Genomic DNA, 144,179 nt, shown 5'->3' with positions numbered 1-144,179 from the left:
TTGTCATTGCTAAAGAAGTAGAGTGGACTATCATATTGCATAAGCTAAGCTTCAAAGGCTTCTGTGCAACTTTCCTTGAATGGCCATTGGGTTCTTGTAATTGAAGCAAGCAGCTGGTGGCATCATTCTCACTAACTAATGGCTCATTAGCAGAGCACAACCATTCCAAATAAGACTTTTAGCACATACAGTCTTAACATTTTAAAATTCAACTTTACATGACTTTCAATTTAATGAAAGTCAAGTCTTTCATTCATTTTACTTAAAACCAACTCAAAGAATGAGTTCTGTTTTTGTCCTTGGTTGAATTGGAACTTGGAGTTTGTCTCTCTAATGACACTGGTCAAATCTAAATCTACCAATGATGCCAGTAGGGCCTTTGCCCTCTGTAACTTACCTGTGACAGTGACTGATATAGATCTGCTCTCAGGAGAACTAATGTTACGTCCAGAAATTGTAGTTTCATACACACAGGTGTAATTACCCTCATTGAGGAAGTCTGTACGAAGGAAGGAGAATGTGACAGACTGGTTTAAAGTTTCCTTTGACAGAGGTCTTGTTGTCATGTTTCCAGCAGTCTGTAGTAACTTGAAAGTCCCAAATGAGTAGGTGGTTTCTATAGAGCAATTGATGTGGAAACTTTGGCCATGTGCAATGTCACCGGTATGACTGCTTACTGAGATGAAAGGGGTTGGCAATGGATCTGCAAATAGAGGAGTTTAACAGTAATTGTCACAAAGATGGAAGAAATGTTCCTTGCTTATGTGGTGGATATTCTCCTATTACAGATATAGTGATAAGGTCCCATAAAAAAGTAGTATAACCTTGCATTTTGTGCACACACCGTACAAGTTTAAATTTATTGTCATGTATCTATAGAACAATGAAATTCTTATTTGCGTGTCTCCTCAGAATAATGACAGTGAAACAATAACAAAACCTTATAGAAAATCTACAACTATTAGAGTAGCTGAAGAGAGAAGCTGGCATAAGAAAATAAATTACAAAAAATATTTTCAGTTTTCTTTACAACTGGAATTATACACAGGCTAACCTGGGAGGCAATGATTCCAAAATTAATCACAGTATATGAATAAACATTTGCTTTCTGTTTTTCAAAGAAATATTCCGGTGGCTAGATTTGCCGTTTGTCTTTAACTCCTTTTCCTATTTCCCTGAGATAAAGCATCCACTGTGAGCCAAAGCCATACACACGTCATCCCCGAGTTGTTAAAAATTCAGCTAACAGTGGCTAGTGAGTGAACAGAGAGTTGAAGGAACATAATGTTTTGTTCTTTATTCTTAGCATTTGATATGTTATATGTATGTGTACATAATGCTCATAATTTAAGACAGTGTTTCTGTCATTTTGTGGCTGTCCATACTCCAATTGCCTGCTTTCACTCTCTGCTCGTGGACTGCTTGTGGTTCATGTGTAGTGGCTATTCAAGTCTCAGCTGCTCCTAAGCCTTGACATTACATGTTAGTTTTGTGTGATTCCCTCAGTATAGTTAGATGGAACTCAAACAAAGATTCAAGCCCAAGGGCCCCCTACATTCTCAGTTCCCACTTGGTTTTTGTGTCCATATCTGTCAGAACACTATTAATTTATTAGAATCTATTTTCTGATTTTTTGCGACATTTTGGGCCTGTAGGTGTCAAAATTCTGTATATAAATGTTCGGTAACTGATTTAACTTTAAAGATCCACATGGGCAGTGAGAAAACAGCAAAGCTAGGGGCACAAAGAACCCCAGATTAATTTATTTATGTATATAAAGGCTATGTGACATGACATGCTGTAGTTCAGTAAATGTGCTGCTATTTTTTGTCCTTAAATTTAACATGCTCTGTGCTACATGAGTAAATGTTATGGTGGGAATTCAGAAAATTAAATTGTGTAATAGATCTGTTTTTGTTGTTCTAGTTAAATACAGTATGACTTGATAGTTTGCATGCAAAAGTGCAGTTTGTTCAGCACAAATGATCAAAACAAGAAAAATACAAACAACTTATAAAATCTTTCATGTTCAGTGCCTGGTTATGCTTTTTGCTGATTTTATAGGCCCATGGGCTTCTACTAACAGTAGCACATATTATTTCCAAACTCATTAAGTCTAAAGTTCTGTCCAATTTTGATACAAAACTCCATAATACCTCTTTAACCACACCATAATTACTAAAACTAAAACTGACTAACAGGCAAAACCATAACAACCATGCAGTAAAACAATAGAAAACAAAAAGACATGCACATGATAAAAGAAGCATACAAATCTTTTTGAAAAATGATTCATTGTTGCAGTGCTGTATATGGGTTGCATGTATATACAGGTTTTAAATAAAATGAATGTACAACTACAGTAATAGGTGACACAGTGTTAGTGCTGTTGTCCTCCAGCTTTAGGAGACTGGGCTGAAATTATGGCCCAGCACTCTTATTATTAGTAAGCTTCCAGTGATAATTTTTTGTACAGCTTACATAATCCAATACTTTTAAAAGTTTCATTAAGATAATGATGTGCATTTATGAAAGTAGTTTCAAAAGCATTTAAAGAAGATTTAAAAAGGTAGAACTTCACTGAAATAAATGTAATACCAGTAATTAATTCAACATACTGTAAGTGTCTCACCTTTGATTTGGAGTTCAATAGGCAGACTCTCTTGGGAATGGAAAGAAGAGCTAGAATTCTGCCAGCAAGAATAATTCCCTTCATCTGCAAAGTCTGCATTTGTGAAGAGGAAAGTGGCAGAAGCGCCTTTGAGATTCTTGCTCTGAACAGCACTACTGTTTTCTTTGACCGACTTTAGCAGATAAAGCTTCCCAGTTTGGTTCAATGATGCCATCTCACAAGTGATGCTGAAATTTTCACCCTTCACAATAACTCCTGTGAAGTTGCAAAGAGTAATTTATGAGTTTTCTGTACCATAATTATTAAATGTATAATTTCAGTTAGACACAATGTAATCTATTCATACATTTCCTGAACTTACTTTTTTCTAATTTATGGCAGAGTGGAAAATAAACCCTCTCATCTTTGTAACACACACAAAGCAGGAACCAGTTCTGATGGCATGCCAGTCTATTGCAGAGCACACTTAGTGCGCAATTATGCCAGTTTAGGGTTGACAATCAATCTGTACATCTTTGGGAGGGGTGGCAGGAAAAGTGGCATATTTAGAGAAACGCTAACACAGACTTTTAGAATGTAAAAACTTCAGCTCACATATACAGTACAAACGTTTTTTGGACACTACAACTGGATTTTGCTGCTTTTGGCAAATATATTTAAAGAATTCAGATGTTTTTGGAAGGTGATTCTCTGTATTCACCCATAATGTGGGGCAAAATGGATTTACCCACAAGAAAACAAAGCAAAACTTAGCAATCTCTTGTCCGTGACCAAGTAACATGTAAATGTATATTTTATTATGTTAAATCAGTCTTCTTATCTTACGCCTGTAACACAAGCATAGGGGTGTCCATATGTGCACTTGGCACCAGGACACCCTAGGCCTCAGTTCAATGATCGACTTTGTGGTCGTGTCATCGGACTTGCGGCCACATGTCTTGGATACTTGGGTGAAGAGAGGGGCGGAGCTGTCAACTGATCACCAACTGGTGGTGAGTTGGCCTCGATGGTGGGGGAGGATGCAGGTCAGGCCTGGTAGGCCCATTGAGTCCGAATGGGCCATGTTCCGTGCCTGTATTGTTGAGGCGGCTGACCAGAGCTGTGGCCGTAAGGTGGTCGGTGCCTGTCGTTGCGGCAATCCCCGAACCCGTTGGTGGACACCGGCGGTGAGGGATGCTGTCAAGCTGAAGAAGGAGTCCTATCGGTCCCTTTTGTCCTGTGGAACTCTGGAGGCAGGCCAAGCGGAATGCGGCTTTGGTGGTTGCTGAGGCAAAAACTCGGGCATGGGAGGAGTTTGGGGAGGCCATGGAGAATGACTTTCGGATGGCTTCGAGGAGATTCTGGTCCACTGTCCGGCGTCTTAGGAGGGGGAAGCAGTGCAGTGTCAACACTGTATATGGTGGGGATGGTGCGCTGCTGACTTCGACTCAGGACATTGTGGGTCGGTGGGGGGAGTACTTCGAAGACCTCCTCAATCCCACTAACATGCCTTCCAATGAGGAAGCAGAGCCTGGGGACTCGGAGGTGGGCAACCCCATCTCTGGGACTGAGTTCACCGAGGTGGTCAAAAAACTCTTTGGTGGCAGGGCCCCGGGGGTGGATGAGATACGTCCGGAGTTCCTCAAGGCTCTGGATGTTGTAGGGCTGTCTTGGTTGATCTCTGCAACATCGCATGGACATCAGAGACAGTGCCTCTGGATTGGCAGACCGGGGTGGTGGTCCCCCTCTTTAAGAAGAGGTACCGGAGGGTGTGTTCCAACTACAGAGGGATCACACTCCTCAGCCTCCCTGGAAAAGTCTATTCGGGGGTTCTGGAGAGGAGGGTCCGTCGGATAGTTGAACCTCGGATTCAGGAGGAACAGTGAGGTTTTCGTCCTGGTCGCGGAACAGTGGACCAGCTCTACACCCTTAGCAGAGTCCTGGAGGGTGCATGGGAGTTCACCCAACCAGTCTACATGTGTTTTGTGGACTTGGAAAAGGCGTTCGACTGTGTCCCTCGGGGAATCCTGTTGGGGGTGCTCCAGGAGTATGGGGTACCGGACCCCCTGATAAGGGCTGTTCGGTCCCTGGACAACCGGAGTCAGAGCTTGGTCCGCATTGCCGGCAGTAAGTCGAACCCATTTCCAGTGAGAGTTGGACTCCGCCAGGGCTGCCCTTTGTCACCAATTCTGTTCACATATACAGTACAAACGTTTTTTGGACACTACAACTGGATTTTGCTGCTTTTGGCAAATATATTTAAAGAATTCAGATGTTTTTGGAAGGTGATTCTCTGTATTCACCCATAATGTGGGGCAAAATGGATTTACCCACAAGAAAACAAAGCAAAACTTAGCAATCTCTTGTCCGTGACCAAGTAACATGTAAATGTATATTTTATTATGTTAAATCAGTCTTCTTATCTTACGCCTGTAACACAAAAAGCAGTGAACTACATAAACAAAAGAATGCCTGAAGCATACTGGTGTTTTGTTTTTTTTCCCCAAAATCCTGCACTGCCTTGGACCCCTTCTCACTTCACCACACTTTTCTTCACTCTGCCAAGTACAAGACTTCAAAGTATTTGAGTTCCTGTACTTCTGACAAAATGATGATGATGAAAAAGAAAAATATGGGAGTATTTGTACTCAGCTAGGGCAGTAATTGCATTGATGGCAAGAATGTCCAGTTTATCCTAAATGTTGGCATCAGGGATACATTATCCTTGCCTTTCATACAAATCATAGTGCTTGTTTTACCATTATTAACAATCATGCTTTCTATACAGTATACAGTATAAGCAATAACCTATTTCGGACCAGTAAAGTTCATATAAGCATAGGTGTGAGCTATGCAGAGTTTCTGCTGCTAGGCAATTACTAGCAGTAAGCGTGAACAATAGTAAGGATGGATGTGAGGTGGTCTCAGACGGCCGCACAGATAATCAAGAGGGGTACAATAAAAATGAAAGCACAATAAGAATGAATAAATAATAGTGCACAGCCTTGTGTTTGTATGTATTTATAAAATTTGGGAAGTAATATATTCTATTTGATGCTGACATTTAATTTATTTGAAGTAGCAAAGGGAAATGTTTATATACTTATAGTAAACAGCACACACACCATTTAGTTAATGATATATATCTTCTTCTTCTTCATTTGGCTGCTCCCGTTAGGGGCTGCCACAGTGGATCATTTTATATATACTGTATATCCTGGGCAAATCAGGCATCAGAATAGCACAGAAACCCGCGAACAATCTGTGCACTGTTCTTTTCAACGCTAAAAACAAGAAATTCACAGCAGAAACATGAAACGAAGTTTATAGCATTCCATGCAGTTTTTGCCCAGCGGTATACATGAGACAAACATCAAAAAGAATTGCAACTCGCATACAGGAACATTGCAACGCTGTCACGATCACAGATCTATACACATACAAAATCAACACGACATACAGTACGTTTAACTGGGACAATGTACAAGTAAGATTTAAGGACAGTACTAGAAGTGCCAGAGAGCTGGCTAAATCTTGGCTATCAGACAAAAACGCCATTAACAAACATTTGGACATAAACCCAGCATATGCAAACTTAAGTAGAACATGTTCATAATAAATAAAACGTTACGACCTGTACCCCATATACTGTATATGCTGTTCTACAGCACGATTAGAATCGTGTATTAAAGGTGTAGGTCTATTTTATAAGCATATTTTATAACATTAATGTTAATATCGAGTATAACTATAATTATTATTATTCTGTGTTAACATTGATATGAATGATTTGTGAAATTAGTGTTAAGTATAAAAAATGAAACTATGATTATACAATTCAATGTTTATTATATTTATACATTATTATATCTGTCTTTACACGTTTTGCACACATATTTAACAAATGTAATAAACTGCACCAAGAATGGTTAAAAAATCATTCAAAAAATGTGTACATGAATGTAAATATATCTGCACAAACCAACACTCGTGAGTAACATTTTTAGAAAGTTCAAAATGAAATGCAAATTGCAAAGCATCTGTGTGCAGATAGTGATGGGCCGCTCGATACTGAGGTTTCGACACAGTGTCGCTCATAGTGTCGAGCTTTCGAAGCACTGGAGCTCGAAGCGCCGCTTGAAGGCTTGTTTCAAATGCGCCCGTCACGTGATTTTGAGGCATGCTAGCGTAATGATGTCATTGATATCTGCGCAGTCAGTAGTCGATTTGGTCACTTACCAGTCTGCTAAAGTGCTTTGGCTCAAAGCATAAAAGCAGTTGTCCTTGCTATAGTGATAAGGTGCGCTAAACCGAGTTCATATCCTACTTGAGGCTCGCATATGTTGAAATAAGGATTTTGTATGAAACAGTTAAGTAGTACTTGTCTGTAAGTTAACAAATATATTTTGGAGACATTATGAAAGATTTACATGGGGCACCTTTTTCCTGGTCCTAGGTGAGGGATGAGACAAAGTGCGGTTAAACACAACCTCCTATGATGAATAAAAAATTTGGACGGCATTTTCCCTCGCCTGGACGCGGGTCACCGGGGCCCCACCTCTGGAGCCAGGCCTGGAGGTGGGTCTCGATGGCGAGCACCTGGTGGCCGGGCTTGCACCCATGGGGCTCGGCTGGGCACAGCCCGAAGAGGCAATATGGGTCCCCCTTCCCATGGGCTCACCACCTATGGGAGGGGCCAAGGAGGTCGGGTGCAGTGTGAGTTGGGTGGTGGCCGAAGGCGGGGACCTTGGCGGTCCGATCCTCGGCTACAGAAGCTGTCTCTTGGGACGTGGAATGTCACCTCTCTGAAGGGAAAGGAGCCTGAGCTAGTGCGCAAGGTTGAGAGGTTCCGGCTAGATATAGTTGGGCTCACCTCGACTCACAGCTTGGACTCTGGAACCAATCTCCTTGAGAGGGGCTGGACTCTGTACCACTCTGGAGTTGCCCCCGGTGAGAGGCGCCGAGCGGGTGTGGGCATACTTATTGCCCCCCGCCTTGGAACCTGTACATTGGGGTTTACCCCGGTGGACGAGAGGGTAGCCTCCCACCGCCTTCGGGTGGGGGGACGGGTCCTAACTGTTGTTTGTACGTATGCACCGAACAGCAGTTCGGAGTACCCACCCTTTTTGGACTCCCTGGAGGGGGTGCTAGAGGGCATACCTTCTGGGGACTCCCTCGTACTGCTGGGAGACTTCAATGCTCACGTGGGCAATAACAGTGAGACCTGGAAGGGCGTGATTGGGAGGAATGGCCCTCCCGATCTGAACTCGAGTGGTGTTTTGTTATTGGACTTCTGTGCTCGTCACAGATTGTCCATAACAAACACCATGTTCAAGCATAGGGGTGTCCATATGTGCACTTGGCACCAGGACACCCTAGGCCTCAGTTCAATGATCGACTTTCTGGTCGTGTCATCGGACTTGCGGCCACATGTCTTGGACACTTGGGTGAAGAGAGGGGCGGAGCTGTCAACTGATCACCAACTGGTGGTGAGTTGGCCTCGATGGTGGGGGAGGATGCAGGTCAGGCCTGGTAGGCCCATTGAGTCCGAATGGGCCATGTTCCGTGCCTCTATTGTTGAGGCGGCTGACCAGAGCTGTGGCCGTAAGGTGGTCGGTGCCTGTCGTTGCGGCAATCCCCGAACCCGTTGGTGGACACCGGCGGTGAGGGATGCTGTCAAGCTGAAGAAGGAGTCCTATCGGTCCCTTTTGTTCTGTGGAACTCTGGAGGCAGGCCAAGCGGAATGCGGCTTTGGTGGTTGCTGAGGCAAAAACTCGGGCATGGGAGGAGTTTGGGGAGGCCATGGAGAACGACTTTCGGATGGCTTCGAGGAGATTCTGGTCCACTGTCCGGCGTCTTAGGAGGGGGAAGCAGTGCAGTGTCAACACTGTATATGGTGGGGATGGTGCGCTGCTGACTTCGACTCAGGACATTGTGGGTCGGTGGGGGGAGTACTTCGAAGACCTCCTCAATCCCACTAACATGCCTTCCAATGAGGAAGCAGAGCCTGGGGACTCGGAGGTGGGCAACCCCATCTCTGGGACTGAGTTCACCGAGGTGGTCAAAAAACTCTTTGGTGGCAGGGCCCCAGGGGTGGATGAGATACGTCCGGAGTTCCTCAAGGCTCTGGATGTTGTAGGGCTGTCTTGGTTGATCTCTGCAACATCGCATGGACATCAGAGACAGTGCCTCTGGATTGGCAGACCGGGGTGGTGGTCCCCCTCTTTAAGAAGAGGTACCGGAGGGTGTGTTCCAACTACAGAGGGATCACACTCCTCAGCCTCCCTGGAAAAGTCTATTCGGGGGTTCTGGAGAGGAGGGTCCGTCGGATAGTTGAACCTCGGATTCAGGAGGAACAGTGAGGTTTTCGTCCTGGTCGCGGAACAGTGGACCAGCTCTACACCCTTAGCAGAGTCCTGGAGGGTGCATGGGAGTTCACCCAACCAGTCTACATGTGTTTTGTGGACTTGGAAAAGGCGTTCGACTGTGTCCCTCGGGGAATCCTGTTGGGGGTGCTCCAGGAGTATGGGGTACCGGACCCCCTGATAAGGGCTGTTCGGTCCCTGGACAACCGGAGTCAGAGCTTGGTCCGCATTGCCGGCAGTAAGTCGAACCCATTTCCAGTGAGAGTTGGACTCCGCCAGGGCTGCCCTTTGTCACCAATTCTGTTCATAACTTTTATGGACAGAATTTTTAGGTGCAGCCAGGGTGTTGAGGGGGTCTGGTTTGGTGGACTCAGGATTGGGTCACTGCTTTTTGCAGATGATGTTGTCCTGTTTGCTTCATCAGGCCATGATCTTCAGCTCTCTCTGGATCGGTTCGAGTGTGAAGTGGATGGGATGGGAATCAGCACCTCCAAATCCGAGACCATGGTCCTCAGCCGGAAAAGGGTGGAGTGCCCTCTCAGGGTTGGGAGCGAGATCCTGCCTCAAGTGGAGGAGTTCAAGTATCTCAGGGTCTTGTTCACGAGTGAGGGAAGATTGGAGCGTGAGATCGACAGGCGGATCGGTGCGGCGTCCGCAGTGATGCAGGCTCTGCATCGGTCTGTCGTGGTGAAAAAGGAGCTGAGCCATAAGGCGAAGCTCTCAGTTTACCAGTCGATCTATGTTCCTACCCTCACCTATGGTCATGAGCTATGGGTAGTGACCGAAAGAATGAGATCGCGAATACAAGCGGCTGAAATGAGTTTCCTCCGCAGGGTGTCTGGGCTCTCCCTTAAAGATAGGGTGAGAAGCTCAGTTATCCGGGAGGGGCTCAGAGTAGAGCCGTTGCTCCTCCGCATCGAGAAGAGTCAGATAAGGTGGCTCGGGCATCTGATCAGGATGCCTCCTGGATGCCTCCCTGGTGAGGTGTTCCGGGCACGTCCAACCAGGAGGTGGCCCCGGGGAAGACCCAGGACACGCTGGAGGGACTATGTCTCCCGGCTGGCCTGGGAACGCCTTGGGATTCTCCCGGAAGAGCTAGAAGAAGTGGCCGGGGAGAGGGAAGTCTGGGTATCTCTGCTCAAGCTGCTGCTCCCGCGACCCGACCTCGGATAAGCGGAAGAGGATGGATGGATGGATGGACCTTTTTCCTTGGTGTGGAATCGTGTCCACCTAGAATCTGTAACAAATTAATGAGCATATTTTGCGTAAGGTAGCACGTATTATAACAATCCAGAATCTATTCTACCCCATGTCGATCATATTAGAGAGGCTAAGAAACGCTTCACTAAAGCAGATGTGGTCATTACACCAGTATATGCGCAAGACACTCCTCATTAAAAGTTTTTACTATTCAGTGACTCCCAGATCTATGGCTGATTTGTATTATTGATTTCCAAAAAGCAATGTGAGTAAAAGCGTGTGCTGCATAACTAATCTAAACTAAAATGTGAATTTCCCCTTGGGATTAATAAAGTATCTATCTATCTATCTATCTATCTATCTATCTATCTATCTATCTATCTATCTATCTATCTATCTATCTATCTATCTATCTATCTATCTATCTATCTATCTATCTATCTATCTATCTATCTATCTATCTATCTATCTATCTATCTATCTATCTATCTATCAAATCACAACTGTCTTTAAAACAGAATCAGCGCCATCAACAGTGTCTTCTGCAATTTTAGGAAAGCCTTGGGATTTCTGCGTTAATGAGACAAAAAAGTTGTAAAGAAACTTTGCAAATTCATCCAGAGGTGAACATAAAGATCACTCAAGTACTGACAAGAAGGAGCAGCTGGATAAGCACATCTGGAGCTAAACTTTCAAAAAAGCACCTTTGTCAGCAACATCCTTTCCTTCTGAATGCATCTTATCAAAGGCTGCGCTGGGGGGTAAAAAAGTAATCTTCCGAACTGCAACACAACAGAGTAAATCATTGATGTAAATAGAATTATTGAAAGACTAAGCTTTTGTCGTTTCTGTATTCTTAAACCACCTTCCAGTTACACAATCCCCTGCAGTCACTGTCACATTTAACGTTCCCTGCTCCTTAACCTGTCTTGTTGCCCAACGCATCAACACTCAGTTTCATTCAAGGCTTTACCATCCTTCCTTTGATAGACATAAAATAAGACACACATTTCCTCTACGTACGTGTCCAATAATAATAGTAAACTGGCAAGAACGAGAAAAAGCACAAGACGGGAATATTCATGACAAGAGCCTCGGCATCAGGTTGAGAATGTGCCTTGTCACCCATTATGTGAGCTCGTCTGCCACCGTCAGTTGCACTGGCACACGTTACACTCGGGGGCAAATGCAATGGAGAATACCGACAATGTACACCTTCAGAAGTGGAATAAATCGACTGTATAAGTAGAACATTTCAGATAAACTATGAATTTTGTTAATCATAAACAATGCAACATAACTATTATATGTGTTGTTACTTTTTATTTATTTCTCACCAAACGTTACATATCTACATGGGAAATGAACATGGGTAATATGTTTATAATCATTCTCACTAAAATTCACTGTCAAAATATATTAATGAGCAAATTGAGAAACATTGGCCTTTAGGAAATATCAAAAAACATGTGCGCTGTCATTTAGGACAGAATGCACTGTTAACGTGACGCACTCTCTACTGACACGATGTCACGAAAACAAAGAAACAGCACAGTCCATGCAAACTCATATCCTCCTTGATTTTTGACCTTATGATTAATTGTCAATATCAAATCAATAAAGTCATTTTAAGAAGATGACATGTCTGCTATAGTCAGCTCAATTAACATTCCCTTTAAAAAATTTGCTTATACAGAATATAAAACAGAATCTCAATAATACGGGACTCGAGAGTAGTAACGAATAATATGTGACACTAAGAAATTATAATTCCTAATAATGGGAACAAGTAAAAACTACGACTTCCTAAAACGGACACTGTAAATGTATAGGCATTTCAATAAATAATTTAGGAGACTTGTGTGTGCATTTCAATATCGATTTAAGAACTAGGTAGGCCACCTGTTGTACTATATTTGGTGGCTCAAGCAGCACTTTATTCAGTAAAGAGTCTAACAGGACAATGACTGATTGAAACGAAGATGCTGCGCCGCTGCAATAAAGGTTCACACTGTCATTCTGCATATTTAGAAGGCGCTGATTGTCTGAGACTGTTTACAGCGAATTGTCCCAAATTGGAAGTGCCGTATAGCGATCAGAAACGAAAAGACACATTTAGGCATGCTGCACAGTAGTTTGTTTTTCTACAATACACATTCAGTACGACACCAGGGTCTCCAAACACACAAACATGAAGCTTATTACGTTTTACCGTGAAACTCTTTACATACACAATATAATTAGGGACGTGTGCTTCCTGCCCGACTACAATGGCCCAACCTTCCCTCGATAGCTCGACTCGCTCGCTATCCGTCCAAGCTGAAAATATTGTTAAATGGAAGAATTGAAAAAAAAACCTTTCACAAGAGGAGGATCAACGACGCAAACCCCTGGTGTTTTTACTGAGAGACAGTTGCAATACCATTGAGCCACCTAATGGGGATAATTAACGAGTTCAGCACAACTGAACTACTACTGTTCTTACTGTGGCAGATGTAGAAATATGTTATGCACGTTAAATTGGTTTACTTGACACGAGAGTATCATTGTTGTATTCTCCTAATGAAGACGAAAAAATTATATTTATAGATGTATACTATATGACGTACGGTTTTGAACAAAATTAGCATTCCATGAAAAGGTTGCACGATTTACCTAATCTTTTTATATATATAAAGTTGATATATGACAATATATCTTTGACACTATGTATTAGACAAAGGAAATCACAGCAGTCCACAAGAACAATAATTAATTCTCAGCAACTACCTGAATTGTAGTTTAACTATATCAACTGAAGTGTGTAACGTCAATACATATTACAAAATATAACTAGAGGGTTAAGTGTCAGATAGACTCTCAAAATATAGAGGTCAATGCCTTTGAATGTGCTGAGACTTCACAAAGATTCAGTAACCAGTGACCATGTCTGCTCAAGGCTTCGAAGCCCTGCGATGATCCAATCTCAGTACGACGCATGTCTGAGGCTTCGGAGCCCCGTCATGATCTCAGTACTACGTATGTCTGAGGCTTCGAAGCCCCGTTCGAAGCCCGTCATGATGCAATCTCAGTACTACGCATGTCTGAGACTTTGGAGCCCCGTCATGATCTCAGTACTACGCATGTCTGAGGCTTTGAAGCCCCATCATGACGCAATCTCAGTACTACGCATGTCTGCTCGAGGCTTCGAAGCCTCTGTTAACCCAGTGCGCATGTTCGAGGCATCAAAGCCCCGTCTTGATGCAATCTCAGTACTACGCATGTCTGCTCGAAGCTTCGAAGCCCCATCACGATGCAATCTCAGTACACATGTCTGCTCAGTGCTTCTAACCAAGCTTGACAATTCCAGTGTGCATGTCTGCTTAGTGCTTCGAAACATTATTCATCGAGCTCCCGTTTGAAGTACATATAGCATCAACAGAGTTCAAAAACTCGACAGAATTCCTATTGAAATGAATGTTTGTGGATGATCCATACATGTTAAATGATTGTGCCCGATAATACTTTGTGGTAAAAAATAAAATTATAAATTTCAGTATATACATCATACAAATGCCGACTTGTAGAATGCATAATGCTGCAAAGAAGAGCTTTAGTAATACGGGTGACAACACCTCTCTCACTATAATACTCTCATAAATATCCATTCTTCGCCTTATGCAACCTTTTCATGCAACACTGAACATAGGTCATATAGTATACATCTATATATAATTGTTTTTGTCTTCATTACATACATACATACATACATACATACATAAAAAACATGCATTATATACATCCACCCTGCCGAAAACAGTAGTGGTGCAGCGGTAGCGTTGCCGCTCCATAATAAGGCTGGCGTGGGTTCGGGTCCTATGTCCACCTATTGTGAATTGTGACCCAAAAGGGTCTGTTTTTCTTTTTTTTGTTTTTTTCATTTAACAGCAAATTCCACCGTGGACCGAGAGCGAGCAAGGTGACAACACTAGTAAAGATATATCAAATGGAAACGGGCATCTTGTTTTATGTCTATAACAAAAAAAAATATTTGAGTGACAATTTCAACTGTTATTGTAGTTGTTCATGGCGGGTTTAGTGGTTTAAATTTTAAAATATTAAATTAATAAGGTGGAATGTGTTCTTACTTTGAGTGTTGGGGGTGGGGGGGAGAGCTACACGGTAAATGTGTTAGTAACTGGGATTGCGCCTCTATAACTGGAAAATTGCTTAGGAATGATACAGACTGGACAACTATATGTTTTAGGAAATGTTTTATTATTGCACTGTGCTGTGACTAAGACAACTTTTTACTGATCGCCTGTCCGGACCTTGAAGATGTGTTCACGAGGAAGGGATGCTGCTGTTAAAAGAAAGTGCTTTTTCGGCAGCAGGTCTAGATGTGTTTATCCCGCTGCTTTTTGTTGTTGCCTCAGCACTCAAGAGAATCTTTAATGCCGACCTTGATACGTGCAATGCTCACTTGATACATGCACTGCTCACCTTAGAGTGTCCCGTGTGTGTCAGTGTGCCGGTTACTGATCTGCGCCGTGTCTCTCAGCCTCTCTGATGTGCTCCGGATTGACACATTTGAATGCTTGGTGCAGCAGAGCAAATTCAACCTGATCTACCACAGTGGGTTTGTTATCACCTTATTCAATGGAGGGGTTTATGGACGTCAAATAGCGATGAATAGAAAATTAATTAATGTAAATACGTGAGCTGCCTTACGCAATTAGTCATCGCATTTTGATGGCGATTCTAAGTGGGGATGATTCCCGAACAGATCTCTTATGCGATCCTTCCACAGTATCTCTCAAAATTATTTAGTTCAAATTGGTTATAAAGATTTCACTTCAGATTATTTTTTTAATTATTATTAATTATGATGAGTCTTTAATTTGGATTGAACTTGGGCTAGCACTACGCTCAGAATTTGAAAAGCAACCACCTTAGTTAATTGAACTACTGACAGCGTCTTTTCTTCGTAGCGAACTCGTTACTTTTGTGCTCCACAAAATATTGTAAAGTATTAATAAATGAAATATGTCAATACTTGATCGAATAATAACATCTGTGATTTAAGGATTTCACCTTTTCTTTCTCAAATGTGCTTACCTATATCACGGCAAAGTACAGGGATAAACCTTCATTTTCTGTCTACTCCGTTTTAATTAAGTCAGACCAAAGAAAACATTTAAGGCTATTAAATGTGATCTCAAGAAAAGATGAGGTTTAATTATAATGCTAATAACAGGAGCAATTATAATGATGCAGTGAAAAAGTAAATATTAATTGAAAGAGCCACGGAATCCATGAGTGAGGCGTCTTATTTTGTTTAACTCTTGCTATCGTATAGTGCATTCTGCCTATCGGAGTTAGTTATATTTATATTTTTTAGACATCAGACACTAGAAGCTGCCGACGAACCCTTCCCTTCGTTATCAGTCTGTAGCAGCGAAAAAGTAAAAGCAATAAGAGTTTTAACAGACGTCATTGAATGGATAAGTTTGCGTAACGTTAATGAAAATGGCCAGGAGGTGTCACTAGAGAGGTGAGTGTCAAATGCTTTGAAGCTTCAATACAATTTCCGACACAATTGTTTCAAACGTGTTGATGTTTTGTGAGGCTTCACTCCGCCCATCACTATGTGCAGACTCGAACAAGCTTTTGCAGAATACATTAACTGACAAGAGGCTGGCCGGCCCTTTCTGAGTTTTGGTAGCCAACACGAGCCGTGATTCGCCAATTCTTGGTAGCCGACTAATGGGCCATGTGCTCACTGCCCAGCACTGTGGACCTCAATTGGCATTTACCATAGAATACCAGAATTGGCAGGTCCAACACTGGCGCCCTGTGCTTTTCACAGATGAGAACAGATTCACCCTGAGCACACGTGACAGACGTGAAAGGGTCTGGAGAAGCCGTGGAGAACGTTATGCTGCCAGTAACATCGTTTAGACGACCGGTTTGGTGGTGGGTCAGTGATGGTCTGGGGAGGCATATCCATGGAGGGACGCACAGACCTCTACAGGCTAGACAACGGCACCTGCACTTCCATTAGGTATTGTGATGAAATCCTTGGACCCATTGTCAGACCCTATGCTGGTGCAGTGGGTCCTGGGTTCCTCCTGGTGCACATCAATGCCTGGCCTCATGTGGTGAGAGTATGCAGGCAGTTCCTGGATGATGAAGGAATTAATACCATTGACTGGCCCCCATGTTCACCTGACCTAAATCCAACACCTCTGGGACATTATGTTTTGGTCCATCTTTCGCCACCAGGTTGCACTTCAGACTGTTCAGGAGCTCAGTGATGCCTTGGTCCAGATTTGGGAGGAGATCCCCCAGGACACCATCCATTGTCTCATTAGGGGCATGCCCAGACGTTGTCAGGCATGCATACAAGCATGTGGGGGGCCATACAAACTACTGAGTACGATTTGGAGTTGGTGCAATGAAATTTCGACAAAATGCTCTAGCCTGCTGCATCATTTTTTCACTTTGATTTTTGGGGTGTCTTTGAATTCAGCCCTCTGTAGGTTGAAAAATTCCATTTCCATCAAACAATGTGGCATCCTTTCATTCCTAACACATTACCCAGTCCATATCAGTATAGATATCCAGCAGGATTTTTTTTTCCCATTGAGATGTGATGAGTTTTCAAAGTGTTCCTTTAATTTTTTTAGCAGTTTATATTGAGGCTATTAAACCAGAACTAACATGTTAAGGTACCTTATACAATAATTGGCCAGAAAGAAGGAAAAATAAATGGCTAAGAACTTACTGTGTTATGAAGATTTTACATTCCTACTAAAATATGTTATTTGCATAGTTCATACCTGCTAAATGAATAAAAAATGTATATTAAATAAAGTATTAATCATCAATTACAGCTTATTGTTTAATTATTGGGATAATGCAGCATATTAAGTAAAGCACATTAAACGCACCTGGACTGAGAAAAATAGTCCAGTCTTCAGAATCACAACCTGAGGAATGAAGACATGTAAACCCCTTTAATAATTCATTCTGTAGTTTTATTGTGACAAATCTATAAAAATGTCAATGTAATGAATGAGTTATCAATGAACAACTGATAAAAATCATGACATTGTAATATTGTTAAAGCTGAATTTTATGTGCGGATAGATAGATAGATAGATAGATAGATAGATAGATAGATAGATAGATAGATAGATAGATAGATAGATACTTTATTAATCTCCAAGGGGATTCCCCAGCACACCACCGCATAGAAGAGGGCTCTCGCCACAACCGTCTGATAGAACATCTGTAGCATCTTATTGCAGATGTTGAATGACGCCAGCCTTCTAAGGAAGTATAGTTGGCTCTGTCCTCTCTTGCACAGAGCATCAGTATTGGCAGTCCAGTCCAATTTATCATCCAGCTGCACTCCCAGGTATTTATAGGTCTGTGCCCTCTGCACACAGTCACCTCTGATAATCTCGGGGTCCGTGAGGGGCCTGGGCCTCCTAAAATCCACCACCAGCTCTTTGTAGATATAATGTCATCCTGTGCTCTGTTCCCACCTAAGATTATCCCACAAGTCTTATATGATGGCAATTATGCTAATGGCTACTGATATGTCATCAGCAAAAAAATAATTATTTTAGTCTAGTACAGAAAAAATAACCAACTTTTGATCATTCAACATTCAAATAAGTGATCATTATTTCCATTGGTGTAATGCTACACCAACTGTTAAGCAAAAATGCCTTTATTGTCTTTGAAGTTAATCCATATTCAGCTACTGAATAAATCTGCTTTTGATGAACAAGGAAATGAAACTCAAATAGATACAAGTAAATCCTGCAAATGCAACATAATAGTACCGTAATTTATTCTGCTGCTTTACAGCTCCAAAATCCAGTGTTTAAACCCTGTTTCTAGGCTTTATCAGTGGCGACTCCGGGACTTCTGGAGCTGTAAGGCAGTAGCATAAATACGGTGCCATCCAACTGGCCGTTCTTCTACTGCTTTCCATCACCTCTGTTGAACTCTGCATGTTGTTAACAGACTGATAACAGAAAAGGAAAGATGCTACAAAATCATACTAAAATGTTCTGGAGGAAATGGTTATTTAAACAGAATCTATTTCCTTTATTACACTCTACAGTGTGAATATATTTTGAGTAGAACAGGGTTGGTCAGGTCAGGTTTAATTTTTTGATTTTGTAGAAGTGTTTTTCAGTCTTAGTGAAGATTTAAGAACTGCAGTGTAAGAGTGCATGTCAAGTGTAAAAGTGCCTTGAACATGCTCCGTGCAACTCATTTACCCAAATGTTTCTCCACTTTTGTGTTGAAAAATTATAGATCTAATTGCATGCATTTATTAAGCTATAACAGATATTTAGAAACAAGAAGGCAGATTGTACATTCAAAAGTTTAAACAAAATTCAAACTCTGTGTTACATTCTGTCTTTGACTTTCTGCTTGAAATTAAGTTTTACAGCGAGGCCCTAAAAAGCTGCAGAGAAAGCATTGCTAGGCACACAAACATCACTTTATAAATAGAAAAAAAGTTAAGAAAAAAACTACAAGTTAAAAAAGGTAAATATGAGTTGAATAAATCTTTTTGCATTCTGCAGCATTTTGCTTTATATACAATTAATATATTCATATTCCGTAAGCCAATCCTGTGTTTTCACAACGGTTAATAGATTTTCATAAAATAATCTCCAGGAAGTAAATTAACTTTTGTATTTATAAATTGTGAAAATAAAAAAACACACTAGTATTTTGTTTTATTGTAACAATGACTAAATACAAAAAAATTGAAAATGAAAGACTCACAGAAAGGCAGAGAGAAAAGAATCCAGAGTACCAAGGCCATAATGACTGTGAGACTGAGAAAGGGAAATGCACTTTAATAAGCTAAAAAAAAGGCCTAATTTTGGATTTCTTTTTTTGGCTACTGTGCAAATGCACAGATACTACAAGGCTGAACAGCAACAGTCATTTCTTTAAATTTAGCTCAATTAAAGAGAAATTCTGTACTAAAGTCAAACATTTTATGCACTTTTTTATTTTGCTGAATACAGTGTTTAAATTGAAAATATATAAAGTTAAAACCTTTTTTCTTTATAAATATTTATACAGTGAGCTGTATTTGACCCATGCTTGAACCCTGGTCTACACTAGTACTCCAGGTACTGCATTTACACAATTTTGCCTACTAGTTTAACAGGGGGACCTAACTTGTCCCAGTGTGTGGGTGTCTTGTAACGAAATGTCATCCCATACAGTGTTCGCTCCCACCTTTTACCTCATATGGCTGATATATGCTCTGCTTTATTATATGTAAGAAAAATGGATGATGAATTATTATATATATATATATATATATATATATATATGTATATATATGTATATGTATATATATGTATATATATGTATATGTATATATATGTATATATATATATATATATATATATGTATATATATATATATATATATATGTATATATATATATATGTATGTATATATATATATATATATATGTATGTATAAAGGGATCAGGTGGTGCAGCACATAGTGCTTTAACCTATTAACTACATCCTGACAGATGTTTTCATTTCCGTGTATTTTGCACTTTTCTATCCCTTATTGATCTCTCTGTAAACTGCCATGTGTTAATTTCTGTCATAGACACCATTTTTTTATTTGCATATTGGTGTCCCTGGAGTTATTTCTTGCCTGAATGGCTCCTATATAAATAATCAGTGAATCATACAGTACAGCAAAAAACACTACTTAGATTGACTGGTGGCTCTAGGCTGGCCATGTGAGCATGTTTGCTATGGAAGCTACCAAATTTCACAATAAACAATATATTATAAGATGAATAAATTAATGGAGAACAGCTCTGAGAAAATTAGATACGAGGCTGTCAAAAAATTTGCAACTCAGTGTCTAAGTTAGCTCAGGTAGCTTGTGATTCACACCACCCTGCCCAGAGAAAGTGTACCAAAAGGCACTCTAGCTTCCACTTGAGTGGCTGCCTTAGTCCTACACTGGGCTAAAATACACTTAACTCCTACAGTTTAAAATTCTACTCTGAAATATCTCAACATAAAAGCTAAATGTCCTTTTTTTTTTAAACTTTATTGATTTTATTGTAATCATTCCATACAAATAGATCAATTTTTACAAAAAACATAGGATTGAAAACAAATCAACCCCACCCCCGAGAAAGAGAGCATGGCCAATGGACTGAAACTTAAAAATATCCATCCATCCATTTTCCAACCCACTGAATCCGAACACAGGGTCACGGGGGTCTGCTGGAGCCAATCCCAGCCAACACAGGGCACAAGGCAGGAACCAATCCCGGGCAGGGTGCCAACCCACCGCAGGACACACACAAACACACCCACACATCAAGCACACACTAGGGCCAATTTAGAATCACCAATCCACCTGACCTGCATGTCTTTGGACTGTGGGAGGAAACCGGAGCGCCCGGAGGAAACCCACGCAGACACAGGGAGAACATGCAAACTCCACGCAGGGAGGACCCGGGAAGCGAACCCAGGTCCCCAGATCTCCCAACTGCAAGGCAGCAGCGCTACCCACTGCGCCACCGTGCCGCCCAACTTAAAAATAGTAAAAATAAATAAATTGAAGAGTTTAATAGGCGTATACAGATACATGGAGAAGAAATGGGGAGAGAATCTACTTCCTCAGTGCTTTAACAGCTTATTCTAAAATCTTATTGATTAGATCCTGCCAAGTTCTGCACAGATCCTTTAAGTGAGAATTTGATTTTTTTCCAATTTCAAATAATATAAAACATCAGTTACCCACTGACTAAAAAGAGGAGAGTTAGGATTCTTCCAGTTTAGCAAAATAAGTCTGCGTGCCAATAGTGTAGTGAAGGCAATCACAGTTTGTTTGTCCTCCACTTTAAGCCCATCTGGAAGTACACCAAACACAGCTGTTAATGGATAAGTAGGGATTTTGACACGAGGGCTGTCTGAAAGGCACTTACAAATTTTTGTCCAGAATGATGTTAATTTGGTGCAGGCCTAAAACATGTGACCCAGTGAGGCTAGAACTTGATTGCAGCGTTCACAGGTTGGATCTTGTGCTGGAAACATTTTGGACAATTTCAAGCAAGACAGATGTGCTCGATATATAATTTTGAGCTGAATAATTGTATGCTTTGCACAAATGGAGCTCAAATGAATTCTCTGCATTGCTACCTTCCACTCCTTTTCTGAAATGTTGAGTGAGAGATCCTTTTCCCATTGTAGTCTTGGATCTTTGAAAGGGAGGGACTGTAAAATACTTTTATATATTGCAGAAATGCTGTCTGAGTCCTCGAGACTGAGAAATATTTTTTCCAGCATAGAGGAAGGTGGGAGATGGGGAAAATTGGGCAGGTTCTGTTTGACAAAGTTTCTAATTTGAAGATAGTGGAAGAAATGTGTTGCTGGAAAATTAAATTTGGAATGTAATTGTTCATAGGATGTAAAGATGTTGTCTATATAAAGATCTCTAATCAATTTAATCCCAAATGTTTTCCAGATATTAAAAACTGCATATGTTTACGAGGGTTGGAAAAGGTGGTTTTGATGCAGAGGTGCCACAGATAAAAGATTCTCCATCTTAAAATGCTTTCTACATTGGTTCCATATTCTGAGTGAGTGAAGCACAATTGGGTTATTAGTATATTGGCAATAACTTGCATTTATTGGGGCACAAAGCATGGAATATAGAGAAGTACTGCAGGATTTTATTTCTATTGCTGATCAAGCCTGTGTATGTTCATGTATTTGTGTCCAGGATTTTATAGCTTGTATGTTTGCTGCCCAGTAGTAAAACTGAAAGTTAGGTAGAGCCATGCCACCTTTTGTCTTAGGTCTTTCTAGAGTCACTCTTTGGATATGTGGATGTTTTAGGTTCCAAATAAATGAGGTTATGGTTGAATCTAATTGCTTAAAGAATGATTTATTGATGTATATTGGAATGTTTTGAAATAAAAAGAGAAGCTTAGGAAGGATATTCATCTTAACAACATTAATTCTTCCAGCTAGAGTGAGATGGAGGGTTGATCATCTATGCAAGTCTTGCTTAATTTTTTCCATACAGACGGCGGAATTTTGTTGATAAAGAGATTTATGTTTACTTGTGATATTTATCCCTAGGTATTTAAACTGATCTGCAATAATAAAAGGGAAGGTGTCCAATCTAATATTGTACGCTTGAGAATTCACTGGAAAGAGCACACTTTTATTGAAAATAATTCTGAGACCAGAGATCTTTTGAAATTCTGTAAGTGCTGTTAAGACTGCAGGCACAGTATTTTGTGGGTCTGATATATACAGTACCATATCATCTGCATATAGAGAAATTTTCTGTTCCAGTCCTTCTCTGATAATCCCCTTTATCTGATAAGCATTTCAACAGTGAACTGCCAGTGGTTCAATGGCGACTGCAAATAGCAGTGGTTACAAAGGGCATCCTTGTCTGGTACCATGTTCTAGTTTAAAGTAGTCTGAGGAAATGTTGTTAATACAAACTGAAGCTTCTGGATTGGTATACAATAGTTTGATCCATGCACAAATATTCGGGCCAAACCCAAATTTCTCTAATGTAGTGAAAAGGTAGTTCCATTCAATCATATTAAATGCTTTTTCTGCATCCAACGATAATAATATCTCCGGGGTGTTTGTCTTTGCAGGTGAATATATAAATGGGTTAAACAGGCGTCAGAGATTGGAAGCTAAGTGTCGGCCTTTAATAAATCCAGTTTGATCTTGTGATATTACCAAAGGCAGCACTTTCTCCATCCTTCTAGCTAGGACTTTGGAGAGTATCTTAACATCATTATTCAGAAGTGAAATTGGTCTGTATGATGCACATTGTAATAAGTCCTTGTTTTGTTTAGGAAAGACAGTGATTAATTCTTGGCGAAAAGTTTGAGGTAGAATTTGATTGTCTCTAGTTTCTGTAAATGTTGCTAATAAGAGGGGCGCTAGCTGAGTGGAGAATTTCTTACAAAATTCGACAGGGTAGCCATCAGGGCCTGCTGCTTTCCCACTCTGAAGAGGACTTTATAGCATCTAGTAATTCTGAGAGCGCCAGAGGTTTATCCAAATCCTCTGCAATAAAAGTATCTATTTGTGGTATCTGTAATGTATCCAGAAATGCAGTAGGTTGTTTGTTGTCTTCTTTGATCTCAGTAGAATATAAGGATTTTTAATAGTCTCTAAATGTCCTATTAAGGTATTGAAAACTATCAACACCTGGGGCCTCATGTATAAATGGTGCGTAAGCACAAAAATGTTGCTTAGCCCGTTTTCACACTCACATAGTGATGAATAAAAACTAAATTTGGTGTAAAACCACACACATTCTCATGGCAGCTTCCCTGCCTTGTGTACACACGTTTCTGCTTGGGTTTTGGAAACTTGCAGCACCCAGCGTCAAAGTAGTGCTACTGTTTTGTGTGGTCTCCCTTTTTTCAGATTTGCATCAGTGATGTGGGATTTATCAAATATGTCAAAAATAACTGCATATTGTTTAGAAATTTAATTCACTTGATTGTAATCATTCTGTAATAATATGAATGATCAAACTATGGAATGAACAAACCATAGCTGCTTTAGCGTTGTTGGTCTCAGTGCACCACTCACAATATTATAACCTATTGTATGTTTGTGTATGTTCACAGCTGCACAGCAGCTGATCGGAAAGCTCTGCGGCAGATTGTGTCAAGAGCACAGAGGATTATTGGGATACAGCTTCCAGCCCTGGGGGACATTTATAGCACATGCTGTCTAAAGAAAGCCACCAGCATCTGCATGGATTCCATTCAACCATGACGCAGTCTATTTGAAGTTGTTCTTGTATTGCACTTGATGCTTGCTGGGACTGGCGTGACCCTGGATATGGAATAATTAAAAATGTTTAACAAAGATTTTTTCAATATTCCATAAAAAAAATATTCCATACAGCTGGCTTTAAGGTTATTACGGAGCTCATTGGGTAATGACTGTTTTTGTGGAGAAAGAAAATAGAAGAACAAGAATTGGGTGTTGGTACGTTTGACAGAGACAGTACTGCTGCATTAAATTATTCCAAATTATAAGCATCTTGTGAGAGACAGTAACAATCCCTAGACAGGGGAGGCAAGAACAATCCCTGGACGGGACTCCAGCTCATTGCTACCACTGCGGCACCATGCCCCCAAATGTTTAATACATGCTCTAATGCATTTCCTCATGAAAATGATATCAAGTATACATCTTACTATTCCAAAATGTTCAGAGAGCTGTAATTATCATGAATGTAATGTATTCTGAACATTTTGGTTTATATTTCCATTGAATTTTGTTCAAGACAAGACAACAGATGAACTACATTCAGGACAAATCAAAGCAGGTTTTCTTCCCTTACACCTCACTTTTAAAACAGCTGTTCCCACATAGAAAGGAAGACATGCTGGTGGCTCAATTACTTTATAACCTGAGAAAGGAAGACTGAGCCGGTGCCTAAGGATATTGATTATTTTATGGATGGACATCTACTTATTTTACAGCCTGGGAAAGGAAGATCTGCTGACACCTCAGAGAACATAAAAGGTTTTATTGTTTGGGAAAACGGACAGTGAATTAATTCTTCATATTGACAGCCAGCCATTCTGAATATCTATCAATCACATCTTGCAAAACCCCCTGGTACAATTTTAGAATAAATATACCTCATCTGAGGAGTGAGTAAGGAAGTAAGGACGTAAGGAAGTAAGGAAGGAAGGAGGGAGGAAGAACAACGGACGAAGACGTCACTGGTTGTCAGAAAAGCATCATGAACATTGATTGCTAAATCAAACGCTGCCCTGGGATATTCATCCTTGTCATCTGTAACTTTTTCGTAAGCTTTTTCTAAAGACTATATATATCCAGACTTTCCTATCAGTACCTATTTTCTATTATTCTTTGTTCCTGTGGTATTATTATTATTCTTGTAATAAATACCATGCTGCTTTTAACTGTCTATGCTTTGTCTTAATGTCTATAGAGTGATTGAAATAATAAGTTAGATTTCTTTGAGCACTTGGTGCAGCCAGAGATTTTCCATTAACTCTGTGCTGCGAGGTTTATTAAAACTGCGAGTGAGAGCTCCACTCAATAGTATGGAACAGTATGTAAAGAAGGTATTCTTGGCTGATAAATGGCCTATAGTCAAGAGTGTTGAGCCTTTGTACGTTTAAATGTAGTCTTGTAGACCAAAAGTAATATTTAGGTCTGAGATATTATTGAAACATTGTATGTTGTTCGTGACGATAATAAGTAAGTCTCTTGAAGTGCTAAGTGACAGGCTGTGTTATTCCTAAAGCACTTGTGTGATTTAAAGTGCTAAAGGTTAATCAGCGTGTGTGTGTCATTCATGGGGCACTGTTGTGGTTAGGGTCTGTGTGTATGCGTATAGCTGTGTATGTGTGTGTTCATCCTAAAGTGCAACAGTAGACCATCCCGATAACGAACTTTACTAGTACACTTACCCTTGAAGAAAAACAGGTAAAGGGTAAGTAGAGGGAAATACTACGATAATACAAGATTAAATTGGAAATTTTGAGATTAAAGTCTACATTTCAGTTTTTTTTCTTTTCTCTGTGCCCTAATATGCTTTAGTATGACACTCTGACGGTGGGCTATGACTTGCCTTTTCACCTCGACTTTGACATCTGACCACTTCTTTTTTATTTTGGGCACTTTTTGACTTTCTGAACTTCTGTCTCTTTCATTTTGTTGCTTATAACCACTGCTTAAGCCAACAAATAGTACGTTTTTCCTTGCCTCCACTTCGCATTCGCTAACTGTTATTTATTTCTTTTTGTGCTTTGCCATTGTCTTTTCACAAAACTCTGAATGTAATGGGCTATTTATATTGATTTGCATATTCAAAGGGACATAATTCTGGGATGAGACGGGGTGGGGTGGCAGGCATGTGCATTTCTTTTCATGCTGACTGGGATTTATGAGGCTAAAGTACGTGGAAGTTGGCTTATGCAGTTTTGTGCATCTGATTTTTTTTGTGCATAAGCACATTTTCACTTTTGTCTGTACACCATGTTTTAGTGCGAATTCTACGCACAGCATTATACACAAGGCCCATGGTGAGTACTGAGCAAGGCAACAAAATTCTCCTTTTAGAAAGATTAAACAAAATAAAAAATAAAATGATCATAATAGTAAAAAAGAATCAAAAGGTGCTACCAACAAGGCAATCCCTAAGCAAAAGGTCCAAAATACTATCAAGAAATCAAAAATCCCCACTACAGATGCAAAAGTTAAAAAAAATATAATAAAAAAACAAACCACAACTAGCAATAGCAAACAGGAAAAACTCACCAAGCACATACAATGTACCACAGAGGGACTGCAATTCCTGCGAGCCTTTATTGGGCTGGGGACAGTCCCTCAACAGAGATTGGCAGGTGGCAGTACAAATTTAAGCACACAGCACTTATAGTCGGCCCTCTATCCTGGAACTAATCTCCAGCTGATACCAAAATCCGTGGATGCTCAAGCCCCTTATTTAAAATGGTGTAGTATTTGTATATAGCTTCCTCCTGTATAATTTAAACCATCTCTAGATTACTTATAATACATAATCCAATGTAAATGCCATGTATATAGTCATTATACTGTGTTGTTTAGAGAATAATGACTTTGGCAAGCGACATACCTCTTTTCAAAAGATCAAAGATTTTTATTTTCTTATAGAGAGAGAACACTTTATACTCCCTCTTGGCATCTGAAGGATTGCTTTGAGCACTTAGTTATTCTTTAACAGCCATTTTTTCGCAGAAACATAGGGTGTGCACAATGCGACGCCAAGGGCCTCACAGCACCTTACAGTTGACTGAATGGCTTTTGTTTAAAAAAACCACAGGAAGCACTTGCTGTAGTGTCCATGTGTGTCCCTGTCAATAATAAGTTTAGTCGGTTAAAAATGTATAATTTAATTTACAGTGCATTGATTACCTACAATAGGTACATATATGTCCAAACTATTTCTAGACTCACTTTCATTGGTTTGGGTGGGGAAAGTGATTTAAGGAAGTCTGATTTTCAGTTTAACTTTTTGGTTAGTAATCATTTAGTCTCCTTTGTTTGATTGTCTTCATATGTGTGTTTTGTTAAAGATCTGCAGTACTATGGCAAGTGTAAAGATGGAAGCCATTTTCCAGCTTAGCGATTGGTAGTATTCAGGAGCCGAGTTAAGATAGGTGAATGAGAAAAACTTTCCATTTATAAAGGCAGCAACTGCTGAGAATGGGGTCAATCAATCTGCAGAGCTGTAAGTATACACCTATGAGCCATTTTATTCAACTCCTGTGGGAAGGGGCTAAAGTAATGTATGCCTACAGTTCACTTCATTTGCATGGATTCAGTGTAGTGTTTGGTGCACTGCAAAATAAAGCTTTGCTTTTTAAAACTGTCTAGATTTTTTTTTCAGACATTTTTGATTTGCAGTTGGCTGAACCCGTGGATGACTAACCCAGAGAGCCGATTGTACATAATAAACAAAACTAACATAAAATGTATACTGTAATTAAGTACATAATAATAAAAAACAATATGAATAAAAACAATGATAATAAAACAATCAAAAGTTAACAAAATGGACATAAAAATGGAAGTTAAGCATAAGCCAGAGGGGGAATCTCTGGCTAACACATAAGAGTTAACAGAAACAGAAGCCCAAAAGGGTACTAAGGATGTTTCAGGGATTACTGTGAAAAGTTTATTTTTAGGATGACTTCAGCTATTATAAATGGATGAGCTTCCCTGTCATGTCAGGTAGGTGGAGGGATACAGAACCGGTGTGTACTTTGTCTAAACCGTCAGGGGTGAAGACATTTATTACAACTGTCATGTTGGTATTACTGGGCACCATGTGTCTAAGGTGAGTAGGAACTGCAGTTCCCTCATAACTCCACAACTGGAAAATGGATATATGGATGAATATTTGTCCATTTGTCAGTTACATCAATTGTATTACAAATGTTGCACTTTTGACAAAACTTGTAAGAAGAGAAGCTTCTTCTTAAAGAAACAATCTCATGAAAGAGTCATTCTTAAAGTAATTAGCAATTGGCGTTAAAAAAACCAGCAGCCTGAAATGAACAATGCTGTTTCAATTTACTGTTGCTCATCTCGAGTAGAAAAGAAGACCTCTTGATGCATAGTCCTGAATAAGGAAGGGTCCTTAACATCTTAACATTCATTAGGCATAACCAGCTCCTACGTAAGCTCTTTTAGAAGATGCCTAAATAGTTATGCTGGATTGAGAGAATTCTAATAAATCTAGATGTGTTCTTATATTTCAAGTACATGAAATCATTTTATATAATGGCAAATCCAATTCTCCTTGTCTATAATTTTTGTTGTCCTGTAAGGTTCTGTGTTTGGTCATCTGTTCTTTAAAGCCTCTATGCTTTCACTGGGCTCCCTTATTTGTCAAAAAAGGCCTCAAAAATTCCACTCATTCATTGGTGACCCTGGCGGTACATATAAAAAGACTTCCAGTTATGCCATCCTTTCACTACTTACCTCACTAACATCAGCAAATATGTGGACAGAAAGATCAACTAAAAATTAACAAGACAAAACTAAATCTTGAAGACCTTCAGCAGTGTCTTAAATTCTGAAGCAAGTGCTTCACCACTGACTGTGTACATAATGAAATTTTACATATAAAGGTTTTAAAGCAAACTTTAAAAATATACATTTTGGATAGATGATGTGTATTTGTAAAATCTTTAGAAGTTTGGGGGAAATTTTGAGTGTGACAATCTGCTCAATGCCAGTATTTCAGAATGTCAAATTTTAAGGGTTGATGGTATGATGGCCCCAGTATCTTGGGTTCAAATCCCATGCCAGGTTCTTGGCATCAAACATAAGCAAGTTAGATTGATTGTTGATTCTAAACTGGGTGTGTACAAGTAGGCCTCGTCATTGATTTGCTTAACGTCCAGGGCTGTGTCCTCCCTTGTGGCCAGTGTTTCCAAGATATGTGTTGCCCTGAGGTTATAACCCTGAGCTAAGTAAGAATGTTATATGTTATGGTAAGTGACATACTGATACAGGTGATTAGACTGAGCATATTATTGTGTGTGTTTTTGTGTTGACATGAATCTAATCCAAACAAGCAAAGACATTTGTTATTGATTTTATTAAAATCAAATAACATTCCATACAAATAATTCAAATTTTACAAAAATGGGTTCGAAACAAATCAACCCCCACCCCTGATAAGGAGAGCTAGGCCAGCAGAGTAAAGCTAGTAAAAATAAGTAAATAGATAAATTAATAAAAGAATAAAGATGGAGTAAAAGAGGGGAGAAAACCTGCTTCCTCAATTTAAATACTTATTCTAAAATGTTATTGATTAGATCCTGCCAGTGTTTGAAAAAGTTTTGTACAGATTCTCTAAGGGCGAATTAGATTTTTTCCAGTTTCAAATACTGTAGTATATAACATCAGTTACCCACTGACTTAGAATAGGAGAGTTACGATTATTCCAGCTGAGCAAGATAAGTCTACGTGCCAATAGTGTATTAGAGGCAATTTCAGTTTGTTTGTCCTTCTCCACTTTAAGCCCATCTGGAAGTACACCAAACACAGCTGTTAATGGGTTAGGAGGGATTGTGAAAGGCATTTAAAGATTTTGGTCCAAAATTATGTCAATTTGGTGCAGGCCCAAAACATGTGACCCAGTGAGGCTGGAAGTTGATGCAACATTCACAGGTTGGACTTGCCCTGGAACCATTCTGGACAATTTTAAACGAGAGAGATATGCTTGATATATAATTTTGAGTTGAATAATTCTATGCTTTGCGCATATGGAGCTCGAGTGAATTCTCTGCACTGCTACCTTCCATTCTTTTTCTGAGATGCTGAGTGAGAGATCCTTTTCACAATGTCCTCTTGAATCTTTGAAAGGGAGGGACTGTAAAATGTTTTTATATATTGCAGAAATGTTGTCCGAGTCCTCGAGACTGATCAGTATATTTTCCAACATAGAGGTATGTGGGAGGTGAGGAAAATTGAGCAGGTTCTGTTTAACAAAGTTTCTGATTTGAAGATATTTAAAGAAATGTGTTGCTGGAAAGTTAACTTTATAGTGTAATTATTCGTAGGATGCAAAGATGTTGTCTATGTACAGATCTCTAAGTGATTTAATCCCGAATGTTTTCCAGACTTTAAAAACTGCGTACGTTTGAGAGGGTGGAAAAAGGTGGTTCTCATGCAGAGATGCCACAGATAAAAGCTTCTCTATCTTAAAATGCTTTCTACATTGGTTCCATATTCTGAATAAGAGAAGTACAATTGGGTTGTTAGTATATTGGCGATATGTTGTATTTATTGGGGTGCAAAGCAAGGAATATAAAGAAGTACTGCAGGATTTTATTTCTATTGCCGACCAAGCCTGTGTATGTTCATGTCCAGGTTTTTATAGTTTATATGCTTGCTGTCCAGTAATAAAATTGAAAGTTAGGTAGAGCCATGCCACCTTCTGCCTTAGGTCTTTGTAGGGTCACTCTTTGGATTCGTGGATGTTTTGAATTCCAAATAAATGAGGTTATGATTGAATCTAACTTCTTAAAAAATGATTAATTGATGTATATTGGAATGTTTTGAAATAAAAAGAGAAGCTTAGGAAGGATATTCATCTTAACGACGTTAATTCTTCAAGCTAAAGTGAGATGAAGGGTTGACCATCTATGCAAGTCTTGCTTAATTTTTTCCATACAGAGAACAATATTTTGTTGATAAAGAGCTTTATGCTTACTTGTGATGTTTACCCCTAGGTATTTAAACTGATCTGCGATTTTAAAAGGGTAGGTGTCCAATCTAATATTGTGTGCTTCAGAATTCACTGGAAAGAGCACACTTTTATTCAAATTCAGTCCAGAAATCTTTTGAAATTATATTAGTGCTGTTAAGACTGTAGGCACAGTATTTTGTGGGTCTGATATATACAGTACCATATCATCTGCATATAGAGAAACTTTCTGTTCCAGTCCTTCTCTGATAATCCCCTTTATCTCATAAGCATTTTGACAGTGAATAGCCAGTGGCTCAATTGCAATTGCAAAAAGCAGTGGTTACAAGGGGCATCCTTGTCTGGTACCACATGCTAGTTTAAAGTAATCTGAATTAATGTTGTTAATACAAACTGAAGCTTCTGGATTGGTATACAGTAGTTTGATCCATGCAGAAATGTTCGGGCCAAACCCAAATTTCTCCAGTGTAGTGAAAAGGTAGTTCCATTCAATCATATCAAATGCTTTTTCTGCATCCAATGATAATAATACCTCTGGGGTGTTTGACTTTGTGGGTGAGTATATTACATTAAACAGGCATCGAAGATTGGAAGCTAAGTGTCTGCCTTTAATAAATCCAGTTTGGTCTTGTGATATTACCGAAGGGAGCACTTTCTCCATCCTTCTAGGTAGAACTTTGGAGAGTATCTTAACATCATTATTCAGAAGTGAAATTGGTCTGTATGATGCACATTGTAATACAGTAAGTCCTTATTTTGTTTAGGAAAGACAGTGAATAATGCTTGGTGAAAAATTTGAGGTAGAATTTGATTGTCTCTAGTTTCTGTAAATGTTGCTAATAGGAGGGGAGCTAGCTGAGTGGAGAATTTCTTATAAAATTCGACAGGGTAGCCATCAGGGCCTGCTGCTTTCCCACTCTGAAGTGACTTTTTAGCATCTAGTAATTCTGAGAGTACCAGAGGTTTATCCAGTTCCTCTGCAATAAAAGTATTTATTTGTGGTATCTGTAATGTATCCAGAAAGGCGTAGGTTGTGTGTTGTCTTCTTTGAACTCAGTAGAATATAAGGATTTATAGTAGTCTCTAAATGTCCTATTAAGGAATTAAAAACTGTGTGACCGGTGGCTTGATGCCCCTGCAGCATATGTTCCAAGGGAGCAAGCATGGGAAACCCAGTATCTCCCCCTGGACGCTAGATGGTAGCCTCCCAGGGTTGCAGCGGTGCCTCGGACTCCCGCAGGGCTTCATGGGAATTGGAGTTTGGTGCAGCCTTGTTGGGTCCCGCAGGCGCTGCCAGGGGGTGCTGCAGCAGGAGCTGCTGGCTCCTTTTATTAGGCACCTGGAAGTGCTCCATGTGCTTGATTGCAGACATCCGGCTGCACTTCCGGGTATGGTGAAAACGCTGCCCACAAGGGCTCAGGAGTTCCAGCTGCAGCCCCCCCTCTAGGCGCCTATTCCCATGGAGCCCTGTGGGAGACCGAGGCACTTGCTCCAACCCAGGGGGGCAGCCATCTAGCATCCAGGGGGAGGTACTGCACCGTCCATGGCTGCTCTCCCGAGCATATAATGAAGGAGCGTCACGGCCGGTCATGGACCCCGGCCATCCGCCACACATCATAATTCAGAAGTGAAATTGGTCTATATGATGCACAATGTAATAAATTAAACCGGTCTTGTATTTTGGACATACCTAATATGCATCACCAAACAGAGATAGATAGATAGATAGATAGATAGATAGATAGATAGATAGATAGATACAAAAGTCAGATTTATTACTGCATATGTTTTAGATCCTTAGAAAAATGTATTGCAGTATTCTTGCCGTGTACATTTTATTTCAATACAATTTACTGTTACATAACACCTTAAACTACTGATTGGGAGTGGAAGGGACACACTTTGCATCATTGTTTCACAGCACCAGAGGCCTGGGTTCAGGTTCCAGGTTGGTACTGACTTGTGGAGTCTGAGCATGTTCCTTGTATCTATGTGGCTGTTTTAAGGGTTTTATTCTATCTTCCAGCATCCCAAAGATGCGTGTTATGTTAACTTGTGGCCCACGTGTGAATTAATAAAACCTTGTCCAGGTGTGGAACAGGGGAATGTACTTGGCTTTCTACAAGACGCCCAGGACCACTACTGCTGTGTAGTTCCTCTTACACCATAATCTCCACATTGCACAAAATCAGGAACCATTTCATCTTAGTGGTACTTAATTTAAGTTGGTTGGCTCTGGCCTGTAACTCATGATGAGAATGAGCTACTCGGACGTCTCCTTTCTGTTGCAATTTTCTCATTTAATTATAGGTTATAAAACAAATACAAAACAAGTGATGATATTAAAGGCAGAACAGCCCAGCTCCTGCTTTTTGTCCATTTTTTGAATGATTATCATTAGTTGGTTTGGTATTGCTTAATAGTTCAATTCAAATTGCCTAACCTGCCTGTTCTCATTTAGTACAAAGATGCCGACAACAAAGTAACTTTTACAGTAAGGATTTAGAGTGAGACTCAGTATGTGAAATGGTTTATATCTCTCAAGTTCATCAGAACAATTATTACTTTCAGGATACTTGGAGATGGTCTTGCTGTTGGTCAATGGGCATACTGCGAAATGAGTTTCTTAGGATGAGCACATTATTGTGAATCTCTTCAGTCTCTCTAAAAGCCACCTGTCTTGCTATGAAGCCTCAACAGCATCTTCAGGTTCTGAGACGGCAAAGGTAAATCAATCTATGTGACTGGATTATTACTAACTTCTACAGATGTACAGAGAAGACCATACTGAGTGGTTGAAACAGGCTAATTGACATATATAAAGAGCATTAACGAGAAAGTATTTCTATCATATCAGGCCCCAGTAAGAAACTATTTGTCTCCATGCCATGACAGTGATATTTCAGCATTCAATGTTATACCAGCAGACTTTCAGGGAGCTGAAAGTTTGAACTACTTACTTGCAATTATAGAACATTCAGCAGCCCAGTTACTGTTATTGTGGGCTGTTACTTGCTTTGTTTGCTACATATTGTAGACATGTGCCTAATGTTTTCATATTCTTTGAGGATGATACTGTTGTATATAATTGTTAACTACCATTGTGTTGTTTTTAACCATATCTTCTGGACTGTCATACTTTCTAGTCGCTGCATTTTTGTATGTTTCTGCATCAGAATGACTAGCAACAAACACATAGCATTGTACTGAAATGTATAAAAAACATAAGGTAACTAGAACTGAATGAAACAACAAGTTATTAAAGAAATAGGAAAAAAAGTGTTAGACACACAAATGAAAAAGAAACTGGTGAGTTGAGGCAATTATTAAACTGCCTCAGCATTAAGAGTTATTTAAAAATCACTAGCTGCACTTCGGCTTCATGATCACTCATACCTTGTTTTTTAAAGAAACATTTATTTATGTAGCATGTTTTCATGCAAATGATGTAGCTCAAAGTGCTTTACAAGATGAAGAAAGAAAAAAGTAAAATAAGATTAGGTAATACTAAGTAACAAAGAATAAAGTAAGGTGCAATGGCCAGGAGGGCAGAGAAAAAAAAAAACAAAAAAACTCCACGAGACCACCCAGCCCGTACTGGGCAAAGATCACAACCTGCTCACTGCTTTTTTTAAGTAAATCTTATGAGCATTAAGAAAGCTCTCTTGACATTAATATTATTGTATTATTATTTCAACACTTTTAATCACATATTACTTTTCCCACACCCACACTGCATGTATACTAAGCTACAGTATCTGGAAAGTTGCCAGTTCAAATTTCATTACTGTAAGAAGGGATCCTACTCCGTTGGAACCTTGAGCAAAGCCCTTAACCTGAAATTTGCTCCAGGGTGCTGTACAATGGTTGACAATGCGCTCTGACCTCTCAAAGGTCATGTGAAACAACAATTTCCCCTTGGGTAATAATATAGTATATCAAATCAAAATCTAAGGCTTCTGGTCAGAAACACAAAGAGAATTAAAGGCAAATGAAGTCAGGTCTCCTTTGCAGATTTTAATCAATTCAGCTTAATGGTGGCAATGTGGATCTATACCTCATTAATATCAGCAACTTGTCACCTATAGAAACTTTCAGATGACTCCTTCATTATAGGCTGCATTATTAATGGAGAAGAGTCAGAGTACAGGAAGGCTAGTGATGCAGGGAGAACCACTAGAAACTAAACCTCAGCAAGAGAAAAGAGCCAGTGATGAACATCTGGGGTATCAAGGAGTCTCTGAGACCAGCCACCAACTAGGGGGAGGACGTCAAAGTGATGAAGAGCTACAAGTACCTGGCAGTTCACATAAACAACAAACTGGACCAGTGTGACCACACAGTGGTGCTGAACAAGAAGGACCAGAGCAGACTGTACTTCCTGAAGAGACTCAGGTCTTTTAATGTACAGTACAAAGTGAGCTGCTGGAAATGGTCTATCAGACCATAGCAGCCAGTGTGTTATTCTATACTGCAGTCTCCTAGTGAAGCAAATTGAATTCAAAAGATGCATAATGCCTGAACAAACTTATCAGGAGATCCTGTTCCAACACAGGGCAAACCCTAGACACACTGGAAGCTGTTGTGGAAAAAGAGGATGGTGGCAAAATTTGATGCCATTGAGGAAAATCCCCTCCACCTCTCCAGAAGGCGTTCTCTTGGAGTGCTTTTAGCCAGAGGCTCATTCCACCATGGTGTGCTAAGTACCACTACTGGGGATCTTTACTACCTACTGCCATCAGGCAATTCAATGCATCCTCCCGACATACTCTTTAAATATAATTTGAAATTTCTGCACAATATAAATTTATTATTTCTCTATCGATTGATCGGCTGCATTACTTGTCCTCTGAATCTATATTCTTGTTTATGTTTCTGCTTCTGTATGCATCTAAATTCCCCTTGGGATTAATAAAGATTATCTAATCTAATTACACATTGTGACAGTGCTGCCTCAATTGTCTCCCCTTTGTCCCAAGACTAAAGTGAGGAGGATAAGCAATGAATGAAATGAAAATCAGTAGTGAAAAATTGAAGGATAAAGAACATCATGATCTGTGTTACTGCTGACTCACAGGTCAGGGAACATGTGTCAGTGTGAGCTCTTCTACCAGTGCCCTGGTGTCAGGTTAGGCTAAATGACAGCTTTGAATTGTCTTTCTACATGGAAGTGAACATTTCTTTGTAAGTATGCTCTATGATAGGGTGGTAACCCAGACATTTTTAATAATGTGTCTGCGGTAGGAGTGACCGATGCATTTAAGGTCGAGGTTGGATTACATCAGGAATCGGCTCTGAGCCCTTTCTTATTTGCAATGGTGATGGACATGTTGGCAGATGAGATTAGACAGGAGTCCCCGTGGACTATGATGTTTGCTGATGACATTGTGATCTGTAGCGAGAGTAGGGAGCAGGTTGAGGAGACCCTGGAGAGGTGGAGATATGCTCTAGAGAGGAGAGGAATGAAGGCCAGTAGGAACAAGACAGAATATATGTGTGTAAATGAGAGGGAGGTCAGTGGAATGGTGAGGATGCAGGGAGTAGAGTTGGTAAAGGTGGATGAGTTTAAATACTTGGGATCAGCAGTACAGAGTAATGGGGATTGTGGAAGAGAGGTGAAAAAGAGAGTGCAGGCAGGGTGGAGTGGATGGAGAAGAGTGTCAGGAGTAATTTGTGACAGTTGGGTATCAGCAAGAGTGAAAGGGAAGGCCTACAGGATGGTAGAGAGACCAACTATGTTATAAGGGCTGGAGACGGTGGCACTGACCAGAAAGCAGGAGACAGAGCTGGAGGTAGCAGATTTAAGGATGCTAAAATTTGGAAGATTGCTGGGGAGCACCTGGAGCACATCCGCGTGTGTATAAAAGGGGCTGCCTCCCTCCAGTCATTGACAAGAGTCGGGAGGAAGAAAGATGATGTCGGGAGGACGGCAAGGAGGCGGCCTGAAGAGAGAGAAGGCATTGTGGTGTGGCCAGGACATTGGGGTCTTTGGGGTTTGTGAGCACAATATGGACTTTGTAAATAATGTAAATAAACGTGTGTTGGGTGACATGAACGTGTCTGCCTGTCTGTGTCCAAGCCAGTCTCCACACTGTACATTAAGAAAAATTTGCATTAAATATAAAATTAAAAAAAGTTTCAAAATCTAAGAAAAAAATAATTCTAAGAATATGCAGTTCATAAACATACTGAAATCAAGATATGGTCAATAGAGAACAGGGGAAAATAAAATTAAAACTCCAGATAACAGCTTTCCTGGGCAAAAATAACCCATTTCCCCTGAGGATTCACAATCAGCTATTAACAAAGTCACAATTCTGATGGTTTGCAATGAAACACTCAACTTTAATGTTGGATGGTCTAAAGAGAAGCAGATTGCATCTTTTATCATTGAATCTCAAGGCTCCTTAAATCTCTGCTACAGCAGGATACCAAGTAGAGAAACAGAACAGAGGAGGGTCAGAAACATTTTATAATGATTGTTACATTTCTAACACGCAGTGTTTCAATATAAATAGCTAATCAGCAGCTCTAATCAGGGCCTGCTACAGTAAAACATCGAGTCTGCAGCCTGGATTTAAATGTTGAGACCATTATCTCATTATTCCAAAGTTCTGGGGCCCTGCGCTATTTATTCATTTGTAAAGATTTAATAAAGTGTTTTAAAATATTACCTAGTTTATACAAAAGCTTTAAAGCTGACTTTTCCTTGGAAACTTAAATTAGCAATTTAAAATCCAGTATGCCATCCATCCATCCATCCTCTTCCGCTTATCCGAGGTCGGGTCGCGGGGGCAGCAGCTTGAGCAGAGATGCCCAGACTTCCCTCTCCCCGGCCACTTCTTCTAGCTCTTCCGGGAGAATCCCGAGGCGTTCCCAGTCCAGCCGGGAGACATAGTTCCTCCAGCGTGTCCTGGGTCTTCTCCGGGGCCTCCTCCCGGTTGGACGTGCCCGGAACACCTCACTAGGGAGGCGTCCAGGAGGCATCCTGATCAGATGTCCAAGCCACCTCATCTGACTCCTCTCGATGCGGAGGAGCAGCGGCTCTACTCTGAGCCCCTCCCGGATGACTGAACTTCTCACCCTATCTTTAAGGGAGAGCCCAGACACCCTGCGGAGAAAACTCATTTCAGCCGCTTGTATTCACGATCTCGTTCTTTCGGTCACTACCCATAGCTCATGACCATAGGTGAGGTTAGGAACATAGATCGACTGGTAAATTGAGAGCTTTGCCTTACGGCTCAGCTCCTTTTTCACCATGACAGACAGATGCAGAGCCCGCATCACTGCGGACGCCGCACCTATCCGCCTGTCGATCTCACGCTCCATTCTTCCCTCACACGTGAACAAGACCCTGAGATACCTGAACTCCTCCACTTGGGGCAGGATCTCGCTACCAACCCTGAGAGGGCACTCCACCCTTTTTCGGCTGAGGACCACGGTCTCGGATTTGGAGATGCTGATTCCCATCCCAGCCGCTTCACACTCAGCTGCGAACCGATCCAGAGAGAGCTGAAGATCATGGCCTGATGAAGCAAACAGGACAACATCATCTGCAAAAAGCAGTGACCCAATCCTGAGTCCACCAAGCCGGACCCCCTCAACACCCTGGCTGCGCCTAGAAATTCTGTCCATAAAAGTTATGAACAGAATCGGTGACAAAGGGCAGCCCTGGCGGAGTCCAACTCTCACTGGAAATGGGTTTGACTTACTGCCGGCAATGCGGACCAAGCTCTGACACCGATCGTACAGGGACCAAACAGCTCTTATCAGGGGGTCCGGTACCCCATACTCTCGGAGTACCCCCCACAGGATTCCCCGAGGGACACGGTCGAACGCCTTTTCCAAGTCCACAAAACACATGTAGACTGGTTGGGCGAACTCCCATGCACCCTGCAGGACCCTGCTAAGGGTGTAGAGCTGGTCCACTGTTCCGCGACCAGGACGAAAACCACATTGTTCCTCCTGAATCCGAGGTTTGACTATCCGACGGACCCTCCACTCCAGAACCCCCGAATAGACTTTTCCAGGGAGGCTGAGGAGTGTGATTCCTCTGTAGTTGGAACACACCCTCCGGTCCCCCTTCTTAAAGAGTGGGACCACCACCCCGGTCTGCCAATCCAGAGGCACTGTCTCTGATGTCCATGTGATGTTGCAGAGACGTGTCAACCAAGACAGCCCTACAACATCCAGAGCCTTGAGGAACTCCGGGTGAATCTCATCCACCCCCAGGGCCCTACCACCAAGGAGTTTTTTGACCACCTCGGTGACCTCAGTCCCAGAGATGGGGGAGCCCACCTCCGAGTCCCCAGGCTCTGCTTCCTCATTGGAAGGCATGTTAGTGGGATTGAGGAGGTCTTCGAAGTACTCCCCCCCACCGACCCACAACGTCCCAAGTCGAGGTCAGCAGCGCACCATCCCCACCATACACAGTGTTGACACTGCACTGCTTCCCCCTCCTGAGACGCCGGACGGTGGACCAGAATCTCCTCGAAGCCGTCCGAAAGTCATTCTCCATGGCCTCCCCAAACTCCTCCCATGCCCGAGTTTTTGCCTCAGCAACCACCGAAGCCGCATTCCGCTTGGCCTGCCGGTACCTATCAGCTGCCTCCAGAGTCCCACAGGACAAAAGGGACTGGTAGGACTCCTTCTTCAGCTTGACGGCATCCCTCACCGCCGGTGTCCACCAACGGGTTCGGGGATTGCCGCCACGACAGGCACGGACCACCTTACGGCCACAGCTCCGGTCAGCTACCTCAACAATAGAGGCACGGAACATGGCCCATTCGGACTCAATGTCCCCCACCTCCCTCGGGACATGGTCGAAGTTCTGCCGGAGGTGGGAGTTGAAGCTACTTCTGACAGGGGGCTCTGCCAGACGTTCCCAGCAGACCTTCACAACACGTTTGGGCCTACCAGGCCTGACCGGCATCCTCCCCCACCATCAGAGCCAACTCACCACCAGGTGGTGATCAGTTGACAGGTCCGCCCCTCTCTTCACCCGAGTGTCCAAGATATGTGGCCGCAGGTCCGACGACACGACCACAAAGTCGATCATCGAACTGAGGCCTAGGGTGTCCTGGTGCCAAGTGCACATATGAACATCCCAATGATTGAACATGGTGTTTGTTATGGACAATCCATGACGAGCCCAGAAGTCCAATAACAAAACACCACTCGGGTTCAGATTGGGGGGGCCATTCCTCCCAATCAAGCCCTTCCAGGTCTCACCGTCATTGCCCACGTGAGCATTGAAGTCTCCCAGCAGTACGAGGGAATCCCCAGAAGGTATGCCCTCTAGCACCCCCTCCAGGGACTCCAAAAAGGGTGGGTACTCCGAACTGCTGTTTGGTACTATTTGGTATGCTGTTTGGTGCTGTTTCAATATAACCTCCTATGACGAATAAAAAATTTGGACGGCGTTTTCCCTCGCCCGGACGCGGGTCACCGGGGCCCCACTCTGGAGCCAGTCCTGGAGATGGGGCTCGATGGTGAGCGCCTGGGCTTGCACCCATGGGGCTCGGCCGGGCACAGCCCGAAGAGGCAACGTGGGTCCCCCTTCCCATGGGCTCACCACCTATGGGAGGGGCCAAGGAGGTCGTGTGCAGTATGAGTTGGGTGGTGGCCGAAGGCGGGGACCTTGGCGGTCCGATCCTTGGCTACAGAAATCCAGTATGCATGCACTGATAAATTCTGTTAAGAATTAAGTCCCAAGGCATTTAAAGCTCTATATATGAGGAAGGATTCTGAAGTCAACCCTAAAATTAACTGGAAGCGAATGTAAAGATTGAACAACAGGAGTTCAGTCATACATCCATCCATCCATCCATTTTCCAACCTGCTGAATCTGAACACAGGGTCACGGGGGTCGGCTGGAGCCAATCCCAGCCAACACAGGGCACAAGGCAGGAACCAATCCCAGGCAGGGTGCCAACCCACCGCAGTCAGCCATACATCCCAGTTCTATTAATAATACTTACAGGGGTACTTCGAATTAATGGAAAACTACTGCAGAAGTGGAATAATTTGAGCAGGTGATAAACATGCATTGCAATAGTTAATACTGTGTCACACATGTGCGATTGGGAGGCAGCTAAAGGGCCTGAATAATAGTAGTTCCACGCCAGACTGGGGGTGGCGAGGTGCACTGACTTTCTCTCTCAATCCTCTGCAGACCATCCACGGGAAATCCCGCATAGTTCCGGTGCCATTGATGACGTCTCTTCAGCTTCCGGGCTCATTGATGACTGTACTTCAGGACCAGAAGACATCACTTCCTGTCTCGGCCTTTAAAGCCGCCATCTTTACAGCCTTAACATCAGTTCTGCTTTGGACCTGAACCTGAACACAACTCATCAACCAAACCCATTTTGCAGCCAGGGCATAATATACAGGTGGCTGCCTCAAACCTTTTTGATGTCTTCTCGTTATTCTTGTGACAACTGCTAGACATAAATGCATTGAAATATTCTGCATACTAAGAAAGTACCATAATTATTGTTTATTTTTAACATTTAAAAAAAGAAGATTTCAGGTTGTATTATAATATGTCTGGTAAAGAATAGAGTGGTGCCAAAGATCCGGCCTTAATTGACTGCAGCTTGCAAACCCAGTGAACTAATTTTTTTTTTTTATTGTAATCATTCCATACAAATAGATCAATTTATAACCAAACAAAATTGAAGACAAATCAAACCCCACCCCTGAGAAGGAGAGCTTAGCTAAAGGAGAATTGCTTAGGGCTTTTTAATAAGGCAGCAATAAACAAAAGAAAGGGAGAAATAAATATATATGTAAATAAGAGATGGAGAAGGGAATTAAATGTGGTAATAGTTATTTCTCTTATTTTAAAATAATATTGATTAGATCCTTCCAGGTTTTGAAAAAATTTTGTACAGATCCTCTAACTGAGAATTTGATTTTTTCCAATTTCAAATAATATAAAACATCAGTTTCCCATTGACTTATCAGAGGAGAGTTAGGATTCTTCCAATTTAACAGAATAAGTCTGCGTGTCAAGTGTAGTGAATGCAATCACCGTTTGCTTGTCCTTCTCCACTTCAAGTCCGTCTGGAAGAACACCAAACACAGCTGTTAATGGATTAGGAGGGATTGTGATACCAAGGCTGTCTGAAAGGCACTTAAATATTTTGGTCCAAAATGATGTTAGTTTGGTGCAGGCCCAGAACATGTGACCCAGTGAGGCAGGAGCTTGGTTGCAGCGTTCGCAGGTTGGATCTTGCCCTGGAAACATTTTGGACAGTTTTAAGCGAGACAGATGAGCTCGATATATAATTTTTAGATGAATAATTCTATGCTTTGCACATATGGAGCTCGAGTGAATTCTCTGCTTTGCTACCTTCCAATCCTTTTCTGATATATTGATTAAGAGATCTTCTTCCCAATGTCCTCTTGGATCTTTGAAAGGTAGGGACTTTAATAGAATTTTATATAATGTGGAAATGGTGTTTAATTCCTCAAAATTGAGCAGTATTTTTTCCAGAATTAAGGGGGTGTGAGGTGGGGGAAATTGGGCAATTTCTGTTTAACAAAACAGATAATTTGAAGATAGTGAAAGAAATGTGTAGCTGGGAGGTTGAATTTTGAACGTAATTGTTCAAAAGATGTAAATATGTTGTCAATATAAAGATCTCTGAGCATTTTAATCCCAAAACTTTTCCAGGTATTAAAAACTGGATATGTATGTGAGGGTTGAAAGAGGTGGTTCTCTTGCAGAGGTGCCACCGATAAAACATTTTCCATCTTAACATGCTTTCTAATTTGGTTCCATATTCTGAGTGAGTAAAGCACAATTGGGTTATTAGTATATTTGCGATAACTTGCATTTATCGGAGAGCAGAGCAGGAAGTATAAAGAAGCACTATAGGATTTTACTTCTATTGCGGACCAAGCCTGTGTATGTTCATTTTATTGTGTCCAGGTTTTTATGGCTTGTATGTTTGCTGCCCAGTAATAAAACTGAAAATTAGGTAAAGCCATGCCACCTTTTGCCTGAGGTCTTTGTAGGGTCGTTCTTCGGATACGTGGGTGTTTTGAGTTCCAAATGAATGAGGTTATGTTTAAAAAACGATTTATTGATATATATTGGAATGTTTTGAAATAAAAAAAGAAGTTTAGGAAGGATATTCATGTGATATTTACCCCTAGGTAGTTAAACTGATCTGCTGTGGTAAAAGGTAGGGTGTCCAGTCTAATATTGTATGCTTGTGAATGCACTGGAAAGAGTATACTTTTATTCAGATTAATTTTAAGACCAGATATCTTTTGAAATTCTGTTAGTGCTGTTAAAACTGCAGGGACAGTGTTTTCTGGGTCTGATATATATAAAACCATATCATCTGCATATAGAGAAATTTTCTGTTCCAGTCCTTCTCTGACAATCCCCTTTATCTGATAAGAATTTCGGCAGTGAACCACCAGTGGTTCAATGGCGATTGCAAACAGCAGTGGCGACAAGGGACATCCTTGTCTGGTACCACGTTCTAGCTTAAAGTAGTCTGAGCAAATGTTATTAATACAAGCTGAAGCTTCTGGATTGGTATACAGTAGTTTGATCCATGCTCAAATATTTGGGCCAAACTCAAATTTCTCCAATGCAGTGAAAAGGTAGTTCCATTCAATCATATCAAATGCTTTTTCTGCATCTAATGATAGTAATATCTCTGGGGTGTTTGATTTTGCTGGTGAATATATAATATTAAACAAGCGTCGGAGATTGGAAGATAGATGTCGGCCTTTAATAAATCAGGTTTGATCCTGTGATATTACCGAGGGCAGCACTTTATCCATCCTTCTAGCTATAATTTTTGAGAGTATCTTAACATCATTATTCAGGAGTGAAATTGATCTGTATGATGCACATTGTAACAAGTCCTTATTTTGTTTAGGAAATGGTGATTAATGCTTGACGAAATGTTTGAGGTAGTATTTGGTTGTCTCTAGCTTCTGCAAATGTTGCCAATAAGAGGGGAGCTAGCTGAGTGGAGAATTTCTTATAAAATTCTACGGGGTAACCATCAGGGCCTGCTGATTTCCCGCTTTGTAGTGACTTTATAGCATCTAGTAATTCTGTTAGCGTTAGAGGTTTATCCAGTTCCTCAGCACTTAAAGCATCTATTTGTGGTGTCTGTAATGTATCCAGAAATGCATTAGATTGTGTGTTGTCTTGTTTGAGCTCAGTAGAATATAAGGATTTATAATAATCTCTAAATGCGTGCATTATATTTTTATAGTCAATAATTTCTTCTCCATTCGTGTTGGCGATTACTGGTATTGCATTACGAACTTCTTGTTTGTGAATTAGCTTTTTCTCCGTGTTCATAGTAATGATGTCTTGACTTATAAATAAGTTGTTCAGTTTCTTTAGTTGTTAAGATGTTAAGTTCTGTATGCAGGGCCTGCCTTTTCCTGTGGAGAGCTTCACTTGGACGCCTGGCTTGTTCTTCATCTATTCTAGTAATTTCGCTTCTTAGCTCTGTCACTTTCTTGGTTTCTAATTTATTTCTGTGGGAAAGAAATGAAATAATCTGTCCTCTTAAGAAGGCCTTTAGAGTTTCCCCAGAGTATTCCTGCAGAAACCTCTGTGGGCATGTTTGTCTCTAGCTGATTTGTTTGGATATAAATTCTGTGCAGTTCTCGTCTGCCAATAGAAGAGGGTTAAGGTGCCATCTGCGAGGTGAGTGTGAGGGGCTTAATGATTTTAGCTCCAAGACTAGAGGGGCATGGTCAGAGACAACAATTGTGTCGTATTTGCATGATTTAATCGTAGGCAGGAAATTATTATCTATAAAAAAATAATCAATTCTTGAGTAGCTATAATGCACTGGTGAGTAGAACGAATGTGTTCTTGAGTTTGGGTTAAGAAACCTCCAGGGGTCTGATAAGTTGTGATCATTTAAAAACTGTGTAATTGTCTTTACAGTATTAGATGCCGTCCCCCCTGTCACAGGAGTCCTATCTAAGAGTGGATTTAAAACACAATTAAAGTCCCCAGCCATTATAATTTTATGAGTGTTCACATTGGGAATGGATGCAAATAGATTTTGCATGAATTCCTTATCATCGACATTGGGTGCATAAACATTTATCAAAATCATTTTACTGTTACATAAGTTGCCCATGACCATCACATATCTCCCTTCAGGGTCCGATACTACATCTGATGCTACAAATGGAACTGTTGAGTGTATCAGAATTCCAACCCCTCTAGTTTCCTTTATAAAGCTAGAATGGAACATTTGGCCAGTCCATCTTTTTGTAGTCTGAACTGATCCTTGCTTAGTAAGTGGGTCTCTTGTAAAAATACTATTTTAGCGTTTAAGCCTGTTAGGTGAGAGCATACTTTCTCTCTCTTTAATTCGTGATTCAGGCCTTTAACATTCCAGCTCACAAAGTTAACTGTCCCCATCATGGAGACATTGATTCTGATTTTTTAATGTCATTTTATAGTCTTAACTGGTAATGAGGCAGTTTTAATCTTAGTTTCAAAATTCCCTGTGAGTTATTGCATTTTAGCCTATTGTTGCATTGATATTTATAGTTATAGGGATTAGAAGAATAGATTAGATATAGCCTGCTCTCCTTCTCTCCCCTCTTTATCCCCCCACCCCCCCATTTTGAATCCCCACATGAGGCTTGATCCCACTTCGTATGTCAGAGGACCAGGACATCGCGAAGAGACAGAACACATCCAAAACAAAACAAACCCCACCCCCCAGCGGCGTTAGAGAATTAAAACAGAGATATCTATTGCAGCTGAATTCTTAATACTATCTGCCGAAAATATAATCATTAACAGTCTTTAAGCTTAAAATAATCTTCAGCAATTTTAAGATATTAAGATAAAAAAAGAATGAACCCTGGGAATGATTTTAAAAAGTAGTCTAGGATAAACATGGTAATTCCTACTGTAATAGTATAAATAGTATAATAGTAATAGTTTAAATGTAATAGTAGAAATAGCAATAAACCAAGAGTATGATGTTAAACAGTCTACTTTAAGGTAGTAAAACAAAAAGAAAAAAAAAACAAACCCTACTTTAATTACTTCCACACTTACGTCTATAACTCTAATTAAGACATAAACATAATGTCCAGATAAAGAAAAGGATGTATAATTATAATACCAGTCTCTTTAAAATCGGATCCGAGAGCAGATGATAGGCCTTCCCATGCCTTGATAGAATACGGCTCCTTATTAACTTTCAAAAGAATGTCGGAAACAGCTTCTTTAATTCCTTTTCAGCTTCTTCCTTGCTTGAAAAAATATAATATTGATCTTGAACTTCCACTTTCAGTTTGGTGGGATACAAGAGGCTGTATTTGATATCGCCATTCCGTAGCAACTTTTTAATGTCAAAGTAGGCTGCACGTTTTGCAGCTGTTGATGGTGAGAAGTTGGGGAAAATACGAATTACGAAGATTATTTTCAAATATAATCTCGCTTGAGAAGTGCCATCACATCAAGCTTACATCGTAGTCGCTCGAAGCGGACAATAAAAGACCTAGGTTTAAAGGTACTTGACCTGTATGTGCAATAAGCAGCTGCTATCTCAATGTCGAGTTTAAAATCATCAGTGAACTAATATTAAAGTCATGCCACATTAGACCACTTTTACAGCAATTTTCACCCATAGTCTTCACTTGCATAATCTTAGCAAGTCGGAGCCAGTTGGCATTGCACTCCCGTGAAGCCAGTCGTGTGGTCCGACACACCCATTGACTCACTCCGACTAGTCCACAACTTGCCCCGACAATATCAAGGGGTAGGTGGGGGGGGGAATAAAAAATAAAAAAATAAAAAAATCGACGGACCATAGCAGTTTAAACGACTGAAAATTGCTTGGCATGTTAAGTTTAGCTATTGCATGCCAACTTTCCAGCACTGTCTTGCTCTCCTCTTTGTGTGACTGCCAATAATGCGCTGCCTGATGGAGCCAGTGCTGCACAAACGATTAACAGGTATTGCAAGTTTCAGCCACAATCTCTGCCCTTTACCTTTTTTCCATTTTATCGTGGTACGTAAAACACAAGACATTGAGACAGATGAGCTTCTCTTGCGTTGTTGAAGTGGAAATACTTGCATTCCTTATTCCTCGTCACTGCATTATATACATTGCAGCATTCATTGGTTATCGGCTCTCACGCACACAGTTTAAAGACACAGGTGCTATTGATAAATACAGTTGCGTGTCATCAGCATAGCTGTGGTAGCTCACGTTATGCCCCAAGATAATCTGACCTAATGGAAGCATGTAAATAGAAAAGAGCAGTGGACCCAGGATAGAGCCTTGTGGAACACCATATAGAATATCATGCGTCATTGAAGTATAATTACCACAACTAACAAAGAATTTTCTACCTGCCAGGTAGGATTCAAACCAATTTAATACACTGCCAGAGAGGCCCACCCATTGACTGAGGCGATTTCAAAGAATATTGTGATCAATGGTATCGAATGCGGCACTCAGCTCTAAGAGGATGAGAACAGATAAATAGCCTCTGTCTGCATTTATCTGCAAGTCATTTACTACTTTAACGAGTGCCGTTTCTGTACTGTGATTTGTTCTGAAACCCGACTGAAACTTATCAAGAACAGCATGTTTATTGAGGTGGTCATTTAGCTGCACAATGACTGCCTTCTCTAGACTTTTACTTAAGAAAGGCAAGTTAGAAATAGGTCTAAAATTTTCAAAAGCAGAGGAGTCAAGATTATTTTTCTTGAGTAGGGGTTTAACTACATGGGAAGACCCCCGTATCTAATGACAAGTTTACTATGTCAAGAATACTATCAATTAGCATGCTGGATACTTCTTTGAAAAAACTTGTTGGTATTGGGTCAAAGATGCAGGTGGAGGGTCTCAGTTAAGAAATGATTTTATATAAAATCAGGTAAATCTACCGAGGTGAAAGAATTTAATTTGTTTATAATGGAGTACTGGGGCTTAAGAGGATCAGAATTGGAGAGATGTACTATATTACTTCTAATATCATTAATTTTTTGATTGAGAAATACTGCAATAGCCTCAAGTTTCACTGGAAGTATTTTGGAGGCATTCCATTGAGTGACCTGGGTTCAGCAGACGATCAATCGTAGAGAATAAGACTGGGATTACTAGCATTGTTATTTATAATTCTAGAGAAATAATAGCGCCTCTCAAGACGGACTGTGTTGTTGTATTCTGTTATTTTAATCTTCAATATCTCATAGTGGATAGTTAGTTCAGTTTTTCTCCATTTACGCTCAGCATTCTGGCATATTCTCTTTAAATCAGACACTCTTTGGGTCTTCCATGGTAGAATAATGCTAGAAGATTTTTAACTGTCTTTTCAAGTGCGACTATGTCAGCAGCAGCTCTCACTTTAGTATTAAAATTTTCCACCTTACTATTTACATAATCCTCGCTATTGTAGTTAGCACTACAAACGGACTGGTTGCTTAGAATGTTTGTAAATTTTGAAGCTGCTGATGAATCAAAGAAGCGTTTTTTAACAATATGCTTCTCGCAAATATTTTCTAGCATCATTTCTATATTAAATAGTAAAAGAAAATGGTCTGATAGACCAATATCAATGATCTGCTTCACATCAACTTTTAGTCCTTTAGAAATGACTAAGTCTAACGTATGACCTGCTTTGTGTGTAGGCTGACTAACGTGCTGTCTCAAATCAAGTGAGTCCAGGAGGTTCATAAATTCTTTTACTTTTGGGTCACACGGATTATTGATATGAAAAGTTAAAGCCACCAACTATTACGAACGTGTCATAGTTCGTAATTATAATTGACACCAAGTCTGAGAATTCTTCAAAGAAAGACGCATCGTCTATATACGGATAATACTAGAAACTGAGAAACTTCATGAATAACAACAGCAAGATACTCAAAGGACTTGAATTTACCAAAACTGACATCTTTACACTTTAACCGGCTTGAGTAAATGTTTGCTAAACCACCACCTTTCTTACTTTGGTGATCTGCATGAGCAAAGCTGTAATTTGGAAGCAGAGTATCATCTAGATAGCATCTGAGAGTAAAAGTGGTCATTATGTGCTCTAACAATATCTATAGAATTTAAAATGAATAAATAGGCAGCTGAACCCCGAGTGGCATCCCATCTAACCTCAAAAGGTAATCACTACAATTCTATACCTCTTAAAAGTGATTAGGTAAATGTGAACTAAACGACACAGAGGCAGATCATCAGTGCCCAACATAATATTTAAGCGCATGTAATAGTAGAGTGTGCTCAACAGTGTCAAAAGCCACACTAACAAATTAGTAACTGCTTTGTTTTGTCCATCAGAAGACAAAAGAGTGCAATATATTTATAAAGTAATGCAGTTTCTGTGCTGTAACTGGTGCGAAAGCCAGACAGACCTCTTGTAAGTACAGTATGTTGCAATAAATAAAGGTGAGATTGAAGCTGCAAAGCCATTATTTTTTCCATGCACTTCTGAAAAAAAGTAACATATAAAATCATTACTATTACTCAATAATTAAGAATATTTGGGTCTAGATTTGATTTTTTCTGTAATGGGCATTAGAAACTGTGCCACTCAAAAAGTATCTACTGACCGTATTAATAATCGCTAGTTTTCTTGGGATAGGGAGGAAGGGACATGTGGTAGGATTTAATTTAGAAATAAAAGTTATGATTTTCTTTTCACTTATTACATTCCAAGACAATCTTGAAATCTATTGTATCATTAAAGACATTCCCTATAAACATTATGAGCACGGATTTTGTGAATTATCATGGCAGCACATGCACAACTGAGTTTTTAGCAACATCACAGTTGATTCTCTGATAACTTTCTAGAAGAAAACAAATCTAAGCCAGATAAGGGAAAAAAAACTTTTGGAACACAAAGCAAATAGCTAACTAGGCAAGAAACCAGCCAAAAATGTCTGAATAAACCCTCCAGTGAAACTCCAGATAGAAGACAAGTATCCTGCAGTACAACTTGGGTTTTGCCTATTAACATTACAGATAGCTTCACTTTCCAAGAGGTTTTGGGGAAAAATGCACTTTGGATGACTACATTAGGAACGTGATAGTGATTAGGCAAATAGAAAATTGGACTGACTTGGTTTGTTTAGATAATTTCGTTGTTTCCGATTCAGCTTCAGTCTCCATTGTAATCCGTACATGGCTAAATTCAGGAGCATCAACAAGAAACAGGGTGAGTAGGTGTTGTGGAAAATGCTTAGCAAATAAAAAGAAAAGTCTTAAGTCATCTCTATAAATGAAATCCAATGACATCTTTTATTTACACTAGCTGGTGGAGACTCACTACGTGAACACAAAAGGCTCTCCATAACAAGTCTGATTAGTCTTAAGAGAAATGCTCCTGTAATCACTTAGGTTCATTTATACATAGAAATTGTAAACATTGTAATCCAACCAATGAGCACTCAGACAAAAAGGTACATTCTAGCAAAACTCCTCTGTCATTAAATAATATACAATGGTCCCAAAACAGTTAATCACAAGTCTTTTTCTAAACATTTGGTTTACAGACTAAGATTTCTTATATATAAATTATCACAAAAACAAAGGTTATAGATGATCGGATTTTCTAACTTTAAATGTGCTGGTAAAAAGGTCATGATGTCCTAGTTTAACAGGCAGGCAACTTTTCTTTTATCTTTTCCCTTGCAGTAGGTATCAGTGAGATGGGTGTCTAAAAAATTTAAATCTAGTCACTCAGCACCCAGCTTACGGAGAACCAGCAGTCAACTGCATGGCTGTCGAGGTTAAGAATTAGAATGCGACTATAATTTGTGATTCCACAATGCATAATAATGACAAAAAATTGATTTACTAGCTGAAGATGAAATATCTACCTTATTGCTACATGTCGATGCTAATGTAATAATTGTGTAGCAATCTGAGGCATTAAAGAGGAACTTAATTTATTTGTGCAGGAAATGTTTAAACTTAATTGTGCCTTGGCCTCGACATTACATAGAGGGGATTTGGTATGTAGCAGATTGCATTCCCTGCACTTTCAGGTGAGGTTTTCAAATAAAAGCATGACCTTTTTTAATAAACGTAATATTGGTCTTTTGTAACTGCTTCCTAGAACTCCTGTTGTGGGACACCTTGAAAACCAAGTCATGCTGTGAAATCAAAATCAACTGAGAACCAAATAACTGAGGGCATAATTAAGATTCCCCACCAGGGTTAACTATACTGCTCAAAAAAATTAAAGGAACACTTTTTAATCAGAGTATAACATCAAGTCAATGAAACTTCTGAGATATTGATCTGGGGTCTCATGTATAAACGGTGCGTACGCACAAAAATGATGCGTAAGCCCGTTTCCATGCTCCAATTGCAATGTATAAAACCTAAACTTTGCGTAAAGCCACGCACATTTCCATGGTAGCTAAATGCTTGGCGTACGCAAGTTCTCCGCTCAGTTTTGCAAACTTGCGGCACCCAGCGTCAAAGCAGTGCTACTGTTCCTGTGTGGTTTCCCTTTCTTTTTTAGATTCACATCCCTGAAGCGGCTTTATAAATACACTGAAATTAACCGCGTATTGTTAATTAGTTTAATGCACCCAATTGTAATTAACCTGTAACAATATAATGGTCCACAGAATGATCAAACTGTTCTAAATACAACAGCTGCTTTAGCATTGTTACTCTCACTGTACCTTCTTCTTTCAGCTGCTCCCGTTAGGGTTTACCACAGCAGATCATCTTTTTCCATATTACTCTCACTGCACCACTCGGGGTATTTATATCACTCTGCAGCAGATGATTGGAAAGAGATTATCGGTATACAGCATCAAACACACGCTGCCTCAGCCATGCGGCCTATTGAACTGCTTTCATATGGCAAATGCTTCAGAGCCTTTCCTTGCGGTTCAGAAACAGTTTCATCCCAATAAATGCACTGAATCAGTCAATCAAGTGCTCCTTGTAGAACGCTTTGTACTTAAGTACAGTTACCTCACTGTAAACTTGCGATACAGTTATAATATTGCACAACCTGGGCCACTTTATAAAGCACGTATTTACATATGACAATATCATTTTTAAGATGAAATGCAGGAAAATAGGTTTACTATATTAAACAGATAAAATGTTAGCATTTAAATAATCTATAATGTTAATAATTAAACATGTGAGGACACGGTGCCACAGCACTAGCGAGTAGCTGGTGCTCTGTTCACGGATTGTTCCTGCCTCGCGCTGTATTCCTGCTGGGGCTGGCGCGACACTGTAAGGATACATGGATAGAATAATTAAACATGTACTATGAAGACATTTCAATGTTCCTTAAAAGTTTTGAATAATCTGTGTTCTATGCTTACAGATGGCTTAACGTCTATTGCAGAGCGGATTGTGTGGCGATTGGGTATTTGGAGAAAGAAAAGGAAGGACAGAAATTGGGGGGTTAGTACATTTGAAAGAGACAGTACTGCTGCAATAAATTATTTCATCGAAGGTCGCACACGGTGCAGCAAGTATCTTGCGTGAGGCAGAAACAATCACTGCGCCACCATGTTCCCATGTTTAATAACATGCTTTAACTCCTATCATCATGAAAATGATATCAAGTATACATCTCAGTATTTTAATTATTCAGAGAGCTGTAATGTCACGAATATAATGGATTCTGTGTCCTGTCGGAGGATGAGAAAGCCCGTTTAAGAAACACGTAGTGATTCATACACATAGAAGATCAAATACAAAACAAAGCATTTAACGTGCTACTTTAGTTACGATGGGATTTGATAAACTAGTAAATTAAACGAGTTTAAGATGAAGTTTATGATGTTCTACTTTAATGACAAAATAAACTATGTGATTAAAGCGGAAATTTCGAGATTAAAGTTGACATTTCGTGCTTTTTTCCCCCACTGTGTGCCTATTTTTTTTCCTCTGTACCCTAATAAGCTTTCATATGACACTCAGATGGTGGGCTACGACTCGCCTTTTCACGGTGACTTTGATATCTGACAATTTCTTTTTTATTTCGGGCACTGTGCGACTTTGTGAACTTGAGCTTTCGAGTTTCTCCGACACACTATGTCACTCGATCAACTTTCTTTTGTTGATTATATCACTGTTTAAACCAACAAACAGTAAGTTTTTCCTTGCCTCCACTTGGTATTCGCTGAAATTCTTCTATTTTCCCTTGTGCTTTTGCCATTCTCTTTTCACAGAAGGCTGAGCTTAAGGGCTATTTATATTGATTTGCATATTCAAAGAGGCATAATTCTGGGAGGCATTGGGGTGGGACAGCAAGCTTGTGCACATGCATTACTTTTCACGCTGACCGGGATTTATGTAGCGGAAAAACGTGGATGTTGGCGAACGCACAGATTTATGCATCTGGATTTTTTTGTGCGTATGAACATTTCTGCTTTTGTCTGTACGCCATGTTATAGTGTGAATTCTACGCATGGCCTTATGCATGAGGCCCCTGGTCAGTTAAGTAGCAGAAGGGGTTGTTAATCAGATTCAGCTGCTTTGGTGTTAATGAAATTAACAACAGGTGCACTAGAGGGGCAACAACGAGATGAACCCCAAAACAGGAATGGTTTAACGGGTGGAGGCCACTGACATTTTTCCCCTCCTCATCTTTTTTTTTTCTACTAGTTTTGCATTTGGCTACGGTCAGTAGCATGAGGCGATACCTGGACCCCACAGAGGTTGCATAACTTCTCCATGAAGGCACATCAATATGTGCCATTTCCAGACATTTGTGGTGTCTCCCAGCACAGTCTCAAGGGCATGGAGGTGATTAAAGAAGATAGGAAGTTACTCTAGGAGAGCTGGACAGGGCCGTAGAAGGTCCTTAACTCATTGGCAGGACCGGTATTTGCTCCTTTGGGCTTGAAGGAACAGGATGAGCACTGCCAGAGCCCTACAAAATGACCTCCAGCAGGAAGGCCATTGGTGTGAATGTCTCTGACTAAAACAATCAGAGACAGACTTCATGAGGGTGACCTGAGGGCCCGACTTCCTTGAGTGGGCCCTGAGCTCACTGCCTAGCACCGTGGAGTTCGACTGGCATTTGCCATAGAATACCAGAATTGGCAGGTCCACCACTGGCGCCCTGTGCTTTTCACAGATGAGAGCTGGTTCACCCTGAGCACATGCGACAGACGTGAAAGGGTCTGGAGAAGCCGTGGAAAATATTATGCTGCCTGTAACATCGTTCAGTATGACCGGTTTGGTGGTGGGTCAGTGATGGTCTGGGGAGGCATATCCACGGAGGGATGCCCAGACCTCTACAGGCTAGACAACAGCACCTTGACTGCCATTAGATATCGGGATGAAATCCTTGGACCCATTGTCAGACCCTATACTGGTGCAGTGGGTCCTGGGTGCCTCCTGATGCACGACAATGCCCAACCTCATGTGGAGAGAGTATGCAGGCAGTTCTTGGAGGATGAAGTAATAGCTACCATTGACTGACCACCAAACTCGCCTGACCTAAATCCAATAGAACACCTCTGGGACATTATGTTTCGATCCATCTGATGGCACCAGGTTGCACTTCAGACTGTCCATGAGCTCAGTGATGCACTGGTCCAGATCCTGGAGGAGATCCCCCAGGCCACCATCTGTCATCTCATTATGGGCATGCCCAGACATTGTCATGTATGCATACAAGCACGTGGGGGCCACACAAACTACCGAGTACAATTTAAATTAGCTGCAATGAAATTTTGGCAAAATGGACTAGCCTGCCACATCATTTTTTCACTTTGATTTTTGGGGTGTCTTTGAATTCAGCCCTCTGTAGGTTGATAATTTTCATTTCAATCAAACGATGCGTCATTCTTTTGTTCCTAACACATTACCCAGCCCATATCAGTCCAGGATTCCGGCAGGATTCTCCTACTGCTCATCCCCCCAAAACCCCCCATTTAAGAGCTGATGTGTTTTCAAAGTGTTCCTTTAACTTTTTTAAGCAGGTTAGATTTGTAAATAAATTAAAAAAAAAAAAAAAAAGCATAAAACCAACTCAAAAACATGTTTACAGTTTAAAATGCGGTTTGCCAAGAATTACCTCTGTAGGCAATAGAACTGCTGTGGTGAATAACATTACACTATCTGAGCTTGGTTTTGAAACTGAAATTTGGCTTAATAAATCGGACACTATTCCTTCAGTTCATGTAGTACCAAAGGGGTTTAGAATTCTTCATAAATGAAGCAATACTGGGTAAAGGAGGTGGCCTTTTGATAATTCTGTGCTTCTAAAAATATAGGTGAACTTATTAACAAAAAATAAAAAACAGAATTGAACACATTTGTAGCACTAATTTACAGACCACCTGGGCCATATTCATGACTCATGACTGAATTTGTCAGCCTTTTATCTGACTTAGTTATAAATTATGATCATATAGGGTTGATTGAGTTTTTAAAATTCACATAGATGTTGAAACTGACACGGTCAGCAAATTTTTCACTCAACTGATGCACTGGATAGGTCTTTAAAAAATTCTTAATGACCCAACTCATTGTTATAATCATATATTTGATCGAATTATTACTTAACAGCTTGATATTCAAAATTTTATAATGTAAATACCTCTAATTACTACTAATTTATGTTTGACTTATTCCTACCCTTGCAAATACAGTTACAGATTAAATCATGGATAGTACAACAACTACACCGCTAATCTACATGAAAATGTGTGTATATCCAGAGGAAATCAAATATAATTATGGAGAAATTATATTTTCATAAGCTGACTTATTTATAATGCATCCCTGAAGAGGTTTTGGATACAGTAGCCTTCCTCAAAACAAAAGTGACTAGAGCACATATAAAATCACCCTGGTTTAATGGGAGTACTTGTGCTCTTAAATTAGACAGTACATGGAGTGCAGCAAAGTTTCAGGTTTTATGAACTGCATGCATAAACACTGCACACCAGACTATTGTTGGAAATATATATATATATATATATAAAAAAGATCTAGACCCATAATGTGCCTAATAATTTTAAACCCATTTCAAATTTACCCTCTTTCTAAAGTACTTGCAAAAATATACACAATGCAACTTCAGTCTCGCCTTATAAAAAAAAAATTCAGACTTACTTCCACACCAGTCCTAGTGCAGAAACAGCATTAACTAGTATTGTAAATGATACTTTAATATTTTATTAAAGGGAATATTATCATAATTAGATTGTTAGATTCGGGTGCAGCTTTTGATACCCCTGACCCCTTAATTCTGGTTTAGAGACTGGAAAATGCAGTTGGGCTATCAGGCATTGTCCTTGCATGCTTCAATACTTTTACCTGTACTGTTTTCACTTCACTTGCTTCTGTTGGAACTATCATTAGAAACAAAAATGTTTACATTTTCATTTGTATTTCATATGACACTCAAGTTATAACTTTCTGACCAAAAAATATTTCTCCAATATTGTCCACGTCAGTGAATTAAGAGTGGATGAATGATAACTACTTATCACTAAGAAAAGAAAAGAAAAAACAAATGCTATTAATTGAGGGAACAATCATATAAATATCAATAAACGGACCAAAAGAATATTCTGCCACTTTTTACTGAATCAGAACACAACTTAGGTGTTATCTTTTGACAGCAGTCTGCCTTTTAAAACACACATTACAATACTATCTAAAACCCTTTTTCCAGGTTAAGAATTACAAAATTAAGATGATTTATAAATCATGAAAGATACTTAAGAATGAATTCATGCATTTAGTTTTAGTAAACTTGACTAAGGCAATGTGCTATTCACTGGCTGTTCATATTGTTCTATAAGCGGCTTTCAAGTAATTTGATATGCTGCATTAAGAATCATTACAACAATAGAAAATACGACCACATAACTCCTGTTCTTAAGTCATTACACTTGCTGCCAGTTACAGTGAGCTTAGGGGCGATTTTAAAATCATTTGCCTAACATATAAAGCCTTAAATGGACAAATCCCTGCTTACTTATCTGAACTATCATTACCTAGAAAGGATTACATGCATTAAGATCTCAAAATGAATGTCTACTAAGGATTCTAAGAATTAATAAAACAGTGGGGAGGCCAAGCCTTTAGCTACAAGGAGCCAATGCTGTGTAATGATCTGCTGGCTTATATAAGATAGTGCCCCTTTGATCTCAGTTTTTAAATCCAGGCTGAAGACTCACCGCTTAAAGTCTAGCATACTCTGTTTAGAGAGAACTGTTAGCCATTTGTAGAATAATGAGTATTACAATAATTTTGAACAGTTCCTAATCCTCCTCTGCTTCTCTTTGTGGTATCCTTCTGTAGCACTGTGTTACCGTTTTACTTCCAAGTTATTTTCTTGTACTTGGGAAAGACACCAGAGATACCAGGAGCTTTGCAATCCAAAGACGAAAGGATTTAAATTTTCTCATTGGACTGTCCATCACAACATTTAATACGATACATTACTAGGGATGCTCTGATCAGGTTGTTTGAAGGCTGATACTGATCACTGATTTCACGTTACTTCATTGGCCAATTCCCATAAGGACTTTTTTTTTTTTATTCCTTTAAAAAACTTTTTACACTAAGCTCCTGCATAACCAGATGCATAGAAGCCTTATTTCTTACATTAAAGTGAATTTTTATAATTTTACTATAGACCACAGGTATTAAGAAAATTAAATTCTGTAGGATTATTGTTCAGTGACCATAAAAATGCTAAAAGAAAAATGTTTTTTTCTGTACTGTACCTATCTAAAACAAGGCTTAATTAAAAAAAGGTTTTTCTCTAACCAAAAAAAAAAAAAAAAAAAAAAATTATATACATACATAATGTATATGTGTACTATATATATATATATATATATATATATATATATATATAATAATAATATAAAATAATATATATATATTTTTTTTTTTGGTTACAGAAAAGATTAACTTTTTTAAATTAAGCGTTTCAGATATATACATTTACACACACATACAGTATACATATACAGTGGTGCCTCGCATAAAGAACGCCTCGCACAGCGAACGCTGCACACAACGAACTTCATTTCATGATTCATACAACGAACTTCGTTTCACACAACAAAGTCGCCCGAGCTTCCACGACCGCTTTGCCCGAGCTTCCACGATCGCTGCCGATGTATTGCATCCTTCCGCGCAGGCACTGCAGGCAGTCGTTAGTCACTGCGCTTAACTTAAGCACGTATCGCGGCAATCTTTCTTCATTACGAATTAAATCACGCACGTATCACGGCAGTCGTCCTTTTAAGTTAAACTCAATATTTTTTTTATATCATGGCTTCTAAAAAAAGCAGGAAGGTGATTTCTGTTGAAATGAAACAGGAAATAATTAGAAGGAGTGAATGTGGGGTAAAACAGTGTGACCTCGTCAAAGAGTTTGGCCTCAGCAAGACCACCATTTTCACCATTTTGACAAATAAGGATGCAATCAAATCAGCCAAAGTAGCCAAAGGAGTATCAAAACTATTTCATGAAAAACATAGGTCTTCAATCCACGAGGAAATGGAGAGGCTATTAGTGATTTGGATTAAGGACAGGCAGGTGAAAGGTGACGTAACAACCCAAGATATTATCTGTCACAAAGCCAAGAGAATTTATGACGATCTAAAGAAAAACGTCCCTGGAAGTAGCAGCAATCAAGATAATGAAGAAGAATTCAAAGCCAGCAGGGGGTGGTTTTTTAGATTTAAGAAAAGGTGTGGAATCCACAGCGTTACTATGCATGGTGAGGCTGGCAGTGCTGACAAGAAAGAAGCAGAAAAGTTCTCTATTAACTTTCAAAAATGTATTAAGGATGAAGGATACTGCCCACAACAAGTGTTCAATGCCGATGAAACGGGTCTTTTCTGGAAAAGAATGCCGAGCAGAACCTTCATTACAAAAGAGGAGAAGAAATTGCCAGGACACAAAGCCATGAAGGACAGACTTACCCTTATGTTTTCGTCCAATGCCAGCGGAGACCTCAGGATCAAACCTCTATTGGTTTATCACTCTGAAAATCCCAGAATTTTCAAGAAAAATAACGTTATTAAGTCCAAACTGCCCGTCCATTGGAAGTCCAATCAAAAAGCCTGGGTGACCCAAGTTATCTTCAACGAATGGATTCTGGAAACCTTTGCTCCTGCCGTGAAGAAATTCTTGCTGGAAAAAGAACTGCCGCTCAAAGCCCTTCTGATACTTGACAATGCCCCTTCTCACTCAAAAGACCTAGAGGAAATATTGCAGGAAAATTATCCTTTTATCAAGGTGCAGTATTTGCCACCAAACACCACATCCATTCTTCAGCCAATGGATCAGCAAGTTATTGCGAACTTTAAAAAACTCTACACTAGAGCCCTCTTTAATAAGGTGTTTGAAGAATGCGAGTTTGGTGGAGACAATATGACTGTCCGAAAGTTTTGGAAGGAGAAATTTGATGTCCTTATGGCAATACGACTTATACAGAAGGCCTGGGAAGAAGTGTCACAAAGGACCCTCATTTCTGCTTGGAAGATGCTTGTGCCTTCGTGGACCCAGGAAGAAGCAGTAGTTGATGACACAGAAGTGGTGAAGGACATCATCACAGTGGCCCAAAGGTTGGAATTAGAGGTAGAGGAAGAGGATGTAGAGGAGCTTATTGAGGAACACGAAGAAGAGCTGACAACTGAAGAGCTCCAAGCACTTCTGGTCCAGCAACAGGACAATGCTCAAAGGGAAGCGTCATCTGATAACGAGGAGCAACAATCAAACAATCAACCAATCCCAACTGCTGACATCAAGAACATCCTGGTCAAATGGAAAGCAGTTCAGGAGTTTACCAATGCCCACTATCCGGATTCAGCTGAAGCAAACAGGATCAACGATCTTTACTCCGATACTCTTGTCCGTTATTTCCGGCAGATGTTGAAGAAAAGAGAAAAACAAACGACTTTGGACAGGTTTTTCATGAAACCATCGGCCAAAAAGCAGAAAATGGATGAAGATGTGCAAGATTCGGTAGACTCTACTTAGTCTGTCTTAAAATTAAAAAAATGTGTGTTTTTTTAAAAAAAAATTATGTTTTTAGATGTATCTAAATAAAAATAATAACAAAAAATTTATCTTTTTTTATGTCATCTTAGCATATTTTATGCTACAGAACGAATTATTTTTTTTAACATGTATTGTTATGGGAAAACGCGTTTCACATAACGAACTTTTCGCATAACAAACTTGCTCCTGGAACGAATTAAGTTCGTTGTGTGAGGCACCACTGTATATATATATATATATATATATATATATATATATATATATATACACACACACACACACACAGTATAAATATATATATTCTCACAGTCAAGTAATTGATACTGGCAATAAAGGACTGCATGAATGTAAATATATACAGTATGCACTTATAGGTTTTAATAATTTTAAATCATTTATTGCACTGCAGCTTTTTTGCTGTTAAAATATACATTTACTACCTCGTATTTTTATACAGCTGTTTTCTTCACTGTATCAGCTAGACATTTGTAATGAGGTGTAATTATAAATTTGGATTTCCATTTTAAATTATGTAGTACTTGTTTCTTACCAAAACGTATGCTGTATGGCACACAGTAACAAATAACAAACACAGTACAAATATTTAAAAAAGCCTAAGCCTTGTTTACTAAGCAGCAACTTCAAATTTGTCTTCTCATTTTTAATTGAGAATGCACGTAAAACATGTTTGGGATCAAACTCATACGGAGTCCGTATTAATTAAAAGGACAAAATAAAAAGGTCTTAATTCATGAAAGTAGGTTTTCTTGCCGTTTAACTAATTGCACTCTCCGTTGTAACTCCTCCGATTTCTACTTCTGTTTATTTCTTCAACATAAAGGCTAATATTCCAATTGCCTCTTGCTTTCTGCTGAAACAAGCCACGACTTGCTGTTCATTGTATATGCAGCAGAAAATTTTGCTGCAAACAAAAACAGACATGCACTGGCTCAACTACCCTTATACACTACCAGTCAAAAGTCCCGAAACTCTCGGAAATGTTTATGTTACCATTTAAGCAATAAATCTTTAAGTTAATTTAAATTATTTATAACTGGTGATTCTAAGAACTATTACAGATAGAAATTTCTGATTTTTAACTTTATCCACATATGATGGCAAAGACCCATTTTTCGCAGCCATTCCTTCAGTGTCCTAATGGCAAACCCCTTTACCTTCTCATTAATTTGTCATGCATAAGTGCCAGTCGGTTATTAGAGAAACCTTTGCAATTGCATCGCTAAAACATGTTATTCTATTTACTTGGGTTGCAAGGTACTGGCATTCAGGGTTCAAAAATAACCAAAATGGAACAGCTTTCTCAAGAAACATGTCAGTTGGTTATTGTTTTGCAGAATGAAGATTATTCCATGTGACAGATTACCAAGAAACTGTAGATTTCATACAAAAGGTAAATACATACCAAATACCAGTGTCATTTGCAACTGAGAAAAGACAGCTTAAGGATGCTGACCATAGTATGCTTTTCCAATCAACAGAGTGGTGGCTCGGAGGCTAGAGATCTGCGCTTGCGATTGCTCCATCCTGGTTATGACGTTAACCTGCAAACAGCCCTGCATGCAGGTCCCCCAATGAAATGACCAGAAATGTAGCAAAACTTCACCTACATCAAACCATAAGTACATCTTACTTAGATTCAGAGAGCTATTGATTGTAACTCAGTAATTAGGATAAAGGTAGCTCGTGTATTATACTATTGGTATCACTGAAACAATCTTTGTGAAGGATAAGTCTTTAGCTGTTGTGATGTTTTTTCTTAAATCCAGTAGAAAAGTTCAGAGCAGTCTCTCACACGCACACACAAACAGTCTTTAAGGGGGTAATACAGTGCAGACTAGCTGTGAGTAAATCAATACTATTTTCATGGTGCAGGGACTAGGAACTTCAAAACTACCTAAAGAACTTCTCCATTTTGACCACATTAATTGAAAAATCAGAATTCATCAGTCATCTGATCTTAGCTGTGGTAGTTTTATGTTCTGCTTGTCATATTCCTTTATGTATGTGTCTATATGCATATATTGCACATATCCATCTTCACTTATCCTTATATTATAAATAAACCAGGGGCTTCGCTTGCCAAATCCCCTGGCCTGCGCTGTGGGTCAGCCACTTCGCGTCTCTGCCACTCATGGTGTGAAGAGGGGGGCTAAACGCACCCCAAGGAGACACTGTCGCTCCTCTGAAACCCCTTCTTAAATGGTGATACAATGGGACACAAATAGTTTTTTTTTTTTTACCTCCTCTTTGCTCAATCAGCTGCTGGCTTGCTGCTGTTGCCGTGCCGCGTGATCTGCATCTTGTGCGGCACTTCGAATGTTTAAAAGCCTGTACAACAGCTGTCCTAATCTGTCTTATTTCTGGCTCTGGGCTTGGTTAAACCTATTGGCACAATTTCTTGTCTCACGGGACAAGAGTTCTTGATATTTTTTAGTTTATAATTTAAAAACGGAATAAGAATCTAAAAATCTAACACCATCACATTAAAGTTTGATAAATTATGAAGAGAATGATACCAAACATATATATGTAGATTTTAAAATAAGCCTGATTTAAAGCGTGACATAAAAATATCACATAAAATCGTTGCACAAAATTGTTGCACTGTTAGGCTTAGAATTTTACAGAGTAGATTGTATATTTTGATTTATTGCAGTAAATCAATTCCTATATAAATTCCTATATTGTGCTATGATCTCGGTGTTTCACTATTCTAACTTTAAACTGCATTGGCAAAAGGAGGAAAGACTCAAGTGTAATTCAATACTGATCAAAGTACATTAGTGGAGTAATACATACATGATTATGAAAAAGATTTGGGCCTTTAACATACCAACTTCTGGAAAGCATTGCTTAAGATCTTTGTTTTCACATCACCATCAATATTAAAATCACTTTAACACTCCTCAACCAGCATGTCTTAACTTATGGGAAGGTATAGTGTAACTAGTCAAAGTTTCAGTATGTAAACAAGGATCAATATCATATGCAGATATTTAAATTGATGAACTGTCTGTGCATGGCAAGACAGGAGACCAGCTTCAGGTAAGCAGGTGGTAAGGTGGGTGGGTCTATACATTGTGACGGGGGGCATTGGCCATTACCCGGACGCCAGCTAGATCAAATGACCAGGGGAGAAAGCATCTTCATGGCACCACCTCCCTTGGCACGCTAGAGGGCAGCCATCCTGGGCGGCTGTGGCACCATGGATTCACAAAGGGCATGCTGGAACTTGGAGTTTGGCACAACCTTGTTGGTTTCCAAGGGGGCCACCGAGGGAGCTACAGAGCCATACAATGGACTTTCACCAAACCTGGTAGTGATTCCAGGTAATACTGATGAGCCACTTGGACCACTCCCAGGAGTAAAATAAAAGGAACCGCCTCACTCCATTCAAAGAGCCAGAGTCGGGAGGAAGTGGACAAGCTTGCTGGGAGAGGAGAGGCTGAAGGATTTTTGGATTGTACTGTGTTTTGGGGGTCAAAGAAAGCGCTTCCCCACCTAGAAATAAAGGTATGCTATGGTGCAATTTGTGTCCTGCCTGTCTGTGTCAGGGTCAGAGCGGCTGTATGCACCTGGGTGGTCCATCCATCCATCCTCTTCCGCTTATCCGAGGTCGGGTCGCAGGGGCAGCAGCTTGAGCAGAGATGCCCAGACTTCCCTCTCCCCGGCCACTTCTTCTAGCTCTTCCGGGAGAATCCCAAGGCGTTCCCAGGTCAGCCGGGAGACATAGTCCCTCCAGCGTGTCCTGGGTCTACCCTGGGGCCTCCTCCTGGTTGGACGTGCCCGGAACAGCGCCCGGGTGGTCCACAACATAAAGGATGTTGCACTAATAATGCTGTCAGGAAACACAACTGCTCTCCAAATATGCATGCACTGTTTGACTCTATTCATATTACATCCCTTGTGAATTTAACCAGATCTTTATCACGTTACTTTCTGCTTCACATGTGGATGCGGCAGCTACATCGAAAACATTTTATGAAGAAGTTATACAAAAACTGAAAACAAGCTTATTTCACCTCATGATGAATATTACATGTATGCATTGTTCCCGAGTTGTTTAAACAGTTAATCATTACTCCTCTCCCTAAGGTTATACCAAGAGAAGAATTCTGATTGGTTATATGGCAAGAGCCCCCAACTCCATATCAACTAAATGTTCTGAACATTTAGAAAGCGCATCTTAATGACTCAAAGACTAAGAATTGTTTTGTTTACGGTGCAATCATAAGTGGGGAGGATGCACTGCTGGTCATCCTACATAATAGAGTTATCAGATATCATCAGATAATATCAGATACGGCACTCGTTAAAGTAGTAAATGACTTGCAGGTAAATGCAGACAGAGGCCATTTATCTGTTCTCATCCTCTTAGATCCGAGTGTCGCATTTGATACCATTGATCACAATATTCTTAGAAATCGCCTTAGTTAGTGGGTGGGCCTCCCTGGCAGTGTCTTAAATTGGTTTCAATCCTACCTGACAAGTAGAAAATTCTTTGTTAGTTGTGGTAATTATACTTCAAAGACACAGGATATTCTATATGGTGTTCCACAAGGCTCTATCCTAGGTCCGCTGCTCTTTTCGATCTACATGCTTCAGTTAGGTCAGATTAGCTCGGGGCATAACGTGAGCTACCACAGCTATGCTGATGACATGCAACTGAATTTATCAATAGCACCTGATGACCCCGATTCTGTTGTTTCACTGACACAATGTCTTACTTGTGTTTGAGTGGATGAGTAGTACTTTTCTCAAGCTAAATAAAGAGAAAACTGAAATTTTAGTGATAGGCAATAATGGATATAATGAGGTTATTAGAAATAAACTTGATGCATTAGGATTAAAAGTCAAGATGGGGGTAAAGAATTTAGGGGTAACTGTTGACTGTGACCTGAATTTTAAATCGCATATTAATCAGATCACTAGGACAGCATTTTTTCACTTAAGAAATACAGTAATCCCTCTTCCATCGCGGGGGTTGCGTTCCAGAGCCACCCGCGAAATAAGAAAATCCGCAAAGTAGAAACCATATGTTTATATGGTTATTTTTATATTGTCATGCTTGGGTCACATTCTTTGCGCAGAAACACAGGAGGTTGTAGAGAGACAGGAACATTATTCAAACACTGCAAACAAACATTTGTCTCTTTTTCAAAAGTTTAAACTGTGCTCCATGACAAGACAGAGATGACAGTTCCGTCTCACAATTAAAAGAATGCAAACATATCTTCCTCTTCAAAGGAGTGCGAGTCAGGAGCAGAGCATGTCAGAGAGAGAGAGAGAGACAAAAGCAAACAAATCAATAGGGCTGTTTGGCTTTTAAGTATGCGAAGCACCGCGGCACAAAGCTGTTGAAGGCGGCAGCTCACACCCCCTCTGTCAGGAGCAGAGAGAGATAAAAACAAACAGTGAAAAATCAATACGTGCCCTTGGGGCTTTTAAGTATGCGAAGCACCGTGCAGCATGTCGCTTCAGGAAGCAGCTTGCACAGAAGGGAGCAACGTGAAGATAATCTTTCAGCATTTTTAGACGAGCGTCCGTATTGTCTAGGTTTGCGAACAGCCCCCCTGCTCAATCCCCCTACGTCAGGATCAGAGAAACTCAGCGCAAGAGAGGGAGAAAAGTAAGTTGGGTAGCTTCTCAGCCATCTGTCAATAGCGTCCCTTGCATGAAATCAACTGGGCAAACCAACTGAGGAAGCATGTACAAGAAATTAAAAGATCCATTGTCCGCAGAAATCCGTGAACCAGCAAAAAATCCGCGATATATATTTAAATATGCTTACATATAAAATCCGCGATGGAGTGAAGCCGCGAAAGGTGAAGCGCGATATAGCGAGGGATTACTGTATAGCAAAAGTTAGACCTCTTATATCATTGAAAAATGCTGAGAAATTAGTTCACGCTTTTGTTTTAAGTCGACTAGATTACTGTAACGCACTCCTCTCAGGACTACCCAAAAAAGACAATCGATTGCAACTAGTGTAGAATGCAGCTGCTAGAATCCTAACTAGGAAAAGAAAATCCAACCACATTTCTCCAGTTTTGATGTCACTACACTGGTTACCTGTGTCATTCAGAACTGACTTTAAAATACTGCTTATGGTTTATAAAGCCTTAAATAATCTTGTTCCATCTTATATATCAGAATGTCTGACATCTTATATTCCAAATCGTAACCTTAGATCTTCAAATGAGTGTCTGCTTAGATTTCCAAGCACTAAACTTAAAAAAGAAGTGGTGAGGCGGCCTTCTGCTGTTATGCATCTAAAATCTGGAATAGCCTGCCAATAAGAATTCGCCAGGCTGATACAGTGGAGCACTTTTAAAAAAAAAAAAATGCTAAAAACACATTACTTTAACATGGCTTTCTCATAACTTCATTTTAATTTAATCCTGATGCTCTGTATATTCAATTAATTATTATTACTATTCATGGTGGCTCCAAAATCTGTACTAACCCCTACTTTCTCTTCTGTTCTTTTTCCGGTTTTCTGTGGTGGCGACCTGCGCCACCACTACCTAATCAAAAGCACCATCATGTCCCTACACTGATGGATTAAAGGCCAGAAGTCCATGCGACCGTCATCAAGTCCTTCCATGAAAACCCTGAATACAATGAGGACTGATCATTTATGTTAGGTAGAATGCCTAGAGGGGGCTGGGCGGTCTCGTGGCCTGGAACCCCTGCAGATTTTATTTTTTCTGTCCTCCCTGGCCATCGGACCTTACTTTTATTCTATGTTAATTAGTGTTCTCTTATTTTAATTTTTACTTTGTCTTTTTTCTCTTTCTTCATCATGTAAAGCACTTTGAGCTACATTATTTGTATGAAAATGTGCTATATAAATAAATGTTGTTGTTATTCTTAATAAGCCTAGTTTCTGTATTAGTCCATTATTTCTGGATTTTTCTTTCAGTTTTCAATTATCTTCCAACCTTACAAGTTATTTCACATTATGAAAATTACTACATTTATTAAACCATCAATTCACGATTTACTTTTTAATTGGTCAGAACACATACTACCAATGGCTTTCAGTCAAATACTGGCTCCTCAATAGTGTATATTATTTCATACCAGAAGCAAAGAATGATCATCCTTTCAGTGACAACAATACTGATGACATTACGGCATATGATCGCACGGATATCTAAGTGCATGGTTTAGTGAGTTTGTACAATAGCTTTTTTTTTTTTTAAATGTCAATAAATACCTAAGGAACTAAAGAAAAGATAGATATCTTGCTCTAAAGTCAAATATGTGTTCACCCTCACAGTTCTGGGAAAATGAAATAGTACAATATAAATTTTGTAGTAAATAACATCAAGTATAATCCAGATTTGAATATTAATACAAAACTATCAGCTCTAAATGAAGACAGTGCTTACATCACATCCATAAAATGTTATGGAGACTTCAATATAAAAAGGAACCTCGCTTTCAGCTTCACTGCTGAAAACAGAAACAAATTCCTGCTTATATCAGTTTTGGACTGACGAGATAATATGAAAGATGAATTCATTAAGGCACTTAAAATATAAATAAATCAATCTTCTTTGCAAATGCTCTAAACCTTTCTTCTGAACCATACAAGAAACCCATGTCATTGAGTACAAATATTTCATGTGGTTCAAGGGAGAAAACAGGAAAGGAAAAATGATTTTTTACAATGCAATGTTCAGCTAAATGTACACATACAAATGTTTGACTTACTTTGCTAGTAATACAAACACAGGATGAACAAAGGTGAATAACCTAGGCTCCTTCTTATTACTGCAACACTATTGAATAGTGACAGTATTTTAGTTAACATTTTTAATGCCCTCTTTTGAGGGCAAATTACCACACACGTCACCACCAGCAACATTTTAGGGGTAAAGTTTTGGATATCCACATAACACAAATAAATGCGTAAAAATGCCAAGTTAAGTAATCCCTGTTTGAAAGCATTACCTTTATTATGACCACCAGTTTTTATATATTTAATCATCTGCAAATTCTGAATTGGATTTTTATAACTACAGGATGTAAATAAAGACAATAGAGATCTGATGCATTTATAAAACATTGCTATGAATTTCTGCTCCCACGCTTGACTATTAATGAGTCCAGTTTATATTTTCTTACTGTCACACAGAAGTCAAAAATTACTTCGACATAATGACCTTGAGTATTGCAAATGCACTCTACATACCATTAACCTTGCATTGATTATTGGTGGCACAGTGATTAATGATTTTATTTAACATCTCAAAAGACACGGAGTTTTATTCTGAATTTGACTATTCACTGCAGGTTGGTTAAATGGAAACTCCAAAATGATCTGGTTTGATAAGGTCTAGCGCATGATTACTTGTATACAGAGATTGATGTTTAATGTATGCGGCTTCTGATTTGTTAGATTCAAACTCATAATTCATAAATCCAAATCATGTGATATCACGGTCACCTACTGTTAAATTCTGCTCCGTACTTGTAAAATTATTTTTACAGTATACTGTATTGAGGATTTGTTCTGTTTTTGTGAATTGCATTGTATTGACCCCCTTCTTTTTGACACCCACTGCATGCCCAACCTACCTGGACAGGGTTCTCTTTTTGAACTGCCTTTCCCAAGGTTTCTTCCATTTTTTTCCCTACAGGGGATTTTTCTGGGAGTTTTTCCTTGTCTTCTTAGAGAGTTAAAGCTGGGGGGCGGTCAAGAGGCAGGGCCTGTTAAAGACCATTGCAGCACTTGTGTGATTTTGGGCAATACAAAAATAAATTGTATTGTATTAGATATTTATTTATGTTGCTGTCCAATACCTTATTTGAACTGTTAAACCAGGTCAATCCTTAGCTGTCTTAATAGCTTAAACAGTCTTCAACTCAGTTCCACCTTTCAAAAAAGATGCTTGAACATCCCATAAACTGTAACCTTCTACTCCACTCAAAGATGAGAGTAACATACAATGTTATCAAACCTTATGGTACACTCTGTTTTGCCAGGACTGGAAACAGGAACTTCAAGTTATACTAGTTTGTTATTTCTGCTGCTAAGCTTTACAGAAATCTCTTTAAAATTGGTTTCTAATACCAATTGCAATCCTTTGTCCATATGGGACTAGCCATGAACTTCTAACAATACTAAAGTTCCAGAAGTCTCTATGGTGATGTTTTTAACAAGTAAAACACTTACATGTGCCTGCTTGCACAGCATCACCTGAAAAAGGCCACCATTGAGCACATCTATTGTGGAAAAAAAAAAAAAATAAATAAAACAAATTTGCCTGTGAAGTTCTAAAAATCAAGTGACCAAGAAGTAAACTGGCTACAAGGCTGTCTCCTGTACAAAAGAAAGTGACAAAATGGAAACAAGCAGCTACATAAAGCTCTGTGAGGTAAACATTAAAGAATCAAAACTAAAAAAAAAAAAAAAATAAAAAAAAAAAAAATGTAAATGCTAAAAGGTGAAACCAAAACCTTCACAAAGACACTGTACCAAGCAAAGTGACAGCATAGTTATAATGGTTGTATGTGGTACACAGAAAGAATAAAAATACTTCAGATTGTCGAGTCTGATTATATCACACATACATTTATACTACCCAGAAACTCAATTACTCATTTTCAAACTGGTTGTCTAATTATAATGCTAGCAATAAATTTGGCTTGTTACTTTCAAAGTGCTTTTCAAATGCTCTTTACACTTAGTAATTTAATGGTGGAGAACTGAATGCATAACTGTGTAACTGAAAGCTTTTCCTATACCAGATGGTCCACGAGTTTAATGATTAATCATACGTTACAGGGAAAATAACTTTTTTTTTTTTTTTTTTTTTTTTAAATGGAAAAAATTAATTTCCACTTGAGATTGCCAAACTTCCACTTGAAATAGTTATAATTATAATAAAGTTTTCTTTTTGATTGACTTTACTATTTGCAGTAAGTGTCATTTTGTATTACTAAATTAGACCATTAGTCTAACTCACAATGGCTGATGTTTGCTTAGGAAACAACCCCCCCACCCCCCGGTTTACTCTAATAACCTCAAAATTTAGTAAAGACATCAATGCTACTTACCAATAAGAATATTGCACTGGAGAACAAACAAAGCTGCAAGTTTAGCACATCCTTTCTGAGACGAACATTATCATTGAGTACTTTTAGCCCAAGAATTATCTATCAGAAGTGTGTCAAGAAACACTACTGGAGTTCCATTATAACAACAACAGTACACATTTATAATGCCTCACTGTGTCTCCTTTTTTTTTTATCTTTAGCAAAGTCAGAAGTTTATTTTTTTTGTATTTTGTGTGCATTTGAAGAGAAAGTTTGTCATAATACTTCTTGAGCTTCTGTGAAAAGCCAATTTTCTCTTGGGGGAAATGAAGTACTGTCTGTCTAGCTAGTTACACAAGGACTTCATGGATGTCTAGATCTAAAAGTTGTAGCATTAGATCACATCATGTAATCTCTTAAAGTTAGTCTTAGCAAACTTAAATTTGATGAGGGGGGAGGTATGGAGGAGCTAATACTACAAATTGTGTTACTGATTTCTCACATAAAATTTTTATTATATATATATATATATAAAATAAATCAACAGTAGTGGCATGGAACACAGGTGAAAAAAATTAATACGTCCTTAATGACTGGTATTCTTTCACATTAGGACCGTCATTAAAATGTAAATTACAGCTGCTGAACCAAAGAAAACATAAAACACCATACAATAAATAATAATTAATGAATGTAAGTCTAAACAGAGGCATATCTGAGCAATATGAAAAAAGTAAAATGTATTTTACTTTAAAAGGAATTACAATTAATTATACATTGCTATTATGCCATTTAAACTAATGCAACAGCTTTAAATGGATTGGAATGTTTCACACCATTAGTAAATTCTAGAAAACTTTCAAACATCTGTGCTGTAATCAGTTTTAAAATATATTAATGCATGTGGGTAGGGATGGGAATTGATAAGATTTTCACGATTCCGATTCCATTTTCGATTCTGTTTAACAATTCGATTATCGATTCTCATTTTTAAAAAAGGGGAGCACACAGGTCGATTAGCTTAGAACTTTGTTTTATATCTTATCTTTGAACAAGATAGAAATTTAGGAGTAGCATGACCTTACAAACCCAACAGTGAGATCTTAAGAGATCCACAGCCTACGGCTCCTCGATGGGGTGCCACGGGGTCCCCAGAAAAAAAATGTGTAAATGTAAAATAATAATAAAATAAATATTCTTCTGTAGCAATAACAAAGTATAACATAAATTATTCTGTGGCAATTACACAAGAATGTCCAGTAACATTTACACTCTCCTTTTTAAAAGTATATATGAGCTGAGCACTCAAAAATAAAACTACATCAGCCAGCAACAAATACAATCAACTCAAGTCCAATGGAACTGTGCACTGTGCAATTCTGCAACCATCAACTATTTTGACAGCTACATTCATGTTGGCCGCATTATCAACAGTGGCTGCCACAACCTTGTCTTTGATACCATACTCCTCCAAGATCTCATCAATCTCCTCTGCTACAGCTGTCCCTGTCTGTGCCTGGTACACTGGTTTGGTTTTGAGGACTTTTTCTTGAGCCTGGCCATTCCTGACATAATGCAGCGTTACTGTGAGGTAATGATCTTGACTAAAACTTGTCCATCCATCTGCAGTGACGGCTGCCTTCAACACGTTTCAGCTCAGAAATGGAAACGGATGAAACATTTGGTAAGAGGAGAACATGCAACTTTGACATTCCCTGACTTAGCCTACAATTAAACACATTCACTTACAGAAAATCGGGGGCATCTACTGTGGCAAATGGGTGCAAGCCTTTTACCACAAACTTAGTCACTGCTCGGTGACATTCGTCTATCCTGGCCTGTGTCATTTTACTTTTCCCCGCCTCAGTGAAAGGAGAAGCTACCGGTAGACTGCAGCGAGAACTGCCAGCATCTGAGACAGCCAGACTCTGTCCGTCTCTCTCGTCACAGTCATCTAAATGCAATGCACAGTAATAGCAGGTTTTGCAATAAAGCAAATCGCGCTAACATAATATGCAATGTTAGTTGATTAGTTACCTGCCGTATTAACGGGAGAGGACGTGCAAACGTTACCGCTGCTGCTGGGTTGAGATTCACTAGTCCAGAGCGGATCAAAAACATGACATTCATTTAAGGTTATCGCGTGTTTTGTGAGCAAATGCTTTTGCATATTCGTAATGTTTCCTCCCTTTGATGAAATATCTACTTTGCAAGTTGCCCTGTTGTCATCCTTTCTCGTAAAGTATAACCAAACGTTTGAGCATTTGTGCCGTTTAGGCGCCATGTTTCCTGCTGGGTAAAGGACGCTACGCAACGTGGTGACATCATTCGAGGCGACTGGAATCGATAGGGGAATCATTTGCAAAAATGGCAAACAATTCCAAGGAATTGAAACAGTGGGAACCGGTTCTCAACAAGAACCGGTTTTCGATTCCCATCCCTACATGTGGGCAACAGAAACAGATTTACACATTTAATTTTTATTTCCTGCTGCCTGTGCTTGGGAAAGCAGATCATAACCTGGTTCTGCTTCAGCCTCACTACAAACCAAGAGTGAGGGTCCTACCTACAACCACACGCTCATTCAGGAAGTGGTCCCCTGAGGCAGAGAAGGCTCTGAGAGAATGCTTTGGAACTACAGACTGGGATATCCTGCAGGGATCACAGTGAGAACATTGAGGAGGTTTTTGACTGCACTGCTGGCTACATCAACTTCTTTCTGTATGGACATTTAGTTCCAGTAAGAACTGTACGCTGCTATGCTAAGAACAAGCCATGGATTACAAGTGACATCAAGGGCCTTTTAAACCAGAAGAAAAGGGCTTGTAAAGGCAGTGATCAGCATGAGCTGAAGTGCGTGCAGAAGGAACTCAGAGTCCAGCTCAGGGCGGCGAAGGAGCAGTACAGGAGAAAGCTTGGGCAGAAGTTGCAGAATAACAGCATGAAGGAAGTGTGGGATGGGATGAAGATCATCACTGGCTGCAGCTCGAAGCGGGGTGCCACCATCGAGAGAGACGTGAAGAGAGCAAACCAAATGAACAACTTCTTTAACAGGTTTGACCACCCTACCCACTCTCACCTCGGAGTACTGCACCCTCCACACATCCTTCTGCTGATACCAGCATAGGAGAGACATCCCCACCCACAATTACAACAGCACAGGTGAGCACAGAGCTGAGGAGACTTCGTGCCAGCAAAGCAGCGGGTCCAGATGGAGTATCGCCACGACTGCTGAAAGTCTGTGTATCGGAGCTGGGGGGTCTTCTACAGCGCATCTTCAACCTGAGCCTGGAACAGGGGAGAGTCCCGAGGCTTTGGAAAACATCTTGCATCACCCCAGTCCCAAAGGTATCATGTCTTAGTGAGCTGAATGACTTCCGGCCTGTTGCTCTGACATCACATGTGATAAAGACCATGGAGAGGCTGCTGCTTCACCACCTGAGGCCACAGGTTCAACACGCCCTCGACCCTCTGCAGTTTGCATATCAGAAGAAGGTGGGAGCGGAGGATGCCATCATCTATCTGCTACACCGATCCCTCTCCCACTTGGACAGAGGCAGTGGTGCTGTAACAATTATGTTTCTAGACTTCTCTAGCGCCTTCAACACAATCCAACCACTGCTCCTTAGGGACAAGCTGACAGAGATGGGAGTAGATTCATACCTGGTGGCATGGATCGTGGACTATCTTAAAGACAGACCTCAGTATGTGCGTCTCGGGAACTGCACGTCTGACATTGTGGTCAGCAACACAGGTGCACCACAGGGGACTGTACTTTCTCCGGTCCTGTTCAGCCTATATACATCGGACTTCCAATACAACTCAAGAGTCCTGCCGTGTGCAAGAGTTCGCTGACGACACTGCTATCATGGGCTGCATCAGGAGTGGGCAGGAGGAGGAGTATAGGGACCTAATCAAGGACTTTGTTAAATGGTGCGACTCAAACCACCTACACCTGAACACCAGCAAAACCAAGGAGATGGTGATGGATTTTAGGAGGCTCAGACCCCTCATGGACCCCATGATCATCAAAGGTGACTGTGTGCAGATGGTGCAGACCTATAAATATCTGGGAGTGCAGCTGGATGATAAATTAGACTGGACTGCCAATACTGATGCTCTGTGCAAGAAAGGACAAAGCCGGTTATACTTCCTCAGAAGGCTGGCTTCCTTCAACATCTGCAATAAGATGCTGCAGATGTTCTATCAAACAGTTGTGGCGAGCGCCCTCTTCTACGCAGTGGTGTGCTGGGGAGGCAGCATTAAGAGGAAAGACGCCTCACGCCTGGACAAACTGGTGAGGAAGGCAGGCTCTATTGTTGGCATGGAGCTGGACAGCTTGACATCTGTGGCAGAGCGACGGGCGCTCAACAGGCTCCTATCAATGATAGAGAATCCACTGCATCCACTAAACAGTGTCATCTCCAGACAGAAGAGCAGCTTCAGCGACAGACTGCTGTCACTGTCCTGCTTCACTGACAGACTGAGGAGATCGTTCCTCCCCCAAACTATGCGACTCTTTAATTCCACCAGGGGGGGTAAACGTTAATATTTAACATTATACATAGTTATTGTCTGTTTTTTTCACCTGTATTATTATCATTCTTTAATTTAATATTATTTATTGTATCAGCATGCTGCTGCTGAAGAATGTGAATTTCCCATTGGGATTAATAAAGTATCTATCTATCTATCTATCTATCTATCTAATCGGCAAAAATATTCAAGCATCTCATTCTAATTAAGAATTCTACCACTGGACATTCACATTGCAATCAATCAGGTCCTGCTTTTGTCGTCTCACATGTTCCTATATGGCTGCTTATATATTATAATCTAATTTGTCTTCCGCATTATCTTTTCATGGCTTGTTACCAGTCTGTCTAAAATCAAAATCTTCCTTGACCTCTGAAACAACATGCCTATGTTTATATTATTGATTTATGTCATGGTGTTGAGAAACTGGTGTTTCTTTCCTTGAGATGGCATACTTGAATGCTTTCTTTCACAACCCTGCTTTATTGATTGGTAGCAGCCTGCTCATTTTCTCCCCCATTGTCAGAACTTGAGTTGGCTTGCTAGGTTACCTGTTAGATGGCTTGGGCCTTATGACATTCAAATCATCACAGAATTGCTTTAACCTTAGCAGTTAGTCTTCCTTCTTCTACTTTCTCCCTCAGTCAGCACTCAGGACATGTGGCACCTCTCTATCTGAACCTCTTATCTCGCATTACTTTTCACCCTAGAAGTAACCCATCTTCACCCTTTACTCTGTATTCCACAAATCATCCTATAAAAATCTCCCTCTAATTTCACTCTGGTCCAATGTTCTCTCTCCAGTGGCTTCCCCTCTCTCCTACTATATACTCAGGGATGTTTGATTTTGCTCCAGCAATCCCAATTATCAATTCACACAACCAAATCCGCTTCATGAACTTTACCCCACCCATGCAAATGTTTTTTTAAATTAACATTTACCCTGCTCCACTTTGCCTGGCACCATTTTACACATTTTATGGCACTGCTACCTCCACACCCTCCAACCCACATTCTCTTTGGGTACAAGTCTGTCACGTTCTTGCTTAATTTCTTCTTCTGACTGTTTTGCCCCAGACCCTTCTCTTATTTGACCTCTACTCCCAATTCTTACTTAAGCAAATATGACAGCTACAGGGTCCAGACTGAACTACTACTCCTTGCTTCTCAATGTAAAACCCCAGAACATTTCTCTTTTAACATTTAACATTGAATTTAGTTTACCTTGAATGATCCTGAAGTCAAATCAATCATGCTTTAGTCAAGTCAAGAATTGGTCTGCCTCAGCTAAGTCATTTGGACCCTTGTTGTCTCGGTGCCATTAATATTATTCTTGTCAAACCCTGCTTGGGTAGTATGGTTAGCTTCCTATTTCCCTACTGTTCTCTTCCCCTTTAACTATACAACAGTCCTTACATTTGGCACTTCTAGGCTTTGATAGAGGGTTATTCATGGGATTAGATGGTACAGGGGGAAGTGGAGATTTGAAGGTACTGCTGGGCGACACTGTTCCCTTCATAACTAACATGTCTTCATTTTTCTTGTGTATACATTTTGTTAAAAAAAAAAAAAAAAATATCAATTTATTATTTCCTGCAACTGTAAAACTCTAAAAAGGAAATATTTGAAATCCTTCCTTTACCTGAATCAAACATAATTCTAGAAGTACTGGTGGTACAGTAGACTTCAGGAGTTATACCATAAAAGTTTAAACTGATCAAAGTCCAAAGGGAATGCTTTCCTTTATTAATTTAGGACTTCATTCGGAGCACCTCTGATACACAGAAAGAAATTCCTCATATTTCTTCTTCAGCTCTTCAATCTTGGAAACTAAAACACAGAAAAAGATACAGAAACACATGATTTTAATACGAGTGTCAATAATTAAAATAATGGAGGAATATCTTCTAGTCTTAGTAATACTGTAATTCCCAAATGAGTTCATAACAAGTTTAATTAAACAGCTAGTCTTGCTTCTTAATTGCTTTTCACTCTTCATTAAAAGTGGAGAAGTTATAATCAATACAGTTGCATTATGTGCTTGAAAAATGGTTAATGGGACACAGTAAATGAAGTGAAACAACAGACAGTTTATTTTCTTGTATTTCATTCTATATGCTCAAACAGTAAAGGAATTAAACTACACGTGTATATCATTAAAACAAACTGTAAAATCAATCAGTAACTACAGTGAATTTGGTTATAAAATAGGAATGCTTAACACTGACTAAATTAATAAGTAGTTTGTCTATAATTATACCGCCTCAGTGTGCTTCAGTGTTCTCATAACTGGCATTTAAGTTTTCAATATACAGAGAAGGTGGTAAAAATAAAAAAAAGTGTCCAGTACATGACTTTACCTTATACAAAGCTATGATTTGAGAACTAAAATATTAAAATTCAAGATCTTGTGTAGCTAGAATAAAAAATTACAAAAAAAGTATATTCTAAAACTCCAAATATGCTAGAGTATCGGTGGAGATACACAAGCTTGTTGTGCTTATAGTAGTAATTACTAATACAGTAAGACATTACACCAAGCTCTTCAAAGGCTGATAAATGCATTATTTTTTGTTCTGTCTCATGCATACTTGCAAACTGTTTACATAGCAGACATGATGGAAATCAAAAAGGTCACCGATTAGTGCGGCTGTACTTGAACTGCAAGCAGAGTTACTGTCTGTGTGATATTTGAATTTTATACTGTGAAAAGATGATTTTGTTTCTACTTCCACAAAGACATACATGAGAACTAAGCTGAAGTGTTATTGGCTCCTGACGTCTGCAGTCCTATTGTGATTATTTTATTTTTTCCTTCTTTCCATTCATGACCTTTCAAGTGGTGTAAATCAATGTCATGCTTTGTGGCTGCATATGGCTTTTAACATGTTGATGTAAATGTAGAATGGAGCTAGACTTCTGTCCGATACTAAAGAAAATATATGTTTTGCCTTACGGTGGAGTTAAAATGGCTCCAAAAGACAGACGGAAAGATAAAAAATTAAAATTGTTTGCAATTGTCACAACAGAATCATAAAGTACACAATCAATGACATGCCATAACATATTGTGGGGCCAAATGGAGTATACAATATAATAAAACAATAGCAACAACAATGATAACCCTCAGATTGGTGGCACATAGCAGGCACAGACACGACAGAATTCAGTGATCAACATGGCAACAGGATTACAGCTATATGCTTGACTGCATCAATTAAGGATGATTTAAGTCAAAGTATACTGTGACATTGTTCATTAATTGGATGGTGAGACTGCCTTATTTACATACTTGTGTGAGATTTGTCAAACAGGAATCATAGGTAAATAGGTTTTCTGAAATGTTGCGCGTCACACATGTATTTGTTTGCAACAGTCTTAAAGTCTTGCCTATGCAGTCTCTGGTCTGCAGAAGTACAGTAATCCCTCCTCCATCTCGGGGGTTGCGTTCCAGAGCCACCCGCGAAATAAGAAAATCCGCGAAGTAGAAACCATATGTTTATATGGTTAATTTTATATTGTCATGCTTGGGTCACAGATTTGCGCAGAAACACAGGAGGTTGTAGAGAGACAGGAACGTTATTCAAACACTGCAAACAAACATTTGTCTCTTTTTCAAAAGTTTAAACTGTGCTCCATGACAAGACAGAGATGACAGTTCCGTCTCACAATTAAAAGAATGCAAACATATCTTCCTCTTCAAAGGAGTGCGCATCAGGAGCAGATCATGTCAGAGATAGAGAAAAGCAAAAAAATCAATAGGGCTGTTTGGCTTTTAAGTATGTGAAGCACCCGCGGCACAAAGCAGTTGAAGGCGGCAGCTCACACCCCCTCCTTCAGGAGCAGAGAGAGAGAGAGAGAGATAAAAACAAACAACCAAAAAATACGTGCCCTTCGTGCTTTTAAGTATGCGAAGCACTGTGCAGCATGTCGCTTAAAGGAAGCAGCAGCACAGAAGGGAGCAAAGTGAAGATAATCTTTCAGCATTTTTTGACGAGCGTCCCTATTGTCTAGGTGTGCGAACAGCCCCCCTGCTCAATCCCCCAACGTCAGGATCAGAGAAAGTCAGCGCAAGAGAGAGAGAGAGAGAGAGAGAGAGAGAGAGAGAGAGAGAGAGAGAGAAGTACGTTGGGTAGCTTCTCAGCCATCTGCCAATAGCGTCCCTTGTATGAAATCAACTGGGCAAACCAACTGAGGAAGCATGTACCAGAAATTAAAAGACCCATTGTCCGCAGAAATCCGCGAACCAGCAAAAAATCTACGATATATATTTAAATATGTTTACATATAAAATCCGCGATGGAGTGAAGCTGCGAAAGGCGAAGCGCTATATAGCGAGGGATTACTGTATCTACTTAGAATACTTCATGAGGTGCTGGACTCCGACACCCTCCACTGTTAATTTTGGTGCCAGCATGTAACATGTAATCCTTCCATCCATCTTCCAAACTCTTATGCGTCACAAAGAAGTGGAAGCTTATCCCAGTAAGCACTGGACGCAATGCTGGAACAACCAGTGATCACAGCAGCAGCCCATTACAGGTTCATCTCATGCACACAATAACTAATTTAGCATTGTCAATCCACCTAACCTTAGTATATTTGGACTGTGGGAAGACATAAGCACCAAAAGCAAACCCACACAAACACAGGGAGAACATGCTGTCCTTGGGCATTGGCTTTGACATTACATTAGTGTTGTGGTTCTCTCAGTATTGCTAGGTGAAGTCCAAACAATGGTTCAAGCACAGGCCTCTTATCTCAAGTCCAACCCCTCTACCTGTCTGAAGAGTTATTACTAACACTCTTAAGTGAAGGAATCCATCTAATGCTTAATCACGCCCACCCTCTACCCTTCCAGTATAAGCAACTTAAATCACACAAACATTTGCATGTATTCACAGATGAACAATCCTATTTCAAATCGAGAGTGTGAGGGGAGAAAAGTTTACATTGGCTACAGTGGATACAAGGTGGACATGTGAAAGGGGCAAGTACTGGAGGGGATGAGATGTAAAGGGGTCTGTGTGATGCCCTGGGTGCATGCAGACTTAAGTATAACTTATCACCAAGGACATGGATTGTCATAACCAAGGAGACACTAGGGTAGATGAGGACATAAAGAGCAAGATATGGTGCAAAAGTGTAGTTTTTTTTTTGTTTTTTTTTTTTTAAACAAACTTATCAGTATCCGAAAGCTGCAGTGCAGAAATCTTCAAAATAAATAATTCATAAAAATAGTACTTATGGAGGTTAAAATGAATTTAAAAAAGATCCAAATAAAACAGATAAAAAAAGAACAGTCAGAATTTGGTTTCCTTTTTGTTGTTCCTCTGTACGTCACTCTCACTTCTCCGGCTCACCCACTAGGCCTTCTCAGCACAGCCATAACAGTGGCAAATGCAGTCAACATTTGTCAGCCCTGATCCTACTAGCTTAATCAGCATCCATAGGACAATCGTTGGAACCCTCTACACTTCAACAACTTCCTCATGAGGCTTCTCACCTCAGCACTGGATCGATTACCTGAATATGTCTCTCTTCTTCTCATACTTCATTTCTTTTCTCAGTCTCCTCTTCCCCTCCTCCCTAGTTTGGACCATTTTACCCTTCTGAGTGTTTGTGCTTTCCTTAACAATCCAAGGATTGTCAACAGCGGGGATGGCTGTTCTGATTGTACTCACACATAAGCAATCAGTCAGCCAATTTCCCACATTAAAAACTCTGCGGCTGCATGGGTTTCCACTAGCACGCACCTACACCAACATAGCATGAGCCACACTATTTTCAAAACCTTGCACTGCCACACTATATCATAGTATGAGGCAAAACAGCAGTTTGACAATTTCAGAAAGTCGAGTGGGAGGTTCAGCCACTAATGCTAAAGGCTCTCTTGAATGAATTTGATTAAGGAGATACATTTCAGAAATTTATTCTCAATATCCAATTTGATTTTGTTTTTGTAATTCATTTATTGACAGAAAATGATAATTTCCTTTCAAGTCCCTTGCCAACAACATTTATATAAATCGGATTTCATTGGGGTAGCACTCTATTATTATTATTTAGACCACTAGCCCGTAAGTAGTTAAGATAGCGTTCTAAACACAATCATATTAACTTAAGTTTAAGTCCTGGGGTGGGGTGGGGAGACAACAAAAACTGACTGACCAAATATAACACAAAACTGAAAAAAAAATTTGTAAAGGTTTACTCATGATTTCTGTGTACAGTGTACTTTGTAATTTATGCAAAGAAGGCAATGGTAACATCCAATCAAAGCACAATTAAGATTTTCTAGGCACAGTCTGGCTATAGAGATCCTCAAAGCATGCCAGGAACAAACGAGAAAGGTTTCCATTAATTGAGACATTGATATTGGAAGACAATGTTTTCCAGCTTCGCATGCTGCAGAGCTGCTTATACTTCCATCCATGTCTTAAAATTGCTGTCTAGATGCTGTTTTGATAGCTACGCTACTCCAGTATAGGATTATTTGTACATTGTAGCTTATTTTACTCCGCACTAACCTGTGAAAAATCACATGCATGAGAGAAAAATAAAAATTCAAACTGATATTTTTGAAATTGTTAGATTTATTAATATAGTGCTAATATTATTCACTATTTTATTTTTTAATGAAGCTCTTTTATTTACTATTATTTTTTTAAAACATTGTATTTATGAAGAGAAACACTGTTGCCTAGTACTGGAGAAAAATTCTGATCATGGAATCACAAACTAGCCGACTAAGCTATGCAGCTGCTGTAGCAAGAAGCCTCTCATTGAAAAGAAGCAATCAAACAAGTCAAATTCATAGGATATTTTCAAAGAAAAAAAAGATTATACTAATAACTTTTAGCAGAAACCGTGTACACATGTACAGTATACAATATTAACATCATAGTTACATCAGTTACATTTCTCCTGGCCAGTTGCAATTGCCAATTGTAAGTTTTCAAAATGAAAACCAACTGGTCTGAATCAGATTGCCGGTTCCAGGAGTACCCTGTCTTCGTGTCACGAGGCCGGTTTAAAGATAACCCCCTAAGGACTAGGGCAGAATAATTCAGTTTATGGACCAGATAAAGAGTGCCCAAAGCTGCTTCAGTAAGAGGTCAGTGCTACAGCTTCAGCTAGTTTAAATAAAAGTAAAAATAAATAAATACATAAATACACACACCCACACATATACAAAACCTACAATTTGTAATCAAGTAAACAAGAGGGACTTGGACAACATACAGGCTTGCGCAGACAAAACTTAAAGTAAATGTAAAGTATCACGTGTAGGAAGTAAAATGTTTGGTTTGAATATACAATGGGAGGTCTGAAAATGAAAAAGTACACCTTTAAAAAGGAGTTTTAGGAGTCACAGTGAACCGATCATTACCACCTTCTAGACAGTATTCAGAAGCCATTAAAAAGGCTAATTGAATGTTAGGTTATATAGCACAACATGTAGAGTACAAGTCAAAGAAGGTTATGTTGAAGCCTTTTCAGTTTGAGCAAAAAAAGATTAAGTGGAGACATGAATGAAGAGTTTAAAATTAGGAAAGGAATTAGTACAGTGGATCAAGACTGATACTTTAAAATGAGTTCATCAAGAACACCTATTAAGGGTAAAATCATTAGGAAGTGTTTCTTCACAAAGGGGAGTATAGGAGCATGGAATAAGTTGCCAAGTAGTGTGGTAGACAGAGGAGCTTTAGGATCCAGAAAATTAAGTTGAACTGCTTAAATAACACTTATCTATTAGAACTGACCTCAAGAAGTCATCCCCAACAGAACAAAATGAAAAGGTTTTCCTACTTCGCACTATGTCACTCCTTAAAAATTAGACCAGAATATAGTCAAAAATGTTCCAATTTCTGGCTGATGTATGCAGTTTGATTGTGTGTTTTGATTGCTTCACAGCTTTTTTTTTTTTTGATTTGCTATTAACATTCAAATTGTGGACTCACTCATTCCTTATTTATAACCCAACGCAATGGAATCATATCACATACAGAAATTACACTAGTCCTTCTGTACACGTTTACTAGCACTAGAACTTAGATCTTTTCTAAGACTTTACTTTGTTATGTGGCAGATGCTGAAAATATAGATAAGCAATACACGCAGGAGGGTCTTACATTTACATCAGGATGTTTAATGGGGTGACTGGCTGATCGCCATCATGGGAGGACGTGATTGGTTCCAGTTGCCCCATTTGCTTTCTGTGGGTCATTAATTGAGATGCCACTCCCACAGAGGTATAAAAGCATAGCCCGAGGAGGACAAGGAAAATCAGAGTACAAAGAAAAAAATGTGAAAAGAAAGGAGGGATAAAAGTAGAATTGTGGGAGTCAGAGTTAGCATGGTAAAGGGAAGCAGTCTGATGGTGTATGTATTACAGGGATTTTATACTGAAAAGCAATTATTAAAATAGAATTTCAGAAAATGAAAGGAAGACCAAGTGTAACTCACAAAGAACACAATATTAACTTTTTCATTTAGCTATCATTCCTCAGCTAATTAAGTATATGGACTGCTTAGGTAGCAATCAAGGTAAATTATTTTGCCAAAATAGAAATGAGATGGAGTTTCCAAATTCAAAGCAAAACTGTTTGATCGATAAGTATTTTCTATCACAAACCTAAATATTAAATCCTAAAATATCAGATTATGGATTACTGAACTTACAAAGTGAGGTCATTTGGTCATTTTCCCAAAAGTCTTTCTTTTGCTGATGACCATCTACAGCAGAACAAACAACTTCTGAAACTTCAATTACTTGGGCTGTGGCTTGCAGATCCTACACAATAAAAACAGGCATTAACTGTGGTAAGAACAATATAGTCTTTGTCAAATTAACAAACCAAAACAACTTTGCAAAAATTAAATTGTAAACTGCAGCCTACACAGAGGAGGACTTTGTGCAGCAGCTCTGTTTGGTATTGGACAAAACTCAAAAACAGAAAAGAATGAGGAAAGAAATTGTCCAGAAATACCTCTCTGTGAACTTTACATGTGGCGGTGAAGATTATCAAAACATTAGCATACAGTAATTGAATAAGAGAAAAAAAAAAATATGAGGAAGAATATACTAAAATATGCTGAGAGGTAATAAAGCAGAACATACGGTAACTATTCTAAGAATAACTGTCCAAAAAAAGAATATGGAGCACGTAAATATCTTAATGTATTTCATGTAGATGTGTGTCATAAGTTTTTTTTTTTTTTTACTACTGCAGTTTAACTAGCCTAGAATAAAAAGAAAAAAAAAAAAAGATCAACATAGAAACAAGTATCAGCTGAGGGGCTGTCAGGCATAGGCCAAATGTTTTAGGATGACCTACATTATGTAAAGACCAACTGTTTTACTACATAAAGTTTCTAGTATTTCACACATTATAATAAATCAGGAACACTACCTTAATATGAGCACTTTCAAATACAGGATGCACAACACGTAATTGTTTAAATGTACCTGATATTCCTTGTATTTCAAAGAGGCATACATACTCTTTGTAAAGAATATACTGTATGCAATGAATATATTAATTTCTTACAACCTAACCATAAGTTAACTATGTTGTGTTTCTGCCTTTAATGTGTTTAGAGTTTCAATCTAATTGTTTTCTGCCAGTATTAAGTGCTTTTTTACACAAGTTTTTAAACATTAGGTATGAACAATATGAAATGACCTCAGCAAAATTAATTCTATGTTAAATGCATAGCATAAATAAGAAGCTTATACCAATGTAAAATAGATAAAATTCAGTGTGAAGACCAACTAAAACTAAACTGAATTTCCAACAAAGACCATATATAAGAGATATAAAAACTAGTATAATAAAGCAAAATTATATCCACCTTACTACCATGCTAACAGATTTTACCTGTGTAAAGAAAAACTTCAAAAACAAAGAAGGCATTTAGACTTAAAACTGTGGCAAAATAGAAAACTGCAGGTTACACTTTCCTACAAAAGAAGAAACTTCACAAATTTGCAGCTCAATGCAACGATAAAAAGTTTTACCATTGTTCTCCAACTACAGCTTTTAAGTGTGCCTTTGCGACAAAGCAACTGCTGGCGTCAATGATGTCCCTTTTATAATAATATTGACTACTAACCTACTTCCAGTTGGTCTCGTTTGCTTAAATTAAAACACTTCTAAGAATTCTTCATTAACGGAACATTCTCTTTTGTAGTTTGGAGACCAACACATTTGAACAGCTAGACATCAGTTTCGAATAAAACATACCTGTGTGCAAGCATCAAGCTGCTGATAAACAAACTGGAAGGTAACTGCACTATTACTCATTTCTGGAGGTTCCCGATTGCAGTATTCCCGAAAGTCACTAGCAAACACTTGACTGAATGCAGCCATCAGCTGAGATAAATCACAAATGGCCAGCTTCAATGCTTGGGGCAAAAACTGACTGGAGGTTATACCATTAGGGTCGTCTGTCAAATGGGTACACTGAAATAGAAGGAAACCATTTATTTTTGCAGAATGTACTTTAAGCCTAAAAAAAATGATCAAAAATACATTGCATCAAGTTATATTTTCTAGGGAACATACACATTTTGGAAACAACTTTTTTCACCCCAAAACAGTAGACATTAATGGATGTTTCTAACACTTCATACTCACATTTGCATTACAGTAATCCCTCCTCCATCGCGGGGGTTGCGTTCCAGAGCCACCCGCGAAATAAGAAAATCCGCGAAGTAGAAACCATATGTTTACATGGTTATTTTTATATTGTCATGCTTGGGTCGCAGATTTGCGCAGAAACACAAGAGGTTGTAGAGAGACAGGAACGTTATTCAAACACTGCAAACAAACATTTGTCTCATTTTCAACAGTTTAAACTGTGCTCCATGACAAGACAGATGACAGTTCCGTCTCACAATTAAAAGAATGCAAACATATCTTCCTCTTCAAAGGAGTGCGCGTCAGGAGCAGATAATGTCAGAGATAGAGAAAAGCAAACAAATCAATAGGGCTGTTTGGCTTTTAAGTATGCGAAGCACCGCAGCACAAAGCTGTTGAAGGCGGCAGCTCACACCCCCTCCGTCAGGAGCAGAAAAAGAGAGAGATAAAAACAAAATTAAAAATCAATATGTGCCCTTCGAGCTTTTAAGTATGCGAAGCACCGTGCAGCATGTCGCTTCACGAAGCAGCTGCACAGAAAGTAGCAATGTGAAGATAATCTTTCAGCATTTTTAGACGAGCGTCCGTATCGTCTAGGTGTGCGAACAGCCCCCCTGCTCAATCCCCCTACGTCAGGATCAGAGAAAGTCAGCGCAAGAGAGAGAGAAAAGTAAGTTGGGTAGCTTCTCAGCCATCTACCAATAGCGTCCCTTGTATGAAATCAACTGGACAAACCAACTGAGGAAGCATGTACCAGAAATTAAAAGACCCAATGTCCGCAGAAATCCGCGAACCAGCAAAAAATCCGCGATATACATTTAAATATGCTTACATATAAAATCCACGATAGAGTGAAGCCGCAAAGGCAAAGCGCGATTAAGTGAGGGATTACTGTATTGCTATTATAATCTGAAACACTTACCCAGATTGCCACATAAAGGAAATATGTAGGGAGGAGAAAAAAAACAGTATATAAAAAAAATAACAATTTGCAAAAATATAACCACTACATCTTCCAACAATAAAATTTAGACAGTACATAAAGGTATTGTTAAAATAATGGTACATCAACCATTCATAGTGGGTTATTTTGCCCTTCTGGGATGGTTTTGTGCCACCTACAATGGTCTTGATTTGCACCAATTGCTTAATAGACACTGTCAGTTACACAACAACTGAACTGGATTAAGTGGGTAACAAAATGGGGCAATGAATTCAGTCATAATACTTTATTTTTGTATTACCTCCATTTGGATTTTTGCTAAAGCATCAGTAGTTTTTTTCAGAGTTGATGAAACTTCTTCCAGACTGAATTCTTTACACTTCCGAGTAAGACTGCGCCATCTGAAAAGAAAATACATTTTCCAAATATACCCAGTGCAGGAATGCTCTATTTTGATTATTATTATTACTTTCATACAGTGCTTTTTACAGAAGTCTTGATTCGGTATACAAAAACAATAAAAAGGAATATTTTAAAAGTGTTAGTGAAATATAAGCAGTAATTTCAGTGAAATTATGTAATGCTTGCAGTGTTTCTCAACCTTTGTGGGTTCACAACCCATTTTAACTTTAAGTTCATTAATGACTCACAAATAGCAATCGAAGTCTAAACCGGGGTTTGGGAGGTTAAAACAACTCCGAGTGGAAAAGCAGTGTTTCTCCTTAGTGAAACAATTATGGCTATAGACATGGAAAATATCACCCAGGACTGTCAAAAGCTTTAGTGGGCGGGGAGGCAGGGGGTGGTTTCATCACATCTTAGCAAGCAAAAATGCGATTTTTTTTTTCCCTCGTGTGGTTGATACCCAGTGATGGCCACATTGGTAACAAGCCCATTTTCTGATATTGCTATAAAATTTCATTGTGCTTCAACCACAGTATATTGTACATCGGGTATTGCCGTCGTCATGCTCATTTTCACATTTTTTATTACAAAAATCAAAATATCACATAGCAATACACAGAGAACTTAATGACCAATGACAAAAGCATTTTAGGAAACCTTTACTGGAATAACCTAGAACAAACACACACAGTGGTAAATTACAGAGATTATAAATCTCCAGTTTTATCTGTAAAATGCACAGGCTTCATTATCTGCGCCTCCACCATCAGCATGTCCAGTTACACCTTTTTCTTTGTACTTTCAGAGCACAGTAAAGCAAGAGGCTCAAGTACACCTTTTTTTTTTTTTGGTTAATATTTTGAGAAGCCTGTGGTCATCATGTTATTTTTGAATGGGTAAGACTGTCCACCAGGGCCATGTTCACATACAGTCTAAGCACCCATGTCGTAGCATGCCAATCGGACCAAAAGTGCTCGCAGTTTGAGTTAGTTTGAGCACATGTATGACTGGTGACTATGATGCAGTGCAAGTAGCTTCTTGCCCAAAATTAAAAAAAAAATAAAAATAAAAATCATCGCCCTGTGTATGCCCGGCATTACAGTAAGCATGCGTGAAAGTTCTGTGCATGGCTGTTATAGCTGTGTGATGTCACACTGGCCTTGCAAAGCATCATGGGGCACTTGAAGAAAAAAAAAAAAAAAACAAAAAAGCTGTTTTAAGCTAACCACAAGGTTAATTTCCAGGAAAATATTCGGTGAACAAGGCGAGAACACAGCATATTCACTGTGAAAAATGTTTTGACAAATTTTACCAATCAACACTAAATACGGGGTGTGGAGCCTTCATGCTAGTTTTCCTGGATTTCTAACATGGCAACAAATTGTCTTCACATATGGTCTTTATTTTAATTTTGAGAACAAAAAAAAAAAAAAAAAAAAAAAAAAAAAAAGTCACAGGGAGCAAGATCTGCTGAATACATGGCGAGTGTGCCGTCATGGCGCACCGGTGTATGCAGGTGCGAGGTCAATGGTGTAAAACGCATTTTTGCAAGTGCCTCTGGTCCAGATTTTTTTTTTGTTTTTTTAACTGATGCTTACCCGCTGATGCCTCAACAGTTCAGTGTAATGTTGCTGATTAACAGTATATTCATGGAGAAATGCTTTAACAATTCCATTGTTCTGATATTCAATGACCCGATGTACGTTTTTCAATTTGCAGAAAAAAAAAAAAAATTGCCTAAGCCATTTGTGTGATTGTTGAAGAAACTTGGTAGACTGATTAACAAAACTGTAGATGCAATACATTCTATGCCTGTGCTACTGATCAATTCTGGGAATTTTTGAGGTGATAGGAAGGCAACAGTAACTCAAACAACCACTCATTACAACTGAGGCATGCAGAAGAGGATCTCTGAATGCACAACACATTGAACCTTGAAGCAGATGGGTTACAGCAGCAGAACACTACACTGGGTGGCACTCCTGTCAGCTAAGGACAGGCAACCGAGGCTACAATTCGCACAGGTTCACCAAAATTGAACAACAGAAGATTGAAAAAACATTGCCTGGTCTGAGGAGTCTCGATTTCTGCTGTGACATTCAGATAGGTGGTCAGAAATAGGCATCAACAAAATGAAAGCATGGATTCTTCCTGCCTTGTATGAACGGTTCAGGCTGGTAATGGTGGTGTGGGGGATATTTTCTTGGCATACTTTGGGATCCTTAGTACCAACTGCGCATCATTTAAATGCCACAGCCTGCCTGAGTATTATTGCGGACTATATCGATCGCTTTATGACTGCAGTGTACCCATCTTCTGATGGCTACTTCCAGCAGGATAATGCACTATTTCATAAAGCTCAAATCATCTCAAACTGGTTTCTTGAACATGACAATGACTTCACTGTACTCAAATGGCTTCCACAGTTACCTGAGGTGCTCTATTAGTTTGAGATCTGGTATGTGCTGGAATGGGAGATTCTTATTATGGACGTGCCGCCAACAAAACTGCAGCAAAATGTGCTATTCTAACATGCCAATATGGACCAAAATCCCTGGTGCATGTTTCCAGCACCTTGTATCTATGCCATGAAAAATTATAGTAGTTCTGAAGGCAAAAGGGGGTCCAATCCGGTACAAGCAAGGTGTATCTAATAAAGTGGCCAGTGAGTGTATATATGCAATGAATACAATCACTTTGACAACTTACATCAAGATAAAGTTTCCAGAGAATGTGTTTGAGTTAAAGTTCTGATCTATGCTGTGTCTGCCTTTAATGTGTTTAAAGGTTTACTCCATGCATTTGTTTTTGTCACTACTAAGGGCTTTTTTATGTAGATGTATTTAAACATTAGATAAGAGTGGCAAGAAATGGTCTTAGCAAAACTAGTTCTATAATAAATGCCCTGCAGAAATGTTAAATTACATCAGATTAAATACAAAAAAGGCCACTTGTATTTGGGCAAATTGGGACTACATACTTATAAAATATAAAATCACAGTAAACAGAAGTATTAAGATGACAAGATGTGGCACATACAAAGAAAACTTGGACTGTGTGGGAGTTTCTAAAAGAAAGTGATACATTGATTATTTCTCAGTAGCATATTTCTTTAAAGTTAAAGGGAGTCTGCTTGCTTGCATTTCAGTCTTGCATACATGTCCATCATGAACCACAAGTGGTCACTTACTGGACATCCCAGAGATCGAAGCTAGTCTGTATTGATTTTTCTGGTGTCTTAAGAGTCTGACAAGACCTGAACAATTATTAACCTAGCCTCTGTTAGAATCACTTTCTTCAGGAGACAACGGTTCATACCATAGCAGGAAACAACATATACAACAGATGGAAACAGATAAATGCCCCCTAACTTCAGATACTTGCAAAGAAGAACTTATTATATATATATATATATATATATATATATATATATATATATATATATATATATATGCAACCAAAATGTGTAAGACAAATGTAAAATTGTCCCTTTAAGAATCAGTACAGAGGTCTCTGCTTGATTGTACCCAGTGAAAGACTTGCCCCCAGTGCTGCAGAGTTAGTCTCTGCCGCCCATGGAAACTGGATAGCAGGTTAAAAATAGATGGATGAATAGTTTTTAGCAGTCATACTGAGGAAGGTAACAGTTGTTGCACTGATAAACTGTTTGATTTACAGAATCAAACATAAAAATGTTAAACATACTTCACTAACTTTGCACTTGGCTTTAAAAAAAAAAAAAAGAAAAAAAAAAGTGATTTGTCATTGTCATTAACTATTAAGAAATTTTAGTTATTTTACTGTTTGCTTCCAGAATCCTTTTTCTTAATTATTTCTGTTATGTGAGCTGGCCAAGGGTTGCAAACAGGGCTCAAAAGCGATGGTAGATGCGGATTTGAGAATAGTTCCTTCAGAAGCTGCTCATTTCTGTAGGCAGAACACAAACAAAACAAACAGGTCAAAAGATAAGATTTTGGGGAGGAAGAAAAAAAAAAAAAAAAAAAAAAAAAAAAAAAAAGACAGTTACATTTATTGAAGGTAATATGTGAAGTATACAATACTCCTGAGAGTGCAAGTCAATTTTATACTTACCCAAAGGACACAGAGAAGTCTTCAAATCGCTCACTTTCTAATATACTGACAAGCTGTCCCATAAAAGCTAGCTGACGCTTTGGGCTTGCACAACCCTAAAAAATTGAGAGAAGGCAACAGCTATTCATTAGAAGTTGGGAAATTGGGAGATATTAGCCAGTCTTACCTACATGCCTTATTCCAAAATGGATTAAATTCGTTTTTTTCCTCAGAATTCTACACAAAATGACAACGTGAAAAAAAAGTTTGAGATTTTTGCAAATTAAAAATAAAAAAATTGAGAAAGCACATGTACATAAAGTACTCACAGCCTTTGCCATGAAGCTCAAAATTGAGCTCAGGTGCATCCTGTTTCCCCTGATCATCCTTGAGATGTTTCTGCAGATTAATTGGAGTCCACCTGTGGTAAATTCAGTGGATTGGACAGGATTTGGAAAGGCACACACCTGTCTATAGAAGGTCCCACAGTTGACAGTTCATGTCAGAGCACAAACCAAGCATGAAGTCAAAGGAATTGTCTGTAGACCTCTGAGACAGGATTGTCTCAAGGCACAAATCTGGGGAAGGTTACAGAAAAATCTCTGCTGCTTTGAAGGTCCCAATGAGCACAGTGGCCTCCATCATCCGTAAGTGGAATAAGTTCGAAACCACCAGGACTCTTCCTAGAGCTGGCTGGCCATCTAAACTGAGCGATTGGGTGAGAAGGGCCTTAGTCAGGGAGGTGACCAAGAACCCGATGGTCACTGTCAGAGCTCCAGAGGTCCTTCGTGGAGAGAGGAGAACCTTCCAGAAGGACAACCATCTCTGCAGCAATCCACCAATCAGGCCTGTATGGTAGAGAGGCCAGATGGAAGCCATTCCTTAGTAAAAGGCACATGGCAGCCCGCCTGGAGTTTGCCAAAAGGCACCTGAAGGACTCTCAGACCATGAGAAAGAAAATTCTCTGGTCTGATGAGACAAAGATTGAACTCTTTGGTGTGAATGCCAGGCGTCACGTTTGGAGGAAACCAGGCACCGCTCATTACCAGGCCAATACCATCCCTACAGTGAAGCATTGTGGTGGCAGCATCATGCTGTGGGGATGCTTTTCAGCGGCAGGAACTGGGAGACTAGTCAGGATAAAGGGAAAGATGACTGCAGCAATGTACAGAGACATCCTGGATGAAAACCTGCTCCAGAGCGCTCTTGACTTCAGACTGGGGTGACGGTTCATCTTTCAGCAGGACAACGACCCTAAGCACACAGCCAAGATATCAAAGGAGTGGCTTCAGGACAACTCTGTGAATGTCCTTGAGTGGCCCAGCCAGAGCCCAGACTTGAATCCGATTGAACATCTCTGGAGAGATCTTAAAATGGCTGTGCACCTACGCTTCGAATCCAACCTGATGGAGCTTGAGGGGTGCTGCAAAGAGGAATGGGCGAAACTGGCCAATGATAGGTGTGCCAAGCTTGTGGCATCATATTCAAAAAGACTTGAGGCTGTAATTGCTGCCAAAGGTGCATCGACAAAGTACTGAGCAAAGGCTGTGAATAGTTATGTACATGTGATTTCTCAGTTTTTTTATTTTTAATACATTTGCAAAAACCTCAAGTAAACTTTCTTCAGGTCATCATTATGGGGTGTTGTGTGTAGAATTCTGAGGAAAAAAAATGAATTTAATCCATTTTGGAATAAGGCGGTAACATAAAATTTGGAAAAAGTGATGCGCTGTGAATAATTCTCTGGATGCACTGTATGTACATGTAGTATTTTAGTGAGAATACCATTTTACCCTTTGTACTTTCAACACTGTTTTCCATTTTGTACTTGGTACAACAGAGTGTACAGCAGAAGTATTGAGGAAAAGCTCGATACAATGCATAAAAGATGTAATATTGTGAAGGGTTGCCTGCAGGCAGAGGCTGTAATCTTGGCTATTATGAATTGTGCAAGCAGAATTAAAGAAGCTGATATAGTCTACATATAGATAATGGCAATGTTGATGTTTTGGAAGGAACGATGACAAAGGAGAGATGCATGGAAGAAATCTCAGTGGTCACCCATTTTAATTTCAAAAGGTGGGCCTCTAACCCTGTAGTTTAAAGTTTATGCAAGCTTTGTGGGAAGAATTATGCTACATGGGAGTGAGATGTGGCCAACGATGGCAGAATACGAAGCAAATTTGTAAAGAACAGAAAAGAGGATGATCAGTGTTATGAAGTGAGAAGACAACAAATTGCTAGTTATAATGTGAATGCAATGGGTGTTTTGTGGAGAAGAAACCGACTAAGGTGATTTGGGCATGTGCAGTGACAGGCAGAAAATAACAGAGTTGAGAAGTGTTCTATGTTTGAATTAAGAACTTGTTCTCTTTTGTGTGAAATTAGACTACATAATGACGGTTGGTTGGACTCATGCACTACTTAATTGTATTTCTTGGTTTACTGTGGTGTCACAAATAGATGTTTATATACAGAACATGGGATTATACAATACAAGACCCTGTCAATTTATTTTATTAAAAGAATCATTTTGAAGTCTATGTAACACTTCAATTTAGGGGTTACAAGTATATTTAGAACACTAAGAGTGACAATTTACCAGTCAACACCTAAAACAAAACCTTCTACTGCCAAATGCAATATTAGAACAAGGGACATTATTCACAATTCTATATAAAATATTGACATCAAATATGCTTTATTACTTTACTGACTGATAAGGGACACAGATTTCAAATAATTTAGAATGTGGTCATCTTCATGTCAGTGGATTGCCAGTGTGAGCATCTTGTTGCATTTTACCAATAATGCCCTTACATGGCCTCAGCAACTGCTTGTGAGATGAGAATGCATCTGCTTTAAAGAACACACTAACCCTTGGGGTGAATTTGTACTCCTCTAAAAGTCTGTAACAGGGGTGGCCAACTTGTCTTTGGCTGTAATCTATTCTGGGACTAATATATACACACACATTATATATATATATATATATATATATATAAATATATATATATTATATATATATATATACACACAAAAAAATAATAAGTTTAGATATACCACAAAAAACCCAGCCACAGGGGATGCACAAACTAGTCCGTTTTTGTGCCAGTCCCAAGCCCAGATAAATGGAGAGGGTTACGTCAGGAAGGGCATCTGTAGTAAAATTTTACCAGATCAACATGTGGACTACAATACAGATTTCCATACCGAAATGGTCGAGTTCCGGGTTAACAACGACTGCCACCAGTACTGTTAGCCAACAGGATGCTGGTGGAAACTGGGCTATTGTTGGCTGAAGAAGGAGAAGAGTGGGGGGACGTGTGCGGAGGAAAGAGGAAATGAGTAAGGTAAAGAGTGGAACGAAGGGTAAGAAACTTTGAATGTTGGCAGTGAAATGGGTAAGGGGAGAGAGTTAGCCGATATGGAGAGCAGGAAGGTTCATATATTCTGCATGCAAGAGACTAAATGGAAGGGAAGTAAGGCCAGGTGGATCGGAGGTGGATTCAAATTGTTCTATCATGATGTGGAAGGGTGGAGAAATGGGGTAGGGATTATTCTGAAGGAACAGTATGTCAAGAGTGTTTTGGAGGTGAAAAGAGTGTCCGAGAGAATAATTATGAATTTGGAAAATGGAGGTGTGATGATGAATGTTGTTAATGCATATGCCCTGCAAGTTGGGTCTGTGATGGATGAGAAAGAAGATTTCTGGAGGGAGTTGAAATGATGGGCAGTGTACCCAAGGGATAGAAAGTGGCGATTGGAGCGGGTTTTAATGGACATGTTAGTGTAGGGAACAGAGGAGACGAGAAGGTGATGGCCAAGTATGGTGTCATGGACAGGAATGAAGAAGGTCAGATGATATTGGATTTTACAAAAAGGATGGGCATGGCTGTGGTGAATACATATTTTAAGAAGAGGGAGGAACATAAGCACATATCACATATCTTGTATCTTATACAATCTGATAAAAGATAAAAGATTGCAAAGTGGTGGCAAGGGAAAGTGTAGTTAGGAAGCATAGGATGGTGGTCTGTAGGATGACGTTGGAGATCAAGAAGAGAAGGAGAGTGAGGGCAGAGCCAAGGATCAAATGGTGGAAGTTGAAAAAGGAAGACTAAGATGGAGTTTAGGGTGGAGGTAGGACAGGCACTGGGTGGCAATGAAGAGTTACCAGACAGCTGTGCATCTACATCAGAAGTAGTAAGGGTGACAGCAAGAAGGGTGCTTGGCGTGACATCTGGACAAAGGAAGGAGGAAAAGGAAACCTGGTGGTGGAATGGAGAAGTACAGGAGAGTATACAGAGGAAGAGGATGGTGAAGAAGTGGGATAGTCAGAGAGATGCAGAAAGTAGACAAGCATACAAGGAGATAAGGCGCAAGGCGAAGAGAGGTGGCAAAGACTAAAGAAAAGGCGTATTATGAGTTGTATGAAAGGCTGGACACTATGGAGGGAGAAAAGGACCTGTACCGATTGGCTAGACAGAGGGACCGAGCTGGGAAAGATGTGCAGCAGGTTACGGTGATAAAGGATAATGATGGTAATGTACCCACAAGCGAGGAGGGTGTGTTAAGCAGATGGAAAGAGTACTTTGAGAGGCTGATGAATGAAGAGAATGAGAGAGAGCGTGAGAGAGAAGGTTGGATGATGTGGAGATAGTGAATCAGGAAGTGCAACAGATTAGCAAGAGGGAAGTAAGGACAGCTATGAAGAAGATGAAGAATGGAAAGGCAGTGGGTCCAGATGACATACCTATGGAAGCATGGAGGTGTTTAGGAGAGATGGAAGTGGAGTTTTTAACCAGATTGTTTAATGGAATCTTGGAAAGCAAGAGGATGCCTGAGGAGTGGAGAAGTGTACTGGCACTGATTTAAGAATAAGGGGGATATGCAGAGCTGTAGTAACTTGAGGGAGATAAAATGAGCCACAGCATGAAGTTATGGGAAAGAGTAGTGGAAGCTTGGTTAAGAAGGGAGGCGACAATTAGTGAACAGCTGTATGGTTTCATGCCAAGAAAGAGTACAACAGATGCAATGTTTGCTCTGAGGGTGTTGATGGAGAAGTTATAGAGAAGGCCAGAATGGATTGTGTCTTTGTGGACTTGGAGAAAGCATATGACAGGATGCCTTGAGAGGAGTTGTGGTATTGTATGAGGAAGTCAGGAGTGGCAGAGAGGTATGTAAGAGTTGTACAGGATATGTATGAGGGAAGGGTGACAATGGTGAGGTCTGCGGTAGGAGTGACGGATGCATTCAATGTGGAGGTGGGATTACATCAGGGATCGGCTCTGAGCCCTTTCTTTTTTGCAATGGTGATTGTCAGGTCGACAGATGAGATTAGACAGGAGTCCAATTGGACTATGATGTTTGCTGATATTATGATCTGTAGCGAGATTAAGGAGCAGGTTGAGGAGACCCTGGAGAGGTTGAGATATGCTCTAGAGAGGAGAGAAATGAAGGTCAGTAGGAACAAGACAGAATACATGTGTGTGAATGAGAGGAAGGTTAGTGGAATGGTGAGGATACATGTAGCAAAGTTGGCGAAGGTGGAGAAGTTTAAATACTTAGGATCAATAGTACAGAGTAACAGGGACTGTAGAAGAGAGGTGAAAAAGTGCAGGCAGGGTGGTGTGGGTGGAGAAGTGTCTCAGGAGTAACTTGCGACAAGAGGGTTATCAGCAAGAGTGAAAGGGAAGGTTTACAGGACGGCAGTGAGACCAGCTTTGCTATATGGGTTTGAGATGGTAGCACTGACCAGAAAGCAGGAGACAGCAGAGTTAAAGATGCTAAGATATTCATTGAGTGTGATGAGGATGGACAGGATTAGAAATGAGTACATTAGAGGGTCGGCTCAGGTTTGACAGTTGGGAGACAAAGTCAGAGGTGAGATTGCGTTGGTTTGGGCATATGCAGAGGAGAGATGCTGGGTATATTGGGAGAAGGATGCTAAGGATAGAGCTGCCAGGCAAGAGGAAAAAAGGAAGGCCTAAGAGAAGGTTTATGGATGTGGTGAGAGAGGACATGCAGGTGATGGGTGTGACAGAGCAAGATGTGGAGGACAGGAAGATATGGAACAAGATGATCAGCTGTGGCAACTCCTAACGGAAGTAGCCGAAAGATAAGATGAAGAAGAAGAAATGCCACAACAAAATAAATTACAATCAAACATTTTCATAGGCGCAGACAAGGTTTTTACACTTTATAGACTGAGTGTAGATCTTAAACCAAAAATAAAAGCCGATCAGCCATAAGATTAAAACCACCGACAGGTGAAGTGAACAACATCGATTATAGGTATCTTATAATCTTCATCCATCCATCCATCCTATTCCGCTTATCCGAGATCGGGTCATGGGGGCAGCAGCTTGAGCAGAGATGCCCAGACTTCCCTCTCCCCAGCCACTTCTAGCTCTTCCGGGGGAATCCTAAGGCGTTCACAGGCCAGCCGGGACACAGTCCCTCCAGCTTGTCCTGGGTCTTCCTCGGGGCCTCCTCTCGGTTAGACATGCCCGGAACACCTTACCTCGACACCCTCCAGGGAGGCGTCCAGGAGGCATCCTGATCTGATGCCCGAGCCACCTCATCCGACTCCTCTCGATGTGGAGGAGCAGCAGCTCTACTCTGAGCCCCTCCCGGATGACTGAGCTTCTCACCCTATCTTTAAGGGAAAGCCCAGACACCCTGCTGAGGAAATTCATTTCAGCCACTTGTATTCGTGATCTTGAGCTATGGGTAGTGACCGAAAGAACATGACCATAGGTTAGGGTAGGAACATAGATCGACTGATAAATTGAGAGCTTGGCCTTACAGCTCAGCTCCTTTTTCACCACGACAGACCGATGCAGAGCCCACATCACTGCACCGATCCGCCTGTCAATCTCACGCTCCATTCTTCCCTCACTCATGAACAAGACCTCGAGATACTTGAACTCCTCCACTTAGGGCAGGATCTCACCCCCAACTCTTAGACGGCACTTCACCCTTTTCCGGCTGAGGACCATGGTCTTGGATTTGGAGGTGCCGATTCTCATCCCAGCTGCGAACCAATCCAGAGAGCGTTGAAGATCACAGCCTGATGAAGCAAACAGGACAACATCATCTGCAAAAAGCAGTGACCCAATCCTGAGTCCACCAAACCGGTCCCCCTCAACACCCTGGCTGCGCCTAGAAATTCTGTCCATAAAAGTTATGAACAGAATCAGTGACAAAGGGCAGCCCTGGCGGAGTCCAACTCTCACTGGAAACAGGTTCAACTTACTGCCGGCAATGCGGACCAAGCTCTGACACCGGTTGTACAGGGACCAAACAGCCCTTATCAGGGGGTCCGGTACCCCATATTCCCGGAGTACCCCCCACAGGATTCCCCGAGGGACACGGTTGAACACTTTTTCCAAGTGCACAAAACACATGTAGACTGGTTGGGCAAACTCCCATGCACCCTCCAGGACCCTGCTAAAGGTGTAGGGCTGGTCCACTGTTCTGCGACCACGTTGAAAAACTTATAATATATAAATTAGGCTGAAATTGAAGAGTCAGTTCTTTAAGGTGATGTGTTGGAAGCAGGAAAAATGGGCAAGCATAAGGATCTGAGTGATTTTGACAAGGGATAAATTGTGATAGCTACACAACTGGGTTAGAACATTTCCAAAATAGCTGATCTTGAGGGGTGTTGAAGTGTTTACTACCTACCAAAAGGCGATTCACGGAAGAAACAGTGAGCCTGCACTCACTGATGTGGGTTGCAAAGGCTAGTCCAATTGGCCTGGTTCCCATATAAGAGCTACTGTTGCATAAATTGCTGAAAAACAACCATGAGAGAAAGGTGTCAGAAAAACTGCATTGGTGCTTGCTGTGTATGGGGCTGCGTTGACACAAACCTGTAATAGTGCCTATGATCACCCCTGCCCACCACCAAAAGCACCTTCAATGGGCATATGAGCATCAGGACCAGAGCATGAAGCAATGGAAAAGGTGACCTGGTCAGATAAAGTCATATTTTTCTTTAGATTATGTGGATAGGTGGGTGCATGTGCATCGTTTACCTTTCAATGAAATGGTAGCATGATGAATTTTGGAAAGAAAGAAAGCAAGCTGTTTGAGGTAATGCAATATTCTGGGAAATGTTCTAATGGGAAACCCTGAGTACTCGCATTTATGTCGATGATACTTTAACATGTACCATTTACCTAATGATTGATGCAGACCACATACATCTCTTCACAACAATGGTATTCCCTGAAGGCAAGGGCCTCTTTCAGCAGGATAATGTGCCCTGCTACATTGCAAAAATTGTTCAGATATGGTTTGAGAAATATGACAAAGAGATCAAAGTGTTCACTTGGCCTCCATACTGCACAGAACTCAAACCAATCATTTATCTGAGGGATGTGCCGGAAAAACGAGTCTGATCTATGGAGGCCCCACCTTACAACTTACAAGACTTAAAAGGATCTACTGCTAACGTATTGGTGCCAGATACCACAGGACACCTTCAAAGGCCTTGTGGAGTTCGTGTCTTAACACTAGAATTACCAGAGTCTACGAAAAAAAACTTGTAGATCCGGCCCACCTTAAAACTGTTCTCACCTCTTTTGTCTTCTAAATGTGCCGATTAAGACGAGCCAGCAAGCAGCCGGCTATTCCATCCCCCACCGTCGCAGAACGCTCACTAAGTTTTCCCAGCTCATGCCTTGTTTGATTATCTGGGAGTGACTGAACTGCTAGAGTTTGAGTGTGGAAATAATAGATCGTTATTTGGAACACACGCATTTCACGTATGTTCCGTTTCTACAGTAATCTGTGTAAACACATTTTTAAAACAAACATTTTTCATTTTAGTAGTAAATGATGAAATATAGACATAAACTATATAATATACGAAGCATGATGTCCAAAGATCAAGTAAACACTTTCACAAAAGGTTAAAGAAAACACAAGTTTCTGTAGAGTAGTGGTAAGATTTGCTGACTTGTAATCAAGCATCCACGGTGTACTCAAGAGTCCCCGGTTCAATCCCGACTCACTCCTATATTCACTGTTTTCAGTAATTAGCTGCTCTATTATACAGTACAGTGATTCCTCGCTATATCACGCTTCGACTTTCACAGCTTCACTCTATCACGATTTTTTCCTCATACACGCTTACGTCACTATGCATGCGCTGAGAACTTATCTAAGCCCCACGATGGCTCCTAAAAGTGCTGCTTTTTCTAAGCCTTCTGACAATGAAACTAAGCACCGGAGGAAGATGCTCACCATCCAGGAGAAGGTGAAACTCTTGGATATGATCAAAGATGGCAATACCCTACAAAAGCCTCCTCATGCATATGAAAAGACAGCGCCAGCAACTGCCTATCAAGATGTTCTTCAGCCGCACACCCAGACACCCACTGCCTACTCCTAGTACACCTTCAGCGGAAGAAGACAACGACGTACCTGCTGAAGATAGTGCACCACCTTGTCACGCTTGGGTCACAGATTTGCACAGACACAGGAGGTTGTAGAAAAGAAAAAAAAAAAAACTTTATTCAAAGCACTGCAAACAAACATTTGTCTCTTTTCAAAAGTTTAAACGTGCTCCATGACAAGTCAGAGATGACAGTTCCGCCAAGAGCAGAGAATGTCAGAGAGAGAGAGAGAGAGAAACAAAACAACCAATTCCAAAGCTGAGAGGCGCTGCACAATACTTTTAAGTAAGCGGAGTACTGCGGGAGAGGTTTATCGCGTGTTATAGCGCAAGTAAGAAGGGTAAGGAGCAATGTGAAGGTAGACTGTCAGCTGTTTCAGGGGTTTTCCCAGGGGCGTCTGTGTCCTCCGAGGGTGCGATCAGTGCTCCAGCTTACAACCTGAAGACTCTCCTACTGAGCTCGTGCCTTCATAGGTTAGTGGTTGTGTGTAAAGAACTGTGTGTGTGTGTAATTAAATGTACAGTACAATAATAATATTTGTAACGTCTAATATGTCTTATTTTCTCATTTTGTCTAATATATTGGGTAATATGAGTGTAATGGTGACTAAAGGGTGTTTTCATGTCTAGAGGACTCTAATGTTAAAAAAACGTATTTAGAAGGTCGTAAACATGTTTTCTATACTCTAACTGCGAAAATATTCGATTTATAAATAAAGAATCCTACTTCGCGAAAATTCATTTATTGTGGTAGAGTCTGGAACGGATTAACCATGATAAACGAGGGTTCACTGTACACACATACACTTGGTTTGCGTCTGTAACACACGGTGTACATTTATAGGACTTGTAAAAGTTTCCATTTTTTTTCACTTTTATTCTCTCTAAATCACAATCACGATCACGATACATACTAAGTCGCGGATAGTTGACACAGACTGCTCAGCCAATCAGTGCGCAGCAGGCCTGTTGCGCCTTAGAGACCCCGCTGGAAAGAAAGTGTTATTTTTTTTCTTTTTAACCATATAAAGTGGTATGCACTGTCAGTCAATCAGATCGTTGTATTTTCATGCGGGATGCTCCTTTTAAAATATTATTTTTAACAATTGAGGCTGCAATTAACATGAACAAGTGTCTTTATAACGGTTATTATATAATATATATATAAAAACAGCTAAAGGGATAGATAAATAGCTATAGCGCGTCTTTATTTGATCCAAATAACATGCGAGCGGATTTATTTACTTCTCTTCCTACAGCATAAAGTCACAAGTGAACTTTTGAGCTTCCTCCGTTTGATCGTCAAGGGCATGCTCACAAATTACACGTGTAATGCCACGAAAAATACCTGCTGACACTTTAGTATGCGAGCAATGGTACGAGAATGCAGTTAGACTTTTTTTGAGCACATACACCATGCTAGTGTTTAGATCTGGACGGTGTAGCGTTGGCGAGCTCTGTAAGCCGTGCTGTTTCTTTGAAGGACAGGTGATTGGCAGGATGACGCTGGACTTTTGCCTTTACGCCTGGTGCAGCTGCGTTGTTCTTTTATGTGAGTTGACATTTCTTGGGGGGAGGGCTTCTGTTTTCTCCGATCTGAGTTCACCTGTTATTGCGTGTCTTTATTTGACAACAGCAGTGTCAGATCGGGGCGAGCGTGAACGCTAACTTTGACAAGCACTATAAATTTACAGTGGTTGTTACAGACGTAAATCAAATTTTATTGTTAATATTATAAAATAAAAACATAAAGCAGCTCTCTACTCAAAATGGTAAACTTGAGAAGCTGCTAGCATCGAACCCAGTAGCAAGAAATGTCGACTCACATAGAACAACGCAGCTGCACCAGGCGTAAAGGCAAAAGTCCGGCGTCATCCTGCCAATCACCTGTCCTTCAAAGAAACAGCACGGCTTACAGTGCCTATCAACGCTACACCGTCCAGATCTAAACACTAGCGTGGTGTATGTGCCCAAAAAAAGTCTAACTGCATTCTCGTACCATTGCTCGCGTACTAAAGTGTCAGCAGGTATTTTTCATGGCATTACATGTGTAATTTGTGAGCATGCCCTTGACAATCAAACAGAGGAAGCTCTGCAGTATACTTGTAACTTTATGCTGTAGGAAGATAAGTAAATAAAGTAAAACTAATAAAACTAAAAAAAAAAACTATGTGTTTACTGTGCATAGATTTTTGTAGACACGGAACACACATGAAATGCAGGTGTTCCAAATAACGGTATAGTATTTGTAAAAGGTGTCATTTTGCATTACTTCTCACTCTATACAGCTCTAAGCAACTGACAAGTAGGTAAGCAGACTTGAGCTGAGAAAACTGTGTGCCGGTGGGGGGGATGTGATAGCAGACTGCTTGCTGCTTATCAACACATTTGAAGGATAAAAGACGCTGACGGAGAAGTGCGAAGCGTTTTAAGGTGGGACGGATCTACGAGATTTTTCGTAGGCTCTGGTAATTCTAGTGTTAACAAGTCAGTTGTTTTGGCAGCACAAAGGGGGGGGGGGGGCTACACAATATTATGTAGGTGGTTTTAATTCTGTGGTGGATTCAAAAATCTTTAATGTGTATATAAAGGGGAAAATCTATATTTTATTACAGTAAACTTCAGTGAATTTCCAGATTAAATAATCCATTTATTGAATATTGCAAGTGTAAAATTTTAAAATATGGAAAAATTGTAGAGGGTTCCTATACCCAATAAACAAAATATGGTCATATTTATCAGAATAAAATAGTAAAGAAATGAGCAATCAAATGTTTTAAAACATTTTACTTCTAATCAGAATTAAATACTTTTTAATGTTAATTAGTGAGAGGTTTGTGTTTTCATTTCTTCTACCAGTTTTTCACAATTTGGCATCTACCTTGCCAAAGACAATTTAAATTAATCTGGTACGGTAGAATCTGCCAGCGACATACGATACTTCAGCTACATAAGATTCAAACTTCAAAATGCAGATTTACATAAATAAGTGGAGCTGAAACAGAAATGTATGTACTCACAGCATTTTTTGAAGTTCTTATATTTTTCTAACTTACTTCCAAAAATTTCCTTCTGGAACACAAGCTTTTAGAAATATATCAGTTGCAGTGAAATATTTCAGTTATTTTATCCATGACAAATTTATGATTAAGGTTTGTTTAAAAAGGAAAATACTCCACAATTTCTTAAATTTTATGAAATCACTATATTTATTAAAATTCTCTATAACATTGTTAACTTCAGGTACATATTTCTCAGTTCCAAATGAAAACAGAATGACTTTGCAAATGATCTTTCAGATTTGGGAAGTGATCAAAAGATTCTTCTTGAAGATTAGATAATATTGGAGTATGATTCTTATAAGCAATAATGCTGATCATTTCATGGTCTTGTTTTTCCCTTGCAGTTTTCCAGCATAATCGGCTAAAAATACAAAAAGTCAGTGCCAATTTTCTTCATGCAACTTTCTATAGTTACACCCACTATGCCACCTTACATCTGTATGCAATAGTAAGATGTCTTTAAAGGGACCACAAAGAAACAGTAAAGATGTTCTTGTGAGTCTTTTTTTTTTTTTTTTTGCGCTGAAATGTCCTTTTCAGATACAGGATGGTTGCATTAGCCATGGGCACATCTATCTTGAAAGTTGTCCTTCAGCATTCTTTAAATTCATTGACACATACAAACACTTTTCAGATTCAGGTTTAAAGGCAGTCAGCCCACCATAAACATTTTAAAGAACTGATGATTACATGTCTCAACAAAGCCACAAATTGGCAGCGGTTGGTTTGCCAAATAAAAATGAAACTTAATATGAATTCAGTAAAAAATCCAAGTCAATTTCTGGAATTTTTGTTTTGATTTTGGCACAAGAATATACTTAACCCTGTTTTTAGCCTTCAATTTAACAAAGTTTACAGTTTATTACAAAGTCAAATTTAAAGAAAGGGCATTGCGCACCATGTCCTTTAAAACCTGCTGTGCAGATGTGTAGCTGAACTGCACAGTTTAATTCCACAGTGCTATGCTCTAGTCAAGAGCAACCATGACAGGTAAGCTAATTTTCAATGCATGCGAACTTAAACCTTGCACAATAAAGTAAATATAAGTAATTAAACAATCTGGCAAAATTAAATAGTTTTAAAAAGACATTAAATATTCCTGCAAACAAACAGACTGCTTACCAAATAAATATGTACAGAAAATTTGTGCATTAAAAATTAGAATTAAAAAGCAGAAATTACTTAGTGTGTTACCCATTATCCTGTAGCGGGGCCACATAGTGTTGTAAATGTCAGTTCTGAGTGCGTCTTGTTTCATTGTCCCATTTGCTGTTTGTATGTGTATCAGTTAATGCCGTCCCCGAAAAGGGGGACGGATGATGGAAGGAGACCACAGCCGCAAACCTGGAAAACACCTGTTCACGATTAATCAATTACTGCCGTCACAGGACTATTTAAGCCAGCAGGAGAAAGAGGAGAGAAGGAGATATTTCACATTCACGACCACGAGCCATCTGTACCGGTTATACTCCACATTGCGCATTTCCATCCAGTTTGTTTTTCTATCCGCCGGACTTGCTTCAAGAACCTCATCACGAGGGACCCCGGGGTCGGAATTAATCATCCACCACGCACCGAGGATTCACGGTGAGGCTGCTCCATTTTGTCCGGGGAAAATCAAACGACTCATTTTTCGCTAATTCAGTCAACCACATTCAGGACAGTTTTTTTATAACCGGACTCAAGTTCACATTCATTTCCGTATATCATTCAATTTTTGTTATTCGTGTTGTGTGTTTATATGTTACAGGGGCAAGGGAGGGTTTTTGTTGTATTTATATTTGGTGGTGTCTTGTTGTTGCTGGGGTGGAGGGATATTTATTTTTATATCTGTTTTCTATTTTTTGCATGCCTTGTTGTTTCATTTAATCCGTTTAATTTTACATCCTGCTTTTGTGTACTTATATTTACACTGGCGATTGTGGGGAAAAGTTTAATTGGTTAGAAGTACGGCTTGATAGTTAGATTCTTTCTCAGTAAATTATCCAGGCCACTGGTCTTGGAGGTGTAGCTGCCGGCTGGGTAAAGGGGTCGGCTGTTACAATCCTATACCAAATTTCAACTTCTGATAAGTAATAGTACTTTGGAATACAATGTACTGTCGTATTCTCCATTAAAGATGCCATTTATTTCACTCGTTTCTAGACTTCCCTTAAATGCATAAATGCTCCAAGAAACTATAAATAAAAAAATTACTTCGGATATAAACAAATACACAGTTGATATAAACTGTAGTTGGATAACGAAAATAAAACTCACCTTAATTAAGTCCACATCATCCGGACTACACAGCATCATCTCATGTCCAAAGTTTGTTATTTCTAAAATGTTAAGAAAAAAACTGCAGTTAATAAAATATTGGATTGACAGAAAATACAAGTGTTTAAATCTGAAACTGTTAAGTTCAAATGTAACTGATGTAATGGTTAAAAAATAAATATCCAACAAATAGCGACAGTAATGCTGTAGACATGGGTTGATTGCACTTTAATGGAAGTACTCTAATATCTACAGTACATGAATGGAATACTCAGACAAATTAGAACTCGCTCTCTGGATTATCTTCACTTCTACTTTCAACCCAACTTTATTCTCTCTGACTGTGTAATGTGCTGTTAGCAACCATATAAACTGAACTACTGGGTCAAATGTCACAGTGGTCAGCATGCAAATATAAATAACCATTGAAACAAACAAGCAGCTTCTGTATTTGATCCTCATACAGATGACTAGTAAGAATCTCCTCTCACAAGCAAAACTGCATAAAGGTAGCATTAGACACAAAACCAATAGTTTCTAAATATTGGAATCTCAACTGCTAGCGCTAACAATATTGACCAGATAATATACATAGCTGGTTGCCAAATGTTTCCTGGCTGGCAAGAAACACCCATTCCCGCAATGCAGATCTGCATCAGACAGGCAGGACTCTTATTTCTGACTATTGCCTCAGAATTTTTTTCCAAAAATGTGAATTTCTTGCCTTTTCTAAGGCCAAGTAAAAGGAGCAAAGATGAAATAATCATCACATTTATTTAATGGTACACATCATGCTTCAAATTCAGAAATCCAAACATGAGGAGGTGCCGTTGTGTGAACAGTTACATTAGCAGCATTTTATAATAGGATAAGCTTATCTATAGAAATCTATCTGCAAAAGACAGACTGATATTATATATTCTATAAATAATACAACGTTGACCGACTGTCTTTCTCACTCTCTCATTAACAAAAACACTATTACCTGTTTAGTTAAAAATCAGAAATTTGGCAGGATGGTACATCTAGGGGTTTAGGTATTTAGGTATTAGGTACTCTGTAAGAGAGGACAATTTGATATATCAAAAGAAAAACTAAATCCCCCAAAATCTTAAAAATACTTTGACTGATTTGGTTACATTACAGAAAAATTTAGCCAACTAGTGAGATTTTTTTTTTTTTAACTTTTTGATATCTATAATAAAACTGTAGTGAGTGGGGTATTGTTCTGCAGTGTTGTGATCGTACAGAGAAATGGGGAGTGCAGTTCATGCAAATGAACACTGAATACAGAAGAGCATTGGTGTACAAACTGAGGCAATAATTGCACAGAGAAATTGGGCTAGTGACAAAGGGCAGTTGGCCTGAAAAGGGGGAGAGAACAAACAAAAAAAAAAAAAAAAAAAAAAAAAGACAAGATGGTGATCAGCATGGAAAATGAGATGTGATGTGGATAAAGAAAAATTGGCAAAATTAAAAAGGCATTGTGACATTGTTAACAAGAGGCCTCCTCACATACACATGACTATTTTGTCAGCTTCTTCTTACTTCTCATGATGTGAATTCAAGGTGGATTACATTCAAGCCCTTTTATATACATAAAATTCAAAGTACGGGGGTGTTGGAGGGGTAAGATGAATGCAATATTGCAGAGAACTAAGGTGTCCCCTTGAAGGTTAGACAGCAATGTGCTGCTACACTCAGGTTCAGAAAACAAATAGTGTTACAGCACACTTAATCCCTAGTTACATCAGAATCCAGGAGCAATGGCATACCTTGGTCAGTTTAAACACTTGTGCAGCTAGTAAAGAGATCCCCTATGGACAGAACACAGGAGGTGGACCTTGTACAAAATTTACAACACTATTTCTTTTCACCTTTTCTTATCTGTACAATGCCTAAAACCGATCCTAAATTGTCCCTAGTGTGTGTGGGTATGCCCTGCAGTGGGCTAGAGCCCTGCCCGGGCTGTGTTCCTGCCTTGTGCCCTGCGCTGGCTGGGATTGGCTTCAGCAGACCCCCCATGACCATGTGCTATAGAAGGTTGGAAAATGACTAACTGACTAACAATGCCTAAAACATTCAGTTCATTACACTGATCACGTAAATGTGCAGCATGACCAGTGTCAATGCTGTATATTAATAAATTAAAGGAAACCACAATTCATTGTATGCTGCTTTTGAAATAAACTCTCCAAAAACTTTGTAATGGTACAAGATTACAGATCAACAAGTTACATTCAAATTTGATTGAAGCTACCATTTTTACAGGATATGCTACAGGATAAAATTATATTTATAACCAAAATTTCCACTATCCCTACGAATTACCCGTTTGAAAACAAAAGAACAGTTTCATTGTATTTTGCAATGGCAATCAACAAAAGCCAAAGTTGGTCAGTAGATCCACCAATAACGGATATGCAGCAGAAACGTTTTACTCAAAACCAACATATTGTATACAGATAAGTACTCGGTTCTTACATAGTACCTCTAATACATCCAATTTACCTTTGGCACTAAATTCTATACCCATACTCTCAAGAAATTTCCTGGACGAAGCCAGATATCTAGCTTACAAGAACTAGCTGTGTTAAGAAACTGAAAATATTTTGCACAGATGTCCAAATTATAGCCAGCATTTATTGTCTTCCACCATATTATCAAATATTGAGAAACTTCCATGTTTTTACAAGCTACATTTCTATCTTGGCACTATCTAAAATTTGTCTTAAACATAAGTTAAAATAAATTTGCTTTTTACTTTCAAACTAAATGATAACTAAAAAGAAGTTCTTAAAGGAAGCTTTTATTGAGCATGTAACTAGATATAAATATCTGGATCGATGACATGTTATCCTTTAAAACTAAAATTGAGAAATTAATAAAAATAAATAGTAGGCTGGGTATTCTTTGAAGGAACATGTTATTTTTTTGGCGGCAAATAGTAAGAAGCCTGTTTAGTCTACTTTTCTGTCAATGTTTGATTAGGTTTCAGAAGAACTCACATATACATAGTAATATTTTAGAATCATTAAATTGTTAACTTCTCCATACTCTGCTCAGTACTGCACTTTAGATTCAAATGTAGGCTAGCCTTCCATAACAGAGAAGAATGTCTCATTTGATATTCATTCATAAGGGCTTTTTTGGTCAAATTAAAACAATACATCAGAAATATCGGATTTTTTAAAAATAATCTACAAGGTCATAATGATATATTGTACTCCATATCTATTTTGCCGTTATTCAGTTTATTAAAAACAGGTTTAATCTTAACAGTACCTGTATTTTTGAATCCCCCCCCCCCCGCACCCCCCCCCCCCCCCCCCCCCAATATAAGCGCAAACAACTGGACAAACTTGAACATGCTAAATTTTATGGAATGACCAGATAATGTAGGATTGTATATATCTATTTTATCTGATCAGACTTTTTTAGGATCGATATTGATCACCACGTGCATGTCATCAGAACTTGGGGAGAACACCAACCACACACTTGCGCTCCTGCATAACTAGCCATGTGCTAGCTTTATGTGCCATGTTAGGTTCATTCTCTCAAACTCTGACTAGAACCTCTTTTTCCAGGCCGACTTCTGGCAACACAGATATAAAAAGGCACTTCAAGGTTTAAAAGGATGTTTAGAAGAGCACCACATCATCACTCTAACACTAAGAAAAGTAGACAGTGGGGGAAAAACACACTCATTATATTATGTTTATTTCATGTTTAGATCTGTTGAATTTAACTGGTCTTTCAAAGAGAATTCTCAAAAAAATCCAAAAATGTCTGCAGTAGGTTAGCACCCTGCCCGGGATTAGATCCTGCCTTGTGCCCTGTGTTGGCTGGGATTGGCTCCAGCAGACCTGTGACCCTGTGTTCGGATTCAGCGGGTTGGAAAATGGATGGATGGTTGGATCCAAAAATGTTACTTTTTTGACAAAAGCTGGGCAGAGTTAAATAGAAACTGTATGCATAATTTGTTTTAAACCCATACTGGTGTAATAACTCGCTCCAAAATTAAACCCATGTCACATCAAAGAAGGATCGTGTATATTAAGCTTTACTGAATATTTTCAATGGCTTAGAACTTTTCCTACACAGTTTGCATTTCTAATTGTGCTCTCGATTAACCTCTTCCATATCAATAGCTTCAACAACTCTATTATACTCTTTTCCACCTTAATGTTTACTGATAACTAAACTAGATAACTAAAAAAAAATAGCTCCTGTGGTGTGGATATTTTTCCTGTCAGCGAGATAGGAGCATGCATTTCAGTGCACTCAGCATTAGCCTCTAACCAGGGAATGTCATTCAAGCACTTCTGAAAATGCTTGCTTGTATTTAATTCATCTAGAATTTTTAGCAGACAATAGGACACCATAAAAATCAATCAGTGGTCTTTGCTGTGACATTTTGTATTTCAGTGTTAGTAATTTACTCAAGGAAGCATAAAAATGACTGATGCAGGTTACAGTAAACGTGTAGTCAGCTGACATTTTGTAACTTATAAGTTAAAATTAGTTTTTCTAACATACAGTACTTAAGCTTATTGTGTGTCAACTTCCACGGGGTAAAATTGGTACGCAGTTAAAACAAAAAATCTTTGCAAATTTTAACATTTTTGCTATGTGCATGTAGGTGTGTACCCACTTATGCTAACTCCTATCAATATGCAAATGTTGGTATCAATCCATGCTCCCCATAACATTATAACTATGGTTACAAAGCATAACATATTATGCTATGGGTACAGTCAAGGGATACTCTAGAAAAATGTTTTAATTTTTTTAATTTAAATTAGTTTAGTTTATTGTACATTTGTACATGCTCGAACAGTTTAATTTTCTCAATTACTCAGATTGCATGTCTGAACCATGGGACAAAATGCAAATGAGAACACACAGCAAGAAAATGTTCTAAGTTTTGATGGCCATCACAGATATTCACCAAGTTATTTTTCCACTTTACAATTTATTATAAATTAGGGCTGCAACAAATGACTAATCTCAGCAAAAGTAATAGATGCTGAAAACAGATGTCAAATTGTAACTAATTAGCTGCACTGTTACAAATTACAAATGTTACTTTACTAATCAAGGGTAACTTTAACCCTGTTTTGAGATATAGCAAGCCTGAGGATGTAAATATGGTTGAGAGCCGAGACAAAAGAACTCAAATTTACGGAGTCATTTCATCTTCACATCTGGTTAGAAATCCATGTCTTGCAAGATCTGTAATAGTAAGATAACTCAATGCACAAGCACAACCATTAATTGGGAGCACCTGATAACAATACACATTTGTGTAATGGGGACACATCTCCCTACCCCCCCAAACTTGTGGATAATCCAGTTTGGTACTCAGTGAAACTTTCTTCTGTCAGTTCAAAACTCAGTGCAGAATTTGATTAATCAATGAGGTGCAAAACTTCCTTTGCTAGGTACTTATTTTCATGAAAGGGACTAGTGTTGGATGAGTACTAAAAGTTCGACTTTAGTATCAATACCAGCTTTTGAACCTTAGTACTGGCACCAAAATGGTTCAGAAGCATATAATGGATAACTCCAAATCCCCCCACCGTTCTACTCCAGCCTCCCTGTTGCAAAGGACCATTGTATCGCACTACATACCGCTTTCCTCTTGAACCTGTGAAATCCCGATAGTGTCAAACTAACAAAGGGGTGGGCCTTCTCCTGTGAAGTTTCAATCGTGTTGAAGCATGTATTTTCGTGAAGTCTATGAAATGGATGCTTTTCAACAACAGCAGAAGCAAGTGTCATGGGTGGGGGGCATGAGATTGAAAGGAAAGCAGAGGTTTACTTTCAGTACAAAAAAAAAAAAAAAAACACTTTAAACACTGGTTTACACTATCATTTTAAAATTTAGGTTTTTTTTGTACTTTTCCAGTACAGGTACACTGCACCACCCTATTAGGAATGGCCAGTATTTGTTGCTATATTATAAAGTAAAAGAGAGCCTCAAACACACAACATTCAATTCATCTTGTGGTGTTGGCAGCCATCTTATTGATAAATGCAAACAATGCACTCTGGAAAACTTATTAGACCTTAACAATGGATTCAGCCTGCTTTTCTTTGATGCTGACAACAACAACTTGACCTTGAAGGTAGTAACAAGCATTGCTACTCAATTTTTTCCAGTGTTGAGAATACTTGCACTATTGCTGTGAAGGAAAGTTTTGTGTAAGGGGAGAGGGGAAAAAAAAAACCCTTCAATCTTCAATAAAATGCTTGCACTTTCACACAAACATTGCAATTTTATAAACCACAATCATTGAATATATTGAAAGTCACCCAACTTATGGATTAGCAAAATTGTTGTTAGTTGCAATACTAAATATAAAAAGGAGTATAAACTAAACTAAAAACAGTAACTGAGTAGGTATTAAACAAAGATTACCCTTTATATGAGTGTCTACTGGAGAATCTTTCAGCAAAAATAACTTCTTTTCAAGAGGAGGAGATGTCCTGCAAAACCACATAATAAAAATGAGCAGATAGTCATTGTTAACTGGTACATTTTTAAAATAAAAAAATGTTACCAACACAAACAGTTTTCAAATCACATGATCCGTGTATAGTTGCAGGTTTAGAACTGGGTTTGGAAAATGAATGGACACCAGAATATAATTGAAGCATCACTGAAATATACAATTAAATGAGACTGTTCACTTCGTTGTCCTGATGCTAGGAGTTGCTAAAATTCTGACACTAAACAAGTATGCATAGGACTTAGATGGCAGAAACTTTCCAAAATTTTCAGCCAATTTACACTCCAAGTTCGTGTTTAATAAATGGCTTAGGCACATTTCCTAACGTAAGCAAGTTTTGTACATGAGGCCTTAAGCATTCTGGAACAATGTGCTTTGGACAGATGAATAAAAGACAGAATTGTTTGGACACAGTAAATGTAGACATGTTTAGCACAAACTGAAGACTGCATTTCAGAAAAAGGTCCTCATACCAACTGTGAATTGTAATGGTGGAAATGTTATGGTTTTGGGTTGCTTTGCTGCCTCCAGGCCTGGGCAGCTTGCAGTCATTGAGTCAACTATGAATTCTGTATTGTATCAAAGTGTGCTTGAGGAGAGTGTGAAACAATCTGCCAAAAAGTTGAAGTTAAACTGGAAGTGGACTTTTAAAACACAATAATGATCTGAAGCACACCGGCAAATCTGCTAAGAAATGGCTGAAAAAGAAGAAATGGAGAGTTAATGACTGGCCTAGTCAAAGCCCCAGTTTGAATACCACTAAAATGTTTATGGTATGAAACCGGCATCACATGCAAGAAAACCCACAAACATCTTATAAATGAAGGAATATTGCATCGAGAAGCAGTCAAGAATTTCACATAGTCAATATCACAGACTGGTGGGCAGTTAAACAAAACGCCTGCAAGAAGTAATTTCTTTTGAGGGGTGCAATACCTACTTCTGAGGCCAAGGGTGTACTTACCTTTTCATCAGTAGATGATTATTCTATTGGCATTTTTACCGAGTAACTGACTGAAACAATTACTTTTCCTCATTTGTTATTCAAGTATACTACTTTTATCTGCAATTCTTTGCCTGGTCAAATTTTGCTAAACTCTGATTATTATTAAACACCATGACAATATGCCACATATACAAAATACTTGTTTACCTTTTGCAAATCCACATCAGGATCTCCAGTCTGTGATTAGAAGGAGTACAAAGCAGCTCAAGCATGCTCTCAGTCTCTTTCAGAAAAAGACCCTCCACCAGTGGGCAACCAAGTCTCTACAGAAAATAAATTTACAAAACATACTCAAGTTTTAAGATTTGTTAATGCTATCAATTCATGTTTGAATCAACAAGCTAACCACAATTAGATCCTTCTTATTGTTAAATGGTATTACATAATTACTATTAAAAAGTTTGGAAGACGTGACAACCAGCAAGACAGCACACATAATCTTCACCTAGCCCTGTACAGAACACTGATTAACATGCTGAAAGTCATAAGATTTAGGTGAGGACTTCGCTTATAACAAAAAAGAATGAATAATGTATATTGCCTCATTGTATGTTCTCACTATAGCAAAAAAAAAAAAAAAAAAAAAACCTAATTTTACAATGCTTTCAGTTCTTTTAATGGAATACTCATTTCATTCTATAAAATATTTGCTGTGAAGGAAAATGTAAATGCTGCTTTGTGCAGGTTTATGTTAGTTTGGGGTTATTTCAAATCGGTGCATACTTCTCATATTTGTTATGGAAATGTTTTTTATTTTTTAAAATGCCCACTAGGTGGCACCTGGAACAAAGATAAGGATTTACATGGTCTGTGTGAGGAAACAGCACACGCCATGATGCAAATACAGTGAACCCTCGTTTATCACGGTTAATCCATTCCAGACTACCGCGATAAATGAATTTTTGCGAAGTAGGATTCTTTATTTATAAATCGAATATTTTCGCAGTTAGAGTATAGAAAACCTGTTTACGACACTTCTAAATACGTTTTTTTTAACATTATTAGAGCCCTCTAGACATGAGATAACACCCTTTAGTCACCATTACACTCGTATTACCCAATATTAGACAAAAGAGAAAATAAGACATATTAGATGTTACAAATATATTATTGTACTGTACATTTAATTACACACACACACAGTTCTTACACACAACCACTAACCTAAGAAGGCACGAGCTCAGTAGGAGAGTCTTCAGGTTGTAAGCTGGAGCGCTGATCGCACCCCCAGAGGACAGACACCCCTGGGAAAACCCCCAAAACAGCTGACCGTCTACCTTCACATTGCTCCTTACCCTTCTTACTTGCGCTATAACGCGCGATAAACCTCTCACACGGTACTCCGCTACTTAAGAGTATTGTGCAGCGCCTCTCAGCTTTGGAATTGGTTGTTGTTTCTCTCTCTGACATTCTCTGCTCCTGGCGGAACTGTCATCTCTGACTTGTTATGGAGCATGTTTAAACTTTTGAAAAGAGACAAATGTTTGCAGTGCTTTGAATAAAGTTCTTTTTTTTTCCTACAACCTCCTGTGTGTCTGTGCAAATCTGTGACCCAAGCGTGACAAGGTGGTGCAGTATCTTCAGCAGGTGCGTTGTTGTCTTCTTCCGCTGAAGGAGTATTAGGAGTAGGCAGTGGGTGTCTGGGTGCGTGGCTGAAGAACATCTTGATAGGCAGTTGCTGGCGCTGTCTTTTCATATGCGTGAGGAGGCTTTTGTAGGGTATTGCCATCTTTGATCATATCCAAGAGTTTCACCTTCTCCTGGATGGTAAGCATCTTCCTCCGGCACTTAGTTTCATTGTCAGAAGGCTTAGAAAAAGCAGCACATTTAGGAGCCATCATGGGGGCTTAGATAAAAGTTCTCAGAAAGTGCACGCGTAGTGACATAAGCGTGTATGAGAAAAAAATCGCAATAGAGTGAAGCCGCGAAAATCGAAGCGTGATATAGCGAGGGATCACTGTACTCCTTTCTGGGCAACTCCACCTTATCATGGTTGACAGGTCCAGGGCAGAAGCTCCTGTTAGGGCCTCCCAAGACAAACTGGTCCCAGGTGAAGGGTCAGACAAAGAGTGAGTCAAAGCCCCTAATGACCTACAAGTTTAAAGAGAGGACTCTGCCTGGTGTGGGTTTACCAGTGCTTCCCCTGAAGCCAGACCTGAGAGATGTGTGGGCCAATCACCTGCAGGAGGAATATGGGCCAGGTGCAATGCGACTTGGGGGCGGTCAAAGGCAGAGGCCTTGGCGGACAGGAACCCAGACACAAACTGATTCTTGGGATGTGGAATCTCTCCCATCTTGGGGGGGGAGACAGATTTGGTGGGTGTGGTGGAGAGATACCAGCTATATACAGTTGGGTTCACATCACTCACTTGGTTCTGGTATCAAACCCCTCGAAGGAGGCCAGACTCTTCTCTGCTCTCGAGTTGCCTGTGGGGTAAAGCGTCAGGCAGGAGTAGGCTTCTTATTGACTCCCTGCCTGATCAATGCCATATTGTACCAGAGTACGAGAAGGTTGCTTCTGTGCGGCTGGAAGTTGCGGAGGGTAGGACTCTGCCACATGTGCCTATGCTCCAAATGTCAATTTGGAGTACCAGGCCTTCTTGAAGTCACTGGGAGGGATCCTGGAAAAGCTCCCAACTAGGGGTTCCATAGTTATGCTGGGAAACTTCAACACCCACATGGGTAATAATGGAGACACCTGGAGAGGCATGACTGGGAAGAACAGCCTCCCTGATCTAAACCTGGGCAGTGCTTTATTATTGGACTTCTGTTCTAAGCATAGTTTGTCCATAACGAACACAACATTCAAACAAAGTTACTCACAAATGTACCTGGTACCAGAGCAACTTTTGTCAAAGATCTATGATCGATTTCATAATCGTATGATCAGATTTGTAACCATATGTTCTGGACACTTGAGTGAAGAGAGGGGCAGAGTTGTCTACTGATCATCACCATGTGGCGAGTTGGATCAGATGGTGTGGAAGGTGCCTAGACAGAATTGGAAAACCCAAGGGAGGAGTGAGGGAGGCCTGGGAACATTTGGGAGAGGCCCATGTCCAGAAGACTTTCCACTCCACCCTCTGAAAGAGCTGCACCCTGTGGGAGGCAAGCGACACAGAGTCCAAATGGGCCTTGTTCAAAGCCTCCATTGTGGAAGAAGCTGCGAACTGCTGCAGCCTGAAGGTCATAGGTGCCTCTGAAGGTGGCAACCCAAAGACCCAATGGCGGTCACCAGAGGTGAGGGATGCCATCAGGCTAAAAAAGGAGGCCTTCCGTGTATAGTTAGCATGGGAGATTCCCAAAGTAGCAGAAAGGTACCAACAGGTCAAAAGTTAAGCAACTTCACAGTGGCAAGGCCCCGTGGGTGGATGAGATTCATCCAGAAATGCTGAAGGATCTGGACGTTGTTGGACTGCCATGGCTGACATTCCTGTTCAATGTTGTATGGTCATTGGGAGCTATGCCTTTGGAGCGGCAGACCAGGGATATAGTCCCCGTTTTTAAAAAGAGGGATAAGAGGGTGTGCTCCAGCTATTGGGGGATCACATTCCTCAGCCTCCCTGGGAAAGCTTATGCCAGGGTACTAGAAAGGCGACTCCACTCAGTCGTGAAACCTCAGATCCAGGAGTAGCAATGTGGATTCCATCCAGACCGTGGCAGAGAGGACCAGTTCTTTACCCGCATGAGGATTCTGGAAGCATGGGTGTATGCCCAATTGGTCTTTGTGTGTTTTGTGGACTTAGAAAAGGCATAGAACTGTGTTTCTCGACGGATGTTGTCAGGAGTAATGGGAGAGTATGGGGGTGCAGGGCCACCAATAGAGGACCTTGTATAATCACAGTGAGAGCTGAGTCAGCATAGTCAGAAAAACATCAGCATCATTTCCAGGGGGTATTGGACTCCACCAAGGCTGTGCTTTGTTTCCTATCCCGTTTGTGGTTTTCACAGACAAGATATGAAGGTGTAGTTGGGGAGGGGGTCCAATTCGGTGACCTTATAATCACATCACTGCTTTTTGCAGATGATGCGGTGCTTTTGGCTTCATCGAGATGCGAATTCCAGCATGCAATGGGAAAGGACTCTTCTACCCTATGTACTAAATTTACTTTGTAAAAATTTTCACAAAGACCAATAAAAACAATTACAATGAGAGCAGCAGACACTTCCACTTAAATGTAAACAAGACATGAATCCAAGAGAAATACTAATAACTGAACAACAGGACATGAATAAACATTCAACTGTGCAGCATGCAGGTAGGAACAAAAATCTAATATACTAGCCAACTCACGGCATAGCATACGCCGCATAATTATTTATTGATGGGTGAATACTTCCTGAAAGACACAGTTGTCCAAATGGGGTGGGTTTGAGGATACGGCTGAGTGAATGAAAAGATGGAACTCTGGAGAGAGCAACATACAATTGTCTGTGACTGAAAACTGGTTTTGTCAGATACAGGCATAACGTTTTGAAAGTCTGTCCCTGCGCCTTATTAATTGCCATTGCAAAGGCCAATCTAACAGGAAATTGCGTGTAAAAGTAAAAGGCAAAGTTGAATCTGATGGGGTCAGGGAAATCTGGGGAATATGGACAGTTTGTGAGGTAGCAGCTGCGATTGTTTTACACCCCAGTACATTGCGGTGAATGCTGGTAACAGTCAGTCTAGTGCCTTTACAGAGACTTCTTGCTGGCATGAGGTTTCTGAGAAGCATGACGACTGAACCAATTTTAAGTTTGACTTTATGCGGAGGCATGCAAGTGGGAGTAATGGCTGCCCGGCAGGTCATGGGAATAACGCCGCCGGATCGCCAGTCGGCATCGTTTATGGTCGGAACTACGACAGTATGTGATCTTCTTTGAACCTCGACTTTTGTTCTTGATTAATGAAAACATTCTTGGCAAATGCTTTCGCGTGAATTGTTGGCTCTGTAGTGCGTGTGCCATGGTCGGCTGCTTAGTGAATTGTTGGTGGGCGGGGCTCGGTCTTGCTTGCCATGGACTTAGTGAATTATATCCACCAACAATTCACTAAGCAGCCGACCATGGCACACGCACTACAGAGCCAACAATTCGCGCGAGATATATACAGTATCTCTATAGATACATGTAGTCTCACTGAGCCAGATGTATAATACTGTATATATGTCTGGAGAAATCCATTAATTAGTTTTACTTAAAACGGAGTGTGAAAAATTAGGAAGACCGCTTAGTGCCACATTTCTAAACAAATCCAATGCCTCATGAAGGCAGCGCTCAAAGTAGGGACACTGATTTTCAATTGCAGTCTTCCCTCTATTATATTTTTGTGTCTTTTTTTTGACATTGCAGTAGGTAAAAAATTGAAAAAATTATGTCGCTGCAAAAAGTCAAGTGATAGTGACAGTTTGTATACTGCATTAACGAGAAATTCTATTTTAAGTTCATCCTTTTATACCAGAGTTTCCATGGTCAGAATCAGATAGTGATCACATTTAGAGGGTAAGTTTAAGTTATGTCCTCACAATAATGGTATATATTAATTTGCCACATAAATTAGTGTTCTAAAGTGATGCATTTTTTTTTTTTAACTAAATTTAAAAAAAAAAAAAAAAAAAAGTGTTCTGGCAGTTTAAAATGCAGCACTATGCAACACAGAGTCCATGATAGAAAAAGTCTTAAAACTTACCAGATACGTCCATTTTTCAAGTTAAAAATGTTTACTATAACAGTGGGAGTGACTTATTATGCATTATTTATTTTTATTATATATATATATATATATATATATATATATATATATATAAAAAGAGAATTGGTCTGTGGCACTTCAATCTATTTTACTGTACACTCTACAATTAAAAATAAAAAAAAGGCATACATGTGCAAGACATGACATGGTAAATGCAGCTTGCCTCTTAAAAAAAAAAAAAAAAAAATCTAAGATGTTAATTAAAAATACAATGTAGTGTAATCAGTTCAGATTCATTGCTGTGTACCGAGGCTACTTTCATATTACCAGGCTGAAGTGACTCAAATACCATTTTTTGCCTTAATGGGACAAAAAATCTGATGTTTTAAAGGCTGTATGGACACAGAAAGCCTACCAATTCAAATAAGATTTGAGTCACTTTCATATGTGGTCCTAGATCAGATACATGGCCATGTGACATGAATAAGAATGGTCAGATCAGAATTCATGTTTTTTGCATATACATATAGCCTGAGCCTTGCCATCAATAGCCACCACAAGCAGCATGACAAAAAAAAAATTAAGGAGAGTTACACCCGTGACAACTGTCACCATCACACTATTGCTGGCTCCTTTCTCGTACCCACATATCTCTAGATGCAACAGTGTCAGCAATAGCTGCAAAAATAACAAAAGCTAGCCATCTGAATGTGAACTGTCAAGATAAGAAAACCCGATCTGAGCAAATGAGGCTTGTAATGTGAACATAGCCAAAGTACAATGAAACTCCTCTGTGCTATTTTCACAACGCTTTCATTCAAAGTACACCTCACTTCTTACCCTACTGTATGTAAAATAACAGACTCTAATGGGTGTTTTGATGTTACATTATCATAACTCCATTGCAGCTGCACACACATGACTGACAAAGAAACTTATCCTTACCATGAGAAAAACAGGACCAAGAATCTGTGATAAAATTATTATTTCTAGTTTTTTTTCCCCCGTTATCACAAGGATGTCTCAAACATGGAACATTTTCTTAAATCAAGTTTTAAAATGTATAAATGAAAGCTTTGCTTTAGAACAGAATTACGCAAATTAATATATAACATGATTATGAAGAAACTACTTTAACTTGAAAAGCATTCAACTTAATCCTTTAAACGCGAGTGGAGATGCAAACGTGTCAGCTATCCATATGTAACAATCAACTAAATGGAAAAGAAAAGATTTGTGTAGAGTAGTGTTAGCAGCAACAGTCAGGTAAATTGTGGAAGAGTGTCCAACCTTGACACTTGAGCAACTTTAAAAAGTGAGTGGAGAGGCAGCAGCAGTGTGTGAAGTGGAGCTACCATCTCCTGCATGAGACTGTTGCATCTATGGCATTATGCTAAAAATCTACAGTAAAAGGCCTTGAGTTTTAACACCCCTGAAATAGATTAATTCAGTGTACCTGTGACAAGTCCACAATAATGCCAAGATGAGCTGCTTTTATATGTTCACAACAGAGAACGTATCATCCAGTTTAACAGAACTTCCAAAATGGGGAGCCATTTTTGATTTATGGCTCATAATGTCTGCCTTAACACAAACGCCAGTCAACTCTAATCAAATCACTAGTAGCAGAGAACCACAGAGACATGCAGTTAGTGTGGACACTAAAACAACGTACTTCATTGCTAAAACATACTAACACACAAAAAAAAATCTGTTGTGATCACTGGGTTTTTGAAGGCAAACAACTATGCATTATATAAAAACTAAAATTTGAAAAAAAAAAAATCAAATTGAAACACATATACTGTGGAAGTCTTCAATTTGAAGAACATTGCTGCAGTCAAGTTCAGTCAATTTCAATAATGAATTCAATATAACAGCAAATAGAAGATAAGTAAAGCAAGGCCTTTTAAAAACAACACACCAAAAAAAAAAAAAAACTTGATTTTCAGCTAGTACTGGTAATTTTTTTTTCTTTTGGCCAATGTAAGCTTTTCAGAAAGGCACACTTGAACTGGAGGATAATGTGGGGAAAAAAAATGAGTGATCAATTTGTAAAATTCAATCAGGACTACTTTGTGACATTTTAAACTGTAATAATTTGACATGTCTGATTAATGTTACTTCCTCTAGAAGTGTTATTAAGCAGCTAATGTTTCCTGCATGTACTGATGCAAACAAAACTCTCGCAGTAGCATGCAAATGTCATACATTTTGCAAAACGATTTCACAAACCTGACTTGAAAAATCCTGTTACAAAAGTAGGTTTAAAGTATTTGTTAAGAGGTTGTAAAGGAAAATATTCTGAATAGTACTGGGATTTATTGTATGAGTGACACATGAATTGTTAATGTGTTGATTTGATTAATGTTAATTTTAAGCAGCATTTATTTTCAGTGGGGGAAAAGAGAATCCCTCTGAATACATTTTGTATGTAAACTTAAGATAAATAGCCAGTAATACGCATTTCACATCTGAAAGGTTTACGATTACGAAAGTACAAAATTCTTACAGTAGAGTTGTGAATGTTGTACATTTTCTTTTCCAACATTTTATTAATTCAGTCTTACCACGGAAAACCGACGTCAGCTAAAGGAGAACGACGACAGCCGTGCTTTTATTATTGTTTGTTAGCTCTGCAATCTGAAATGGCAATTAACATAAAATTTCAAAATACAAGTGTTATACTAATTACAGTATTCCACAAATAATTACTGAGTCCCGAAATTGCAATGCTGTGAAATATTTTTAAAAACGTTTTTCTGGAATCGTTTCAATATTGTCAGCTAAAGTTTGGCAAACACTTTATTTTTTTATTTAGTTTTTTCTGTCATATGACAAATGAAACAAATCAGAATGTTGGTCCATTAACATAAAGCAAGCTAAGAAACGAACGGATCGAGTAAAGAGATTTAACTGTAATAATAAATGTCTAACGCCGATAGTACTGTTAAAGAAACGAGAGTAGACGTCACTTGTGCAAAAATGGAAAGAGACAGATATAAATTAACAGAATCTCTAGTACTATATGCTTAAAAATATACCTGCAACGAAACATAAACATTTTCGGCAACCAACTTGTCTTTCAAACTGTGCGCCATCTTCACTCTGCGCGGATTAAAAAAAAAAAAAAAAACTTCATCCCACCCACCACTCAATACTTATTGGAGAGCGTCAAAGCTGTATGGTTACAAGCTCCGTCAATCACATCAATGCTTCGGCACCTTTGCACTTTGCCACATAGTTGTCACCGCTTTGGTAACCAATCAGAGTTTCCAAATTTGGAAGGGAAGGCTTTTGCGAATTTATAGCTTTGTGCTCCAAAGTCAGAGGTGAAATGGAGCTTGCTTTGGAAAGTAGGTTTCTTCTTAAATATCAGACAAACCAGGTTTACGTTATGTTTATTATCGTTTAGGCTATATAAGACGACCTATAAGCAATGGTAAAATGTCGTTATTTATTAATCCATTCTCTTAACGCAGCGTTCTTGTTACTGTATCGCTGGAAGTCGGACACGAGGCAGTGAGCATCCATCACTAGCCTCACTTGTACTATTTCTTGAAGAAATCGTTGTACTCAGATCAAAGCCACGCGACACTGAACATATGTCTTTTGACAGTAACTCCAGATTAGTTTTGTCATAGTAAATTAAGCGAGTGTCCTTCAGCCGTGTAGCAATGACCGACTGGATATTTTTGAGCCCCGTCTCCAGGCTTATTCCATAGCATATTGACTGCCCCGAAACATTTGCAAAAAATCTTGACAATTGTTTTTCGTATATACTTGTCAATTTATCTTTTTTTTAATATAATGATCCTTCCTAATTTAAAAGTTGCAATCGAAATAAAATGAATAAAATGTCTAGGAAGACGCAGGGAGAAGAGATGTCGAGTGAAGTCTACGAAGGAGACACATTACAATTTTAAAGAAGGCATTTTAGGGGAAAAAGTTATTAAATGACTCTTGTATAAAATCTTCAAGACATACATTTCTGTGCTGGAGATGTTATTTACGGGTTTAATGACGTAGCCGTATAAATCACAGCTTACCTGGATTTATATTACCTTACTGCAATATTTACATCACAAACATTGTAAGACTAATCAATTATACATTTTATCTTTCTCAAAATTGCGTTTTTTTTACTGAAGTGCTCTTTAATCACACGAAAAAGAAAAGTAATTATTGATCACATTCATCGATTGAAGTATGGAATTAATTACGTTAATAAAGTCGCAATATTTTCTTTATGTTGAGCAATTTCTACAAGTCAACGTCAGGTGGTGCTGCAGCCCTAATTTTTCAACAATGGCCAACGTGCGGCATAACTAGAAGTCCGTTATATCCCACACATTTATTTCTCTTTTTGGTTCTTTTAGGAGAGCGATAGAGATTTCTGCGGAAACACACTTACTTAATTATTTAATTCATATGATATATACGTGTATTTTGATAATTTCAATTGTCCTTTCCTTAATTTAAAAACCTCAAGCCTCCTATAGAGCCACACTGGGTGGACCTTATACAAGCAGGTTCAGGCACAATGCAAGAAGCTAACCCTCTTATAAAGCCAGTCCATGTCAAGGCATATTCCCATTACGCCAGTCAACCAAACCTGCAGCTTTTTGGGGGTGTGTAAGGATAATCCAGACTCCCCAAAGAAAACTCCAAACACATACAAAGATAATGTGAAAACAGATACACAGAAACAGTAACAAGGCTGAGATTTTCATTATTTGTCATTACAGCATAGCTTAAAAGTTTTCAAAATACACATTAGGAAGAAATTAAAGAAATTTGTATTATTTTATACCTTACAATAGCATAATGAAATGTATAATTTTGGTCTCTTCTGATTTGTTAAGGAGACATTATGCATTGTTTGGCAAATTAATTTGGTGATTGTTTTTCATTAATTGAATATTCAAATATGGAAATGTAGAGATTAATTAAAAAGATTTAAGGAGGTGTATAAAGGTCTATTTTATGTTATTTAAATTGCAGGAGTTCCATGTTTTTACAGGATGTAAGGCTAATGGACATTAGAATATTAGTAAAATATTTGACCAAAACAGGCTATTCGGCCTAAAAAAGCTTGCTAATCCTATCCACCTAATTCCTCCAAAACAACGTGAAGTTCAGTTTTGAATGCCCCTAGAGTTCTACTGTCCACCCCACTATTTGGTAACTTATTCCATGTGCTATAGTTCTTTATGAAAATAAAGATTTCCTAACATTAGTGCAGAATTTACCCTTAACAAGTTTCCAAATGTGACCCCGTGTTCTTTTTGAACTCATTGCAAAGTAAGAGTCTATAGACATGTGTATGCATTGTACAGTTACTAACTTATAAAATAGGAATTGCATTTTACTTTTGAACTTGTTGCTCAGTGAAGTACTAAACAAAAATAAACTGAATTCGATTAAATTGAATAAAAATATTCTGAAGAGTCCACTATCCCCCACAGTGCAGTGCTCTTGTAACTCTTATTTTATTGTAGTCAGGCTTTGGCATGCCACATAATCAATAATTTCATATCACTTCCTCTATAATACATTTACACAACTACTTATTGAACATAGCCCCTCAATAACTTAAATGAGTGAGGATACAGTACTGAACATCTAAAGCTGTGCAGTTCCTATAGTAATTCCTAATAGGCATTACTTGTGTGTCAGCTCCTTAGTTTTTACTTAAAAAAATTAGTTGCATATCTGTCCTGTTAGGCTAGGGCTGTTATTAAATAACTAGCAGGTGTTTTAACAGGACCAGACTAAACATGATTATTTCTTGGAAACCATCAGTAAATGTCTAAAATTAAGCACAAATATGTGCCACTGTTATCAAAATTTATTTAAAGGAGAAATATCATGTATAGTATATATCCAGAAATACATGTTTTAACTGTTTAGTCAGTGAAACACATGTTGTTGTCTTGATGACAAGTGTTCAGGGAAAACAGTAAACTAGCATAATTTACATAAAATATGAATTAAAATTGGCCTTTATTAGTACCATTGATGCCAACAGTAATAAAATCCTGCAATTATTTAAGAATTTTCTTGGACTTGCAAAATTATAAGGGCACAATAAATCCATGTCACAAAATTACAAATAACCAATGAAATGTAAGAAAAATGATTTAGGCAACTATAGCTAAACTATAACCTTAGTTAAAAGTGTACTGTTTAAAATATCAGTGATAACAATGTGCATACTAATTTCAATAATCTATTTATTTATTAGCATGCATGCAAATTAAAAGAGTTAAAAAAGAAAAGAACAAATGCAGTGTACACATTTCTATTTAGTTGGTAATATACAGTAATGGAAATAAAAATAATGAACTACTAAACTATAAAATATACCCATCAGCTCAAAGTTTGTTCTGGAGGGAAGATGAACTGTAATGTATTTTCAATAAACATTCATTAAAGTTGTATGTCACTAAGTGAATAGTTTACTTTTTTGATATAAAAATATATGAAACAGATGAATTCACAAATAGAACTGCAGCAGGCCCACTTGGCTAGTGACAGATGTGGGACAGCCACTTCATCATTTCCACCATTTCTACAGTATCTCTTGCTCCCTCTTTTAGTAATTAGCCTGCACTACCCAGTGCAGTCAATGTTAAGGAATAGGCAAATGGATAAATAACATGAAGAATGTGGGAAGCAAAAACTGAATAAAGCAGCCACAAATTGGTACATTTTTTCTTAGCTTATGTGTTGTTTTAGTTAAATGATGAGTTTCAAAGAAAATCAGTCTCTTTCACAAGGTAACATGAACAAGTAATACAGAAGTCATTCATTACAAACTACAAAAGCATAAAAATCAAATTGTATGAAATTGTATATTTGTATAAAAATTTACAAATAATAATACTGTAAATGAAAAAAATGATTTTTCTTAACAAAATATCTTTTTTAATTTTTAACCAACATGCTGAATCAAGGGTACATGAGTCATTATCAGTATTAGAAATAAGAATGTTCCCTTTTATCGACATGAAAATAGGGGATGTTAATTTTTCCTATTTTAAAAGAAGCAATGGACAGATCATAAGAGCTGCAGCAAACTTTACTACTAAACCTAAAAACTCTGTTTATGACATTCGCACAGCCGCTATCTTCCAGTTTCGTACCTTCAGAGTAAAACTTGGCAGTGGACCCAAAATTTTTTGTAATAACTCACAGACACAAAAATTTTTTCATTTGAAATTTTGAACTATAGCTTTTTGTATTGCTGCCTTTTTATAGGTTGTTGCAAAAATCTTTGTATCTAAATGTTTTAATGTGCAGTAAATACAGATCTACTGCATATATTTTGTAAGACAGAATAGCAGAAGATACTAATGTAAAATATAAATGATAATGTATATCAAAATGCAACAAATATAGTATATCAACAATCAGCCATTTATAGCTTTAATCAAAAATGCATCCACATAGAGAAACAGATATACTGAAAAATCAATAGTACTGAGTTTACACCGTCTCTGGCAGCTAGTGAAAAAAGATGTAAGTCCCTAATAATGAGCAATAATATAAGGTTTGTTTTGGAAAGCATAAACCATCAACCATCCTCCATGCATTCATTTTGTAAATCATAATCCGTCCACCACCCATTCATTTTCCAACTCAATTAACTTAAATTCAGAATAGCAGGAGCAGTGAGCACAAAGTAGGTACAGTATAAACCCCAGACAGGGTGCCACTAAACAATTGTAAGCACTCTTATTCACAAATATTATCATTTACATATTTGGCTAATGCCTTTATCCAAGGCGACTTACAACATTTATGATACAATTGGTTACATCTCTTTTGTTTTTCCAATTGGATCACCAGCAGGTCAAGTGACTTGGCCTTGGTTACACAGTGTCAGTAGCAGCATTTGAACCCACTACCTCAGAGTTTGAAGTCCAAATACTTAACCACTGCACACACCCAAACTCATCCATTTTAACATTGCCAGTTAACCTAATACTCAGACTGTTAGGATTTGCGAAGAAGCAGGACTGTCCATAGAGAAGCCCACATATAAAAACAGAGATCTGTCCAAAACATTACAATATGTAAAACTATTACCTCAGTCCACCCATTTACTCATTATTATTAATTACTATTATTGTTAGCAGTAGTAGTGGTAGTGGTGCAGTAGTATCAACTGTGATGACCCAGGGGGAACACAGCTCCCCAAACAACCGACACAACAGTCACAAGTCTCTACTCACAAATGCTTATTCACAAGTGGAGAAGCACTTTCCCTAACTCCCCACAGGAACGCACAGGGCAACTATTGCAAACGACAAACACAATGCAGCACAACTTTTCTTCTCTTTGTCTTTCTCTTTCAGTCACTTCCACAGGCAAGCTTCATCTTTCTTCCTCCCAACTCTGGCTCATCTCTTTGAAGCAGCTGGTTCCTTTTAAGCTGGACCCGGGAGCATTCCAGGTGGCTCATAAGGGAGGTCTGGAATTACTTTCAGGTGTGGCAGAAGCCTAAAATACGGCTTTGCATCTCCCACATTTCCCCCTGGTGGCATTCACAGAACCCAATAGGGCTGTACCAACAAATAGTAATTCCCGTACAGCCCTGTGGGAATCTGAGGCGTCTTTGCAACCCAAGAGTGCTGCCAAGTAGCAGTTCGGGGGGAGATAGCACCCTTTGTAAGTCATCTCCCCTTTCCTTCCATTACAGAGGCATCCTGGCCAGGTAATGGTGCCGTCCGCCATCCGTCACATAGCATTAACGTGATTATTGTTTATTCTTGTGTGTCTTGTGGTTGTGTGTCCTGTCCAGTACATGTTCATACCAGGGTAGAAAGAAACTATAATTCAAAAATGACAAAAATATTAAATAAAGGATTTTTTATAAATAAACCAAAAATCCTGTAAAAACAGGTGGAAAAATAAATGAATTAGTCAGATATTGAACACAATTTATTCTTGTTTTAAGTTTAGGGGTCAAAATAATAAAACGTAAGATTTAACTGCATTTCGTTTTCATTAAAATAGGGAAATGAAAACTTCTTTTATCCCCAAATGTTACTTATTTTCAACTTGCAGGCCAAAAAATATTATTACATGAAGATGCTGAAATTATTTGATAATAATTTTAATGCTCCACTAATGTACAGACAAACTACATGCAATGCTATGTCTTAACTACTGTTCTGGTTTTATTTCTGCTCCAGTAACTGCTTGCTTAGTTAACTGGCAATCCACCTGTACCCGTTCCATTTGATTTGAAAAATTAACATGTTTGTTGACAAGTGTTTTCATCAGAGCTGCTTGGTATAACGCTGAAGTGTCATGAATCAAGTGGTTATTAAGTATTTTAGTGGGCCACATACACTCTGAAATTGGTTTGTTTTTTCTATCCACAGTTATCAGCCCACACACATATCAAAACAGACGGCAAAGTACGAAGTACCTGAACATTGCAGAAAAGTAACACTTAACTTGCCTTTTAATGATGGTTTAACAGCATTATAAGCAGAAGAAGAACAATGTGAAATTGTGTAGTGTTCTATCTCAGCCTTCCAAAAAGAGTTAGTAATCAGCTTCTCTTGGCATATATGCTAAAAAAAATTAAAAGATTGTAAGTTTAGTGATTTATTCTCATTCAAGCTTAACGTTTATCATTTTTGAAAATGTGGCACACTTAATACAAATATGTATGCTTTTTCAATACTTAGAAAGAATGTATGTAAAAGATACCTGTTTCCATGTAACAGTCATTCTAGGCAAAAGCATACTTACTTTAATAAACAAAATACAATTTATTGTAAAAATAAATCTGTGATGACTAGCTTTAGTTTTCTCCTACAAACATGGCACATTATAAAGAATTATACTAATCCTTTTTAATTATTGTCCAGAAAATTGCTGTAGGAAATATTATTAATTGTGGAGTGGCTTTTAAATGCTTTTGCAAGATTTCAATTTGTTAGCTAGTGGGGAAATTATTTCCCTTGCTTAAACAATTCCTGGCACCTGCATTATTTGAACATATGTGCATGAAATTACAGACAGTCTGAAGTTGCTGCAGTGCTGGAGCCAGTAGCTGCAGGTTTAATTAATATTTTCACAATATAGTTTTCTTGTTAAATCTGGAAGAAGAAAAATCTATAATAGCTAAGACCCAAAACATATAGGCTGTTACTTTCAGTTGCAGGAACACTAATAATCAAAAACACATAAGCTAATTTATTTGCAGTTTCTACAATGCCTCTAAGGTTACAAACAGCTTTAGCCTCACTACATACTGTAAGTACATTGAACTTAAATACATAGCAGTAATGGTACTTGGTCTTTGCCTAATTCCGTTTATCTCAAATGCTGTAACTGATGCTTTTATACATGAAAGAAGAGTACTCTTTGTGTCAAGTTCTGTTAGTTTAGCTGCACCTTGTGATATCCATTTTTACAGCAACAATAGTCTTTTGAGTTCTCACATTTTGATTCTTTCTTGTTGCCATAAAATACATCTGCTGTGCTAATAATCAATAAAATTTAATTTCAGCAAGACAATCAGTACCTTTTACGTATGGTCTGTCTTGATTGTGTTCCTTAGTACATAGGCTGTTGTTCTCTTCTGAAATTTGCTACTAGAGTTCTCCTTGGAGAAAAGGAGTGTTCAAGAGTTTTGTAGAGGACTATACTCTAGGCAGCAGAGAGTCTGCTGTGGAGAGCAGAAGCTGAGTCCAGAGAACGAGGATTCTAATTCTTACACTCGATTTTAATGCAAGGATGTGACATACTCCATTGAATTCTTGGAGGTGAATATGTTTTGCCTTTTGGATGATAGCTTATGCATGGACTTGTCCATCAAGACTAGAAAAGGTAATTCATGATTGCTCTTCTTGCTGACTAGGTCAAGACGTAGCACCTGAGCATGTGTGAAATGGTAGCTTACGACTGATACTGCTTTATCCATGGGGAATGCCGTGCTTACTCCTTTCAGTTGCCTAAGCTATTGCACTTTGGATTTGATGTAGTTTGATGTTAAATGTACTGAAACAGAATTCTATTCTAAGACATGAGAGCTGTAATGAAAGCTTCGCTTACATTGCCACTTTGTTCTACGGGCTGGAAAATAACAGTCTCTCTGATAAAACTGAACAGTCACATCCTAAAGGTGAGCTGTGAGTAAACTCAGAAAAGCTAACACATTTTACTAGTCGGCTATCAAAATGCAAATACCATACTCTAAATCTACTAGAAGACAAGATTTGGACTTTAGTTTAATTCTTAGCTAAGGTGCCTTTAGAATAGATTTTCTCCCAGTATTCTTTGGGTGTAAGTGCAGAGATTCATGTTTCCTCAGACCATCCAAGGACATTTTATAAGGTTCACTGTCAATACTCAATTGGTGTATTGAGAGTGTTTGTATTGGTGCCCATCAGTATGTCCTATAGTGGACTAGCATCTCACCATGTACTACAACCCCAATTCCAAAAAAAGGTGGGGCAGCATGTAAAATGCTAATAAAAACAAAAATGAGTGATTTGTAAATTTACTTTGAGTGGAATTCAAACAAAAACAGTATAAAGACAAGGGATTTCATGTTTTACCCAATCAACTGCATTTTTTTAGATATATACATTTATTCTGAAATTGATGCCTTCAACATGGATACGACAAGGGTAGTTTATAACAATGTGACAAACTGAAGTAACAAGATGATGTAAAACAGGTGATATTAAACAGGTGAGGCAGGTGTATTATACTATATAAGGAGTCCCGTAAAAAGGCCTAGTCCTTCAAGAGCTAGGATGGGTGAAGTCTTACCAATTTGCCAAAAGATGCATCACCAAGTAATCCACCAACACTCCCAAGGACAACTTAGTAGTATTTTTGTCATTTCACTCTCTACAGTGATAATATAATTAAAAGATTCAAGGAATCTGGTCAATTTTATGTGTGTAAAGGATAGGCTTGAAACCATTAATAATTGTGCATGATTTTCGATCCCATAGGCGTCACTTTCTTAAAAACTGTCATGCGTCTGTAATGGATATCATGGCAAAGACTCAAGAATACCCTGTTAAACCTTTGTCACTCAACATCATTCGTCCCTGCTCCACAGATGCAAGTTAAGACTTTACCATGCAAAGCAGAAGCCATACATCAACATTGTCCAGAAGTGTTTCTGACCTCTCTGGGCTTGGTTTTGTCTAAGATACAAATTAGCATAGGTAAATTGTGTTTTGTGGTCCATTGTCTCAATATTTCAATTAGGTTTTGAAAAAAAAAAACAGCACTCAAGTTCTCCAGGTCTAAAAGGAAAAGGACCATCCAAGCTTTTATCCAAAAGCCACTGTCTATTGTGGTATGGGGTGTGCTAGTGCTCATGGCACGTGCAACTTGTACATCTGTGACGATGCCATTAATACTGAAAGATATGTACAAATTTTGGAGAAACACATGCTGCCATTCAGTTGCTGACTTATCCAGAGACATTCCTGCATTTTCCAGCAGGACCAGACAAAGCCACATTTTGCCTGGATTACAAGTGCATGGTTCCATAAGCAGAGAGTTTTGGTGCTACTGTACATTGGTCTGTCCGCAGTCCTGAACCTGTCACTGACTGAGAAAGTGTGGCACATTATAAAATGCAAATTATGGCAACAAAGGACCCATACAATTACCCAGCTCAAGACCTGCATAATGGATGAATGGGGGAAAATTCTAACTTGTGTACTTACTGCCCCAATGCCTAATAAATGTTGCTAAAAGAAATAGTGATGCTTCAGAATGGTAAAGACTGTCCCAAATTTTTTCGCTCATGTTGCAGTTATCTGATTTACATTAATGAGTGTATATTTAATAAAAGAAGCCAAAAACAATTACATTCACAAGGTAAAACATCAAATGAATTATTGTGTTTTCTATATAGTATGTTGGTGAATAGAATTTACAAATTACTATTTTTAGTTTTTACTAACTTTATCTGTACAGACCCAACTTTTTCTGAATTGTTACAGGTTGTTTTCTGGGTTTTGCATCTTCCACCTTCAATCAAAGCCTGGCTGAAAATCGAAAAATTCTGCTCAGTCATTTAGCTGATAACAGTAAATATCTTTATCACTTGCTGGCGACATTCAAGCAAGTGTCATATATTTCTTCCAAAGCTTCACTTCCTTGAGGGTGACTGTATCCTACTGGCACCAGTCCTACATGAAGTCGTCATTTTCTTCACAGTCTTTTTGTATTTTTTATTTATCTGCCTAGTATAATATATTCCATCACTCATCTCTTAGACCTTTTTGTTCTCTCTCTCTTTCATTCCTCATTTCAGCAGAGGCTGTGTCTAGGTACAGTCACTGTAAAAGTAGGCTTTCTCTTATGTTTTTTTTTGCATGTACAATTGTGCTTATCCCTTCTGGGTCACCTGGATTTCGTTGCTGTCTTTATTACATAACCACTTAGCAGGGTATTGTGGGTAGCAGGGTATTCAAAAAATATTCCAGCAGTCGTTTGTTCCACAATATTTTGTTCAGTGCTCCTTGCCTACTTTCATTATTTTTCTGTGTTCTTCTGCTGCCTTGTCCTCTTAAGCACTGTTCTATAGCAGTTCATCTTAAATGACTAGACACAACTCATCACTGCTGGTAATCACCCATTTCTTGTTGCTGTATTATAATCTGCCTCTCTGACATTTCCAGTCCTGATAGAACCTTGATACTATGAATCAGCCTGGTATAACCAATGTCTAGGTGCTTTTGAATATATCCTCTACCAACATCATTGTTCTAGTCTTGGATGTATCTACACTTTGTGCCATCTATTGTTATACTATATGAATATCTTGAATGGTCTTTAATTTATAGTTTACTTTATTGTTTTACAAAGGTCAATGTCATGTGCAAACCTTACATTGTGTATCTGAGAAAGAAGCATCCTATAAGAGACATCAGTCATTTTGGCAGAGTCCAGCTGTTTAGTGAAACAAAACAGAGTAGCACCAAGAAAAGAAATTTTACTGTATCTGCTGACAAAGGTGATGTTGGATGCCAGGGAATGTTGGTGGAAATGCATGAATGGTGAAGAATGTTCATCAAAACATCCATTATTTAAACTAGTCCTTTGCAGTGTCATTAGGAATAATCAATATACTACAATAATCAGACACAACAGATCTGAAAGGATGGCAATGAAATATGGGAGCCATACACATATACACATAAACACATAGTCTAGTGCAGGGCACCATAGCATATGATACTTTGAGAAGTGGGTGGAAATCAGAGTACATGATAAACACCAATATAAATACTGTTGGAATATGGAAGCTCCACTCTGAGACTGTACCCGTGCGAATATACTAGCACTATTCAATGTCTTCTACTTTTGGTTGCTCCCGTTAAGGGTTGCCAGAGCAGATCATCTTTTTCCATATCTTCCGGTCCTCTGCATCTTACTCTGTTACACCCATCACCTAGATGTCCTCTCTTACAACATCCATAAACCTTCACTTAGGCCTTCCTCTTTTCCTCTTGCCTGGCAGCTCTATCCTTAACATCCTTTTCCAATATAGCCAGCATCTCTCCTCTGCACATGTCCAAACCAAAGCAAACTCACCTCTCTGACTTTGTCTTCAATCCGTCCAACCTGAGCTGACCCACTAATGTACTCGTTCCTAATCCTGTCTATCTCTGTCATGCCCAATGCAAATCTTAACATCTTTAACTCTACCACCTCCAGCTCTGTCTCCTGTTTTTTGGTCAGTGCCAAAGTCTCCAACCCATGTAACATAACTGGTCTCACTACTATCCTGTAGACCTTCCCTTTCGTTCTTGCTGATACCCATCTGTTACAAATTACTCCTGACACTCTTTCCCACCCATTCCACCTTGCCTGCACTCTCTTTTTCAGCTCTCTTCCACAATCCCTGTTGCTCTGTACAGTTGATCCCAAGTATTTAAACTCATCCACCTTTGCCAAGTCTACTCTCTGCATCCTCACCATTCCACTGACCTCCCTCTCATTTACATACATACATTCTTTCTTGTTCCTACTGACCTTCATTCCTCTCCTCTTTTTTTTTTAAATTTTATTGATTTTGTTGTAATCATTCCATACAAATAGATACATTTTTACAAAAAATAGGATTGAAAACAAATCAACCCCCACCCCTGAGAAAGAAAGCATGGCCAACGGAGTAAAACTTAAAGCTAGTAAAAATAAATAAATTGATGAGTTTAATAGGCGGATAAAGATAAATGGAGAAGAAAAAGAAATGGGAAGAGAATCTGCTTCCTCAGTGCTTTAAGAGCTTTTTCTAAAATATTATTGATTAGATCCTGCCAGGTTTTGAAAAAGTTCTGCACAGATTCTCTAAATGAGAATTTGATTTTTTCCAATTTCATCCATCCATCCATTTTCCAAACAGCTGAATCCGAACACAGGGTCACGGGGGTCTGCTGGAGCCAATCCCAACCAACACAGGGCACAAGGCAGGTACCAATCCCGGGCAGGGTGCCAACCCACCACAGGACACACACAAACACACCCACACACCAAGCACACACTAGGGCCAATTTAGAATCGCCAATCCACCTAACCAGCATGTCTTTGGACTGTGGGAGGAAACCGGAGCACCCGGAGGAAACCCACGCAGACACGGGGAGAACATGCAAACTCCACGCAGGGAGGACCCAGGAAGCGAACCCAGGTCCCCCAACTGCGAGACAGCAGTGCTACCCACTGCGCCACCGTGCCGCCCATTTTTCCAATTTCAAATTATATAAAACATCAGTTACCCACTGACTTAAAAGAGGAGAGTTAGGATTCTTCCAGTTTAGCAAAATAAGTCTGCGTGCCAACAGTGTAGTGAAAACAATCACAGTTTGTTTGTCCTTCTCCACTTTAAGCCCATCTGGAACAACACCAAACACAGCTGTTAATGGGTTAGGAGGGAGTGTGACACCAAGGCTATCTGAAAGGCACTTCAAAATTTTTGTCCAGAATGATGTTAATTTGGCGCAGGCCCAAGACATGTGACCCAGTGAGGCTGGAGCTTGATTACAGCGTTCACAGGTTGGATCTTGCCCTGGAAATATTTTGGACACTTTTAAGTGAGACAAATGTGCTCGATATATCATTTTCAGTTGAATAATTGTATGCTTTGCACATATGGAGCTCGAATGAATTCTCTGCATTGCTTCCTTCCACTCCTTTTCTGATATGTTGAGCGAGAGATCCTTTTCCCATTGTCCTCTTGGATCTTTGAAAGGGAGGGACTGTACAATAATTTTATATATTGCAGAAATGCTGTCTGAGTCCTTGAGACTGAGCAATATTTTTTCCATCATAGAGGAAGGTGGGAGATGGGGAAAATTGGTCAGGTTCTGTTTAACAAAGTTTCTAATTTTAAGATAGTGAAAGAAATGTGTTGTTGGAAAATTAAATTTCCTCTCTAGAGCATATCTCCGTCTCTCCAGGGTCTCCTCATCCTGCTCCCTTTTCTCGCTACCGATCACATTGTTATCAGCAAACATCACAGTCCACAGGGACTCCTGTCTAATCTCGTCTGTCTATTGCAAATAAGAAAGGGCTTAGAACCGATCCCCGATGCAATCCCATCTCCACGTTAAATGCATCTGTCACTCCTACTGCAGACCTCACCACTGTCACACTCCCCTTGTACATTCTCTTACATACTTCTCTGCCACTCCCAACTTCCTCATACAATACCACAACTCCTCTCGAGGCATCCTGTCATATACTTTCTCCAGGTCCAAAAAGATGCATTGCAACTCCTTCTTGCCTTGTCTATACTTCTTCATCAACACCATCAGAGCAAACATCACACATGTGGTGCTCTTTCCTGGCATGAAACCATATTGCTGCTCACTAATCATCATCTCCCTTCTTGACCTTGGTTCCACTATTCTTTCTCATAACTTCATGCTGTGGCTCATCAATTTTAATCCCATTTAATGCCCACAGAGGTTTCTGCAGGAACACTCTGGGAAACTCTAAAGGCCTTCTTAAGAGGACAGATTATTTCATATCTTTCCCACAGAAATAAATCACAAACCAAGAAAGTGTCAGAGATAAGAAGCGAAATTACTAGAATAGATGAAGAACAAGCCAGACGTCTAAGTGAAGCTCTTCACAGGAAAAGGCAGGCCCTGCATACAGAACTCAACATCTTAACAACTAACGAAACTGAACAACTTACTTATAAGTCAAGACATCATTACTATGAACATGGAGAAAAAGCTAATAAGCTTTTAGCTCAACAAATTCACAAACAAGAAGTTCGTAATGCAATACCAATAATCACCAACACGAATGGAGAAGAAATCATTGACCATAAAAATATAATGCACGCATTTAGAGATTATTATAAATCCTTATATTCTACTGAGTTCAAAGAAGTCAACACACAATCTAATGCATTTCTGGATACGTTACAGACACCACAAATAGATGCTTTAAGTGCTGAGGAACTGGATAAACCTCTGACGCTAACAGAATTACTAGATGCTATAAAGTCACTTCAAAGCGGGAAATCAGCAGGCCCTGATGGTTACCCCGTAGAATTTTATAAGAAATTCTCCACTCAGCTAGCTCCCCTCTTATTGGCAACATTTACAGAAGCTAGAGACAACCAAATACTACCTCAAATTTTCGTCAAGCATTAATCACTGTCTTTCCTAAACAAAATAAGGACTTGTTACAATGTGCATCATACAGACCAATTTCACTCCTGAATAATGATGTTAAGATACTCTCAAAAATTCTAGCTAGAAGGATGGAGAAAGTGCTGCCTTCGGTAATATCACAGGATCAAACTGGATTTATTAAAGGCCGACACCTATCTTCCAATCTCCGATGCTTGTTTAATGTTATATATTCACCAGCAAAATCAAACACCCCAGAGATATTACTATCATTAGACGTAGAAAAAACATTTGACATGATTGAATGGAACTACCTTTTCACTGCATTGGAGAAATTTGGGTTTGGCCCAAATATTTGTGCATGGATCAAAATAATTAATTAATTTTAATCCCATGTAGTTACTACTGCTCTGCACATCCCATTTATTGTTAAAAATTGGTACCAGTACACTTCTTCTCCACTCTTCAGGCATCATTTCACTTTACAAGATTCCATCAAACAATCTGGTTAAAAACTCCACTGCCAACTGCCATCTCTCCTAAACACCTCCATGCTTCCACAGGTATGTCATCTGGACCAGGAGTTCTCAAACTCGGTCCTGGGGACCCACTCTGTCTTTTGGAGTATACATATTCTATGCCCAGTTGATCTTTCTTCAGGAACTCTAGCTTCCTCTTGTATCCCAAATAATGAATTTTAAATTAAACAGCAATTCTAAATTCACCCTATATGAGTGGGTCTTCATTATGATAGATCCTATTCACAGTTGTTTTTTTTGTCTTCATTCCATTGTTTTTGGTGTAGGGTTTGCCTCTCTTCAACTTCTTAATAAAATTTCTTGGATAGTAATATGGACAGAAGTTAATCTTTACCAGACATTCACATAGCTAAAGAGAAAGCTGCTCTAACCTATGCCCAGCTGTCTTGCCCTGCTTTGTGTTACTGAGGCTTCTGCACAGTTGTTGGTTGAGAATGGAGGGTGGATACCAAATATGTAAATAAATGAAGGTTATATCCTTTCTTTAACCTCTAATCTAAAACATAGAGGAACATTCATTCAAATGTTTTTCATTAATAATTAATTTGGTAGCGCTACTGCCTCGCAGTTGGGAGACCTGGGTTCGCTTCCCGGGTCCTCCCTGCGTGGAGTTTGCATGTACTCCCTGTGTCTGCGTGGGTTTCCTCCGGGCACTCCGGCTTCCTCCCACAGTCCAAAGACATGCAGGTTAGGTGGATTGGCGATTCTAAATTGGCCTTAGTGTGTGCTTGGTGTGTGGGTGTGTGTCCTGCGGTGGGTTGGCACCCTGCCCGGGATTGGTTCCTGCCTTGTGCCCTGTGTTGGCTGGGATTGGCTCCAGCAGACCCCCGTGACCCTGTGTTCGGATTCAGCGGGTTGGAAAATGGATGGATGGATTAATTTGGTTAAGCATGTGACCTCAGATGCATGATCAGGAAATAAATTAACAGAGTTAAATAAAATATAATTTAGCATTCTATTTTTTCTTTGCTATTTTATAACTTTGTTAGTACAATGAAATGTCTGGGATTACCAGTCTAAAAACTGACAAGTGCTATCCAATAGATTTCTCACTGATCTGAGTTTGAAACAAAACAACAAACCTCCTGCTAGCTGAGCATGCACTTCAAAGAGTAACATGATTACATTTAATTTCCAAGACATGATATCATTCTCTGAGCCTCTAGTTTTTCACTAATGGCTTCCATTACATAGCTACAGTATATTATTGCAATGCCCCTAGGGAAGAGTCATGAGATTCAGTGTAATTGTCAAGAGCAGAACACTTACTGTTGTTCTCTCCAAATTAACCTAATGCAGAGTAGTTAGCTCTTCTGGCACATGTATTTTTTTCTAGCCATTTAGGCTTTTCTCATTTTATTCTGTCATTTCCTTGCTGATAGTTCTTTCAATGTAGCACATTTTGTTTGTGCATTGGTGATCATTCTGTTTAGTTCAGTTTAGGATTGCGAAAAAACATTAACGTTTTTTTGCTCGGCTCACTTTGATATTTAAGTAACAAGCAAGTACTGTACCATTTCACTATATCAAATAGTGTACATACTGTATATGAGTATCAAAGACCTGAAAAATTACCTTGGCTAGGTAATACAGATAAGCTGACCTGCTCTGCCCTATGACACATTTACAAAATTAGTGACAATATACATAATAAGATTTTTTTTATAAAAATACAGCAAATGAGCTACCAATGTATAAGTAATTGGGAGACAACAATTCAGTCATCATAAACAATAACACAGTTGCCTTGACTAAAGGAAGTAAGGGAACATGGCAGAGCATCATAGATAGCATTTATTCTTCAGAAGGGCCAAGCATGGCAGAGCATCATAGATAGCATTTATTCTTCAGAAGGGCCAAGCTAATAAGGTTCATTAACTCTCAGTTTCCCATAAGCTGTTAATCTAGTTGCCTTGAAATGCACAAAGAAAGGACACCAGTTCAAGCTGAATAACTGTTACATAAAAAATTATGTTTGGCTAACATTTAGCTCAGATGTGGTATGGTCAGACAGTGGTTAAAGGTCCACATTCTTGGGTTGGAATCTCAGTCTGTGCGGAGTTTACACATTGTCCATGTGCCTGGGCATTCCTCCGGGTATTTTAGTTTCACACTCCATCCCAAAGATAGGTATTTTGGGTTAACTGTCAACTCTAAATTGATCCAGTGTTGTTTTGACTTTATAAGGCAGGTGACAAAACCAAGATAGTGATATCTGTAATTCAAATCTCTGTATATAGTGTATAAAGCAAAGTTGACTGACTGACTGACTCACTCACTCATTCTCATAAACACTTTTTTCCATTTAGTTTAAAAGGTGAAATTTGGCAGGATGGTACATCTAGTGCAGTAGGTATCCGCTAAGAAAGGACATTTCAATATATCAATATTTTATGATAAACTCCCTCCCACAAAAGAAAAAATAAATACCCCAAAATATCAAAACTTCTGTAACAAGTTTGAGTTAAATTTAGTAATACTATAAAAAAAGGAAAATTAGCCATCATGCTTTTTATTTGTAAATATATTTTATATTTGTTGATATCATTAATTTTATGCTAACTTACATGCTCTGCACTGCACTGACAGTGTGCTTTATGCAAACGAAGCATGGAGAAGAAGCAATTGATAGGCTAAATTGCAGCTCTAACCAATAGGGTTTAAGAGTAACTGAAGAAGGGGTGGGGTCCTGAACATGGGGTCCTGAAAGTGATTACATTTGGCATCTTCAGTCAGGTAAGAAAAGGAAGAAGAAAGTTTGGTGAAGCTCAAGGAACAGGCAAAGGTCAATGGTTAACCAGCACACAATAAATATTTATTGGTAGTGCCAGTTGCTTTGGCTGTGAATAGGTATTGCTTGCCAGAAGCAAAAAGAAAGTGAGAGAGAAGTAAACATGGAACTGGTGTCCTCTTATCTAAGACAAACCATGAGTGATGTAGTGGCATTGGGAGGAATGCAGGGGCTTCAAAAGCTTAAACATTTGATATTTAGCACCCAGCCCTTGATCAATGTTACACCATTATATGAATGTGCATGAAAGCCCAAAGGGACACCCCATGACTCTTTGATTTTACATACATGTAAGACTATGCAAAACAATAACCAAGGGAGCTAAGTCCCTGATACCTCCAAATCCTAGAAACACCTCTGAACCAATGGCATCAGTTTAAATTACAATCACATCTGTTGGCTTTCAGCAGGGAAGCCCCTTTTCCACATTTTCTGAATTCTTTGTATCAGTGGTTGAGGTGAGCCAATAGTTCTCAAATTTTTGCTTTTGATTACAGGCACACTTAGTAGTATTTTCTACTATACCAGATCCCATAATGATTATCCATTTTTCTTCATCTACTTCCTGTTCCCAGACACAGTTTGCTGGTAATTCCAAAGGGGGAATGCCACACTCTTCAATCACAGGACTTAAACTGCAAAATACCCTAGTGCTGGTCTTAGACTATGGCACTAGAATTTCTAATGGGAAGACACAGTAATTGTGTTTCTATGCTGAAAGCTACTGCTCCTCAACCTTCACTTTTATACATCAGATAAAGACATACGGTACAGCTCTTATGTATGATGGGGACCCAAAAATTCCCAGAATCAGTTAATGGAGTGGGATTAGGCTGAAGATATTAACTATACTGCTAGGTATCACATGCCTAAAGTCTTGTTAAACACTCTGCCAAGTGGCATTGTGTTAAGTTAAATGAGATACATGTTTCTGACATTAATTGTGCAAGTGATATTGAACATCAGGACAATGGTAATTTAATTTTTTAACATTAACAGACTTTTTAATAAAGACTTTCTGAGCAAAGAGACTGTGAACCAGCAACATTACTGTTGAGGCGTCTATGGGAAAGCATCAGCAAAAAATACTCTGGAGCAGTGGTGTAACCGTGACAGCGCTGCTGCACACACTGCATTATCAAAGAGTTTTTGACCAAAAACAATGTGGATGCTGCTTTGCAATTCCCAAATTCACCAGGGGCCTCATGTATAATGCCGTGCGTAGAACTCACACTATAACATGGCGTAAGCACAAAAGCGGGAATGTGCGTACGCACAGAAAAATCCAGATCCAAGAATCTGTGCGTACGCAAACTTCCACGTACTTCCGCTACATAAATCCTGATCAGCGTGAAAAGTAACACACGTGCACGTGCCTTCTGTCCCACCCCAACTCCTCCCAGAATTATGCCTCTTTGAATATGCAAGTCAATATAAATAGCCTTTAAGCTCAGCCTTCTGTGAAAAGACAATGGGAAAAGCACGGGGGAAAATATAAGAATTTCAGCGAATACCAAGTGGAGGCAAGGAAAAACGTACTATTTGTTGGTTTAAACAGTGGTATAATCAACAAAAGGAAGTTGATCGAGTGACATAGTGTCGGAGAAACTCGAAAGCTCAAGTTCACAAAGTCGCACAGTGCCCGAAATAAAAAAGTTGTCATATATCAAAGTCGGCGTGAAAAGGCGACTCGCAGCCCACTGTCTGTGTGTCATATGAAAGCTTAGTAGGATACAGAGAAAAAAAATAGGCACACAGTGGGAAAAAAGCTTGAAATGTCAACTTTAATCTCGAAATTTCCACTTTAATCACGTAGTTTATTTTGTCATTAAAGTAGAACATCATAAACTTCATCTTAAAATAGTTTATTTTACTAGTTTCTCAAATCCCATTGTAACTAAAGTAGCACGTTAAATGCTTTGTTCTGTGTTTGACCTTCTATCTATGTGTGTGAATCACTACGTGCTTCCGTTCTTTCTTTCTCCGACAGGACACAGACTCCATTACATTCTTGATATTACAGCTCTCTGAATAATTAAAATACTGAGATGTATACGTGATATCTTTTTCATGATGATAGGAATGAAAGCATGTTATTAAACATGGGAACACGGTGGTACAGTGATTGTTCATATCTCACACAAGAGGCTTGCTATGAGGGGCTCATAGCTTGCTGCGCCATGCATGACCTTCGATGAAATAATTTATTACAGAAGTACTGTCTCTTTCAAATGTACTAACTTCCAATTCCTGTCCTTACTTTTCTTTCTCCAAGTACCCAATCTCCACACAATCAGCTCTGTAATAGACATTAAGCCATCTGTAAGCTTAGAACGCTGATTCTTCAAAACGTTCAAGGAACATTGAAATATCATCGAAGTACATGTTTAATTATTCTATCCGTATATCCTTCCAGTGTTGCATCAGCACCAGTAAGAATACAGCGCAAAGCAGGAGGAATCCGTGAACTAGCTTGCGCTGCGGCACCATGTCCTCACATGTTTACTTATTAACGATACAGATTATTTAAATGAAGTTGAAGTTTTATCTGTATACTATAATCAACATATTTTGCTGCATTTCATCTTAAAAATTATATTGTCATCATGCGCGCTTTATAAAGTGGCGCAGGTTGTGCAATTGTATAACTGTAGTGCAAGTTTACAGTGGGATAATTGTACTTATAAGTACAAACAGTTCTACAAGGAGCAATTGATTGAGTGCGTTTATAGTTCTTGGGATGAAACTGTTTCTGAACTGCGAGTTCCATACAGGAAAGGCTTTGAACCGTTTTGCCGTGGCTGAGGCAGTGTGCTTGATACTGTATTAGCGCTTTGAGTACTGAGAAAAGCGCTATATAAATGTAATGAATTATTATTATTATTATAATTATTATTATTATTATTATACCGATAATTCTCTTTCCAATCAGCTGCTGCTGTGATTCCCCACTCAGATACAGTGATATAAATACTCTGTTGGCAGTGGTGCAGTGAGAGTAATATGGAAAAAGATGATCCACTGTGGCAACCCTTAACGGGAGTGGCTGAAAGAAGAAGAAGATGCAGTGAGAGTAACAACACTAAAGCAGTTATGGTATTTGGAATACTATGGCTATTCCCTGGACCATTATATTGCTACAGGTTAATTACAATCAGATGCATTACAATAATAAACAATATGCAGTTAATATCAGTGTATTTATAAAGCCGCGTCAGGAATGTGGGTCTAAGAAAGAAAGGGTAACTACACAGGAACAGTAGCACTGCTTTGACGCTGGGTGCTGCCAGTCTGCAAAACTGAGTGGAGAAATTGCGTACGCCAGGGTATGAGGTACCGTGGAAATGTGCGTGGCTTTACGCCAAGTTTAGGTTTTATACATTGCAATTTGAGCGTGGAAACGTTCGTATGCAAGATTTCTGTGTGTACGCACCGTTTATATATGAGGCCCCAGATCTCACTCCCTGTGAGGTTTTTTGTTCTCGCAGTTCAAACTGATTTCTTTATAGATAATAATTTCTTACCTACTATTAAATCTTGCAAGTGCGACTCTATTGTTATTTCCAATGATGCCCCTCTGATCTTGGAGCTAAAATCATTATGTCCCACATACTCATCTCGAAGATGGCGTCTCAACCCACTTCTATTAGCAGACGAGAACTGTACAGAATTTATATCAAAACAAATCAGTTTCTTACTACAGACAAATACATCTTCAGAGGTTTCTGCAGGAATACTCTGGGAAACTTTAAATGCCTTATTAAGAGGACAGATTATTTCATATCTTTCCCACAGAAATAAATTAGAAACCAAGAAGGTATCAGAGCTAACCAGCGAAATTACTAGAATAGATCAAGAACATGCCAGGTGTCCAAGTGTGGCTCATCATAGGAAAAGACAGGCTCTGCATTCAGAGCTCAACCTCTTAACAACCAAAGAAACTGAACAACTCATTTTTAAATCAAGACATCATTACTATGAACATGGAGAGAAAGCTAATAAGCACTTAGCTCAACAAATCCACAAGCAAGAAGTTCGCAATGCAATCCCAGCAATCACCTTCACAAACGGAGATAAAATCATTGACCATAAAAATATAATGCACACATTTAGAGACTACTATAAATCCTTATATTCTACTGAATTCAAAGAAAAAAACATACAATCTAATGCATTTCTGGAAGCATTACAGATACCACAAATAGATAATTTTATTGCAGAGGAATTAGATAAACCTCTGGCGCTATCAGAATTACTAGATGCTATAAAGTCACTTCAGAGCGGGAAAGCAGCAGGCCCTGATGGCTACCCTGTTGAATTTTATAAGAAATTCTCCACTCAGCTAGCTCTCCTCTTATTAGCAACATTTACAGAAGCTAGAGACAATCAAATTCTACCTCAAACTTTTTGCCAAGCATTAATCACCGCCTTTCCTAAACAAAACCACGACTTATTACAATGTGCATCATACAGACCAATTTCACTTCTGAATAATGATGTTAAGATACTCTCCAAGGTGCTATCTAAAAGGATAGAGAAAGTGCTGCCTTCGGTAATATCACAAGATCAAACTGGATTTATTAAATGCCAACACTTAACTTCCAA

General features: G+C 39.1%; 3 protein-coding genes across 4 annotated transcripts in view; 1 reads left to right on the top strand and 2 right to left on the bottom strand.

The window, feature by feature from the left end:
* LOC127529721 (uncharacterized) overlaps nucleotides 1-2,864 on the bottom strand; it is a 22,959-nt gene extending 20,095 nt beyond the window's left edge. Inside the window, exons 1-2 of the mRNA XM_051934310.1 lie at nucleotides 2,633-2,864; nucleotides 398-703 (exon numbers count right to left, since the gene is read on the bottom strand). Of these exons, the coding sequence (XP_051790270.1) occupies nucleotides 398-703; nucleotides 2,633-2,846 (520 nt within the window). The 5' untranslated portion in view covers nucleotides 2,847-2,864. The remainder of the gene's footprint in view (nucleotides 1-397; nucleotides 704-2,632) is intronic.
* A 55,437-nt stretch (nucleotides 2,865-58,301) lies between these two features.
* Nucleotides 58,302-61,600, top strand: LOC114661341 (tigger transposable element-derived protein 1-like). Its single transcript, XM_028814554.1, has 3 exons — nucleotides 58,302-58,700; nucleotides 58,782-59,849; nucleotides 61,499-61,600. Exons 1-3 carry the CDS (start codon nucleotides 58,302-58,304, stop codon nucleotides 61,598-61,600), a joined length of 1,569 nt encoding a protein of 522 aa, XP_028670387.1.
* A 14,558-nt stretch (nucleotides 61,601-76,158) lies between these two features.
* On the bottom strand, nucleotides 76,159-121,747 carry haus7 (HAUS augmin-like complex, subunit 7). Of its 2 annotated transcripts, none has more exons than XM_051933888.1 (10): nucleotides 121,644-121,747; nucleotides 113,073-113,188; nucleotides 111,829-111,896; nucleotides 105,402-105,463; nucleotides 90,693-90,787; nucleotides 90,402-90,527; nucleotides 86,497-86,596; nucleotides 84,857-85,075; nucleotides 83,283-83,403; nucleotides 76,159-76,428 (listed from the first exon to the last, which is right to left on the bottom strand). In XM_051933888.1, the coding sequence occupies exons 1-10, from the start codon at nucleotides 121,698-121,700 to the stop codon at nucleotides 76,424-76,426; spliced, it is 969 nt and encodes a 322-aa protein (XP_051789848.1). In that variant the 5' UTR covers nucleotides 121,701-121,747; the 3' UTR covers nucleotides 76,159-76,423. The 2 variants fall into 2 exon arrangements, with proteins under 2 accessions (XP_051789848.1, XP_028669411.1); XM_028813578.2 differs by having other exon boundaries at nucleotides 76,159-76,436; nucleotides 83,292-83,403.
* Between the last annotated feature and the right edge of the window lie 22,432 nt (nucleotides 121,748-144,179).

Source organism: Erpetoichthys calabaricus, chromosome 11 (assembly GCF_900747795.2).
Source record: "Erpetoichthys calabaricus chromosome 11, fErpCal1.3, whole genome shotgun sequence".
Lineage (NCBI taxonomy): Eukaryota > Metazoa > Chordata > Cladistia > Polypteriformes > Polypteridae > Erpetoichthys > Erpetoichthys calabaricus.
The sequence above is the reverse complement of the archived record's forward strand: the minus strand, read 5'-3'. Positions and strand labels throughout refer to the sequence as shown.

Coding starts and splice junctions, on each gene's coding strand:
- LOC114661341 (XM_028814554.1), top strand. CDS start 58,302: ATGAAACAGGAAATAATTAGAAGGAGTGAATGTGGGGTAAAACAGTGT. Junction 58,701..58,781: donor AAAGGTGTGGAATCCACAGC/GTTACTATGCAT, acceptor AAATGTATTAAG/GATGAAGGATACTGCCCACA. Junction 59,850..61,498: donor ATCTTTACTCCGATACTCTT/GTCCGTTATTTC, acceptor TCCAATCAACAG/AGTGGTGGCTCGGAGGCTAG.
- haus7 (XM_028813578.2), bottom strand. CDS start 121,700: ATGGCGCACAGTTTGAAAGACAAGTTGGTTGCCGAAAATGTTTATGTT. Junction 85,076..86,496: donor TAGCAAAAATCCAAATGGAG/GTAATACAAAAA, acceptor CTTCTATTTCAG/TGTACCCATTTGACAGACGA. Junction 76,437..83,291: donor TGACCAAATGACCTCACTTT/GTAAGTTCAGTA, acceptor TCTGTGTTTTAG/TTTCCAAGATTGAAGAGCTG.